Source organism: Bombina bombina, chromosome 1 (assembly GCF_027579735.1).
Source record: "Bombina bombina isolate aBomBom1 chromosome 1, aBomBom1.pri, whole genome shotgun sequence".
Taxonomy (NCBI): domain Eukaryota; kingdom Metazoa; phylum Chordata; class Amphibia; order Anura; family Bombinatoridae; genus Bombina; species Bombina bombina.
This window is the reverse complement of record NC_069499.1, coordinates 1,381,234,271-1,381,378,449: the sequence shown is the minus strand read 5'-3', so window position 1 is coordinate 1,381,378,449 and position 144,179 is coordinate 1,381,234,271.

Sequence of the window (144,179 nt, the reverse complement as noted above, 5' to 3'; positions counted from 1 at the left end):
TCTTCATTATCCGATTCATCCAGATCATTTTCAGTTTCTGAGATTCTCTTTTCTAGACAAGCATTATCAGTTTGTGGCCCTTCCGTTTGGCCTAGCAACAGCTCCAAGGATCTTTTCAAAGGTTCTCTGTGCCCTTCTCTCTGTAATCAGAGAACAGGGTATTGCGGTATTTCCTTATTTGGACGATATCTTGGTACTTGCTCAGTCTTCACATTCTGCAGAATCTCATACGAATCAACTTGTGTCGTTTCTTCAAAGACATGGTTGGAGAATCAATTTATCAAAGAGTTCGTTGATTCCTCAGACACAGGTAACCTTTTTGGGTTTTCAAATAGATTCAGTGTCCATGACCTTGTCTCTAACAGAAAAGAGACGTCTGAAATTGGTTTCAGCCTGTCGAAACCTTCAGTCTCAATCATTCCCTTCGGTAGCTTTATGCATGGAAATTCTAGGTCTCATGACTGCTGCATCGGACGCGATCCCCTTTGCTCATTTTCACATGCGACCTCTTCAGCTTTGTATGCTGAACCAGTGGTGCAGGGATTATACAAAGATATCACAATTAATATCCTTAAATCCCAATGTACGACACTCTCTGACGTGGTGGATAGATCACCATCGTTTAGTCCAAGGGGCTTCTTTTGTTCGTCCAACCTGGACTGTGATCTCAACAGATGTGAGTCTGTCAGGTTGTGGAGCTGTATGGGGATCTCTGACAGCGCAGGGGGTTTGGGAATCTCAGGAGGCGAGATTACCAATCAACATTTTGGAACTCCGTGCGATTTTCAGAGCTCTTCAGTTCTGGCCTCTTCTGAAGAGAGAATCGTTTATTTGTTTTCAGACAGACAATGTCACAACCGTGGCATATGTCAATCATCAGGGTAGGACTCACAGTCCTCAGGCTATGAAAGAAGTATCTCGGATACTTGTATGGGCGGAATCCAGCTCCTGTCTAATCTCTGTGGGTCACATCCCAGGTGTAGACAATTGGGAAGCGGATTATCTCAGTCGCCAGACGTTACATCCGGGCGCATGGTCCCTTCACCCAGAGGTATTTCTTCAGATTGTTCAAATCTGGGGACTTCCAGAAATAGATCTGATGGCCTCTCATCTAAACAAGAAACTTCCCAGGTATCTGTCCAGATCCAGGGATCCTCAGGCGGAGGCAGTGGACGCGTTGTTGCTTCCTTGGAATTATCATCCTGCCTATATCTTTCCGCCTCTAGTTCTTCTTCCAAAAGTGATTTCCAAAATTCTAATGGAACGTTCGTTTGTACTGCTGGTGGCTCCAGCATGGTCTCACAGGTTTTGGTATGCGGATCTCATTCGGATGGCCAGTTGCCAACCTTGGACTCTTCCGTTAAGACCAGACCTTCTATCTCAAGGCCCTTTTTTCCATCAGGATCTCAAATCATTAAATTTAAAGGTATGGAAATTGAACGCTTGATTCTTAGTCATAGAGGTTTCTCTGACTCAGTAATTAATACTATGTTACAGGCTCGTAAATCTGTGTCTAGGAAGATTTATTTCGAGTCTGGAAGAATTACATTTCTTGGTGTTCTCATAAATTCTCCTGGTATTCTTTTAGAGTTCCTAGAATTTTACAGTTTCTTCATGATGGTTTGGATAAAGGTTTGTCTGCAAGTTCCTTGAAAGGACAAATCTCTGCTCTCTCTGTTCTTTTTCACAGAAAGATTGCTAATCTTCCTGATATTCATTGTTTTGTACAGGCTTTGGTTCGTATCAAACCTGTCAATAAGTCAATCTCTCCTCCTTGGAGTCTTAATTTGGTTCTGAGGGCTTTACAAGCTCCTCCGTTTGAACCTATGCATTCTCTGGACATTAAATTACTTTCTTGGAAAGTTCTGTTCCTTTTGGCCATCTCTTCTGCTAGAAGAGTTTCTGAGTTATCTGCTCTTTCTTGTGAATCTCCTTTTCTGATTTTTCATCAGGATAAGGCAGTGTTGCGGACTTCATTTAAATTTTTACCTAAGGTTGTGAATTCTAACAACATTAGTAGAGAAATTGTTGTTCCTTCATTGTGTCCTAATCCTAAGAATTCAAAGGAGAGATCTTTACATTCTTTGGATGTAGTAAGAGCTTTGAAATATTATGTTGAAGCTACTAAAGAGTTTAGAAAGACTTCTAGTCTATTTGTTATCTTTTCTGGGTCCAGAAAAGTTCAGAAGGCCTCCGCCATTTCTTTGGCGTCTTGGTTAAAGTCTTTGATTCATCATGCTTATGCAGAGTCGGGTAAATCCCCGCCTCAAAGAATTACGGCTCATTCTACTAGGTCAGTTTCTACTTCCTGGGCGTTTAGGAATGAAGCTTCTGTTGATCAGATTTGCAAAGCAGCAACTTGGTCTTCTTTGCATACTTTTACTAAATTCTACCATTTTGATGTTTTTTCTTCTTCTGAAGCAGTTTTTGGTAGAAAAGTACTTCAGGCAGCTGTTTCAGTTTGATTCTTCTGCTTATAATTTCAGTTTTTTTCATTATTGAGATTAAAACTTTTGTTTTGGGTTGTGGCTTATTATTTTTCAGCGGAATTGGCTGTCTTTATTTTATCCCTCCCTCTCTAGTGACTCTTGCGTGGAAGTTCCACATCTTGGGTATTTATTATCCCATACGTCACTAGCTCATGGACTCTTGCTAATTACATGAAATAAAACATAATTTATGTAAGAACTTACCTGATAAATTCATTTCTTTCATATTAACAAGAGTCCATGAGGCCCACCCTTTTTTGTGGTGGTTATGATTTTTTTGTATAAAGCACAATTATTCCAATTCCTTATTTTGATGCTTTCGCTCCTTTCTTATCACCCCACTTCTTGGCTATTCGTTAAACTGAATTGTGGGTGTGGTGAGGGGTGTATTTATAGGCATTTTGAGGTTTGGGAAACTTTGCCCCTCCTGGTAGGAATGTATATCCCATACGTCACTAGCTCATGGACTCTTGCTAATATGAAAGAAATGAATTTATCAGGTAAGTTCTTACATAAATTATGTTTTTAAGAACAGAGGATGAGCAATCGGAAGCTTTGGATGATTTATCCGTTGTACCCTCACAACACTCTGAAGTGGCAGTGAGGGATGTGCTTTCCGAGGGAGAAATTTCTGACACAGGAAAGGTTTCTCAGCGGGCAGAATCAGATTCCTTAGCGTTTAAATTTAAGCTGGGACACCGCCGCGTACTGCTTAAGGAGTTTTTAGCTACGCTGGATGATTGCGACCCCATGGTGGTCCCAGAAAAATTGTGTAAAATGGACAAGTTTCTAGAAGTCCCTGTATACACTGATGCGTTTCCGATCCCGAAGAGGGTGGCGGATATTGTAACTAGGGAGTGGGAGAGACCAGGTGTACCTTTTGTCCCCCCCCCCTATCTTTAAGAAAATGTTCCCCATAACTGACCCCAGTCAGGACGCCAAGCGCACAACCATACCAATAGAAGACAGTTGTGCTTTCAAAGATCCTATGGATAAAAAATTAGAAGGTTTACTAAAGAAAATATTTGTTCAACAAGGTTTCCTTCTTCAACCGATTGCCTGCATTATTCCTGTAACTACTGCAGCGGCTTTCTGGTTTGAGGCGCTGGAGTTGTCGCTCCAGAGGGAGACTTCATATGACGAAGTCATGGATAGAATTCATGCTCTAAAGCTGGCTAATTCTTTTATCACAGATGCCGCCTTACAATTAGCTAAGTTAGCGGCGAAAAATTCTGGTTTTGCCATTATGGCGCGAAGAGCGCTTTGGCTCAAATCATGGTCGGCTGACGTGTCGTCCAAAACAAAATTACTTAATATTCCTTTCAAGGGAAAAACTCTTTTTGGTCCTGAGTTGAAAGAAATTATTTCGGATATCACTGGGGGAAAGGGCCATGCCCTCCCGCAAGATAGACCGTTTAAGGCCAAAAACAAGGATAATTGTGGCTCCTTTCGCAACTTCACGAGCGGCCCTGCTTCAACCTCTGCAACCGCAAAGCAAGAGGGTAACGCTTCACAGCCCAAAGCAACCTGGAAACCTTTGCAGGGCTGGAACAAGGGTAAACAGGCCAAGAAGCCTGCAGCTGCTACTAAGACAGCATGAAGGGGTAGCCCCCGATCCGGGACCGGATCTAGTAGGGGGCAGACTCTCTCTCTTTGCTCAGGCTTGGGCAAGAGATGTTCCAGATCCCTGGGCATTAGAAATCGTTGCTCAGGGATATCTTCTAGAATTCAAGGACTCTCCTCTAAGGGGAAGGTTCCACATTTCTCATTTGTCTTCAGACCAGACAAAGAAACAGGCGTTCTTACGCTGTGTAGAAGATCTATTAAAGATGGGAGTGATATATCCAGTTCCGATTGCAGAACAAGGACTGGGGTTTTACTCAAACCTGTTTGTAGTTCCCAAAAAGGAAGAAACTTTCAGGCCAATCCTGGATCTAAAAATTCTAAACAAATTCCTCAGAGTTCCATCATTCAAAATGGAAACCATTCGGACAATCTTACCGATGATCCAGGAAGGTCAATATATGACTACCGTGGATCTAAAGGATGCGTACCTACATATTCCTATCCACAAAGATCACCATCAGTTCCTAAGGTTCGCTTTTCTGGACAAGCATTACCAGTTCGTGGCTCTTCCTTTCGTTTAGGCCACTGCTCCCAGAATTTTCACAAAGGTGCTAGGGTCCCTTCTGGCGGTACTAAGACCACAGGGCATTGCAGTAGCACCTTATCTGGACGACATCTTAATACAGGCGTCGTCTTTTCCCAGAGCCAAGGCTCATACGGACATTGTTCTGGCCTTTCTAAGGTCTCACGGGTGGAAGGTGAACATCGAAAAAAGGTTCTCTGTCCCCGCTCACAAGGGTTCCCTTCCTGGGAACACTAAATAGACTCGGTAGAAATGAAAATTTTTCTGACGGAGGTCAGGAAGTTAAAGCTTTTAACTACTTGCCGAGTTCTTCATTCCATTCCTCGGCCTTCTGTAGCTCAGTGCATGGAGGTAATCGGATTAATGGTTGCGGCAATGGACATTGTCCCTTTTGCCCGAATTCATCTCAGACCACTGCAACTGTGCATGCTCAAACAGTGCAATGGGGATTATGCAGATTTGTCTCCTCAAATACAACTGGACCAGAAAACCAGAGATTCTCTTCTCTGGTGGTTGTCTCAGGATCACCTGTCTCAGGGTATGTGCTTCCGCAGACCGGAGTGGATCATTGTCACGACCGATGCCAGTCTGTTAGGCTGGGGTGCGGTCTGGGACTCCCTGAAAGCTCAGGGCCTATGGTCTCGGGAAGAATCTCTTCTCCCTATAGACATTTTGGAACTGAGAACGATATTCAACACGCTCCAGGCATGGCCTCAACTAGCGGAGGCCAAATTCATCAGATTTCAGTCGGACAACATCACGACTGTAGCGTACATCAATCATCAGGGAGGAACAAAGAGTTCCCTAGCGATGGAGGAAGTATCCAAGATCATCAAATGGGCGGAGGATTACTTTTGCCATCTATCTGCAATTCACATCCCAGGAGTAGACAACTGGGAGGCGGATTTTCTAAGTTGTCAGACTTTTCACCCGGGGGAGTGGGAACTCCACCCGGAGGTTTTTGCTCAGCTGACCCAGCTATGGGGCATTTCAGAGTTGGATCTGATGGCGTCCCGTCAGAACACCAAACTTCCTCTTTACGGATCCAGGTCCAGGGACCCCAAGGCGGCATTGATAGATGCTCTGGTAGCCCTTGGTCCTTCAATCTGGCTTATGTCTTTCCACCGTTTCCCCTTCTCCCTCGGCTGGTAGCCAGAATCAAACAGGAGAAGGCTTCGGTAATTTTGATAGCGCCTGCGTGGCCACGCAGGACTTGGTATGCAGACCTAGTGGACATGTCATCTGTTCCACCATGGACACTGCTATCGAGGCAGGATCTTCTAATACAGGGTCCATTCAAGTATCCAAATCTAGTTTCTCTGCAACTGACTGCTTGGAGATTGAACGCTTGATTTTATCTAAGCGTGGGTTCTCTGAATCAGTTATAAATACTCTGATCCAGGCTAGAAAGCCTGTCACCAGGAAAATTTACCATAAGATATTGCAGAAATATCTTTGTTGGTGTGAATCCAAGGGTTACTCGTGGAGTAAAATTAGGATTCCCAGGATATTGTATTTTCTCCAAGAAGGATTGGAGAAAGGATTGTCAGCTAGTTCCTTAAAGGGACAGATATCTGCTCTCTCTATCCTGTTACACAAGCATCTGGCAGAAGTACCAGACGTTCAAGTGTTTGCACAGGCTTTAGTCAGAATCAAGCCTGTCTATAAACCTGTGGCTCCTCCATGGAGTCTAAATTTAGTTCTTTCAGTTCTTCAAGGGGTTCCGTTTGAACCTTTACAAAGTTCTCAAAATTATCTGCTTTGCAGTGTAATTCACCCTATCTGGTGTTCCATGCAGATAAGGTGGTTTTGCGTACCAAACCTGGTTTTCTTCCTAAAGTGGTTTCTAATAAGAATATTAACCAGGAAATCATTGTTCCTTCTCTATGTCCTAATCCATCTTCAAAGAAGGAACGGCTATTACACAATCTTGATGTGGTTCGTGCTTTAAAATTCTATTTGCAAGCAACTAAAAATTTCAGACAAACATCATCCTTGTTTGTTGTCTATTCTGGTAAGAGGAGAGGTCAGAAAGCGACTGCTACCTCTCTTTCCTTCTGGCTGAAAAGCATCATCCGATTGGCTTATGAGACTGCTGGACAGCAGCCTCCTGAACGAATTACAGCTCATTCCACCAGAGCTGTGGCTTCCACATGGGCTTTCAAGAATGAGGCTTCTGTTGAACAGATTTGTAAGGCAGCGACTTGGTCTTCACTGCATACTTTTGCCAAATTTTACAAATTCGATACTTTTGCTTCTTCGGAGGCTATTTTTGGGAGAAAGGTTTTGCAAGCAGTGGTGCCTTCCGTTTAGGTTACCTGACTTGTTCCCTCCCTTCATCCGTGTCCTAAAGCTTTGGTATTGGTATCCCACAAGTAAGGATGAATCCGTGGACTGGATACATCTTGTAAGAGAAAACAGAATTTATGTTTACCTGATAAATTACTTTCTCTTACGGTGTATCCAGTCCACGCCACTTAAGTCAGGTTCAAATTTATTTTTGTTAAACTACAGTCACCACTGCACCCTATGGTTTCTCCTTTTTCTCCTAATCGTCGGTTGAATGACTGGGGGGGCGGAGCCTGAGGGGGAGCTATATGGACAGCTCTGCTGTGTGCTCTCTTTACCACTTCCTGTAGGGAATGAGAATATCCCACAAGTAAGGATGAATCCGTGGACTGGATACACCGTAAGAGAAAGTAATTTATCAGGTAAGCATAAATTCTGTTTTTTAATAAGTCCCAATAAATGTTATATTTTAACTACCTAGTTTATCCGCCACTCAATACTCTGTCAATACTTCCAATAAAGGGAATTTGAGTGCTACATATATGTATTAGTTGGCTCGCTGTTTTTGATTCCTGGCTTGTTATTTGACTTGTGGACTTTTTATTATTTTTTGCTATTAATAAAGGGGTGATTATTTTTGCACTTCTCGTCTCAGTCTGATTCCTGGCACCCTGACACCAGGGCTCTGAATCGGGGGGTAGGGAGGCCCTGTCTGAGGGGGAACTGTCTGACTCAGGAAGTGCATTACCCCAGACAGATTCGGACGTCATGTCCTTCAGATTTAAACTTGAACACCTCCGCCTTTTGCTACGGGAGGTTTTGTTGACTCTGGACGACTGTGACTCTATTGTGGTCCCGCCAGAGAAGTTGAGTAAGATGGACAAATACTTAGAGGTCCCTTATTCCGATATTTTTCTGGTTCCTAAGAGAATTTCGGAAATTATTACAAGGGAATGGGAAAGACCGGGTATCCAGTTCTCCCCTTCCCCTATTTTTAGGAAAATGTTCCCTATAGCTGACACCTTTCGGCTCTTGGCAGACGGTCCCTAAGGTGGAGGGAGCTATATCTACCCTGGCTAAGCGTACGACTATCCCTATTGAGGACAGTTGTGCTTTCAAGGACCCTATGGATGGTCTTTTATAAAAAGCTATATATTCATCAAGGGTTTCTTTTTCAACCAATGGCCTGCGTTGTAACAGTCACAACGGCGGCTGCCTTTTGGTTTGACGCTCTAGAAGAGTCCCTTAAGACTGAGACTCCTTTAGAATAAATAATGGATAGAATTAAGGCCCTTAATTCCTTTATTACGGATGCCGCCTTTCAGATTGCCAAATTGGCGGTTAAGAATTCAGGATTTTCCATTTTAGCGCGCAGAGCCTTATGGTTAAAATCTTGGTCTGCGGATGTGTCCTCTAAATCGAAGCTCCTGGCGATTCCTTTCAAAGGTAAGACCCTGTTCGGGCCTGACTTGAAGGAGATCATTTATTACATTACGGGAGCTAAGGGTCATCTCCTCCCTCAGGACAAAACAGATAAGCAAAGGGGACGACAGAGTAATTTTATTTCCTTTCAAAACTTCAAGGGAATTCCCTCTTCCTCTTTCGTTAAGCAGGAAGGGAATTATTCTCAAGCCAAAGCCACCTGGAAACCTAACCAGGGTTGGAATAAGGGTAAACAACCCAAGAAGCCTGCCGCTGCTACCAAAACAGCATGAAGGGGTGGCCCCCGATCCGGGACCGGATCTTGTAGGAGGCAGACTTTCTCTCTTTGTTCAAGCTTGGATGAGAGATGTTCAGGATCCCTGGACACTAGAAATCATGTCTCAAGGGTATCAGTTGGAGTTCAAAAATTCCTTCCCAAAGGGAAGGTTTCTTCTTTCATTATTGTCTGTAGACCAGATAAAAAGAGAGACGTTCTTACGTTGTGTAAAAGACCTCTCCACTATGGGAGTAATTTGTCCCGTTCAAAAACAGGAACAGGGGCAGGGGTTTTACTCGAACCTTTTCGTGGTTCCCAAAAAAGAGGGAACATTCTGATCTATTTTAGATATCAAGTCTAAACAAGTTTCTCAGAGTTCCATCCTTCAAGATGGAGACTATTCGGACAATTTTTCCATTGATCCAGGAAGGTCAATATATGACTACCGTGGACTTAAAGGATGCATATCTTCATATTCCTATCCACAAAGATCATCACCAGTTCCTAAGGTTTGCCTTCCTGGACAAATATTTTCAGTTTGTGGCTCTTCCTTTCGGGCTGGCCACGGCACCCAGGATCTTCACGAAGGTTCTAGGGTCTCTCCTGGCGGTTCTCATACCATGGGGCATTGCAGTGGCACCTTATCTGGACGATATTCTGATCCAGGCGTCGTCTTATCAACTGACAAAGTCTCATACCGACATGGTTCTGTCGGTGGAAGATGAATCTAGAAAAGAGTTCACTAATTCCACAGACAAGGGTTCCTTTCCTGGGAACTCTAATAGACTCTATATCCATTAAAATCTTCTTGACAGTAGTCAGAAAGTTAAAGATTCTGAATACATGCCGAGCCCTTCAGTCCAATCCTCGGCCATCAGTGGCTCAGTGCATGGAGGTAATTGGATTGATGGTGGCAGCAATGGACATCATTCTGTTTGCTCGTTTTCATCTCAGACCTCTACAACTGAGCATGCTCAGACAGTGGAATGGAGATTATGCAAATTTGTCTCCTCATATAGATCTGGATCAGGAGACAAGAGACTCTCTTCTTTGGTGGTTGTCGCTGGATCATCTATCCCAAGGGACATGCTTCCGAAGACCTTCATGGGTGATAGTGACAACGGACGCCAGTCTACTAGGATGGAGTGCAGTCTGGAATTCCCTGAAGGCTCAGAGTGTGTGGACTCGGTCGGAGTCTCTACTTCCCATCAATATTCTGGAATTGAGAGCAATATTCAATGCGCTTCAGGCTTGGCCTCAGATGAATTTGGCCAAAGCCAGCTGATTTCAGTCGGACAACAACACGACTGTGGCTTACATCAATCATCAGGGAGGAACAAGGAGTTCCTTAGCGATGACAGAAGTATCCAAGATAATTCGGTGGGCGGAGGCTCACTCTTGTTATCTGTCGGCAATCTACATCCCAGGAGTGGACAACTGGGAGGCAGATTTCTTGAGCAGACAGAGGTTTCATCCGGGGGAATGGGAACTCCATCTGGAGGTCTTTGCCACCCTGATTCTCAGGTGGGGCAGACCGGAATTGGATCTGATGGCGTCTCGTCAGAATGCCAAGCTTCCAAGATACGGATCCAGGTCCAGGGATCCTGAGGCCGAACTGATAGATGTCTTGGCAGTGCCTTTGTCATTCAACCTAGCTTATGTGTTTCCGCCGTTTGCTCTCCTTCCCCGGGTGATTGCACGGATCAAACAGGAGAGGGCTTCGGTGATTCTAATCGCTCCTGCGTGGCCTCGCGGGACTTGGTATGCCAATCTGGTGGATATGTCCTATCTGCCACCGTGGAAGCTTCCATTGAGGCAGGACCTTCTCATTCAGGGACCCTTCCATCATCCGAATCTAGTTTCTCTGCAGCTGACTGCTTGGAGATTGAACGCTTGATTTTATCTAAGCGGGGGTTCTCTGATGCGGTCATTGATACCTTGATTCAGGCACGCAAGCCTGTTACTAGAAAAAATTACCATAAGATATGGCGTAAATATCTTTATTGGTGCGAATCCAAGGGTTACTCATGGAGTAGGGTTAGGATTCCCAGGATTTTATCTTTTCTCCAAGAAGGATTGGATAAAGGGTTGTCAGCAAATTCCTTAAAGGGACAGATTTCTGCTTTTTCTATTTTGCTACATAAGCGTCTGGCAGAATCCGTCCTGTGTTTAGACCAATTGCTCCTCCTTGGAGTTTGAATTTAGTTCTTAAAGTTCTTTAAGGGGTTCCGTTTGAACCTATGCATTCCATAGATATTAAGTTATTATTTTGGAAAGTTTTATTTTTGGTTGCTATTTCTTCTGCTTGCAGAGTTTCTGAGCTTTCAGCATTACAATGTGATTTGCCTTATCTTATCTTCCATTCTGATAAGGTGGTGTTACGTACCAAACCTGGTTTTCTTCCTAAGGTTGTTTCTAACAAAAATATTAATCAGGAAATTGTTGTTCCTTCCTTGTGTCCTAACCCTTCTTCTAAGAAGGAGCGCCTGTTACACAATTTGGACGTAGTCCGTGCCTTGAAGTTCTACTTGCAGGCGACTAAGGGTTTTCGTCAAACATCTTCATTATTTGTTGTTTTTGCTGGGAAACGTAGGGGTCAGAAAGCTACGGCTACCTCTCTTTCTTTTTGGCTGAAGAGTATCATCTGTGTTTCTTATGAGACTGCTGGACAGCAGCCTCCAGAACGAATTACGGCTCATTCTACTAGGGCTGTGGCTTCCTCATGGGCATTTAAAAATGATGCTTCTGTTGAACAGATTTGCAAGGCTGCAACTTGGTCGTTTCTTCACACTTTTTCCAAATTTTCCAAATTTGATACTTTTGCTTCGTCAGAGGCTGTTTTTGGGAGAAGGGTTCTTCATCCCTGTCCTATAGCTTTGGTATTGTATCCCATAATTAAGGATGAAATCCGTGGACTTGTCGTATCTTGTAAAAGAAAAGGAAATTTATGCTTACCTGATTTATTTCTTTTACGATATGACGAGTCCACGGCCCTCCCTGTGATTTTCAAGACAGGTATTTATTTTTTATTAAACTTTATTAAACTTCGGTCGAATGACTGGGTTGGGGGGGAAGGGAGGAGCTATTTATGCAGCTCTGCTGTGGAGCTCTTTTGCCTCCTCCTGCTGACCAGGAGGCGATATCCCATAAGTAAGGATGAATTCCGTGTACTCGTCATATTGTAAAAGAAATACATTTATCAGGTAAGCATACATTTCCTTTTTTTCTCGATCTTCTACGGCTGCAGAAGTTTTTCCTAGCTTGTGAGACCTCCTCAGTCTTTTTTTGGCCTGGGGGTGGGTCTTGGTTGCTGTAAGGGATTTTCCCTTTGCGATCCTGATCGGTGGTTGTCGCTTGTTCACGCTGTGTAGTGGTTTATGCGTCCGCTGGTCCTTAGGTTTATTTGGTTTCTCTTTGGTAATATTTCCGTTTTCCGTTTTCTGCTGCTGTCTTTCTCTGTCCTGACATTTGTCCAGGTGAGCCTAGTGAGCAGATCTTGGTTGTCTTCTTGAAGACCTGAGTTGGTCTTTCTGTCCTATTAGTCAGATCCCCTTGTTGTTTTTTCAGGGGCTGGGACTGGGTTGTTGCCCCTGAGAGTGGGGTCTTCAAGGCCTGTGTCTTGGTTGCATCTACTTGTGGTAACTGTTCAGGTTCTTTGAACTGTCGGTGACTTTGCGTTCCCGGGGTCGTTTTTTTCTTTCAATAATGTTGCTCGTTGTTTTCGAACAAAACGGGATTTTGTTTTCTGGGAATATGTTTTTCGGTAGGTGCCTTCATTGGTCTGCCTCTTACCCTCCCGTCTTTGCATTCAGTGTCCTCTTTGGTTTGGGTATACATTTCCCATAAGTAATGAATACGGCTGTGGACTCTTTCCCATTAGGAAGAAAAACATAAATTATGCTTACCTGATTATTTTCTTTTCTTCCGTGGGAAAGAGTCCACAGCCCCCCGCCCGTTTTGGAGGCGTTGTTGTCGTTTCATCTTCTGGCACCTTTTCACCTTGATGCTTCTTCCACTGTTCCTTGTTCCTCGGCTGAATGACTGGGGGATAGAGGAAGTGGGAGGAGTATTTAAGCCTTTGATTGCCTCCTACTGGTGGCCAGGTTCTTATTTTCCATAAGTAATGAATGCGGCTGTGGACTCTTTCCCACGGAAGAAAAGAAAATTATCAGGTAAGCAATATTTTATGTTTTTACCGATACCTGTCTAGGTACCCTGTACCCTCCAGGAGTACAATTTGAATACGAATCCTTCTCCACAGCTGAGAATGATTATTCAGAAACCCAGGAGCCCCCTTCTAACGAAGTAGCAGAAGATTTGTCCTTTAAGTGCAAATTGAAGCACATACATTCTCTATTGCTGGAAGGTTTACTTACCTTGGAGATTGAGGTCTCTCCACCTGCAGACAATCGATCTGTGAAAAAGCGCTTTTAGGCAACCCAAAAAAACCCATGTACCTTCCCAGATTCTGATGTGGATTCTTAGCTAATTAGCAAAAAAGAAAACAAACCAGACATTCCTTTTGTTTCCTCCACCAAATTAAATTACATGTTTCCTTTACCCTCTAAAAAAAATCGGGAGGTATGAGAGACTATATCAAAGGTTGACAGTGCTATTTCCACTTTGGCTAGGCAGACTACCATTCCTTTAGAGGACAGTACCTCTTTTAAGGATCCAATAGTTGAAGGCTTTCTCAGGAAATAAGCAGGCAGACTATATGTTTTGTCCAGCTGAACCTACATTTCTGTAGCTACTGCTGGTGTTGGCCTCTGTTACAACAGCAATTGGTTTTAGTCAGACAGTGTCTCAGCAGTGGCTTACATCAGTCACCAAGGTGGTACTCGATTTAGAAATGACAGACTTGGGGCAGAATACCATTATTGCATTTCATCCAGACATAAACCTCATGGCCTCTTGCATGATTTATAAGAAAGATAAAAGAGGGCGCTCCAATGGTGAAGTATATCTAGATATCCACAAAACAATAGTTAAGAGTATAACACAATACTCACAAACACGATGCACTCAACAGTGCAATTGAGGCAGGCTGAACTATCAGAGTTGTCCAGCTAACTCACATTCCGGCTTAACACCTCCACTGCTCTCTCCACCTTTGCACAGCACCGCCTAGATTCCCATGGTTCACAGAGTCAAGCAGGTAAAGTGATCAAATCACCCCAGAGGATAACCAGACGCTCACAGTTTAGATTAAAATCAATACAATTTATTCACAACACGTTTCTCAGTACACAGTTGTTTCATCAGGTGATCTCTTTACAGCTTTCCGCCTTTTGTGTTACTATCCTGGATAATAGCCAGGATAAAACAGAAAAGGGCTTCAGTAATTCTTATATCTCTGGAATGGCCTCTTAGGACTTGGTACTCAGTTCTGATAGAAATGTCCTCCAGCCAGGCTTGGCATCTTCCTCTCAGAAAGAATATTCTTTATCAAGGTTCCTTCTTCCATCAAGACCTCAAATCTCTCAGTTTGATTTTGTGTCATAGAGCATTTTCAGATGAAGTGGTTTACATTTTGACTCAGGTGAGATCAGGTCTGTTAAAAGATGCATTTTTTACAAAGTCTAGACAGTTTTCCTTTCCTGTAAGTCTTAAAATTGTTGGAACTCTTTCAGAATTCTTCGAATTGATTCAATTTTGGCATAATGGTCACCTTTTAAAGGATAAATTTCTGCACATTCAGTTTTGTATCACAAGGAGAGTTTGAGACTTCCTGACATTCAAGCTTTGCTGAGCATAAGGATCAGTTATCAGGTGTGCTTCCCCTCCATTGAATTTTAACTTGGTTTTGAGGGTTCTTCAAGCTCAGACGTTTGAACCTATGCATGGTCTGGAGATTTAACTTTTCTCTTGGAAGTTTTTTTTTATCTTCGCTATTTACTCTGCCTGAAGAGAATCTGACCGTTCTGCCCTCTCTTGTGATTTTCCTTACCTGCCTTTTCATTAGGATAAAGCAGTTTGAAGAACAAACTCATCTATCCTTCTTAAGGTTATTTCTTTTGAAAACATCATTCAGGAAATTGTTGTCCCATCTCTCTGTCTAGCACCAAAAAGTGCTAAAGAGAAATTTCTTCATAACTTGGTTCTAAGGGCCTTTACATTTTTTCTTCATGGCACTAAAGAATTCAGAAATTCTTCTTCCCTGTTTATCCGTTGTCTTCGCAAGGGACAGAAAGCTACTGTTTTATCTTAGTTTATATAAGGAGATTAAGCACAGGTCTTCATAACTGTAAACTTTATTAAGAATGCTATACACACACACACACTATGCAAGAGGCACTTCCTGACTACCATTGTGCACATAACAACAGGTTGATATGGTTCATACCAACTGATAATCTCAATATCACACATTTCCCTTTTTCTTTTCTTTTTAAACAACAGAAAACTTAAAGTACATTTTTTTTTAACTGTAGTCTATGTGAAAAAACTTCAGTCCCTTCTAACATTGTTCAATTAGACGATTAGGTTTTTTGATATATCGACCTGACCTTGTTTGCATTGCATCACTGGCAGGCAAGTCAGTCGAGCTTTGCAAAGTTTCTCTGGCATCTTCATTCTCCAGCTGCAATGGAGTGTTCAATGTATCCTCACAGGTTTCCTTCAATGCCGAATTGTTGTGAACTGATGGAATAGCCATCAAATGTCTACGATTCCTACGTAAACATTGCCCATCATTGGTTTGAACTACATACGATCTTGGAGAATATTGCTGGATAACTGTCCCTTCAGTATTCCAGCTGTTTGAACCTTGTACTCGCACAGGAGTTTGTACCTGAAGATTCTCCAAAGGCTTTGCAGCTCAGTCATAGTATTCATTCCTTTTTTCCCTGAGTTTCAATTTGGTTTCTATTACATGTTTTTGTGGGAACCTTTTCCAAGGTTTCACAACTGGTACTCGTGTGACCAGCTGTCGGCCAAACAATAATTCTGCCGGTGACTTCCCACATTTTAAAGGAGTCACTCCATAGCTAAGAAGAGCCAGACATGGATCCTCGTCTGCACCTGTTGCTTTACGAAGTATGTTTTTCACTATTTTTACTCCAGCTTCTGCTAATCCATTTGCTTGTGGATATCCCGGGCCGGATGTTTGATGTTCAAATTCATAGGTACTGGCAAAACCCCTAAACTCTCTACAATTGAATTGAGGACCATTGTCTGATATTATTACTCTTGGAATGCCATGTCTCGCCAAAATTGCTTTTACTTTTTTGATCACTGTACATGCTGACTCATTTTCCAATAATGCTATCTCTGGGTAATTAGAGAAGTAATTCATTACTAAGATATAATGCTGATTTTTGAAAACAAACAAGTCCATTCCTAACTTTTCCCAGGGTGCCAACAGGAAGTCCGTATCCAGTATAGGCTCTTTAGGTAACTGAGGTCTGAATTTTTGGCAAGTCCGGCATTGAGTGATCATTGTCTCAATGTTTTCATTCATATTTGGCCAGTACAAAATGTCTCTAGCTCGTCTTTTTCTCTTTTCTATACCTGAATGACCTTCATGTAGTCTTTTCAGTATTTGACTTTGCAAACTCGCTGGTACAATTATATTTTGTCCTTTCAAAAGTACCCCTTTTATCAAAGAAATTTCAGAAATGTATGGTCTATACAGTGATGGCATTAGTGTCTTAGATTTGCCACTAGAAACTGCTTTCTTCACTTGACTTAAAAGAGCATCTGTTTCTGTAGCCTGTTCTATTACTGCCCACATTGCATGACTGAACGGGGCTGTCTTCAAGATCAGATTGACGTGAACAGTCACCTCTTTCTGCAACTGTAAGTCCTCATTGCTAAAAGGTAAGTAAGCTTGTGACAGAGCTTCCGCTACCACCAACTCCTTGCCAGGTATAAAATTCAAGGTGAAGTCATACCTTTGAAGTCTCAGCAACAAACATTCTTGGAGGTGCATCTATCAAGCCCTTTTGGTAGATGTGAATCAAAGGTTTGTGATCAGTTTCTGCTGAAAATACTCTTCCATACAAATAAACATGACATTTTTCACATGCGTAAACTAGTCCCAGTGTTTCCTTTTCAATTTGAGCATATGATTTTTCAGTATCTGTCAATGCCCTAGATGCATAAGCCACAGGCATCCATCCCGAGCCTTGATTTTGAAATAGAACTGCTACCAATCCATTTTGTGAAGCATCAGTTGACAACTTTGTTTTTGCTGTTGGATCAAAGAATTGCAGAGTTGGTGCAGTAGTAAGCATGTCCTTCAAAAACTTCCATTCTTTCTGGTGATTCTCTGACCATTCCCAGGCATAGTTTTTTCTGAGTAGTTGTCGCATTAGTACAGTTTTGTCTGGTAAATTAGGTATGAACTTGCCAAGGTAATTCACCATTCCTAGTAAGCGTTGTATATCTTGCTTATTTTCTGGCTGTGGCATTTCTGTAATTGCCTTAATCTTTTTCATGTCTGGTAAAAGACCACCTCCCGTGAGTTGTTCTCCCAAATATTTAATTGAAGTTTTTCTGAATTGAAACTTTGTCTTATTGAACTTCAAATTATTCTCCTTAGCAACATCTAAGACCATCTTTAGCCTTTCATCATGTTCTTGCTTGGTTTTATCCCAGATCAGAATATCATCAATGAATATGGTTGTGCCTGGTATTCGTTCAAGAAGTTGCTGCATGGTACTATAAAACACTTCTGGTGCTGAACACAAGTCGAAGGGCAATCGTTTGTAACAGTACCTCCCATAAGGAGTATTAAAAGTGCAGAGTTTCATGCTTTCCTCCTCCAGTGGAATTTGCCAAAATCCTGAGGATGCATCCAGTTTACTGAATACAGTTGCTCCACTTAGCTCCCCAAGCAATTCTGGTTTTGTTGGTAAATGGAAGTGTTCTCTTAAGATGCGCTTTTATTCAGTTCCTTGGGATCAATACAAATTCTGAGACCCCCATCCGGTTTTTCCACCAACACCATAGAATGAACCCATTCAGTAGGTGTCTTGATTTTCTTTATAATACCTTTATCCTCCATCCTGGCAAGTTCCCGTTTAAGACGATCCCTTAGAGCAATGGGAACATTTCGCATGCACTACTGGACGAGAACCTTCTTTTAGTTGTATTTTATGTTGCATTGGAAGACATACTATTCCTTCAAATACTGCAGCATAGTCTGTTAATAAATGTTCTATGTCCTCTTCTTTATTAGTTCCATCAATGGCATTTACCCTTTTAATCAGTCCTAAAATCCCCATTATATGTCTTTAGTTTAACTGAGCTTTTCAGAAGTTCTGGTTTGTTCTTCAATTGGTGATACTTGCTCTCAGGCATCAAATTAGCTTGTGCACCTGTATCTACTTTGTAAGCAATATTAGTGCCATTTGTAATAGCTTCAATGACCCACTCCTTATCTGTAGCTTTGGTTAAGTCAAGTATTCCAGTAAAGAATTCTTCTGATTCCTCACTTTCTGACTGGTCAACAATGTAAACCGTTTTTTTAGCTTTACACATCTTTTGAAAGTGATTCCTTTTTCCACATTTTCTGCAGATTTGCCCATAAGCCTGACATTGTCTTATGCCATGCTGCTTTCCACATCTGGTACATAGCCAGTCTGATTCAGGCTGAGAATTTGCTGTTTGTGTGATAAAACTTTTTCCTTTCATTTTATTTTCATAATGTGGATGCACTTTGTTTCTCTTGCAAGGTGTATCCAGTCCACGGATTCATCCTTTACTTGTGGGATATTCTCATTCCCTACAGGAAGTGGCAAAGAGAGCACACAACAAAGTTGTCCATATAGCTCCCCCTCTAGCTCCACCCCCCAGTCATTCTCTTTGCCGGCTCTAAGCACTAGGGTCTCTCTACGGGAGGGTAAAGTGAATGTGGTGTTAGAATCCCCCAAATCTGATCCATAAGGGCAGGTAGGGCCACAGCAAGGCTGTGGCAAGGTGCTGTACTTTTGTTAACCGGGTTGTTGGCTTTAGGCTGCTCCGGTTTGGGCATTAAGGGGTTAATCTTTCTGAAACTTGTGGTGCAATCTTATTAAGGCTTTGGGTACATACTGTGAAAATTTCAAGAGAATTGCTGCATTTTTCACTGTTTTGTAAAATTGTGTGCTCTTTTTATTTCTTAAAGGCACAGTAACGTTTTTTTCAAATTGTGTTTTTATTTGATTAAAGTGGTTTCCAAGCCTGCTTATATATATATATTACTAGTCTATTAAACATGTCTGTCACTAAGGAAAATCCTTGTTCAATGTGTTTAGAAGCCATGTTGGAACCCCCTCTCAGAATGTGTCCCACTTGTACTGATATGTCTATACACTTTAAAGATCATATTGTTGCACTTACAAATGTGGCCCAAGATGATTCTCAGACTGAAGGTAACGAGGGTAGCCCGTCTGCCTCTCCCCAAGTGTCACAACCAGTTACGCCCGCGCAAGCGACGCCTAGTACCTCTAGTGCGTCTAACTCTTTTACTTTACAAGATTTAGCGGCAGTCATGGATAATTATCTTACAGCTTTCTTATCTAAACTGCCCCTCTTACCTGCAAAGCGTGATAGCTCTGTTTTAAGAACAGATTATGAGCATTCTGACGCTTTGGTAGCCGTATCCGATATACCCTCACAACACCCTGAAGTGGGAGCGAGGGATTTGATGTCTGAGAGAGAAGTCTCTGATTCAGCAAGGGTCCCTCCTCAGACAGACTCAGATACATTGGCTTTTAAATTTAAACTAGAACACCTCTGCATTTTGCTTAGGGAGGTATTAGCTACTCTGGATGACTGCGACCCTTTGGTGATCCCAGAGAAATTGTGTAAAATGGACAAGTACTTAGAGGTCCCGGTTTACACGGATACGTTTCCGGTCCCTAAGAGGATTGCGGATATCGTTACTAGGTAGTGGGATAGACCAGGTGTTCCCTTTGTTCCCCCTCCTGTTTTTAAGAAAATGTTCCCCATATCTGACCCTGTGCGGGACTTGTGGCAGACGGTCCCTAAGGTGGAGGGGGCTTTTAAAGACCCTATGGATAAGAAGTTAGAGGGTTTACTTAAGAAAATTTTTGTTCAACAAGGTTTTCTTCTCCAACCTATTGCCTGCATTATTCCTGTAACTACTGCAGCTGCTTTCTGGTTTGAGGCGCTGGAAGACTCGCTCCAGACGGAGACCTCATACGAGGAAATTATGGATAGAATTAAGGCTCTAAAGCTAGCTAATTCTTTTATCACTGATGCCGCTTTTCAAATAGCTAAGTTAGCGGCGAAAAATTCAGGTTTCGCCATTTTGGCGCGTAGGGCGCTATGGCTAAAGTCCTGGTCGGCCGATGTGTCGTCTAAATCCAAGCTTTTGAACATTCCTTTCAAAGGAAAGACCCTTTTCGGGCCTGAATTGAAAGAGATAATTTCAGATATCACCGGGGGAAAAGGCCATGCTCTCCCTCAGGACAAGCCCTTTAAGACAAAGAACAAGGCTAATTTTCGTTCCTTTCGCAATTTCAGGAACGGCCCTGCTTCATCCTCTCCGGCTGCAAAGCAAGAGGGTAACGCTTCACAGCCCAAGGCAACCTGTAAACCTTACCAGGGCTGGAATAAGGGTAAACAGGCCAAAAAGCCTGCAGCTGCCACCAAGACAGCATGAAGGGGTAGCCCCCGATCCGGGACCGGATCTAGTAGGGGGCAGACTCTCTCTCTTCGCTCAGGCCTGGGCAAGAGATGTACACGATCCTTGGGCATTAGAGATTGTAGCCCAGGGATACCTTCTAGAATTCAAGGACTCTCTACTTACAATGGGAGTGATCCACCCAGTTCCAATTGCAGAACAAGGACTGGGGTTTTACTCAAACCTGTTTGTGGTTCCCAAAAAAGAAGGAACTTTCAGACCAATCCTGGATCTCAAAATTCTAAACAAATTCCTCAGAGTCCCATCATTCAAGATTGAGACCATTCGGACAATCTTACCAATGATCCAGGAAGGTCAATATATGACTACTGTGGATCTAAAGGATGCATATTTACACATTCCTATCCACAAAGATCATCACCAGTTTCTCAGGTTCGCTTTTCAGGACAAGCATTATCAGTTTGTGGCTCTCCCTTTCGGGTTGGCCACTGCTCCCAGAATTTTCACAAAGGTGCTAGGGTCCCTCCTGGCGGTGCTAAGGCCGCGGGGCATAGCAGTGGCGCCTTATCTAGATGACATCCTAATTCAGGCGTCGACTTTCCAAAGAACCAAGTCTCACACGGAGATCATATTGGCCTTTCTGAGGTCTCACAGGTGGAAGGTGAACGTAAAAAAGAGTTCTCTCTCCCCCCTCACAAGAGTTCCATTCCTAGGAACCCTCATAGACTCGGTAGAAATGAAAACATTTCTGACGGAGGTCAGAAAGCTAAAACTGTTAACTACTTGCCGAGCTCTTCATTCCATTCCTCGGCCATCTGTAGCTCAGTGCATGGAGACAATCGGACTAATGGTAGCGGCAATGGACATAGTCCCCTTTGCTCGGATACACCTCAGACCACTGCAACTATGCATGCTCAAACAGTGGAATGGGGATTATACAGATGTGTCTCCTCAAATTCAGTTGGACCAGGAGACCAGAGATTCTCTTCTCTGGTGGTTGTCTCAGGATCACCTGTCTCAGGGAATATGTTTCCGCAGACCAGAGTGGATCATTGTAACGACCGACGCCAGTCTGTTAGGCTGGGGTGCGGTCTGGGACTCCCTGAAAGCTCAGGGCTTATGGTCTCGGGAAGAAGCTCTTCTCCCGATAAACATTCTGGAACTGAGGGCGATATTCAATGCTCTTCAGGCATGGCCTCATCTAGCTGCGGCCAAATTCATCAGATTTCAGTCGGACAATATCACGACTGTAGCTTACGTCAATCATCAGGGGGGAACAAAGAGTTCCCTAGCAATGACGGAAGTAACCAAAATAATCAGGTGGGCGGAGGATCACTCCTGCCATCTCTCAGCAATTCACATCCCAGGAGTAGACAACTGGGAGGCGGATTTTCTAAATCGTCAGACTTTTCACCCGGGGGAGTGGGAACTCCACCCGGAGGTATTTGCCCAGCTGACTCAACTTTGGGACACTCCAGAGTTGGATCTGATGGCGTCCCGTCAGAACACCAAACTTCCTCTCTACGGGTCCAGGTCCCGGGATCCCAAGGCGGTATTGATAGATGCTCTAGCAGCGCCTTGGTCCTTCAATCTGGCTTATGTTTTTCCACCGTTTCCTCTCCTACCGCGTCTGGTTGCCAGAATCAAGCAGGAGAAGGCTTCTGTGATTCTGATAGCGCCTGCGTGGATACGCAGGACTTGGTATGCAGACCTAGTGGACATGTCATCTGTCCCACCATGGACATTGCCAATGAGGCAGGATCTCCTGATACAGGGTCCGTTCAAGCATCCAAATTTAGTTTCTCTATGTCTGACTGCTTGGAGATTGAACGCTTAATTCTATCAAAGCGGGGGTTCTCTGAGTCAGTTATAGATACTCTGATTCAGGCTAGAAAGCCTGTCACCAGGAAAATCTACCATAAGATATGGCGGAAATATCTTTGTTGGTGTGAATCCAAGGGCTACTCATGGAGTAAGATTAGGATTCCCAGGATTCCCAGGATATTGTCTTTTCTCCAAGAAGGATTGGAGAAAGGATTGTCAGCTAGTAAAAGGACAAATATCTGCTTTGTCTATCCTGTTACACAAGCGTCTGGCAGAGGTACCAGACGTTCAAGCGTTTGCTCAGGCTTTAGTCAGAATCAAGCCTGTCTATAAACCTGTGGCTCCGCCATGGAGTTTGAATCTAGTTCTTTCAGTTCTTCAAGGGGTTCCGTTTGAACCTTTACATTCCATAGACATTAAGTTGTTATCTTGGAAAGTTTTGTTTTTGATAGCTATCTCTTCTGCCAGAAGAGTTTCAGAATTATCTGCCTTACAGTGTGATTCACCTTACCTGGTGTTCCACGCAGATAAGGTAGTTTTGCGTACCAAGCCTGGTTTTCTTCCTAAAGTTGTTTCTAACAAGAATATTAACCAGGAAATAGTTGTTCCTTCTCTGTGTCCTAATCCATCTTCGAAGAAGGAATGTCTATTACACAATCTTGATGTAGTTCGTGCTTTAAAGTTCTATTTACAAGCAACTAAGGATTTCAGACAAACATCTTCTTTGATTGTTATCTATTCTGGTAAGAGGGGAGGTCAGAAAGCGACTGCTACCTCTCTTTCCTTTTGGCTGAAAAGCATCATCCGTTTGGCCTATGAGACTGCTGGCCAGCAGCCTCCTGAAAGAATTACTGCTCATTCTACCAAAGCAGTGGCATCCACATGGGCTTTCAAGAATGAGGCTTCTGTTGAACAGATTTGTAAGGCAGCGACTTGGTCTTCACTGCATACTCTTGCCAAATTTTATAAATTCAATACTTTTGCTTCTTCTGAGGCTATTTTTGGGAGAAAGGTTTTGCAAGCAGTGGTGCCTTCCGTTTAAGGTATCTGTCTTGATCCCTCCCTTCATCCGTGTCCTAAAGCTTTGGGATTGGTATCCCACAAGTAAAGGATGAAACTGTGGACTGGATACACCTTGCAAGAGAAAACAGAATTTATGCTTACCTGATAAATAACTTTCTCTTGCGGTGTATCTAGTCCACGGCCCGCCCTGTCATTTAAGTCAGGTAAAGATTTTTTTGTTTAAACTACAGTCACCACTGCACCCTATGGTTTCTCCTTTTTCTTCCTAACCTTTGGTCGAATGACTGGGGGGTGGAGCTAGAGGGGGAGCTATATGGACAGCTTTGCTGTGTGCTCTCTTTGCCACTTCCTGTAGGGAATGAGAATATCCCACAAGTAAAGGATGAATCCGTGGACTGGATGCACCGCAAGAGAAAGTAATTTATCAGGTAAGCATAAATTCTGTTTTTTCCCCACTGTAACTGACATTACTGGTGTTGCTGCTGTACTGTGGCAGAGTGTGCGCACTTGTTCCTGTGCTGCCTCTGAACTTTGACACATTTCTACTGCCTTTTCCAGTGTTAGAGAGAAAGATTTGAGCAAGCGTTCTTTAACCCTTATATTTCTGCTGCCCTTGACTAACTGGTCTCTGATTAATGAGTTACACATTGCTCCATAATTACATGATCTACTCTTCAGTTATAAGTCTGTTACATACTCCTCAATAGTCTCTGTTTCATTCTGCATTCTACATCTGAAAAAATACCTTTCATAGGTTTCATTGCGTCTAGGTACACAGTATTGTTCAAATTTGTCTAGAACAACCTGATAAACATCCCTTTCTTCATCTGTAAATGTGAAGGCGTTGTATACATCTATTGCTCCTGATCCTGCTACAGTCAGAAAAAGTGCAATCTTTTGTTCATCATCTTGCTCCTGAGCTCCTATAGCTCTAACATATAGCTGGAATCTTTGCTTAAACCTCTGCCATGCATCTTCCATATTACAAGTCATTTTCAATTCTGGTGGAGGATTTAACTTTTCCATCTTAATGTTCTGAATTATGCAGTATTAATATAAAAGTATGTAATGCTGTTAGAATTAGTCAATTGTACAAGTTATGATGCACTTACTCAGTTCATGAGAAGAAGCTGTAGTAACTCTGCCAGAGCCTTGACTCTCACACTTTCCATTTGCTGCAAAGATTTCTAATGTATTCCTCAGAGTCCTTGCTGGTCAGTTCAGATGGAAGCAGGGAACTCCTTATTCTGACACCATGTTTTATCTTAGTTTATATAAGGAGATCAAGCACAGGTCTTAATAACTGTAAACTTTATTAAGAATGCTATACACACACACACTATGCAAGAGGCACTTCCTGACTCTACCATTGTGCACATAACAGGTTGATATGGTTCATACCAACTGATAATCTCAATATCACACAGCTACTGCTGTCACTTCGGCAGCTTGACTTAAAGCTTTAATTTCCAAAGTCTTCCCCTGAAGGAATTACTGCTCATTGTACCAGAGCAGTCGCCACCTTTTGGGCTTTTAGAAATTATGCTTCCATTGAACAGATTTGCAAGGCAGCTACTTAGTTATATTTGCATACAATTCTACCTTTTCAAAGTTCGCCTCTTCTGAGGCAGGTAGAAAAATTCTACAGGTCGCAGTGTCTGTTCAGCCCTGCCCTAACTTTATGGTTGTTTTGTGGACTTCACTGCTTGGGTATAGAATCTTAAATGTGATGGCTTGTGGACTCTAACCATCTTAGGAAAGAAGAGCAAATTAATGCTTACCTGATAAATTTATTTCACTATGATGAGAGTACATGAGACCCACCCATGTTTACCAAGAACAGTTGGTAGCAGTACCAGTTAGCTTTTTTACCCTGCTTTTTGTTTCCTACTTTCTTATTTTGTCTTTTCTCTTGGCCATATGTATATCTAAGGAATCATGGGAAAGTTTAGGACTGAACTTTTTTTTTTTTAAATGAATTTTGTATTAAGGTATCAAAACAGACAGAGATAACATATAATGTGAGACATATTTAGTATCTATTCCACATTACATAGTATATCAGAATCCAGTATGGAAAGAATGTCCCACAAGTTTCTCTCTCCTCACACAGCAGATGATACCTGTATTTTTCTTCTATAATTGGTCCTTTTTGAAAACAAGTGATCTCCTTTTGTAGAAAAGTTCTATGTATGTTAAGTCCTTTAGGAGTCACTTCAGTCATAACATAAAACAAGTGCAAATATAACTTAACAGGTATAAAGTAAAACTTAGTAAGACTGTGCAACCAAATATCGTCAGAAAGCCAATTTATTTGGCTTCCTTAGTCATAGATGTTGAATACAGTAGAACAATTATTAAGATACATGCAAACCTATCTTGTTTCCAGGGAAGGGGGGGGGGAAAGGAGATCGAAAGAAAAGAGAGATAGAAGAGGGTAGGGGAAGGGTGAGTGTATTGTCACATGGAGGAAGGCGTGTAATGTTATCCCATGGAGCCCAAATCTCTGAGTTAAGGTTTAGCGTTCCCTTGTAACGGAATACAGCTTGCTCCATTGTTTTTATATATGAGAGTAGCTCAGTCACATTTTGGAAGGAAAGAGTAGATTGCTGTTTCCAGTTTCTTGCTATTACCAATTTGGTCGCCATTAGAATATAAATATATAAATATTTTTGGGGTTTAGGGAGCTTAGGGATATTAATGTGTAACAGATATGTTTCTAGGCCCATGCATATTGGGAGTTCCAAATGCCTGCACAGGCTTATGACCTTATCCCAGAGTTTATTAATGCTTGGACACCCCCACTAAATGTGTATGTCGTCTCCTGTGTGGCCACAGTCCCTCCAAAATTTCACAGTGTTAGTTGGTGATATTGTATGTAGTCTTTTCTGGACCCAATGCCATCTTGTCAATATCTTATAATACAACTCAAATAGTGTTATGCAATGTATTACTTGTTTAGTGTATGTTGTGGCTTTTGACCATATTTTAGGATCAACTCCTATATGTAAATCTCTTTCCTAAGCAAGTATATTGTGGGTTTTAGGTAGGGTTGGGGTATCTAGTAAACATTGGTAGTGCATGGAAAGTGGTTTGTATCTTTGTTGTTTGTTTGTTGTTTACCTGTAGGTAGGACTGAACTTTTAATCCCATGTGATGGCAAGTGGAATCTCAGCATCATGGAAAAAAAATGAATTCATCAGGTAAGCATACATTTAGTTTTTGTTAAGTAGTTTATCAGAGTCCACTTTCTAGATATGAAAATAATCATCCAAATAACATCTTCTAATGTATATAGTTTACACTGTACATAATATATAAAAGTAAGCTTGCTAAACATATACTAGTTAATACTGCCAATGCTTGTAAATATATTTTTAATGTATTTACAAACCTAAATGTATTTCTTGTTTAGCAGTCTAAATGTTCTCCAATATTTTTAGATTTTGAAAATAATAGGGGTAGCAAACAAAATGGGTAAGTGCAAAACACTTGTTTTAGACTTTTCTGATAGTGTCTTAAATTTGTTAGAATGAATAAGAACCTGATAGTACCACATCAATAAATCTCCTGATGGGGATATATCTCCTTATCTATGAGATAATACTCTTAAAAACAGGAGCACTTTAATTAATTTAATGTTTAAATTACTGCTTATTTTTTAAAATACTTATGGTAAACAACGCTGATCCTCCACCCGCATCTGCTGCTTTTTTTAGCAGATCGATGATGAATCCGGCTTCCTCCACTCATTGTGTGCCCCCTTTGGCATCCAACTTGTAGGGTAACGCAAAGATTGGAGGAAGATGGTTTCCTCATCAATATGCTAATGAAGCAACAGATGCGGTCAGAGGATCGGCGTTATGTTTACCTTAACGCAAAGGTAAGTGGAGCAGTTGCAGAGTTATTCTGTGGCCCTCTCTGCATCAGACAGCGGTGGTGCTGATCGCTGGTGGGTGGGTCTTTTAAGGAGGGAGGCGGGTGGGCGGCCCATCGCTGGAGAGGGACGGGACCTCTACGGAAAAAAAAATGTGGAGAGGCAGTGACTAGGGAGGGGGAAGCAGGGAGAGGGGGTTCATATAGTGGAAAGTGGGGTAGAGGGTTGGAAAGCGATCTGGGAGGGGAGTATGGTAATGAGGGGGGCAGCTACTCTACAGAAAAAAAAAAAGTTTTTTTTACAAATAAAATTTATAGCAAACTGGGTACTGGCAGACAGCTGCCAGTACCTAAAATGGCGGCTTATAGCTAGAGGGGGAGGTTTAGAGAGCTGGTTGGGGGTTAAAAGGGGATCCTACCCTGTAGAGAATATATTAAAAAAAAAAAAGCCTTTTTTCTCCAACATTGGTGTGTCCGGTCCACGGCTTCATCCTTACTTGTGGGATATTCTCTTCCCCTACAGGAAATGGCAAAGAGAGCACCCAGCAAGAGCTGTCCATATAGCCCCCCCTCTGGCTCCGCCCCCCAGTCATTCTCTTTGCCGCTATGAACAAGTAGCATCTCCACGGGGATGGTAAAGAGTATGTGGTGTTAGTTGTAGTTTTTTATTCTTCTATCAAGAGTTTGTTATTTTAAAATAGTGCCGGTTTGTACTATTTACTCTACAACAGAAAATGAAGAAGATTTCTGTTAAAGAGGAATATGATTTTAGCAGTAGTAACTAAAATCTATTGCTGTTCCCACGCAGGGCTGTTGAAACCAGAGAACTTCAGTTGGGGGGAACAGTTTGCAGGTTTATCTGCTTCAGGTATGATCAGTCATATTTCTAACAAGACATGTTAATGCTAGAAGACTGTCAGTTTTCCCTTAAGGGGTAAGTAAGCCATTTTCTTAGACTCATAACAGATTAAGGCTTATTAATGGGCTCTATACTGGTTGACACTATTGTGGGCTAAATCGATTGATTTATTTCATATTTAGATGGCTTTTAGAGTGTTTTGTGTGATTAAAAGCACTTTTGGGAACGTTTTTATTCGCCTGGCATTTAGTTAGACTACTATTTCAGTCAGAAAGGCCCCTTCACTCTGGTATGCAGAGGAAGGAGGCCCTGTTTTCGCGCCTCAATTGCGCAGTTTACTTCCATGGCAGTGCATGCAGCTTCATGTGAGGGGTCCTGTGGCTACAAAAACGGACTCAGGAAGGTTTATTTCAGTGCTGAATAACTCTCAGGGAAGGTAAAAATTTTGTAAAAATCGGACATTGCCTTCATTGTTTTTCAAAATATCAGAAATAAAGTGTGCCTGTTTATTATTTAAAGGGACAGTAACGCTTTTCTTTAAAAATGCTTTTATTGCCTTATTAGCCTGCCAAATTCTGTCTAACATGTCTATACCTTCAGATGGCTTATGTTCTGTGTGTATGAAAGCCAAGGTGGTTCCCCCTGTTAATGTATGCGCAAATTGTGTCATAGCGTCCAAACAAAGTATGGACAGTACTGTCACATTGAATAAGATTGCCCAAGATGATTCTTCTAATGAAGGTAGTGGGGATAGTTCATCATCCTCTCCTTCTGTGTCAACACCAGTTTCTTCTGTTATGTGTGATCAGTCCACGGGTCATCATTACTTCTGGGATATAACTCCTCCCCAACAGGAAATGCAAGAGGATTCACCCAGCAGAGCTGCATATAGCTCCTCCCCTCTACGTCACTCCCAGTCATTCTCTTGCACCCAACGACTAGATAGGATGTGTGAGAGGACTATGGTGATTATACTTAGTTTTATAACTTCAATCAAAAGTTTGTTATTTTACAATAGCACCGGAGCGTGTTATTGCCTCTCTGGCAGAGTTTGAAGAAGAATCTACCAGAGTTTTTACTATGATTTTAACCGGAGTAGTTAAGATCATATTGCTGTTTCTCGGCCATCTGAGGGAGGTAAAAGCTTCAGATCAGGGGACAGCGGGCAGATGAATCTGCATTGAGGTATGTAGCAGTTTTTATTTTCTGAATGGAATTGATGAGAAAATCCTGCCATACCGTTATAATGACATGTATGTATACTCTACACTTCAGTATTCTGGGGATGGTATTTCACTGGAATTACTCTGTTAAAAGTACATTAAACCTTTTAATAGGTATTTATTATGTTAAACGTTTTTGCTGGAATGTAGAATCGTTTGCATTTTCTGAGGTACTGAGTGAATAATTGTTTGGGCATTATTTTTCCACTTGGCAGTTGCTTGTTTTAATTGTGACAGTTTCGTTTCTCTCTCACTGCTGTTGTGTGAGGGGGAGGGGCCGTTTTTGGCGCTCTTTGCTACGCATCAAAAATTTCCAGTCAGTTACTCTTGTATTTCCTGCATGATCCGGTTCATCTCTAACAGAACTCAGGGGGCTTCAAACTTCTTTGAAGGGAGGTAGATTCTCTCAGCAGAGCTGTGAGACTTATATATTGACTGTGATTAAAGACGTTGCTCTGTAATTTTTATGTTTCAAATTTAATTATTGTTACTTTACTAATGGGAACAAACCTTTGCTAAAAGTTGTGTTATTTTCAAGGATTGATGCTATAACTGTTTTTCAGTTCATTATTTCAACTGTCATTTAATCGTTTAGTGCTTCTTTGAGGCACAGTACGTTTTTGTTAAATAAGATTGTAACCAAGTTGCAAGTTTATTTGCTAGTGTGTTAAACATGTCTGATTCAGAGGAAGATACCTGTGTCATTTGTTCCAATGCCAAGGTGGAGCCCAATAGAAATTTATGTACTAACTGTATTGATGCTACTTTAAATAAAAGCCAATCTGTACAAATTGAACAAATTTCACCAAACAGCGAGGGGAGAGTTATGCCGACTAACTCGCCTCACGTGTCAGTACCTGCATCTCCCGCCCGGGAGGTGCGTGATATTGTGGCGCCTAGTACATCTGGGCGGCCATTACAGATAACATTACAAGATATGGCTACTGTTATGACTGAAGTTTTGGCTAAATTACCAGAACTAAGAGGCAAGCGTGATCACTCTGGGGTGAGAACAGAGTGCGCTGATAATACTAGAGCCATGTCTGATACTGCGTCACAGCTTGCAGAGCATGAGGACGGAGAGCTTCATTCTGTCGGTGACGGTTCTGATCCAAACAGATTGGATTCAGATATTTCAAATTTTAAATTTAAATTGGAGAACCTCCGTGTATTACTAGGGGAGGTTTTAGCGGCTCTTAATGATTGTAACACTGTTGCAATACCAGAGAAATTGTGTAGGTTGGATAAATACTTTGCGGTACCGGCGAGTACTGACGTTTTTCCTATACCTAAGAGACTAACTGAAATTGTTACTAAGGAGTGGGATAGACCCGGTGTGCCGTTCTCACCCCCTCCAATATTTAGAAAGATGTTTCCAATAGACGCCACCACACGGGACTTATGGCAAACGGTCCCTAAGGTGGAGGGAGCAGTTTCTACTTTAGCTAAGCGTACCACTATCCCGGTGGAGGATAGCTGTGCTTTTTCAGATCCAATGGATAAAAAATTAGAGGGTTACCTTAAGAAAATGTTTGTTCAACAAGGTTTTATATTGCAACCCCTTGCATGCATCGCGCCGATTACGGCTGCGGCAGCATTTTGGATTGAGTCTCTGGAAGAGAACCTTAGTTCAGCTACGCTGGACGACATTACGGACAGGCTTAGAGTCCTTAAACTAGCTAATTCATTCATTTCGGAGGCCGTAGTACATTTAACCAAACTTACGGCTAAGAACTCAGGATTCGCCATTCAGGCATGTAGGGCGCTGTGGCTAAAATCCTGGTCAGCTGATGTAACTTCTAAGTCCAAATTACTTAATATACCTTTCAAGGGGCAAACTTTATTTGGGCCCGGTTTGAAAGAAATTATCGCTGACATTACAGGAGGTAAGGGCCACGCCCTGCCTCAAGACAAAGCCAAAGCTAAGGCTAGACAGTCTAATTTTCGTCCCTTTCGGAATTTCAAAGCAGGAGCAGCACCAACTTCCACTGCACCAAAACAGGAAGGAGCTGTTGCTCGTTACAGACAAGGCTGGAAACCTAACCAGTCCTGGAACAAGGGCAAGCAGGCCAGGAAACCTGCTGCTGCCCCTAAGACAGCATGAATCGAGGGCCCCCGATCCGGGACCGGATCTAGTGGGGGGCAGACTCTCTCTCTTCGCCCAGGCTTGGGCAAGAGATGTTCAGGATCCCTGGGCGCTAGAGATCATATCTCAGGGATACCTTCTAGACTTCAAATTCTCTCCCCCAAGAGGGAGATTTCATCTGTCAAGGTTGTCAACAAACCAGATAAAGAAAGAAGCGTTTCTACGCTGTGTACAAGATCTGTCATTAATGGGAGTGATCCATCCGGTTCCGCGGTCGGAACAAGGACAAGGGTTTTACTCAAACCTGTTTGTGGTTCCCAAAAAAGAGGGAATTTTCAGGCCAATCTTGGATTTAAAGATCCTAAACAAATTCCTAAGAGTTCCATCGTTCAAAATGGAAACTATTCGGACAATCTTACCCATGATCCAAAAGGGTCAGTACATGACCACAGTGGATTTAAAGGATGCTTACCTTCACATACCGATTCACAAAGATCATTACCGGTATCTAAGGTTTGCCTTCTTAGACAGGCATTACCAGTTTGTAGCTCTTCCATTCGGATTGGCTACGGCTCCAAGAATCTTCACAAAGGTTCTGGGTGCCCTTCTGGCGGTACTAAGACCGCAAGGAATTTCGGTAGCTCCGTACCTAGACGACATTCTGATACAAGCTTCAAGCTTTCAAACTGCCAAGTCTCATACAGAGTTAGTTCTGGCATTTCTAAGGTCGCATGGATGGAAAGTGAACGAAAAGAAGAGTTCTCTCTTTCCTCTCACAAGCGTTCCATTCTTGGGGACTCTTATAGATTCTGTAGAAATGAAGATTTATCTGACAGAAGACAGATTAACAAAGCTTCTAAATGCATGCCGTGTCCTTCATTCCATTCAACTCCCGTCAGTAGCTCAATGCATGGAGGTGATCGGCTTAATGGTAGCAGCAATGGACATAGTACCCTTTGCACGTCTACATCTCAGACCGCTGCAATTGTGCATGCTGAGTCAGTGGAATGGGGATTACTCAGACTTGTCCCCTACTCTGAATCTGGATCAAGAGACCAGAAACTCTCTTCTATGGTGGCTTTCTCGGCCACATCTGTCCAGGGGGATGCCATTCAGCAGGCCGGACTGGACAATTGTAACAACAGACGCCAGCCTACTAGGTTGGGGCGCTGTCTGGAATTCTCTGAAGGCTCAGGGACAATGGAATCAGGAGGAAAGTCTCCTACCAATAAACATTCTGGAATTGAGAGCAGTTCTCAATGCCCTTCTGGCTTGGCCCCAGTTAAAAACTCGGGGGTTCATCAGGTTTCAGTCGGACAACATCACGACTGTAGCTTACATCAACCATCAAGGAGGGACAAGAAGCTCCCTAGCAATGATGGAAGTATCAAAGATAATTCGCTGGGCAGAGTCTCACTCTTGCCACCTGTCAGCAATCCACATCCCGGGAGTGGAGAACTGGGAGGCGGATTTCTTGAGTCGCCAGACTTTTCATCCGGGGGAGTGGGAACTTCATCCGGAGGTCTTTGCCCAAATACTTCGACGTTGGGGCAAACCAGAGATAGATCTCATGGCGTCTCGCCAGAACGCCAAACTTCCTCGCTACGGGTCCAGATCCAGGGATCCGGGAGCGGTTCTGATAGATGCTTTGACAGCACCTTGGAACTTCGGGATGGCTTATGTGTTTCCACCCTTCCCGCTGCTTCCTCGATTGATTGCCAAAATCAAACAGGAGAGAGCATCAGTGATTCTAATAGCGCCTGCATGGCCACGCAGGACTTGGTATGCAGATCTAGTGGACATGTCATCCTGTCCGCCTTGGTCTCTACCTCTAAGACAGGACCTTCTGATACAGGGTCCATTCAAACATCAAAATCTAACTTCTCTGAAGCTGACTGCTTGGAAATTGAACGCTTGATTTTATCAAAACGTGGTTTTTCTGAGTCGGTTATTGATACCCTGATACAGGCTAGGAAGCCTGTTACCAGAAGGATTTACCATAAGATATGGCGTAAATACCTATACTGGTGCGAATCCAAAGGTTACTCCTGGAGTAAGGTTAGGATTCCTAGGATATTGTCCTTTCTACAAGAAGGTTTAGAAAAGGGTTTATCGGCTAGTTCATTAAAGGGACAGATCTCAGCTCTGTCCATCTTGTTGCACAGGCGTCTGTCAGAAAATCCAGACGTCCAGGCCTTTTGTCAGGCTTTAGCTAGAATCAAGCCTGTGTTTAAAACTGTTGCTCCGCCATGGAGTCTAAACCTTGTTCTTAACGTTCTACAAGGAGTTCCGTTTGAACCCCTTCATTCCATTGATATAAAGTTGTTATCTTGGAAAGTGTTATTTTTAATGGCTATTTCTTCGGCTCGGAGAGTCTCTGAGTTATCAGCTTTACATTGTGATTCTCCTTATTTGATTTTTCATTCAGATAAGGTAGTTCTGCGTACTAAACCTGGGTTCTTACCTAAGGTAGTCACTAACAGGAACATCAATCAAGAGATCGTGGTTCCTTCCCTGTGCCCGAATCCTTCTTCAAAGAAGGAACGTCTTCTACACAATCTGGATGTAGTTCGTGCCCTCAAGTTCTACTTGCAGGCAACTAAGGATTTTCGACAAACGTCTTCCCTGTTTGTCGTGTACTCTGGTCAGAGGAGAGGTCATAAGGCTTCGGCTACCTCTCTCTCCTTCTGGCTTCGTAGCATAATTCGTTTAGCCTATGAGACTGCTGGACAGCAGCCTCCTGAAAGAATTACAGCTCACTCTACTAGAGCTGTGGCTTCCACTTGGGCCTTTAAGAATGAGGCCTCTGTTGAACAGATTTGCAAGGCTGCAACTTGGTCTTCGCTTCATACTTTTTCCAAATTTTACAAATTTGACACTTTTGCTTCTTCGGAGGCTATTTTTGGGAGAAAGGTTCTTCAGGCAGTGGTTCCTTCTGTATAATGAGCCTGCCTATCCCTCCCGTCATCCGTGTACTTTTGCTTTGGTATTGGTATCCCAGAAGTAATGATGACCCGTGGACTGATCACACATAACAGAAGAAAACATAATTTATGCTTACCTGATAAATTCCTTTCTTCTGTTGTGTGATCAGTCCACGGCCCGCCCTGTTTTTTAAGGCAGGTAAATATTTTTTAAATTATACTCCAGTCACCACTTCACCCTTGGTTTCTCCTTTCTCGTTGATTCTTGGTCGAATGACTGGGAGTGACGTAGAGGGGAGGAGCTATATGCAGCTCTGCTGGGTGAATCCTCTTGCATTTCCTGTTGGGGAGGAGTTATATCCCAGAAGTAATGATGACCCGTGGACTGATCACACAACAGAAGAAAGGAATTTATCAGGTAAGCATAAATTATGTTTTTGCCCGCGCAGGCGATACCTAGTACATCTAGCGCGCCAATGCTTGTTACTATGCAGCAATTAACAGCAGTAATGGATAATTCTATAGCAAATCTATTATCCAAACTGCCATCCTACCCTAGAAAGCGTGATAGCTCAGTTTTAAATACAGAAGATGAGCAGGTTGGCGCTGAGGACAATTTATCAGTTATACCCTCACATCAATCTGAATTGGCAGTGAGGGAGGGTCTGTCTGAGGGGGAAATTTCTGATTCAGGAAAGGTTTCTCAGCAGGCAGACACTGATATCGTAACATTTAAATTTAAGTTAGAACATCTCCGCGCCCTGCTTAAGGAGGTCCTAACTACTTTTGATGACTGTGATTCTTTGGTAATTCCAGAGAAATTGTGCAAGATGGACAAATTCTTAGAGGTCCCAGTGCACGCTGATGCTTTTCCGATACCCAAGCGGGTGGCGGACATAGTGACTAAGTAGTGGGAAAAGCCAGGTATACCTTTTGTTCCACCTCCTATATTCAAGAAAATGTTCCCCATTGTTGACCCCAGAAGGGACGCATGGCAAACGGTTCCTAAGGTTGAGGGGGCAGTGTTAACGTTAGCTAAGCGCACAACTATTCCTATTGAGGACCGTTGCGCTTTTAAAGATCCGATGGATAAAAAATTGGAAGGATTGCTAAAAAAGATATTTGTTCAGCAAGGTTTCCTTCTTCAACCAATCTCGTGCATTATTCCTGTCACCACGGCAGCGTATTTTTGGTTCGAGGAACTAGAAAATTTGCTCCAAAAAGAGACTCCATATGATGAAGTCATGGACAGAATTCACGCACTAAAGTTGGCTAATTCCTTTATTTTGGATGCCGCTTTCCAATTGGCTAAGTTAGCGGCGAAATATTCAGGTTTTGCAATAGTGGCGCACAAAGAGCTTTGGCTAAAATCCTGGTCGGCGGATGTGTCGTCCAAGAATAAATTGCTTAATATTCCTTTCAAGGGTAAGACCCTTTTCGGGCCGGAATTGAAAGAGATTATTTCAGACATTACTGGTGGGAAGGGACATGCCCTCCCACAGGATAGGCCTTTCAAGGCTAAGAACAAATCTAATTTTCGTTCCTTTCGCAATTTCAGGAACGGACTGAATCCTAACTCTGCGGCCTCCAGACAAGAAGGCAATGCTTCCTAGCCTAAACCAGCATGGAAACCATTGCAAGGCTGGAACAAGGGTAAACAGGCCAAGAAGCCTGCTGCTGCTACCAAGACAGCATGAAGGGGTAGCCCCCGATCCGGGACCAGATCTAGTAGGGGGCAGACTTTCTCTCTTCGCTCAGGCTTGGGCAAGAGATGTTTTCTGGATCCCTGGGCACTAGAAATAGTCTCTCAGGGGTATCTTCTAGAGTTCAAGGAACTTCCTCCAAGGGGAAGGTTCCACATGTCTCGCTTATCTTCAGACCAGATAAAGAGACAGGCATTCTTACATTGCGTAGGAGACCTATTAAAAATGGGAGTGATAAACCCAGTTCCAACAGTGGAACAAGGTCTGGGTTTTTACTCAAACCTGTTTGTAGTCCCCAAAAAAGAGGGAACTTTCAGGCCAATTCTGGATCTAAAAATTCTAAACAAATTCCTCAGAGTTCCATCATTCAAAATGGAAACCATTCGGACAATTTTACCAACAATCCAGGAGGGTCAATATATGACTGACTACCGTGGACTTAAAGGATGCGTACCTGCATATTCCTATCCACAAAGATCATCATCAGTTCCTGAGGTTTGCCTTTATGGACAAACATTACCAGTTTGTAGCTCTTCCGTTCGGTTTAGCCACTGCTCCCAGAATTTTCACAAAGGTGCTAGGGTCCCTTCTAGCGGTTCTAAGACCGAGGGGCATTGCTGTAGCATCTTATCTAGACGACATTCTAATCCAATCGTCGTCTCTTTCCAAAGCAAAGGCTCATACAGACATTGTTCTAGCCTTTCTCAGATCTCACGGGTGGAAGGTGAACGTAGAAAAGAGTTCCCTGTCCCCGTCAGCAAGAGTTCCCTTTTTGGGAACAATAATAGATTCTGTAGAAATGAAGATCTTCCTGACAGAGGTCAGAAAGTTAAAGCTTCTAATCGCTTGTCAAGTTCTTCACTCTATTCTTCAGTCTTCCATAGCTCAGTGCATGGAAGTAGTAGGATTAATGGTTGCAGCAATGGACATAGTTCCTTTTGCTCGAATTCATCTAAGACCATTACAACTGTGCATGCTCAATCAGTGGAATGGGGACTATGCAGACTTGTCTCCCCAGATTCAAGTAGACCAGGTAACCAGGGATTCTCTCCGCTGGTGGTGGTCTCACGATCACCTGTCTCAGGGAATGAGCTTCCGCAGACCAGAGTGGGTCATTGTCACGACCGACGCCAGTCTCTTAGGCTGGGGTGCGGTCTGGGACTCTCTGAAAGCTCAAGGTCTATGGTCTCGAGAAGAGTCTCTTCTTCCGATAAACATTTTAGAACTGAGAGTGATATTCAATGCGCTCCTGGCGTGGCCTCACCTAGCAAAGGCCAAATTCATAAGGTTCCAGTCGGACAACATGACGACTGTAGCGTACATCAATCATCAGGGGGGGAACAAAGAGATCCTTAGCGATGAGAGAGGTATCCAAGATCATCAAATGGGCGGAGGATCACTCCTGCCACCTATCTGCAATTCACATCCCAGGAGTGGACAACTGGGAGGCGGATTATTTGAGTCGTCAGACTTTTCATCCGGGGGAGTGGGAAATCCACCCGGAGGTTTTTGCCCAGTTAACTCAACTATGGGGCATTCCAGATATGGATCTGATGGCGTCTCGCCAGAACTCCAAGGTTCCTCGATACGGGTCCAGATCCAGGGATCCCAAGGCGACACTGGTGGATGCATTAGTGGCGCCTTGGTCGTTCAACCTAGCTTATGTGTTTCCACCGTTCCCTCTCCTTCCCAGGCTTGTAGCCAGGATCAAACAGGAGCAGGCCTCGGTGATTCTAATAGCCCCTGCGTGGCCACGCAGGACTTGGTATGCAGACCTGGTGAATATGTCATCGGCTCCACCATGGAAGCTACCTTTGAGGCAGGATCTTCTAGTACAAGGTCCATTCGAACATCCAAATCTAGTCTCTCTCCAACTGACTGCTTGGAAATCGAACGCTTTATTCTATCTAAGCGTGGTTTTTCTGACTCGGTTATAGATACTCTGGTTCAGGCCAGAAAGCCTGTGACTAGGAAAATTTTCCATAAGATATGGCAAAAATATATCTGTTGGTGCAGATCCAAGGGATACTCTTGGAGTAAAATTAAGATTCCAAGGATACTTTCCTTTCTACAAGAGGGCTTGGATAAAGGTTTGTCAGCTAGTTCTCTAAAAGGACAGATATCTGCACTGTCGGTTTTATTGCACAAACGTCTGGCAGCCGTGCCAGATATACAGGCGTTTGTACAGGCGTTAGTCAGGATCAAGCCTGTCTATAGACCTATGACTCCCCCATGGAGTCTAAACTTGGTTCTTTCAGTTCTTCAGGGGGTTCCTTTTGAACCCATGCATTCCATAGATATTAAGTTACTATCTTGGAAAGTTCTGTTTTTGGTTGCTATTTCTTCTGCTAGAAGAGTTTATGAATTATCTGCTTTGCAGTGTTCTTCTCCCTATCTGGTTTTCCATACAGATAAGGTAGTTTTACGTACCAAGCCTGGTTTTCTTCCAAAGGTCGTTTCTAACAGGAATATTAACCAGGAAATTGTTGTTCCTTCTCTGTGTCCGAATCCAGTTTCAAAGAAGGAGCGTTTGTTACACAATCTAGATGTGGTCCGTGCTTTAAAGTTCTATTTAGAAGCAACAAAGGATTTCAGACAGACATCATCCTTGTTTGTTGTGTATTCTGGTAAGAGGAGAGGGCAGAAAGCTACTGCTACCTCTCTTTCTTTTTGGCTGAAAAGCATCATCCGATTGGCTTATGAGACTGCCGGACGGCAGCCTCCTGAACGAATTACAGCTCATTCTACTAGAGCTGTGGCTTCCACATGGGCCTTCAAGAACGAGGCTTCTGTTGATCAGATCTGTAAGGCAGCGACTTGGTCTTCTCTGCATACTTTTGCCAAATTTTACAAATTCGATACTTATGCTTCTTCGGAGGCTATTTTTGGGAGAAAGGTTTTGCAAGCCGTGGTGCCTTCCGTTTAGGTAACCTGGTTTGCTCCCTCCCTTCATCCGTGTCCTAAAGCTTTGGTATTGGTTCCCACAAGTAAGGATGAAGCCGTGGACCGGACACACCAATGTTGGAGAAAACAGAATTTATGTTTACCTGATAAATTTCTTTCTCCAACGGTGTGTCCGGTCCACGGCCCGCCCTGGTTTTTAATCAGGTTTGAAAAATGTCTTTCTTTATACACTACAGTCACCAGGGCACCCTATAGTTTCTCCTTTTTCTCCTAACCGTCGGTCGAATGACTGGGGGGCGGAGCCAGAGGGGGGGCTATATGGACAGCTCTTGCTGGGTGCTCTCTTTGCCATTTCCTGTAGGGGAAGAGAATATCCCACAAGTAAGGATGAAGCCGTGGACCGGACACACCGCTGGAGAAAGAAATTTATCAGGTAAACATAAATTCTGTTATTTTCATACTGGCAGACTTTCTGCCAGTACTTAAGATGGGGGTTACAATTTGGGGGAAGGAAGAGAGCTGTTTGAGAGGGGTTAGGTAGGGATCAGGGGGTGGGAAGTATCAGGAGGGAGGGTAATCTCTACACTAAAGCTTAAATTAACCTTGAAGCTACCTAATTAACCCTTCACTGCTGGGCATAATACAAGTGTTGTTCTTTTAATTACCTAAAATCAATAGCAAAGCCATATTTGTCTGCTATTTCTGAACAAAGGGGATACAAGAGAAACATTTACAACAATTTGTGCAATGATTGCACTAACTGTTTGTAAATAATTTCAGTGAGAAACCTAAAGTTTGTGAAAAAGTTTTGTTTACTTGATCGCATTTGGCGGTGAAACGATGGCATGAAATATACCAAAATGGGCCTAGATCAATACTTTGGGTGGGTTGTCTACTAAAAAAAATATATAAATAGTTTTGATAGGTAAATATAAAAAAAGGCTTTATTTCTGTTTAAAGCTAGTGATGGCAAAAAATGCTAAACCTGCTCTGGTCTTTTGGGGAAGTTTTAGTCTGAAATGCCCGGTCCTTAAGGGGTAAACAATTGCATGCTCTATCTGAATCATGAAAGTTCATTTCATTCATGTAATTGGCAAGAGTCCATGAGCTAGTGACATATGGGATATACAATCCTACCAGGAGGGGCAAAGTTTCCCAATCCTCAAAATGCCTATAAATACACCCCTCACCACACCCACAATTCATTTTTACAAACTTTGCCTCCTATGGAGGTGGTGAAGTAAGTTTGTCCTAAGATTTCTACGTTGATATGCGCTTCTCAGCATTGCTGAAGCCGATTCCTCTCAGAGTATAGCGAATGTCAGAGGGACGTGAAGGGAGTATCACCTATTGGATACGATGATTTCCCTAACGGGGGTCTTTTTCATTTGTTCTCTGTTATCGGTCGTAGAGATTCATCTCCTACCTCCCTTTTCAGATCGACGATATACTCTCAAATTTACCATTACCTCTACTAAAGAACTGTTTTAGTACTGGTTTGGCTATCTACTATATGTGGATGGGTGTCTTTTGGTAAGTATGTTTTCATTTACTTAAGACACTCTCAGCTATGGTTTGACAGTTTATGCAAATTATATAAAGTTCTAAATATATGTATTGTACTTATATTTGCCATGAGTCAGGTTCATGTATTTCCTTTTGCAGACTGTCAGTTTCATATTTGGGAATATAAACACTTTAAGAAATTTTGTTTCTTACCTGGGGTTTAGTCTTTTTCAATTTGACTACTTTTGCATTTGCGGGTATTAGGCCCACGGGTGCGTCAAATGTTAGACTTTATTGCGTCATTTTCGGCGCAAACTTTTTTGGCGCAGGAAATTACGTTTTTGACGCAACTTCGTTATTTCTGGCATCATACGTGACGTCGAGATCTTTCACACGGCGGCGTCATTAGTGACGCAAGTGTGTCATTTCCGGTCATTTTTGGCGCCAAAAAAGTTTTCGTTACGTTGTGCGTCATACTTGGCACCAATTTTTCTTCATTATTTCAATACCCCATTGTTGTTTGCCTCCTGCTTTCTTTTCTATCAAGAGGCCTATGCTTTTGCATTTTTTCCCATTCCTGAAACTGTCATTTAAGGAAATAGATAATTTTGCTTTATATGTTGTTTTTTCTCTTACATTGAGCAAGATGTCCCAATCTGATCCTGTCTCTGAAGTTTCTGCTGGAACTTTGCTGCCTGACATCGGTTCTACCAAAGTTAAGTGCATTTGTTGTAAAATTGTAGAAATTATTCCACCGAATGTCATTTGTAATAGTTGTCATGATAAACTTTTACATGCAGATAGTGTTTCTATCAGTAATAGTACATTGCCAGTTGCAGTTCCTTCAACTTCTAATGTGCATGATATACCTGTAAATTTTAAAGAATTTGTTTCTGAATCTATTATGAAGGCTTTGTCTGCATTTCCACCTTCTAATAAACGTAAAAGGTCTTTTAAAACTTCTCATTTAGCTGATGAAATTTCAAATGACCAACAACATAATAATTCATCCTCTTTAAAATAGAGTATATGCGTTCTTTATTAAAAGAAGTGTTAATTACTTTGGATATTGAGGTAACCAGTCCTATTGACGTTCAGTCTAATAAACGTTTAAATGCTGTTTTTAAACCTCCTGTGGTTTCTCCAGGTGTTTTTCCTATTCCTGAGGCTATTTCTGATATGATTTCTAGGGAATGGAATAAGCCAGGTACTTCCTTTATTCCTTCTTCAAGGTTTAAGAGATTGTATCCTTTACCAGCAAATTCTATAGAGTTTTGGGAAAAAATCCCCAAAGTTGATGGGGCTATTTCTACTCTTGCTAAACGTACCACTATTCCTATGGAAGATAGCACTTCCTTTACGGATCCTTTAGATAGGAAGCTTGAATCTTATCTAAGGAAGGCCTATTTATATTCAGGTCATCTTCTCAGACCTGCTATTTCTTTGGGTGATGTTGCGGCTGCATCAACTTTCTGGTTGGAAAATTTAGCACAACATGAATTGGATTCTGACATATCTAGCATTGTTCGCATACTACAACATGCTAATCATTTTATTTGTGATGCCATTTTTGATATTATCAAAATTGATGTTAGATAGCACTTCCTTTAAGGATCCTTTAGATAGGAAGCTTGAATCTTATCTAAGGAAGGCCTATTTATATTCAGGTCATCTTCTCAGACCTGCTATTTCTTTGGGTGATGTTGCGGCTGCATCAACTTTCTGGTTGGAAAATTTAGCACAACATGAATTGGATTCTGACATATCTAGCATTGTTCGCATACTACAACATGCTAATCATTTTATTTGTGATGCCATTTTTGATATTATCAAAATTGATGTTAGATCCATGTCTTTAGCTGTATTAGCTAGAAGAGCTTTGTGGCTTAAATCTTGGAATGCTGATATGACATCTAAATCTAGATTACTATCTCTTTCTTTCCAAGGTAATAATTTATTTGGTTCTCAGTTGGATTCTATTATTTCAACTATCACTGGAGGAAAAGGAGTTTTTCTGCCTCAAGATAAAAAACCTAAGGGTAAATCTAAGGCTTCTAACCGTTTTCGTTCCTTTCGTCAGAATAAGTAACAAAAACTCAATCCTCCTCCCAAGGAATCTGCTTCCAGTTGGAAGCCTTCCTCAAATTGGAATAAATCCAAGCCATTTAGGAAACCAAAGTCTGCCCCTAAGTCCGCATGAAGGTGCGGCCCTCATTCCAGCTCAGCTGGTAGGGGGCAGATTAAGGTTTTTCAAGGATTTTTGGATAAAATCTGTCCAAAATCATTGGATTCAGAGCATTGTAAACCAAGGGTATCGAATAGGATTCAAAGTAAGACCTACTGTGAGAAGATTTTTTTCTCTCACACATTCCTGTAAATCCAGTAAAAGCTCAGGCTTTTCTGAAGTGTGTTTCAGACCTGGAGTCTTCAGGGGTAATCATGCCAGTTCCTCCTCAGGAACAAGGTTTGGGGTTTTATTCAAACCTATTCATTGTACCAAAGAAAGAAAATTTGTTCAGACCAGTTCTGGATCTGAAAATTTTTAATCGTTATGTAAGAGTACCAACTTTCAAGATGGTGACTATAAGGACTATTCTGCCTTTTGTTCAGCAAGGACATTATATGTCCACAATAGACTTGCAGGATGCATACCTTCATATTCCGATTCATCCAGAACACTATCAGTTTCTGAGATTCTCTTTTCTCTTGTTAAGTGTAGTCAGTCCACGGGTCATCCATTACTTATGGAATATATCTCTTCCTAACAGGAAGCTGCAAGAGGATCACCCAAGCAGAGCTGCTATATAGCTCCTCCCCTCACATGTCATATTCAGTCATTCTCTTGCAGCCTAACTAAAGATAGGTCGCTGTGAGAGGTCTGTGGTGTTTTTTAACTTAGTTTATTTCTACAATCAAAAGTTTGTTATTTTAAATGGCACCGGAGTGTGCTGTTTATTCTCAGGCAGCATTAGAAGAAGAATCTGCCTGCGTTTTCTATGATCTTAGCAGACGTAACTAAGATCCACTGGCTGTTCTCGTCTGAGGAGTGAGGTAACTTCAGAGAAGGGGAATAGCATGCAGGGCCCCCCTGCAAATGAGGTATGTGCAGTAATTATTTTTCTGAGGAATGGAATTGACTGAGAAAATACTGCTGATACCAATGTAAAGTAAGTTCAGCCTTAAATGCAGTGATAGCGACTGGTATTAGGCTGATGAGTGTGTGTACACTGAATGTATTTTTCTAAGGAATGGAATTGACTCTGAAAATACTGTTAATACTGAAGTAATGTATGAGCCTTAACTGCAGTAAAAGCGACTGGTAGCAGGCTTATTAATAACACTTCATAACTTTTCAAATGTATGTTTAAAACGTTTACTGGCATGTTAATCGTTTTTTGTGAGGTACTTGGTGATAAAACTTATTGGGGCATGATTTTTACCACATGGCCATCTTTGTTTTCTGCATAGAAACATTTTTCTGAGCTTCCCCACTGTTGTAATATGAGTGGGAGGGGCCTATTTTAGCGCTTTTTTTGCGCAGTAAAAATTCAGTCACAATCTGTCTACTTCATCCTCCATGATCCAGATCGTCTCTAGAGAGCTCAGGGGTCTTCAAAATTCATTTTGAGGGAGGTAATCAGTCACAGCAGACCTGTGACAGTGTGTTTTGACTGTGAGAAAAACGTTAATTATTAAATTGTTATCCGTTTTTGGGTATTAAGGGGTTAATCATCCATTTGCTGGTGGGTGCAATCCTTTGCTAACTTAATAGATTTACTGTGAAAAATTGGTTGCTATAACTATTTTGGTTCATTGTTATTTCAACTGTGACAGCTTTTTGTGCTTCTTAAAGGCACAGTAGCGTTTTTTATATTGCTTGTAAATTTATTTGAAAAGTATTTCCAAGCTTGCTAGTCTCATTGCTAGTCTGTTTAAACATGTCTGACACAGATGAATCTCTTTGTTCACTATGTTTAAAGGCCAATGTGGAGCCCAATAGAAATTTGTGTACTAATTGCATTGATGCTACTTTAAATAAAAGTCAATCTTTACATGTAAAGAAATTATCACCAGACAACGAGGGGGAAGTTATGCCGACTAACTCTCCTCACGTGTCAGTACCTTCGCCTCCCGCTCAGGAGGTGCGTGATTTTGTGGCGCCAAGTACATCAGGGAGGCCCTTACAAATCACTTTGCAAGACATGGCTACTGTTATGACAGAAGTATTATCTAAATTGCCAGAATTAAGAGGCAAGTGCGATAGCTCTGGGTTAAGGACAGAGCGCGCGGATGAGGTGAGAGCCATGTCAGATACTGCGTCACAGTTTGCAGAACGTGAAGACGGAGAGCTTCATTCTGTGGGTGACGGATCTGATCCAGGGAGACTGGATTCAGAGATTTCTAATTTTAAATTTAAGCTTGAGAACCTCCGCATATTGCTAGGGGAGGTATTAGCGGCTCTGAATGATTGTAACACGGTTGCAATTCCAGAAAAATTATGTAGGTTGGATAGATACTATGCAGTACCGGTGTGTACTGACGTGTTTCCTATACCTAAAAGGCTTACAGAGATTATTAGCAAGGAGTGGGATAGACCTGGTGTGCCTTTTTCCCCTCCTCCCATATTTAGGAAAATGTTTCCTATAGACGCCACCACACGAGACTTATGGCAGACGGTCCCTAAGGTGGAGGGAGCAGTTTCTACTTTAGCTAAGCGTACCACTATCCCGGTGGAGGATAGTTGTGCCTTTTCAGATCCAATGGATAAGAAATTAGAGGGTTACCTTAAGAAAATGTTTGTTCAACAAGGTTTTATCTTACAGCCCCTTGCATGCATTGCGCCTGTCACTGCTGCGGCGGCATTCTGGTTTGAGTCTCTGGAAGAGGCCATTCGCACAGCTCCATTGGATGAAATTATGAACAAGCTTAAAGCACTTAAGCTAGCTAACGCATTTGTTTCTGATGCCGTCGTACATTTAACCAAACTTACGGCTAAGAACTCCGGATTCGCCATCCAAGCGCGCAGAGCGCTATGGCTTAAATCCTGGTCAGCTGACGTGACTTCTAAATCTAAATTGCTTAATATTCCTTTCAAAGGGCAGACCTTATTCGGGCCCGGCTTGAAAGAAATTATAGCTGACATTACGGGAGGTAAGGGCCATGCTCTACCTCAGGACAGGGCCAAATCAAAGGCCAAACAGTCTAATTTTCGTGCCTTTCGTAACTTCAAGGCAGGAGCAGCATCAACTTCCTCCGCTCCAAAACAGGAAGGAGCTGTTGCTCGTTACAGGCAGGGCTGGAAAGTTAACCAGTCCTGGAACAAGGGCAAGCAGGCCAAGAAACCTGCTGCTGCCCCCAAGACAGCATGAAGAGAGGGCCCCCTATCCAGAAACGGATCTAGTGGGGGGCAGACTTTCTCTCTTCGCCCAGGCTTGGGCAAGAGATGTCCAGGATCCCTGGGCGTTGGAGATCATATCTCAGGGATATCTCCTGGACTTCAAAACTTCTCCTCCACGAGGGAGATTTCATCTTTCAAGGTTATCAGCAAACCAAATAAAGAAAGAGGCTTTTCTACGCTGTGTACAAGACCTCTTACTAATGGGGGTGATCCACCCAGTTCCGCGGACGGAACACGGGCAGGGATTCTATTCAAATCTATTTGTGGTTCCCAAGAAAGAGGGAACCTTCAGACCAATCTTGGACTTAAAAATCCTAAACAAATTTCTAAGAGTTCCATCATTCAAAATGGAAACTATTCGAACCATCCTTCCCATGATCCAAGAGGGTCAGTACATGACCACAGTGGACTTAAAGGATGCCTACCTTCACATACCGATTCACAAGGATCATTATCGGTACCTAAGATTTGCTTTCCTAGACAGGCATTACCAGTTTGTAGCTCTTCCCTTCGGATTAGCTACGACTCCAAGAATCTTTACAAAAGTTCTGGGCTCACTTCTGGCGGTACTAAGACCGCGAGGCATAGCGGTGACTCCGTACCTAGACGACATTCTGATACAAGCGTCAAGTTTTCAAACTGCCAAGTCTCATACAGAGATAGTTCTGGCATTTCTGAGGTCGCATGGGTGGAAGGTGAACGTGGAAAAGAGTTCTCTATTACCACTTACAAGAGTTCCCTTTCTAAGGACTCTTATAGATTCTGTAGAGATGAAAATTTACCTGACAGAGGCCAGGTTATTAAAACTTCTAAATGCTTGCCGTGTCCTTCATTCCATTCCACACCCGTCAGTAGCTCAGTGCATGGAAGTAATCGGCTTAATGGTAGCGGCAATGGACATAGTACCATTTGCGCGCCTGCATCTCAGACCACTGCAATTGTGCATGCTAAGTCAGTGGAACGGGGATTACTCAGATTTGTCCCCCCTACTAAATCTGGATCAAGAGACCAGAAATTCTCTTCTATGGTGGTTTTCTCGGCCACATCTGTCCAAGGGGATGACCTTTCGCAGGCCAGATTGGACGATTGTAACAACAGACGCCAGCCTTCTAGGCTGGGGCGCAGTCTGGAACTCCCTGAAAGCTCAGGGATTATGGACTCAGGAGGAGAAACTCCTCCCAATAAATTTTCTGGAATTAAGAGCAATATTCAATGCTCTCCTAGCTTGGCCTCAGTTAGCAACTCTGAGGTTCATCAGATTTCAGTCGGACAACATCACGACTGTGGCTTACATCAACCATCAAGGGGGAACCAGAAGTTCCCTAGCGATGTTGGAAGTCTCAAAGATAATTCGCTGGGCAGAGTCTCACTCTTGCCACCTGTCAGCGATTTACATCCCAGGCGTGGAGAACTGGGAGGCGGATTTTCTAAGTCGCCAGACTTTTCATCCGGGGGAGTGGGAACTTCATCCGGAGGTCTTTGCTCAACTGATTCATCGTTGGGGCAAACCAGATCTGGATCTCATGGCGTCTCGTCAGAACGCCAAGCTTCCTTGTTACGGATCCAGGTCCAGGGACCCGGGAGCGGTGCTGATAGATGCTCTGACAGCCCCTTGGGTCTTCAACATGGCTTATGTGTTTCCACCATTCCCGATGCTTCCTCGTTTGATTGCCAAGATCAAACAGGAGAGAGCTTTGGTGATTCTGATAGCGCCTGCGTGGCCACGCAGGACCTGGTATGCAGACCTAGTGGACATGTCGTCCTGTCCACCGTGGTCTCTGCCTCTGAGACAGGACCTTCTAATTCAGGGTCCTTTCAACCATCCAAATCTAATTTCTCTGAGGCTGACTGCATGGAGATTGAACGCTTGATTCTATCAAAGCGTGGCTTTTCGGAGTCAGTTATTGATACCTTAATACAGGCTAGGAAGCCTGTTACCAGAAAAATTTACCATAAGATATGGCGTAAATATTTATATTGGTGCGAATCCAAGAGTTACTCATGGAGTAAGGTTAGGATTCCTAGGATATTGTCCTTTCTACAAGAGGGTTTAGAAAAGGGCTTATTTGCTAGTTCGTTAAAGGGACAGATTTCTGCTCTGTCTATTCTTCTACACAAACGTCTGGCTGAAGTTCCAGACGTTCAGGCTTTTTGTCAGGCTTTAACTAGGATTAAGCCTGTGTTTAAGACTGTTGCTCCGCCGTGGAGCTTAAACTTAGTTCTTAATGTTCTTCAAGGCGTTCCATTTGAACCCCTTCATTCCATTGATATCAAGCTGTTATCCTGGAAGGTTTTGTTTTTGATGGCTATTTCCTCGGCTCGAAGAGTCTCTGAGTTATCTGCCTTACATTGTGATTCTCCTTATCTGATTTTTCATTCAGACAAGGTAGTTCTGCGTACTAAACCCGGGTTCTTACCTAAGGTAGTTACTAACAGGAATATCAATCAAGAGATTGTTGTTCCATCACTGTGTCCTAACCCTTCTTCAAAGAAGGAACGACTTTTGCATAATCTGGACGTAGTCCGTGCCCTGAAGTTCTATTTGCAGGCAACTAAAGATTTTCGTCAAACTTCTTCCCTGTTTGTCGTTTACTCTGGACAGAGAAGAGGTCAAAAGGCTTCGGCTACCTCTCTCTCTTTTTGGCTTCGTGGCATAATACGTTTAGCCTATGAGACTGCTGGACAGCAGCCTCCTGAATTATTACAGCTCATTCTACTAGAGCTGTGGCTTCCACCTGGGCCTTTAAAAATGAGGCCTCTGTTGAACAGATTTGCAAGGCTGCGACTTGGTCTTTGCTTCACACCTTTTCAAAATTTTACAAATTTGACACTTTTGCTTCTTCGGAGGCTATTTTTGGGAGAAAGGTACTTCAGGCAGTGGTTCCTTCTGTTTAATGTTCCTGCCTTGTTCCTCCCTTCATCCATGTACTTTAGCTTTGGTATTGGTATTCCATAAGTAATGGATGACCCGTGGACTGACTACACTTAACAAGAGAAAACATAATTTATGCTTACCTGATAAATTTATTTCTCTTGTAGTGTAGTCAGTCCACGGCCCGCCCTGTCTTTAAGGCAGATCTAAATTTTAATTAAACTCCAGTCACCACTGCACCCTATGGTTTCTCCTTTCTCGTCTGCTTTGGTCGAATGACTGAATATGACATGTGAGGGGAGGAGCTATATAGCAGCTCTGCTTGGGTGATCCTCTTGCAGCTTCCTGTTAGGAAGAGATATATTCCATAAGTAATGGATGACCCGTGGACTGTCTACACTACAAGAGAAATAAATTTATCAGGTAAGCATAAATTATGTTTTCTAGACAAGCATTACCAATTTGTTGCTCTTCCATTTGGCCTAGCAACAGCTCCAAGAATCTTTTCAAAGGTTCTGGGTGCCCTATTATCTGTAATCAGAGAACAGGGTATTGCGGTGTTCCCTTATTTGGACGATATCTTGGTACTAGCTCAGTCTTTACATACTGCAGAATCTCACACGAATCAACTAGTGTTGTTTCTTCGGAAACATGGTTGGAGGATCAATTTACCAAAAAGTTTCTTGATTCCTCAGACAAGGGTCACCTTTTTAGGCTTCCAGATAGATTCAGTGTCCATGACTCTGTCTCTAACAGACAAGAGACGTTTAAGATTGGTTGCAGCATGTCGGCTCCTTCAGTCTCAGTCATTCCCTTCAGTGGCTATGTGCATGGAAGTTTTAGGCCTCATGACTGAAGCATCGGACGCAATCCCCTTTGCTCGTTTTCACATGAGACCTCTACAGCTTTGTATGCTGAATCAATGGTGCAGGGATTATGCAAAGATATCACAATTAATATCCTTGAATCCCAATGTACGGCACTCTCTGACATGGTGGATAGATCACCACCGTTTGGTTCAAGGGGCTTCTTTTGTTCGTCCAACCTGGACTGTGATCACAACAGATGCGAGTCTTTCAGGTTGGGGAGCTGTTTGGGGGTCTCTGACAGCACAAGGGGTTTGGAAATCTCAAGAGGCGAGATTACCAATAAATATTTTAGAACCGTTCATTTGTTTTCAGACAGACAATATCACAACTGTGGCTTATGTCAATCATCAGGGTGGGACTCACAGTCCCCAAGCTATGAAAGAAGTATCTCGGATACTTGCTTGGGCGGAATACAGCTCCTGTCTAATGTCTGCGGTGCATATCCCAGGTGTAGACAATTGGGAGGCGGATTATCTCAGCCGCCAGACTTTACATCCAGGGGAGTGGTCTCTCCATCCAGATGTGTTTTTTCAGATTGTTCAGATGTGGGGGCTTCCAGAGATAGATCTCATGGCCTCTCATCTAAACAAGAAACTTCCCAGATACCTGTCCAGGTCCAGGGATGTTCAGGCGGAAGCAGTGGATGCGCTGACACTTCCTTTTTGTTATCAACCTGCTTACATCTTCCCGCCTCTAGTTCTCCTTCCAAGAGTGATTTCCAAAATTATCATGGAACAGTCTTTTGTGTTGCTGGTGGCTCCAGCATGGCCACACAGGTTTTGGTATGCGGATCTGGTTCGGATGTCCAGTTGCCCGCCTTGGCCACTTCCGTTACGGCCGGACCTACTATCTCAAGGTCCGTTTTTCCATCAGGATCTCAAATCATTAAATTTGAAGGTATGGAAATTGAAAGCTTAGTTCTAAGTCATAGAGGTTTCTCTGATTCAGTGATTAATACTATGTTACAAGCTCGTAAATCTGTCTCTAGAAAGATTTATTATAGAGTTTGGAAGACTTACATTTCTTCTGTTAAGTGTGATCAGTCCACGGGTCATCATTACTTCTGGGATATTACTCCTCCCCAACAGGAAGTGCAAGAGGATTCACCCAGCAGAGCTGCATATAGCTCCTCCCCTCTACGTCACTCCCAGTCATTCTCTTGCACCCAACGACTAGATAGGATGTGTGAGAGGACTATGGTGATTATACTTAGTTTTATATCTTCAATCAAAAGTTTGTTATTTTAAAATAGCACCGGAGTGTGTTATTACCTCTCTGGCAGAGTTTGAAGAAGAATCTACCAGAGTTTTGCTATGATTTTAGCCGGAGTAGTTAAGATCATATTGCTGTTCTCGGCCATCTGAGGAGTGAGGTAAACTTCAGATCAGGGGACAGCGGGCAGATGAATCTGCATAGAGGTATGTAGCAGTTTTTATTTTCTGACAATGGAATTGATGAGAAAATCCTGCCATACCGATATAATGTCATGTATGTATACTTTACACTTCAGTATTCTGGGGAATGGTACTTCACTAGAATTACACTGTAAGAAATACATAAAGCTGTTTAATAACTAGAGATTATGTTTAACGTTTTTGCTGGAATGTAAAATCGTTTTCATTTGCTGAGGTACTGTGTGAATAAATGTTTGGGCACTATTTTGCCACTTGGCAGTTGCTTAATCTGTTTTTCTGACAGTTTCTGTTCTCCCTCACTGCTGTGTGTGAGGGGGAGGGGCCGTTTTTTGGCGCTTTTTCTATGCATCAAATATTTCAGTCAGCAACTCATTGTATTCCCTGCATGATCCGGTTCATCTCTACAGAGCTCAGGGGTCTTCAAAACTTATTTTGAGGGAGGTAATTTCTCTCAGCAGAGCTGTGAGAATTATAGTTTGACTGAGATAAAAAACGTTTATTCTGTAATTTGTTTCCTGCTTTCAGAATTTGTTATCTTTGCTAATGGGATTAAACCTTTGCTAAAGTTGTGTTGTTTACAAGGATTGAGGCTATAACTGTTTCAATTTATTAATTTTCAACTGTCATAGATCTTCTGTGCTTCTTAAAGGCACAGTACATTTTAATATTATTCTAATTGAATTGTATTTCCAAGTTGCAAGTTTATTTGCTAGTGTGTTAAACATGTCTGATTCAGAGGATGATACCTGTGTCATTTGTTGCAATGCCAAAGTGGAGCCCAATAGAAATTTATGTACTAACTGTATTGATGCTACTTTAAATAAAAATCAATCTGTACAAATTGAACAAATTTCACCAAACAACGAGGGGAGAGTTATGCCGACTAACTCGCCTCACGTGTCAGTACCTACATCTCCCGCTCAGAGGGAGGTGCGTGATATTGTAGCGCCGAGTACATCTGGGCGGCCATTACAAATCACATTACAGGATATGGCTACTGTTATGACTGAGGTTTTGGCTAAATTACCAGAACTAAGAGGTAAGCGTGATCACTCTGGGGTGAGAACAGAGTGCGCTGATAATATTAGGGCCATGTCAGACACTGCGTCACAGGTGGCAGAACATGAGGACGGAGAACTTCATTCTGTGGGTGACGGTTCTGATCCAAACAGACTGGATTCAGATATTTCAAATTTTAAATTTAAACTGGAAAACCTCCGTGTATTACTAGGGGAGGTGTTAGCGGCTCTGAATGATTGTAACACAGTTGCAATACCAGAGAAAATGTGTAGGTTGGATAATTATTTTGCGGTACCGACGAGTACTGAGGTTTTTCATATACCTAAGAGACTTACTGAAATTGTTACTAAGGAGTGGGATAGACCCGGTGTGCCGTTCTCACCCCCTCCGATATTTAGAAAAATGTTTCCAATAGACGCCACCACAAGGGACTTATGGCAAACGGTCCCTAAGGTGGAGGGAGCAGTTTCTACCTTAGCTAAGCGTACCACTATCCCGGTGGAGGATAGCTGTGCTTTTTCAGATCCAATGGATAAAAAGTTAGAGGGTTACCTTAAGAAAATGTTTGTTCAACAAGGTTTTATATTGCAACCCCTTGCATGCATTGCGCCGATCACGGCTGCAGCGGCATTCTGGATTGAGTCTCTGGAAGAGAACATTGGTTCAGCTACTCTGGACGACATTACGGACAGGCTTAGAGTCCTTAAACTAGCTAATTCATTCATTTCGGAGGCCGTAGTACATCTTACTAAACTTACGGCGAAGAATTCAGGATTCGCCATTCAGGCACGCAGGGCGCTGTGGCTAAAATCCTGGTCAGCTGATGTTACTTCTAAGTCTAAATTGCTTAATATACCTTTCAAAGGGCAGACCTTATTCGGGCCCGGGTTGAAAGAGATTATCGCTGACATTACAGGAGGTAAAGGCCATGCCCTGCCTCAGGACAAAACCAAAGCCAAGACTAGACAGTCTAATTTTCGTTCCTTTCGTAATTTCAAAGCAGGAGCAGCATCAACTTCATCTGCACCAAAACAGGAAGGAGCTGTTGCTCGCTACAGACAAGGCTGGAAACCTAACCAGTCCTGGAACAAGGGCAAGCAGACTAGGAAACCTGCTGCTGCCCCTAAAACAGCATGAATTGAGGGCCCCCGATCCGGGATCGGATCTAGTGGGGGGCAGACTTTCTCTCTTCGCCCAGGCTTGGGCAAGAGATGTTCAGGATCCCTGGGCGCTAGAGATAATATCTCAGGGATACCTTCTGGACTTCAAATACTCTCCTCCAAGAGAGAGATTTCATCTGTCAAGATTGTCAACAATCCAGACAAAGAAAGAGGCGTTTCTACGCTGCGTACAAGAGCTCTTGTTAATGGGAGTAATCCATCCAGTTCCACGATCGGAACAGGGACAGGGGTTTTACTCAAATCTGTTTGTGGTTCCCAAAAAAGAGGGAACTTTCAGACCAATCCTGGACTTAAAGATCCTAAACAAATTCCTAAGAGTTCCATCGTTCAAGATGGAGACTATTCGGACAATTTTACCTATGATCCAAGAGGGTCAATACATGACCACTGTAGATTTAAAAGATGCTTACCTTCACATACCGATTCACAAAGATCATTATCGGTACCTAAGGTTTGCCTTCCTAGACAGGCATTACCAGTTTGTGGCTCTTCCATTCGGATTGGCTACAGCTCCAAGAATCTTCACAAAGGTTCTGGGTGCTCTTCTGGCGGTACTAAGACCGCGGGGAATCTCGGTAGCTCCATACCTAGACGACATTCTGATACAAGCTTCAAGCTTTCAAACTGCCAAGTCTCATACAGAGTTAGTGCTGGCATTTCTAAGGTCACATGGATGGAAGGTGAACAAAAAGAAAAGTTCACTCGTTCCACTCACAAGAGTTCCCTTCCTGGGGACTCTTATAGATTCTGTAGAAATGAAGATTTACCTGACAGAGGACAGGCTAACAAGACTTCAAAGTGCTTGCCGCACCCTTCATTCCATTCAACACCCGTCAGTGGCTCAATGCATGGAGGTAATCGGCTTAATGGTAGCGGCAATGGACATAGTACCCTTTGCACGCTTACACCTCAGACCACTGCAACTGTGCATGCTAAGTCAGTGGAATGGGGATTACTCAGACTTATCCCCTTCTCTGAATCTGGATCAAGAGACCAGAAATTCTCTTCTATGGTGGCTTTCTCGGCCACATCTGTCCAGGGGGATGCCATTCAGCAGACCAGACAGGACAATTGTAACAACAGACGCCAGCCTTCTAGGTTGGGGTGCCGTCTGGAATTCTCTGAAGGCTCAGGGACAATGGAGTCAGGAGGAGAGTCTCCTGCCAATAAACATTCTGGAATTGAGAGCAGTTCTCAATGCCCTCCTGGCTTGGCCCCAGTTGACAACTCGGGGGTTCATCAGGTTTCAGTCGGACAACATCACGACTGTAGCTTACATCAACCATCAGGGAGGGACAAGAAGCTCCCTAGCTATGATGGAAGTATCAAAGATAATTTGCTGGGCAGAGTCTCACTCTTGCCACCTGTCAGCAATCCACATCCCGGGAGTGGAGAACTGGGAGGCGGATTTCTTAAGTCGTCAGACTTTTCATCCGGGGGAGTGGGAACTTCATCCGGAGGTCTTTGCCCAAATACTTCGACGTTGGGGCAAGCCAGAGATAGATCTCATGGCGTCTCGACAGAACGCCAAGCTTCCTCGTTACGGGTCCAGATCCAGGGATCCAGGAGCAGTCCTGATAGATGCTCTGACAGCACCTTGGGACTTCAGGATGGCTTACGTGTTTCCACCCTTCCCGTTGCTTCCTCGATTGATTGCCAGAATCAAACAAGAGAGAGCATCAGTGATTCTAATAGCACCTGCGTGGCCACGCAGGACTTGGTATGCAGACCTGGTGGACATGCATCCTGTCCACCTTGGTCTCTACCTCTGAAACAGGACCTTCTGATACAGGGTCCCTTCAAACATCAAAATCTAACTTCTCTGAAGCTGACTGCTTGGAAATTGAACGCTTGATTTTATCAAGACGTGGATTTTCTGAGTCAGTTATTGATACCTTAATACAGGCTTGGAAACCTGTTACCAGAAAGATTTACCATAAGATATGGCGTAAATACCTATATTGGTGTGAATCCAAAGGTTACTCTTGGAGTAAGGTTAGGATTCCTAGGATATTGTCTTTTCTACAAGAAGGTTTAGAAAAGGGTTTATCTGCTAGTTCATTAAAGGGACAGATCTCAGCTCTATCCATTCTGTTACACAAACGTCTGTCAGAAGTTCCTGACGTCCAGGCTTTTTGTCAGGATTTGGCCAGAATTAAGCCTGTGTTTAAAACTGTTGCTCCACCATGGAGTTTAAACCTTGTTCTTAATGTTTTACAGGGCGTTCCGTTTGAACCCCTTCATTCCATTGATATAAAGTTGTTATCTTGGAAAGTTCTATTTTTAATGGCTATTTCCTCGGCTCGAAGAGTTTCTGAATTATCAGCCTTACATTGTGATTCTCCTTATTTGATTTTTCATTCGGATAAGGTAGTCCTGCGTACTAAACCTGGGTTCTTACCTAAGGTAGTTACTAACAGGAATATCAATCAAGAGATTGTAGTTCCTTCTTTATGCCCAAATCCTTCTTCAAAGAAGGAACGTCTACTGCACAACCTGGATGTAGTCCGTGCTCTAAAATTTTACTTACAGGCAACTAAGGAATTTCGACAAACGTCTTCTCTGTTTGTCATTTACTCTGGGCAGAGGAGAGGTCAAAAAGCTTCCGCTACCTCTCTTTCTTTTTGGCTTCGTAGCATAATTCGTTTAGCTTATGAGACTGCTGGACAGCAGCCTCCTGAAAGAATTACAGCTCATTCTACTAGAGCTGTGGCTTCCACTTGGGCCTTCAAGAATGAGGCCTCTGTTGAACAGATTTGCAAGGCTGCAACTTGGTCTTCGCTTCATACTTTTTCCAAATTTTACAAATTTGACACTTTTGCTTCATCGGAGGCTATTTTTGGGAGAAAGGTTCTTCAGGCAGTGGTTCCTTCTGTATAAAGAGCCTGCCTATCCCTCCCGTCATCCGTGTACTTTTGCTTTGGTATTGGTATCCCAGAAGTAATGATGACCCGTGGACTGATCACACTTAACAGAAGAAAACATAATTTATGCTTACCTGATAAATTCCTTTCTTCTGTAGTGTGATCAGTCCACGGCCCGCCCTGTTTTTAAGGCAGGTAAATATTTTTTAATTTATACTCCAGTCACCACTTCACCCTTGGCTTTTCCTTTCTCGTTGGTCCTTGGTCGAATGACTGGGAGTGACGTAGAGGGGAGGAGCTATATGCAGCTCTGCTGGGTGAATCCTCTTGCACTTCCTGTTGGGGAGGAGTAATATCCCAGAAGTAATGATGACCCGTGGACTGATCACACTACAGAAGAAAGGAATTTATCAGGTAAGCATAAATTATGTTTTCATGGTGTTCTTCTCATAATTTCTCCTGGCATTCTTTTAGAATTCCTAGAATTTTGCAGTTTCTTCAGGATGGTTTGGATAAGGGTTTGTCTGCAATTTCCTTGAAAGGACAAATCTCCGCTCTTTCTGTTTTATTTCACAGAAAAAATGCTATACTTCCTGATATACACTGTTTTGTACAGGCTTTAGTTCGTATTAAGCCTGTCATTAAGTCAATTTCTCCTCCTTGGAGTCTTAATTTGGTTCTGAGGGCTTTACAGGCTCCTCCATTTGTACCTATGCATTCTTTGGACATTAAACTACTTTCTTGGAAAGTGTTGTTCCTTTTGGCTATCTCTTCTGCTAGAAGAGTTTCTGAGCTATCTGCTCTTTCTTGTGAGTCTCCTTTTCTGATTTTTTATCAGGATAAGGCAGTTTTGCGGACTTCTTTTCAATTTTTACCTAAGGTTGTGAATTCTAACAACATTAGTAGAGAAATTGTTGTCCCTTCTTTATGTCCTAATCCTAAGAATTCTTTGGAGAAATCCTTACATTCTTTGGATGTGGTAAGAGCTTTGAAATATTATGTGGAAGCTACTAAACATTTCAGGAAGTCTTCTAGTCTATTTGTTTTATTTTCTGGTCCTAGGAAAGGTCAGAAAGCTTCTGCTATTTCCTTGGCTTCTTGCTTGAAACTTTTAATTCATCAAGCTTATTTGGAGTCGGGTCAAACCCCGCCTCAGAGAATTACAGCTCATTCTACTAGATCAGTCTCTACTTCATGGGCTTTTAAGAATGAAGCTTCAGTTGATCAGATTTGCAAAGCAGCCACTTGGTCCTCTTTGCATACATTTACTAAATTCTACCATTTTGATGTATTTGCTTCTTCGGAAGCAGTTTTTGGTAGAAAAGTTCTTCAGGCAGCTGTTTCAGTTTGATTCTTCTGCTTTTTGATTTAAGTTTTTTTCTTTCAAAAGTCAAAATAAATTATTTTTGGTTTGTTGATTATTTTCTCAGCGGAATATGGCTGTTTTTTGTTTTATTCCCTCCCTCTCTAGTGACTCTTGAGTGGAAGACTCCACATCTTGGGTATTGATATCCCATATGTCACTAGCTCATGGACTCTTGCCAATTACATGAAAGAAAACATAATTTATGTAAGAACTTACCTGATAAATTCATTTCTTTCATATTGGCAAGAGTCCATGAGGCCCACCCTTTTTATGGTGGTTATAATTTTTTGTATAAAGCACAATTATTTCCAAATTTCCTTTGTTGATGCTTTCTACTCCTTTCTTTATCACCCCACTGCTTGGCTATTCGTTAAACTGAATTGTGGATGTGGTGAGGGGTGTATTTATAGGCATTTTGAGGTTTGGGAACTTTTGCCGCTCCTGGTAGGATTGTATATCCCATATGTCACTAGCTCATGGACTCTTGCCAATATGAAAGAAATTAATTTATCAGGTAAGTTCTTACATAAATTATGTTTTTTGACTTTACTGTCCCTTTAATATTAAGTAGTTGTTTTTATTTAGTTAAAGTGAAAGTAAATGTTCACACAAACAAATAATGTAATGGATTCCTCATTTAACACTAGCCAATAGAATGCAAGCTCAATCCTATTGGCTGATTATATCAGCCAATAGGATTAAAGCTCAATCCTATTGGCTGATTGCATCAGCCAATAGGATTTTTTACCCTTTAATTCCGATTGGCTGATATAATTCTATCAGCCAATCGGAATACAAGGGACGCCATCTTGGATGACGTCATTTAAAGGAAACTTCATTCTTCAATAGCCTGCGAAAGAATAGGATGCGCCGCGCCTGATGTCTTGAAGATGGAGCCTCTCCGCGTTGAAAGGATTAAGATAGAAGATGACATCTGGATGAAGACTTCTGCCCGCCTGGAGGACGACTTCTTGCCGCTTGGATGAAGACTTCTCCCGGCTTCGTTGAGGACTTCTTGCCGCTTGGATGAAGACTTCTCCTGGCTGGATAAGGATGGATGTCCGGTCTTCAAAAACTGTAAGTGAATCTTCGGGGGTTAGTAATAGATTTTATTAAGGGTTTATTGGGTCGGTTTTATTTTTAGATTAGGGACTTTGGGCAATGTAAAAGAGCTAAATACCCTTTTAAGGGTTGCCCATCCAAATGCCCTTTTCAGGGCAATGGGGAGCTTAGGTTTTTCAGGTAGGTTTTTATTTGGGGGGGTTGGTTGTGTGGGTGGTGGGTTTTACTGTTTGGGGGTTGTTTGTATTTTTTTTTTTTTTTTTACAGGTAAAACTGCTGATTTTCTTGGGGCAATGCCCCGCAAAAGGCCCTTTTAAGGGCCATTGGCAGTTTAGTGTAGGCTAGGTTTTTTTTATTTTAAGGGGCTTTTTTATTTTGATAGGGCTATTAGAGTAGGTGCAATTAGTTTAAATATTTGATAATTTCTTTTTTATTTTGTGTAATTTAGTGTTTATTATTTTTTGTAATTTAGATAAATGTTTTTTTGTAATTTAATTTAATTTATTTAATTTAGTGTAAGGGTAGGTTTTAGTCTAACACAGGTTAGGTTTTATTTTACAGGTAACTTTGTATTTATTTTAGCTAGGTAGCTAGTAAATAGTTAATAACTATTTATTAACTAATCTACCTAGTTAAAATAAATACAAACTTACCTGTGAAATAAAAATAAAACATAAGCAAGATACAATATAACTATTAGTTATATTGTAGCTATCTTAGTTTTTATTTTACAGGTAAGTATTTATTTAGTTTTAAATAGGAATTATTTAGGTATTAATTGTAATTTTTATTTGGAATTATTTTAATTATGTTAAAGTTAGTGGGTGTTAGGGTTAGGGTTACGTTAGGGTTAGACTTAGGTTTAGGGGTTAATAACTTTAGTATAGTGGCGGCGACATTGGGGGCAGCAGATTAGGGGTTAATAAGTGTAGTTAGATGGCAGCAATTTTGGGGGCTGCAGATTAGGGGTTAATAATAGTAATGTAGGTTGTGGAGATGTTAGGGACAGCAGATTAGGGGTTAATAAGGGTATGTAGGTGGCGACGCCATTGGGGCAACAGATTAGGGGTTAATTAGTGTAGGTGACTTCTGCTTTGCATAGTAAAGCCTTAACCTGCATTTGTCAATGCAGTGGTGAATGGTGTTGTAAATTGATTGATGGAATTAAAGGGACAGTATACACCACTTTTCATTTGACTGCATGTAATAGAAACTACTATAAAGAATGATATACACAGATACTGATATAAAAATACAGTATAAAACCTTTTAAAAACTTACTTAGAAGCTCCAAATTTAGCACTGTTGACGAGGTTAGTCTGGCACACCCAGTGAAAGGGCCTGAAAGTAGACCCTTCCCCCCCTCCTCTGCATATGAAAAGACCCATTATACAAACAGAAGCAATCTGAAGTCTGTAGACATCAATATACATCTAAAACTTTGGTTCTTGGTTAGGATTCTGAAAATAAGAACATTATTTTAAAAACAAAACAAAATTATACATTTTTACAAAAACACCCCCAGATGGACTATATAAATGGATAATCTACAAAACATTTATACAAAGAAAAATCTAGCCATAGAACAAGCTATTATGCTATTCTTCGTTCCCAGGTTGAGCGCTTCTCTCTTTTTATTTATGCAAATTATGACACTTAGGGAAGTCTGGTATTTCGGGGCTGGACTGTACTGTGAAGTCAGGATCAGACTGATATGCTACAGGAAAGTTATTCTCTGTGAAAGGCACATATTGAGCAAAAAGAGGCTGCTTCTAGGGTGGTAACTAGCCATAGAACAAGCTATTATGCTATTGTTCGTTCCCAGGTTGAGCGCTTCTCTCTTTTTATTTAAAGAAAAATCTAGTGTACAATGTCCCTTTCAAAAATAAACATTTCAGCCATAAAAATACAACCTCATGCTACATCTAAACTAATACTTATTTCAGGATTAATAGATTATAATGTAACTTAAATATAAAACTATCTTTCTCTTGTTAAGTGTAGTCAGTCCACGGGTCATCCATTACTTATGGGATTATATCTCTTCCCCAACAGGAAGTTGCAAGAGGATCACCCAAGCAGAGCTGCTATATAGCTCCTCCCCTCACATGTCATATCCAGTCATTCTCTTGCAACCTAACTAAAGATAGGTCGTTGTGAGAGGTCTGTGATGTTTTTAAACTTAGTTTATTTCTTCAATCAAAAGTTTGTTATTTTAAATGGCACCGGAGTGTGCTGTTTGTTTCTCAGGCAGCATTAGAAGAAGAATCTGCCTGCGTTTTCTATGATCTTAGCAGACGTAACTAAGATCCACTGGCTGTTCTCGCACATTCTGAGGAGTGAGGTAACTTCAGAAAAAGGGAATAGCATGCAGGGCCCCCCTGCAAACGAGGTATGTGCAGTAAATTATTTTTCTAAGCAATGGAATTGACTGAGAAAATACTGCTGATACCAATGTAATGTAAGTTCAGCCTTAAATGCAGTGGTAGCGACTGGTATTAGGCTGATGAGTGTGTTTACACTGAAGTATTTTTCTAGGGAATGGAATTTGACTCAGAAAATACTGTTAATACTGAAGTAATGTATGAGCCTTAACTGCAGTAAAAGCGACTGGTAGCAGGCTTATTAATGACACTTCATAACTTTTAAAATGTATGTTCAAAACGTTTACTGGCATGTTAATCGTTTTTTGTGAGGTACTTGGTGATAAAACTTATTGGGGCATGATTTTTACCACATGGCTAACTTTTGTTTCTGCATAGAAACAGTTAACTGAGCTTCCCCACTGTTGTAATATGAGTGGGAGGGGCCTATTTTAGCGCTTTTTTGCGCAGTAAAAATTCAGCCACAATCTTCCTACTTCATCCTCCATGATCCAGGACGTCTCTAGAGAGCTCAGGGGTCTTCAAAATTCATTTTGAGGGAGGTAATCAGTCACAGCAGACCTGTGACAGTGTGTTTGACTGTGATAAAAACGTTAATTATTAAATTGTTATCCGTTTTTGGGTATTAAGGGGTTAATCATCCATTTGCTGGTGGGTGCAATCCTTTGCTAACTTAATACATTTACTGTGAAAATTTGGTTGCTATAACTAATTTGGTTCATTGTTATTTCAACTGTGACAGCTTTTTGTGCTTCTTAAAGGCACAGTAGCGTTTTTTATATTGCTTGTAAATTTATTTGAAAAGTATTTTCCAAGCTTGCTAGTCTCATTGCTAGTCTGTTTAAACATGTCTGACATAGATGAATCTGTTTGTTCACTATGTATGAAGGCCAATGTGGAGCCCCATAGAAAGATGTGTACTACATGCATTGATGTAACTTTAAATAAAAGTCAGTCTTTACATGTAAAGAAATTATCACCAGACAACGAGGGGGAAGTTATGCCGACTAACTCTCCTCACGTGTCAGTACCTTCGCCTCCCGCTCAGGAGGTGCGTGATTTTGTGGCGCCAAGTACATCAGGGAGGCCCTTACAAATCACTTTGCAAGACATGGCTACTGTTATGACAGAAGTATTATCTAAATTGCCAGAATTAAGAGGCAAGCGTGATAGCTCTGGGTTAAGGACAGAGCGCGCTGATGATGTGAGAGCCATGTCCGATACTGCGTCACAATTTGCAGAACATGAAGACGGAGAGCTTCATTCTGTGGGTGACGGATCTGATCCAGGGAGACTGGATTCAGAGATTTCTAATTTTAAATTTAAGCTTGAGAACCTCCGCATATTGCTAGGGGAGGTATTAGCGGCTCTGAATGATTGTAACACGGTTGCAATTCCAGAAAAATTATGTAGGTTGGATAGATACTATGCGGTACCGGTGTGTACTGACGTGTTTCCTATACCTAAAAGGCTTACAGAGATTATTAGCAAGGAGTGGGATAGACCCGGTGTGCCTTTTTCCCCTCCTCCCATATTTAGGAAAATGTTTCCTATAGACGCCACCACACGAGACTTATGGCAGACGGTCCCTAAGGTGGAGGGAGCAGTTTCTACTTTAGCTAAGCGTACCACTATCCCGGTGGAGGATAATTGTGCTTTTTCAGATCCAATGGATAAAAAATTAGAAGGTTACCTTAAGAAGATGTTTGTTCAACAAGGTTATATCTTACAGCCCCTTGCATGCATTGCGCCTGTCACTGCTGCGGCGGCATTCTGGTTTGAGTCTCTGGAAGAGGCCATTCGCACAGCTCCATTGGATGAAATTATGAACAAGCTTAAAGCACTTAAGCTAGCTAACGCATTTGTTTCTGATGCCGTCGTACATTTAACCAAACTTACGGCTAAGAACTCCGGATTCGCCATCCAAGCGCGCAGAGCGTTATGGCTTAAATCCTGGTCAGCTGATGTGACTTCTAAATCTAAATTGCTTAATATTCCTTTCAAAGGGCAGACCTTATTCGGGCCCGGCTTGAAAGAAATTATCGCTGACATTACGGGAGGTAAGGGCCATGCTCTGCCTCAGGACAGGGCCAAATCAAAGGCCAAACAGTCTAATTTTCGTGCCTTTCGTAACCTCAAGGCAGGAGCAGCATCAACTTCCTCCGCTCCAAAACAGGAAGGAGCTGTTGCTCGTTACAGACAGGGCTGGAAAACTAACCAGTCCTGGAACAAGGGCAAGCAGGCCAGAAAACCTGCTGCTGCCCCTAAGACAGCATGAAGAGAGGGCCCCCTATCCGAAAACGGATCTAGTGGGGGGCAGACTTTCTCTCTTCGCCCAGGCTTGGGCAAGAGATGTCCAGGATCCCTGGGCGTTGGAGATCATATCTCAGGGATATCTTCTGGACTTCAAAGCTTCTCCTCCACAAGGGAGATTTCATCTTTCAAGGTTATCAGCAAGCCAAATAAAGAAAGAGGCGTTTCTACGCTGTGTACAAGACCTCTTACTAATGGGGGTGATCCACCCAGTTCCGCGGACGGAACACGGGCAAGGATTCTATTCAAATCTGTTTGTGGTTCCCAAGAAAGAGGGAACCTTCAGACCAATCTTGGACTTAAAAATCCTAAACAAATTCCTAAGAGTTCCATCTTTCAAAATGGAAACTATTCGAACCATCCTACCCATGATCCAAGAGGGTCAGTACATGACCACAGTGGACTTAAAGGATGCCTACCTTCACATACCGATTCACAAGGATCATTATCGGTACCTAAGATTTGCCTTCCTAGACAGGCATTACCAGTTTGTAGCTCTTCCCTTCGGGTTAGCTACGGCTCCAAGAATCTTTACAAAAGTTCTGGGCTCACTTCTGGTGGTACTAAGACCGCGAGGCATAGCGGTGGCTCCGTACCTAGACGACATTCTGATACAAGCGTCAAGTTTTCAAACTGCCAAGTCTCATACAGAGATAGTTCTGGCATTTCTGAGGTCGCATGGGTGGAAGGTGAACGTGGAAAAGAGTTCTCTATTACCACTCACAAGGGTTCCCTTCCTAGGGACTCTTATAGATTCTGTAGAGATGAAAATTTACCTGACGGAGGCCAGGTTATCAAAACTTCTAAATGCTTGCCGTGCCCTTCATTCCATTCCACACCCGTCAGTAGCTCAGTGCATGGAAGTAATCGGCTTAATGGTAGTGGCAATGGACATAGTACCATTTGCGCGCCTGCATCTCAGACCGCTGCAATTGTGCATGCTAAGTCAGTGGAATGGGGATTACTCAGATTTGTCCTCTCTACTAAATCTGGATCAAGAGACCAGAGATTCTCTTCTATGGTGGCTTTCTCGGCCCCACCTGTCCAAGGGGATGACCTTTCGCAGGCCAGATTGGACGATTGTAACAACAGACGCCAGCCTTCTAGGTTGGGGCGCAGTCTGGAATTCCCTGAAGGCTCAGGGATCATGGACTCAGGAGGAGAAACTCCTCCCAATAAATATTCTGGAGTTAAGAGCAATATTCAATGCTCTTCTAGCTTGGCCTCAGTTAGCAACTCTGAGGTTCATCAGATTTCAGTCGGACAACATCACGACTGTGGCTTACATCAATCATCAAGGGGGAACCAGGAGTTCCCTAGCGATGTTGGAAGTCTCAAAGATAATTCGCTGGGCAGAGTCTCACTCTTGCCACCTGTCAGCGATCTACATCCCAGGCGTGGAGAACTGGGAGGCGGATTTTCTAAGTCACCAGACTTTTCATCCGGGGGAGTGGGAACTTCATCCGGAGGTCTTCGCTCAACTGATTCATCGTTGGTGCAAACCAGATCTGGATCTCATGGCGTCTCGCCAGAACGCCAAGCTTCCTTGTTACGGATCCAGGTCCAGGGACCCGGGAGCGGTGCTGATAGATGCTCTGACAGCCCCTTGGGTCTTCAACATGGCTTATGTGTTTCCACCATTTCCGATGCTTCCTCGACTGATTGCCAAGATCAAACAGGAGAGAGCATCGGTGATTCTGATAGCGCCTGCGTGGCCACACAGGACCTGGTATGCAGACCTAGTGGACATGTCGTCCTGTCCACCATGGTCTCTGCCTCTGAGGCAGGACCTTCTAATTCACGGTCCTGAGGCTGACTGCATGGAGATTGAACGCTTGATTCTATCAAAGCGTGGCTTCTCGGAGTCGGTTATTGATACCTTAATACAGGCTAGGAAACCTGTTACCAGAAGAATTTACCATAAGATATGGCGTAAATATTTATATTGGTGCGAATCCAAGAGTTACTCATGGAGTAAGGTTAGGATTCCTAGGATATTGTCTTTTCTACAAGAGGGTTTAGAAAAGGGCTTATCCGCTAGTTCGTTAAAGGGACAGATTTCTGCTCTGTCTATTCTTCTACACAAGCGTCTGGCAGAAGTTCCAGACGTTCAGGCTTTTTGTCAGGCTTTGGCTAGGATTAAGCCTGTGTTTAAGACTGTTGCTCCGCCGTGGAGCTGAAACTTAGTTCTTAACGTTCTGCAAGGCGTTCCATTTGAACCCCTTCATTCCATTGATATCAAGCTGTTATCTTGGAAAGTTCTGTTTTTGATGGCTATTTCCTCGGCTCGAAGAGTCTCTGAGTTATCTGCCTTACATTGTGATTCTCCTTATCTGATTTTTCATTCAGACAAGGTAGTTCTGCGTACTAAACCTAAGGTAGTTTCTAACAGGAATATCAATCAAGAGATTGTTGTTCCATCATTGTGTCCTAACCCTTCTTCAAAGAAGGAACGACTTTTGCATAATCTGGACGTAGTCCGTGCCCTGAAGTTCTATTTGCAGGCAACTAAAGATTTTCGTCAAACTTCTTCCCTGTTTGTCGTTTACTCTGGACAGAGGAGAGGTCAAAAGGCTTCGGCTACCTCTCTCTCCTTTTGGCTTCGTAGCATAATACGTTTAGCCTATGAGACTGCTGGACAGCAGCCTCCTGAAAGAATTACAGCTCATTCTACTAGAGCTGTGGCTTCCACCTGGGCCTTTAAAGATGAGGCCTCTGTTGAACAGATTTGCAAGGCTGCAACTTGGTCTTCACACTTTTTCAAAATTTTACAAATTTGACACTTTTGCTTCTTCGGAGGCTATTTTTGGGAGAAAGGTACTTCAGGCAGTGGTTCCCTCCGTTTAAAGTTCCTGCCTTGTCCCTCCCTTCATCCGTGTACTTTAGCTTTGGTATTGGTATCCCATAAGTAATGGATGACCCGTGGACTGACTACACTTAACAAGAGAAAACATAATTTATGCTTACCTGATAAATTTATTTCTCTTGTAGTGTAGTCAGTCCACGGCCCGCCCTGTCTTTTAAGGCAGATCTAAATTTTAATTAAACTCCAGTCACCACTGCACCCTATGGTTTCTCCTTTTTCGTCTTGTTTCGGTCGAATGACTGGATATGACATGTGAGGGGAGGAGCTATATAGCAGCTCTGCTTGGGTGATCCTCTTGCAACTTCCTGTTGGGGAAGAGATATAATCCCATAAGTTATGGATGACCCATGGACTGACTACACTACAAGAGAAATAAATTTATCAGGTAAGCATAAATTATGTTTTTTTTTCCCCTAAAAAACATTTTATTTAAAAAAAATCCTATTTTAATTTCTTGAATTTTTTTTAAATAATTGATTTGTAGCTATCCTATATGTAGTCTATGGGGCATATTTATAAAGCTCCGTATGGAGCTTGAAGCCCCGTGTTTCTGGCAACCCTTCAGGTATATGTATATATGTGTATGTATGTATATATATATATATATATATATATAACATAATTTATGTAAGAATTTACCTGATAAATTAATTTCTTTCATATTGGCAAGAGTCCATGAGCTAGTGACGTATGGGATATACATTCCTACCAGGAGGGGCAAAGTTTCCCAAACCTCAAAATGCCTATAAATACACCCCCCACCACACCCACAATTCAGTTTAACGAATAGCCAAGAAGTGGGGTGATAAGAAAGGAGCGAAAGCATCAGCAAGGAATTGGAATAATTATGCTTTATACAAAAAAATCATAACCACCATAAAAAGGGTGGGTCTCATGGACTCTTGCCAATATGAAAGAAATGAATTTATCAGGTAAATTCTTACATAAATTATGTTTTCTTTCATGTAATTGGCAAGAGTCCATGAGCTAGTGACGTATGGGATAGCAAATACCCAAGATGTGGCACTCCACGCAAGAGTCACTAGAGAGGGAGAGATAAAAATAAAGACAGCCAATTCCGCTGAAAAATTAATCCACAACCCAAATCAAAAGTTTTAATCTTATAATGAAAAAAAAATTAAATTATAAGCAGAAGAATCAAACTGAAACAGCTGCCTGAAGTACTTTTCTACCAAAAACTGCTTCTGAAGAAGAAAAAAAATCAAAATGGTAGAATTTAGTAAAAGTATGCAAAGAAGACCAAGTTGCTTCTTTGCAAATCTGATCAACAGAAGCTTCATTCCTAAAAGCCCAGGAAGTAGAAACTGACCTAGTAGAATGAGCCGTAATTCTCTGAGGCGGGGATTTACCCGACTCCAAATAAGCATGATCAAGCAAAAACTTTAACCAAGATGACAAAGAAATGGCAGAAGCCTTCTGACCTTTCCTAGAACCAGAAAAGATAGCAAATAGACTAGAAGTCTTTCTGAAATCTTTAGTAGCTTCAACATAATATATCAAAGCTCTTACCACATCCAAATAATGTAAAGATCTCTCCAGAGAATTCTTAGGATTAGGACACAATGAAGGGACAACAATTTCTCTACTAATGTCGTTGGAATTCACAACCTTAGGTAAAAATTTAAATGAAGTCCGCAAGACCGCCTTATCCTGATGAAAAATCAGAAAAGGAGATTCAGAAACTCTTCTAGCAGAAGAGATGGCCAAAAGGAACAATACTTTCCAAGAAAGTAATTTAATGTCCAGAGAATGCATAGGCTCAAATGGAGGAGCCTGTAAAGCTTTCAAAACCAAATTAAGACTCCAAGGAGGAGAGATTGATTTAATGACAGGCTTAATACGAACCAAAGCCTGTACAAAACAATGACTATCAGGAAGATTAGCAATTTTTCTGTGAAACAGAACAGAAAGAGCAGAGATTTGTCCTTTCAAGGAACTTGCAGACAAACCCTTATCTAAACCATCCTGAAGAAACTATAAAATTCTAGGAATTCTAAAATGCCAAGAGAATTTATGAGAAGAACACCATGAAATGTAAGTCTTCCAAACTCGATAATAAATCTTTCTAGACACAGATTTATGAGCCTGCAACATAGTATTAATCACTGAGTCAGAGAAACCTCTATGACTAAGTACTAAGCGTTCAATCTCCATACCTTCAAATTTAATGATTTGAGATCCTGATGGAAAAAAGGGCCTTGACACAGAAGGTCTGGCCTTAACGGAAGTGGCCAAGATTGGTAACTGGACATTCGAACAAGATCCGCATACCAAAACCTGTATGGCCATGCTGGAGCCACCAGCAGTACAAACGAACACTCCATTTTGATTTTGGAAATCACTCTTGAAGAAGAACTAGAGGCAGAAAGATATAAGCAGGTTGATAACTCCAAGGAAGTGTCAACGCATCCACTGCTTCCGCCTGAGGATCCCTGGACCTGGACTGATACCTGGGAAGTTTCCTGTTTAGATGAGAAGCCATCAGATCTATTTCTGGAAGCCCCCACATCTGAACAATCTGAAAAAACACATCTGGGTGAAGAGACCACTCTCCCGGATGTAAAGTCTGGGGACTGAGATAATCCGCTCCCCAATTGTCTATACCTGGGATATGGACTGCAGAAATTAGACAGGAGCTGGATTCTGCCCATGCAAGTATCCGAGATACTTCTTTCATAGCTTGAGGACTGTGAGTCCCACCTTGATGATTGACATATGCCACAGTTGTGACATTGTCTGTCTGAAAACAAATAAACAGTTCTCTCTTCAGAAGAGGCCAAAACTGAAGAGCTCTAAGAATTGCACGGAGTTCCAAAATATTGATTTGTAATCTCACCTCTTGAGATTTCCAAACCCCCTGCGCTGTCAGAGATCCCCAGACAGCTCCCCAACCTGAAAGACTCGCATCTGTTGTGATCACAGTACAGGTTGGACGAACAAAAGAGGCCCCCTGAACTAAACGATGGTGATCTAACCACCAAGTCAGAGATAGTCGAACATGGGGATTTAAGGATATTAATTGGGATATCCTTGTATAATCCCTGCACCACTGATTCAGCATACAAAGCTGAAAAGGTCTCATGTGAAAACGATCAAAAGGGATCGCGTCCGATGCTGCAGTCATGAGACCTAAAACCTCCATGCACATAGCTACTGAAGGGAATGATTGAAACTGAAGGTTCCGACAAGCTGTAACCAATTTCAGACGTCTCTTGTCTGTTAGACACAAAGTCATGGATACTGAATCTATTTGGAAACCTAAAAAGGTTACCCTTGTCTGAGGAGTCAAAGAACTTTTTGGTAAATTGATCCTCCAACCATGTTTTTGAAGAAACAACACTAGTTGATTCGTGTGAGATTCTGCAGAACATAAAGACTGAGCAAGTACCAAGATATCGTCCAAATAAGGAAACACCGCAATACCCCGCTCTCTTATTACAGAGAGTAGGGCACCGTAAACCTTGGAAAAGATCCTTTTTAGCTGTTGCTAGGCCAAAAGGAAGAGCAACAAATTGGTAATGCTTGTCTAGAAAAGAGAATCTCAGGAACTGATGGTGATCTGGATGAATCAGAATATGAAGATATGCATCCTGTAAGTCTATTGTGGACATATAATGCCCTTGCTGAACAAAAGGCAGAATAGTCCTTAGTCACCATTTTGAATGTTGGAATTCTCACGTAACGGTTCAAAATGTTTAGATCCAGAACTGGTGTGAAAGAATTCTCCTTTTTTGGGACAATGAACAGATTTGAATAAAACCCCAGACCCCGTTCCTGAAAAGGAACTGGCACAATTACCCCAGATACCTCCAGGTCTGAAACACACTTCAGGAAAGCATGAGCCTTTTCTGGGTACACTGGAATGTGTAAGAGAAAAAAACTTCTCACAGGCGGTCTTACTTTGAAACCTATTCTGTACCCTTGAGAAACAATGTTCTGAATCCAATGATTTTGGATTCAATTGATCCAAATATCCTTGAAGAATTTTAGTCTGCCCCCTACCAGCTGAGCTGGAATGAGGGCCCCACCTTCATGCAGACTTGGCTGTTTTAGACCTTTTAAATGGCTTGGATTTATTCCAGACTGAAGAAGGCTTCTAATTGGAAACCGTTCCCTTAGGGGAAGGATCAGGTTTCTGTTCCTTATTTTGTCGAAAGGAACGAAAACGGTTAGCAGCCTTAAATTTACCCTTAGATTTTTTATCCTGAGGCAAAAAAGCTCCCTTCCCCCCAGTGACAGTTGAAATAATTGAATCCAACTGAGAACCAAATAATTTATTACCTTGGAAAGAGAGAGATAGCAACGTTGATTTAGAAGTCATATCAGCATTCCAAGATTTAAGCCATAAAGCTCTTCTGTCTAATATAGCTAAAGACATATATCTGACATCAATTCTGATGATATAAAAAATGGCATCACAAATTAAATTATTAGCATGTTGAATTAACTTATGCTATACACATTATGATCTGATACTTGTTGCGCTAGGGTTTCCAACCAAAAAGTTGAAGCAGCTGCAACATCAGCCAAAGAAATAGCAGGCCTAAGAAGATGACCTGAACATAAATAAGCTTTCCTTAGATAAGATTCAAGTTTCCTATCTAAAGGATCTTTAAAAGAAGTACTATCTGCCGTAGGAATAGTAGTACGTTTAACAAGAGTAGAGATGGCCCCATCAACTTTGGGGATCTTTTCCCAAAACTCCAATCTATCAGACGGCAAAGGGTACAGTTTCTTACATTTCTAAGAAGGAGTAAAAGAGGTACCCAGTCTATTCCATTCCCTAGAAATTACATCTGAAATAGCATCAGGAACTGGAAAAACCTCTGGAATAACTACATGAGGTTTAAAATCTGAATTTAAACGTTTACTGGTTTTAATATCAAGAGGACTAGTCTCCTCCATATCTAAAGCAATCAACACCTCTTTCAATAAGGAACAAATATACTCAATTTTAAATAAGTATGAAGATTTGTCAGTGTCAATATCTGAGGCAGAATCTTCTGAACCAGATAGATCCTCATCAGAGATAGATAAATCAGAATGTTGTCGGTCATTTAAAAATTCATCAATTTTATGAGAAGTTTTAAAAGACCTTTTACGTTTATTAGAAGGTGGTATGACAGACAAAGCCTTCTGAATAGAATTAGAAACAAATTCTCTCACATTAACAGGAATATCCTGAGCATTAGATGTTGAAGGAATAACAACAGGTAATGGATTACTACTAATGGAAATATTTTCTGCATGTAAAAGTTTGTCATGACAACTATCACAAACTACAACCGGAGGAACAGATACCACAAGTTTACAACAAATGCACTTAGCTTTGGTAGAACCGACATCAGGCAGCAGGATTCCAATAGTGGATTCTGAAACAAGATCAGATTGAGACATCTTGCAATATGTAAGAGAAAAAATAACATATAAAGCAAAACTATCAATTTCCTTATATGACAGTTTCAGGAATGGGAAAAAATGCAAACAAAATAAGCCTCTGGAAACTAGAAGCAAAAATACATGAAGACTTAAATAATGTCAAAAGTCTGGCGCCAAGTATGACACCCACAACTGACAAAATATTTTTGGTGCCAAAAACGTCTGCAACAAACACGAGCTTCATAGATGACGCAACTACGTGAAAATTCTCGGCACCAAGACGCCGGAAATGACGAAAATATATCAACAAACGTAATTCTCGCGCCAAAAAATCTTGCGCCAAGAATGACGCAATAAATTATAGCATTTTGCGCACCTGCAAGCCTAACAGCCCGCAATTTAGAAAAAAGTCAATTTGAAAAATTTCAGGTAAGAATTTTTTTTTTTTTTTTTATATATGTGCATTTCCCAAAATGAAACTGACAGTCTACAAAAAAGAAATATACTGATAAACCTGAATCATGGCAAATATAAGTACAAACATTTAATTAAGAACTTTACATTTAAAGTGCCAAACCATAGCTGAGAGTGTCTTAATAAAGAAAAACATACTTACCAAAAGACACTCATCTACATAAAGTAGATAGCCAAACCAGTACTGAAACGAGAGTCAGCAGAGGTAATGGTATATAAGAGTATATCGTCGATCTGAAAAGGGAGGTAGGAGATGAATCTCTACGACCGATAACAGAGAACCTATGAAATTGATCCCCGTTAGGATGACCATTGCATTCAATAGGTAATACTCCCTTCACATCCCTCTGTCATTCACTGCACTCTGAGAGGAACCGGGCTTCAGCATGCTGAGAAGCGCATATCAACGTAGAAATCTAGCACAAACTTACTTCACCACCTCCATAGGAGGCAAAGTTTGTAAAACTGAATTGTGGGTGTGGTGGGGGTGTATTTATAGGCATTTTGAGGTTTGGGAAACTTTGCCCCTCCTCGTAGGAATGTATATCCCATACGTCACTAGCTCATGGACTTTTGCCAATTACATGAAAGAAATATATATATATATATATAGATTTTTTATATGTTGTGAGTGTGTGCACTCTCACCATCCGTCAACAGCTGCCAGGGTGCTATAGAGCGTTGCAATAATTTTAGAAAGGTTAAGCACTCACTGGACTGCGGTCATCTGTGTGATAGCAATTTTATTAGTGACGTTTTGGGACAAAAACAGTCCCTTCCTCTGACAAAGAACAATACAAAATATCAAACATTTAAAGGTGAACAAAACCCTCCCCCCTGTGGACTACCCAATCACTGTGATCTGCGTGTGTAGTCAGGAGAAACCAGTCTCCTGATAGGTTAAGGACCAAAGGTCAATTCATTTGATAGGATAAAAAAACTGTCAATCAATAATGTGTATTGGTGTGTGTTAATGTGTATTAGTCTAAGTGCATTAAAGGTGTTCAAAAGTGAATTAAAATGCAAAGTTCAGGGTCAGCAACAAATATAACTGAAAATCCAGACAACAGCTGGTGTGACAAGGTAGAATAAGGCTGTGTGGGCACGAATGTGACTTAATTACCCCCACCAATGGCAATGATCAACACAAAAGGTGCTGGCTCAAGCAACCAATCACATAAATATATGGTGCATCTGCCTCCTCCCCTCGAGGCAACAGTAACTAACACACCACACATAGCGGAACCAGTCTATCAATATGGCACATAGCCTTGCTGCGCATCAATAAAGATAGTCTTGTGTAATCTCCTCAGTCAATCGACATTTGTGCCTAACACATAATAAATGTCGTCAGTCCGATCTTGCATTATTCTCGCATAATAAGAAAAGCATCTATGCCTGACCAATGGCGTATCAGCATGAAGCCACACACCGCTCTAGCACCAATCACGCGCTTTGTTGACAAACTGTTGTAATCGCGCGTCACCAGCTAATGAAGGTGGAGTGTAGGGCCACACACCCCCCTGAACGGCCAATCACGTATGTAAGATCCCGTATATCAAATGTGTGAGTGCACGCCCCAATGTCCGTGTTTAATGCATATTAACCTGGGCCGCAGAAACATGTGAACCAACAAATCATAATGCCTCCAACTCCATAATTATCAAAGTACCTCCATCAAGGATCATGTTAATCGATCCGATATTGACAGATGTAATGTTAACAGGTATACTATTGTATTGGCGTGGTAGCATCCAATGATGTTATAGTGTGGGGGCCACATACCCCTGGTGCGCCAATCACGTGAGACCTAAAGAAAGTACACGCCCTGATGTCAATAAATTGTGCAAATTCCCATGGATAGTGCTATCCGTCTATAGCGATCGCAACAATTTATCAGAGACACCACTATAGCCTTATTGTTAAGAAAAAATTATTCATAAATAGAAATAAATAATTATTATCATGAAGAAAATTTGTACATGAGAAAAAGTGCAAACATCACCGATCTTCCTCACTTCACCATTTGGACATATCTGATATTAATTTTAAATATACAGACAAAGCCCGAAAAAATGTGTCTATATTACATTAAGTACCATAGTATTTAAAAAAAGAGCCAGAAAACATATCCCCATTGCTTAATGGCCTATTGATTAACCCAGAACTCTTAAAGACCATCACCATATGTCAAACCATAAAACACACGGGTCGCCGCCCATCTTCACCCCACATCAAGCAAAAACAAAAACCAAACAGGTATCCAACAAGATAACTAATAAATTTTAATGATAATAAGAAATAAGGTGTTCTAAAGACACCAAAAATTGAACCCACAGGATCAGTAATTATTAAATTACTCATGGGGGTAACCCCATTGCTGTAGATAAAAACCGTTCCACAACGCCTACCTGTATTATCTAAATAAGAGCCGAAAAAACGAAAATAATAAAAATAAAAACAAAAATTACCCAGGTACGCTGAAGGCCAGATGTTCTTATAGCCATAGTTGATTAACAATACTTCAAAATGGATAGGAGATATGTGATTCAATACCCACATAGTCACGACCTCTAAAAACCTTAACATGAACGATTTGCTGACCAAGAAACTCTACAAAATTAAAAACTAAACAAACAACAAATAAAGCAACCAATAAAAACAACAGTAACCTATTGTAATCATATCTAGTGTGGAAATATACCCATTATTGATGAATTAACAACTGAGGATATACTAGCAGTATGTGTTGACAGGTGTAGTAACATACTGGAAATGTGATGTGAGCAGAATCTGAATCAGAAGGGATCATGGACTCTCGCCAATGTAAATGAATCGAGGACTCTCATTGCAGAAGATCGCTAGATGGACTCTCATCAATGGACTCCCATCACAGGAAGCACTGCCACCCTGTGTGAACATTGAGGCCTCTTGGTTGTAATGTCCACAATTCGTACATCCATCTGGCTTCTTTCTTTAGGAGAATTGTCGCCCTGTCGCCTCCTCTATTCAACTTTGGTACATGGTCGATGATCCGAAATCTCATGTCTGTGACTGTATGTCCAGCTTCAAGAAAGTGGCGAGCAACCGGTTGGTCGGATTTCCCGTTGTTGATAGCAGATCTAATGCTTGACCGATGGTTTGCCATTCGAGTCCTAGCATCATCTGTCGTCTTGCCGGTATAGTATTTGCCACATGGACAGTTCAGAAGATATACGATGTGTGTGGTGGTACAAGTGACCACATGTTTGATTTTGTATCTCTTTCTGCGCTCTGGGTGTTGAAAAATTGTCCCAGCTATCATCGCATTACATGTGACACAGCCTAGACATTTATAGCATCCAGCTTTCTTGCTGAGCCAGGTAGTATGTATGGCTTCAGTGATATCTGTCTTCACTAACAGATCTCTAAGGCTTCGTCCCCTTCTGTAGCCTATCCGTGGCTTTTGCCATTTAGTAAAAGGTAACTTCGGGTCTGCTTCCAATAACTTCCATTCCTCCTTTAAAGATTGAGTGATGCGATACTTGTCTGGTGTATAAGTAGTTACAAAAGTCATTTGAGGTGACTTCAGATTGTCGATGGTCTTGTTCGTTGTGGGCATCATGGCCAACGTGCGCATTTCAGAAAGCACCTTTTGGCTATATCCTCTTTCTTTAAACCTTTGTGTCATTTCTTCAAGCTGCATTGTACATCTCTCATTCTCAGTGTTGTTTCTGATCACTCGTTGGTATTGTGCTTTTGGGATGTTCTTGATTAAACTTGGTTGGTGGCAGCTGCGAGCATGTAGGATTGAATTACGATCGGTTGTCTTCCTAAACAAAGTAGTACCCAGCTTGGTGTCGTTCTTAAAAACTCGAACATCTAGATAATCCACGGCTTCATTGCTGGTGGTGTGGCTAAATCTGATGGTACTATCAATCCCATTGATGGTCTGAATCCATGTGTCAAGTGTGTTCGCATCATCTTCCCATATCAGGAACAAGTCATCAATATAGCGACAATAATATTTTATTTCAGATTTCTCAAATATCTTCAATTTATTGATCTCATAATCAGCCATGAAGAGATTGGCTAGTGATGGGGCCACATTGGACCCCATCGCCGTGCCGGAGATAGTAGGTTTTATCGAACCGAAAGTAATTTTCAGAGAGGCATAAATCCAAGAGTTTTATTAGTACCTCCTCAGAGGGACCAATGTAAGGTACTTGTCTGAGACATTTGGCCACTGCTGCTATACCCAAGGTGTGTGGTATAACAGTGTATAAGCTTGAAACGTCCAATGTGACCAAAATGTCTGTTGGTTTCATATCTGTGATCCGTAGTATGTGAGACATAAAGTCAGAAGAGTCCCGAATGTATGATCTTTGTTGCTTAACCCAAGGTTGTAAGAAGGAGTCGACATACTCAGCCAGTGGTTGGAGCAAAGATCCCCTGGCTGACACAATCAGCCTACCAGGGGGATTCTTGCTATCCTTGTGAACCTTGGGAAGTGTATATAGCAAGGGTACCACAGGAAAGTCCCGTTTCAGGAAGCTGTAATGATTCTGTGTGATCTGACCCTCAATGAGCAATTGTTGTATGATGTTATCAATTTTCTTTTTGAGTCTCATCGTAGGATCACTCGGGAGAGGTTGATATGTTTCTGTATCAGACAGTTGTTTTAGGATTTCTGTCTTGTAGTCTATAGTTTTCATAACTACTATGCCCCCGCCTTTATCGGCGGGGCGTATGACAATGGAAGGGTCTTTCTGTAGTGAACCTATAGCCATTCTTTCTTCTTTAGTCAGATTATCACCCCCCCGAGGTGTCAATTGTTTAGGGATCTGTTCCGTTAAGAATTGTGTGACTGTCTGGATGGTGGCGTTGTTAGACTGAGGATCAAACCGTCCTCTTGGTTTGAATCTATCTATGGCATCCATATCATTTACTTCAGTGCCAAAGAATTCCTTTAATCTAAGATTCCGCCCATATTTCTGAATGTCTATATGTAACTCAAAGTTGTCTTTATTAGTGACAGGTACAAATGACAGTCCTTTGTTGAGCAGACTCACTTCAGACTCATTAAGTATACGGTCACTGATGTTAAACACTATATTCGTTTTTGCAACTGTGTTGGAGGGCGGCGGGCGGTGCCCCCCCCTCCTCGTGTGCGGCCTCGGCCTAAAAAACGATTCCCAGAGCTAGGTGGTAATGTTGTGATATTGTTATTGGAATTGTCCCACTGTTGATAACCTCGGCCCCCTCTGGAGCGTGTGGTGACCCCTCCTGAGTATCCTTCAATGGCTGTCTGATCGTTATCTGGGTCAGAGCTATCTCCCGAACTGGATTCCACAGTGGTCATATTCTTTTTGGTAAATCTCCTTTCACGACGAGGGCGAAAAGCCCGTCTATCTTCCGGTGCCATCATCCATCTATATATGCTTTTATATGTGTAATCTTGATTTACCGTCTGTAGTTTCCTGTTCTTGAATGCTATCAGTTCTTGTTTGTAAGCTTTTACTTGGATCTCCAATTTATTTATCCATTCTGTGTTTGTATCTGCCCTTAGGGTTGGTAACTTCTCTGTTTCACATAAGTTGATTTCTGTCTTGACTTCTCTGAGGAGTCGACCTACTTCCCTTATGACTAAAAGCATCAGGTCGAATGAGCACTTATTGAGAATCTTGCACCAATTGATGCAAAATTCGGTATTGGAACGACCAATGGTCGGCACATTCCTAATCCTGAATCCTCTAGGGATCATGCGTCGTTTGTGATAATCGGATAGGTAAGTCCCATGTAAATTCAGATCCACCTCTCTCTGTTTCAATTTAATTAAGGTATTGTAAATAGATTGGTGCGATTCCTCCACCTGCTGTTCCTCTATGGAACCAAAACGGATGCTTTCAGCATCTTCATCCGTGAAGGTAAAGATGTCTTCATTTTTATCCTCTGATGTAATAATGGGTATATCACTAGTGGCAGATTCTGTGGAAGTCATATTGTCTGTCTTGACAAGGGGAAGGAATTCCAAAATAACCCCTGTGTGGGTGCACTCCACGAAAAGTATTCAGATTTTTTATATGTTGTGAGTGTGTGCACTCTCACCATCCGTCAACAGCTGCCAGGGTGCTATAGAGCGTTGCAATAATTTTAGAAAGGTTAAGCACTCACTGGACTGCGGTCATCTGTGTGATAGCAATTTTATTAGTGACGTTTCGGGACAAAAACAGTCCCTTCCTCTGACAAAGAACAATACAAAATATCAAACATTTAAAGGTATTGAATCACATATCTCCTATCCATTTTGGAGTATTGTTAATCAACTATGGCTATAAGAACATCTGGCCTTCAGCGTACCTGGGTAATTTTTGTTTTTATTTTTATTATTTTCGTTTTTTCGGCTCTTATTTAGATAATACAGGTAGGCGTTGTGGAACGGTTTTTATCTACAGCAATGGGGTTACCCCCATGAGTAATTTAATAATTACTGATCCTGTGGGTTCAATTTTTGGTGTCTTTAGAACACCTTATTTCTTATTATCATTAAAATTTATTAGTTATCTTGTTGGATACCTGTTTGGTTTTTGTTTTTGCTTGATGTGGGGTGAAGATGGGCGGCGACCCGTGTGTTTTATGGTTTGACATATGGTGATGGTCTTTAAGAGTTCTGGGTTAATCAATAGGCCATTAAGCAATGGGGATATGTTTTCTGGCTCTTTTTTTAAATACTATGGTACTTAATGTAATATAGACACATTTTTTCGGGCTTTGTCTGTATATTTAAAATTAATATCAGATATGTCCAAATGGTGAAGTGAGGAAGATCGGTGATGTTTGCACTTTTTCTCATGTACAAATTTTCTTCATGATAATAATTATTTATTTCTATTTATGAATAATTTTTTCTTAACAATAAGGCTATAGTGGTGTCTCTGATAAATTGTTGCGATCGCTATAGACGGATAGCACTATCCATGGGAATTTGCACAATTTATTGACATCAGGGCGTGTACTTTCTTTAGGTCTCACGTGATTGGCGCACCAGGGGTATGTGGCCCCCACACTATAACATCATTGGATGCTACCACGCCAATACAATAGTATACCTGTTAACATTACATCTGTCAATATCGGATCGATTAACATGATCCTTGATGGAGGTACTTTGATAATTATGGAGTTGGAGGCATTATGATTTGTTGGTTCACATGTTTCTGCGGCCCAGGTTAATATGCATTAAACACGGACATTGGGGCGTGCACTCACACATTTGATATACGGGATCTTACATACGTGATTGGTCGTTCAGGGGGGTGTGTGGCCCTACACTCCACCTTCATTAGCTGGTGACGCGCGATTACAACAGTTTGTCAACAAAGCGCGTGATTGGTGCTAGAGCGGTGTGTGGCTTCATGCTGATACGCCATTGGTCAGGCATAGATGCTTTTCTTATTATGCGAGAATAATGCAAGATCGGACTGACGACATTTATTATGTGTTAGGCACAAATGTCGATTGACTGAGGAGATTACACGAGACTATCTTTATTGATGCGCAGCAAGGCTATGTGCCATATTGATAGACTGGTTCCGCTATGTGTGGTGTGTTAGTTACTGTTGCCTCGAGGGGAGGAGGCAGATGCACCATATATTTATGTGATTGGTTGCTTGAGCCAGCACCTTTTGTGTTGATCATTGCCATTGGTGGGGGTAATTAAGTCACATTCGTGCCCACACAGCCTTATTCTACCTTGTCACACCAGCTGTTGTCTGGATTTTCAGTTATATTTGTTGCTGACCCTGAACTTTGCATTTTAATTCACTTTTGAACACCTTTAATGCACTTAGACTAATACACATTAACACACACCAATACACATTATTGATTGACAGTTTTTTTATCCTATCAAATGAATTGACCTTTGGTCCTTAACCTATCAGGAGACTGGTTTCTCCTGACTACACACGCAGATCACAGTGATTGGGTAGTCCACAGGGGGGAGGGTTTTGTTCACCTTTAAATGTTTGATATTTTGTATTGTTCTTTGTCAGAGGAAGGGACTGTTTTTGTCCCGAAACGTCACTAATAAAATTGCTATCACACAGATGACCGCAGTCCAGTGAGTGCTTAACCTTTCTAAAATTATATATATATATATATATATATATATAACATAAAACATGAAGCACTCCAAAGGTCTTTCATTCAGGTCACCTTTAATAGTACAAACTGCCCGTCCTCAAACTTACAAGGTTACAGAAAACTTACCACCCTGCTGTGTTTAAATCCACCACCAGAGAAATGTGTACCACGCTCTCCACGGTAGATGCGCCGCCCAGAGCGAGTGACGTCATCATCCGTGGCAACGTGCATGGGACTGCAATAACAAACAAGTAGACACATCATAATTAACAAATAAAGTAAAAATAAAACAAACAATACGCATCCTAACATAGCGCTGAAAAAGAAAAGATTAGTGGCATGTGGAATTTACTGTTATGTCCATAAACGCATACCGTATGTCAAAGGCGGTTACCAAGGCAACAGAATAAACAATGCCAAAACTGTAAAGAAAAAACGGCATACGAAGAGGGCGTGAAGGAACAAGCACAAACAAGTAAATGCAACAAAAGTAAAAACTAGCATGCACATTATAGAAATATGTCTAATACGATCATAACAGATCAGAAAATAATGACAAACACCACTGGACAGAAAGATGGCACAACCAATTGGGTAAAAACACGGGGGCCAAAACTGTGAAGTGGTGTCCGCCACAGTGACATGCAGTTATATGCTGAGCAGAATAGTATAGAGAATTATAAACTAAACACTACCAAAAATATATAGAACAATATTAGTACTAGTAATGCCACAGACAAAACTTAAGCAAAAGCAGGACAAATACAAACACTGAAACAGATCATGGATCTCATAATATTATGGGCTGTAAAGCAATTAATGTATATTGAATGATTTGGGACTCCAACAGAGACATAAGATAGTGGGAGGAGGTCATAAGAACACCTGCCAATCCAACTGTGTGTTCAGTCCATAAGGAACAAGGGTGTTCAACTCAAATGTCCATTTTGCTTCTTTTTGTAGAAGCAAACGGTTTCTATCTACTCCTCTTGACAACGGCGGTACATGGTCAATGATTGTATACTTGAGGTCCGTAACACTATGCTTTAGTTCCAAAAAGTGTCTGGCTACCGGTTGCTCCGATGTACCCTTATTCAGTGCCGCCTTGATAGCAGATCGATGATTTGCCATACGTGTACGCAGGTCATCGGTGGTCTTACTTACATAGTACAACCCACAAATACAATGTAGGAGGTATATTATATGTGTGGTAGTACACGTAAGGCGAAATTTATGTTTATAGATTTTACGCTTGTGTGGATGAGTGAAACATGAGCCAGTTATCAGTCCTCCACACGTAGTGCAGCTGAGGCATCGCAAGACCCCTGGTTTTTTGATGTCTAACCATGTAAACGTTTTGTAACTTTGTACAGGGTCAGTTTTAATTAGTAAGTCCCGCAATGACTTCGACCTCCTGTAACCCACCCTAGGTGGTTCAGCTTTGTGTAGAGGTAAAGATCTGTCTGTGTTAATGATCTTCCAAGCGTTTATGGACATAACAGTAAATTCCACATGCCACTAATCTTTTCTTTTTCAGCGCTATGTTAGGATGCGTATTGTTTGTTTTATTTTTACTTTATTTGTTAATTATGATGTGTCTACTTGTTTGTTATTGCAGTCCCTTGCACGTTGCCACGGATGATGACGTCACTCGCTCTGGGCGGCGCATCTACCGTGGAGAGCGTGGTACACATTTCTCTGGTGGTGGATTTAAACACAGCAGGGTGGTAAGTTTTCTGTAACTTGTAAGTTTGAGGACGGACAGTTTGTACTATTAAAGGTGACCTGAATGAAAGACCTTTGGAGTGCTTCATGTTTTATGTTATTACAATTGTTTGATATAGCACCCAAGGCTGTTACAGAAGATATCTGGAGTGCACTTTGATTTACATTTATATATATATATATATATATATATATCACCCTGAATGAAAGCACTCTCAGGACTTCTCAGTAGTGGGTTAACCAAAAAGGCTAAAAGTTTATTAACGTTTCGGGGTTCACACAGACCCCTTCATCAGAATGAAAAACAGTGACAAAACAATTCTAGATATAGTGTATCACACAATTAAGCAAATACTCACAACAAACACCTGTGTCCCATAGTATAGTTCCTATGCGTGTCAACAAACCGGAAGTTAACTCACTTCCGGGTACATCGTATATACATCGTGTACCTACATGCAATAACCATTCAAATTTCAAATGAGTGCCTGTGTCCTAAGCTTAATATGTATAACATGAAAAAATGTTCAACTGGCAGTGAATAAAAAACAAACCTAATACATAGTGAATAAAACTTATAAACGAGTGTGGAACGCATATGCGTTCCAAGATACCGGAAGTCACGTTGTTTCCGCTTTAGCGAAAAGATTATAATGTTGCATGTGCATACATCAATAGACTATGTCTGAGTTACATATTGGCCATAGTTGTGAAACCAGGTTGAATCAGAATTACCTCAATGTGAATTAAAGCAGGAGGTTATGCCCCATTGTGTGTCGCTGGATTATCATAGTCAGCGTAATGTGATGTCACCTATCCTGTGTGACACCTTCATTAGCCAATCATGCAGGCACATGGTAAATTGTGTATATTGAACATGTGTACAGTGTGTACATTCAGATCAGTAATGTGACGTGTTTTGTAGAGATATATTATAATAGTGTATTCACGTTGAATCTCATATATGGGACCAGTTATTTATATATATCACTATATATATATCACTATAACTAATGTCATGTTTGGCTAGTGCAAAAATGGGCTGTGTGGTAATGGTGACATGAATAGGCACCACAGGAGTGGACCTGGTTCGTGGCCCTACCACCCCTGTTCCAATGTTGGTCACCCATTTCCTCAGTGCCCCCTAGTAGCCCAAGAAGGACTTGTGGTGCCTTGAGATATAACACATTTTCCTTTGGAGAAAGGTTATTTTTATACACATCTGATTTCAGTGTTGGGAATAGAGATGTTGTATAGATTATGCAAGTTTTACAATATGGAGAATTGTTTTTACTTTTTATTTTATTATTTTTTAGTTCCTATTTTCAGTTGTCTTTGTGTATTTTTACATTTTTTTATTTTTTGGCATTTTTTGTATACACCTAAGGGTACATGAGAAGGAGGGTAAAACTCCAAAATGATACCTTAATATTTGTGGATTTAATTTTTATCCTTAGTGAGATTTGATTGGTCATGCAGGCTAGAATTTTCATGTATATTGTTTTAGGATAAATAGGGTATAATGTGAGGCTGGTTTATCAAGCAACGGTGATATTCCAATTTGGGTATTTTTTTTGCACTAGTCAAACATGACATTATTTATTGTGATATATATAAATAAGTGGTCCCATATATGTGATTCAAAGGAATACACTATTATAATATATCTCTACAAAACACGTCACATTGCTGATCTGAATGTACACACTGTACACATGTTCAATATACACAATTTAATTTGTGCCTGCGTGATTGGCTAATGAAGGTGTCACTCAGGATAGGTGACGTCACTTCCGGCATTACGCTGACTATGATAATCCAGCGACACACAATGGGGCATAACCTCCTGCTTTAATTCACATTGAGGTAATTCTGATTCAACCTGGTTTCACAACTATGGCCAATATGTAACTCAGACATAGTCTATTGATGTATGCACATGCAACATTATAATCTTTTTGCTAAACCGGAAACAACGTGACTTCCGGTATCTTGGAACGCATATGCGTTCCACTCTCGTTTATAAGTTTTTTTTTTTTTTTTTTAATTATTTTTTTATTGAGGTTATGCAACGATACAAAAGAAGGAACATCAAACATTGATATGGTTGCAGTAGTAAATACGTTTCAGTCAGTTGTGAATAAACATTTTTGAACATAAAAAAGAAAGACAGTAAGAATCATATACAACAGAAATTGCAACAATGTTTGACATCAAATAAGTTTCTCAAACCTCAAGTTTTTTTTTTTTTGTATATATTCGTAAAACTGGCTGACTAATGAGAAGGTCTCTCATGGACCCATTGGCTTTGTTAAAGTGAAATAATCTATAAGACAGTCAGATCTGCGGCCACTATTGGGCCTAGAGATAGCTCATGTAACAATATTATGGGTGAGGGAGGAATTTCAGCGGGTAAGCACCGCTCATCAAATAGGGGGGAGTATGGGAGTATGGAGGGGCGGAGCCTTATATAAAAGTTACTAAGGTATCTAGGGGGCTGGTATAGGGCATAAAATTGATAATAATGCTATGGTAATAAAGAACTTAAGGTCTGCTGGGGCTGGTTATCATCTTGAATATCCTGGGTAAAAGTGTATTAACTGAGCGAAATAAAGAGAACATTAATAGAACGGGACCTACACAAAAGGATGCAGATGTGCACTAATCCATAATAGTAGTAGTCGCAAGACATATAGGTAATAGGGGTCAATCAGATCGCTGTTAGGCCAGAACATATATGAATTGGGGCTATATAAGCGCTGTGGGTGACTCAGCTATCTCTAGAAGCTGATATAGCAGGTATAGACGTGACCCTTAAGATGGGAGGTAAAACAAAGCAACGGCTTATAAGATACTATTTGGGATAAGTTGACGTAACTAAATATTAATTACACCATCTAATGTGCTGGCTAAATAAATAAGGAAAGACATATCCTGTTCTGACTGCATATCTAGGGGGTGGGGGTGAATTCCAATGTAGCAGTGAGTACCGTCTAAGAAGTATATGGGTGATGTGAAGCACAATTGGGTCAGCATAACCATTTGCTAAAATCTTTGCATAAAGATATGACTACCATAATATATTGTAGAGGATAGGCATAAAATCAAAATAATATATCAGTAAATGGTAGCTTAGCCGTTTAAAGACCAGAAAGCTAAAAAAACAGCTCTTATACCAGTAAATAAGTACTACCCTGCATCAGAGCCTAATGAGGATTAATATAAATTTACCTAGATTATAACTCGAAAAGAATAAATTCGCTAGGCATTAATTTAAGTTAACAAGACCAGTAATTCTACACTTAGAAGTTTTTTTCTTTTTTTTTTTTTTCCCCTTGTTTATTTAGAAACCTTCTCTTTAGGTTATTATCAGTCATAATAAAATATGGCGCTTGAGATATGCTGGGTAACGCTTAATAAAGCTAGTAAGGGGGATTACCATTATACAGCTTTAGGATCAGTATATCCAATCAAAATATATAATGGAAGAGGGTCCAAAAAAGAAACCTATAAACAACATTAGTAAAAAAGCTTGCTCGAGATATACAGCAATGTATGATGGTTGTCTACATTGAGATTGCCATTACCTAATATTTTTAAGCAGCTACCTGCACATTCCCAATACACAAATTGTGTCTGCGACCGGATTTTTAATATGTGTACCTCAAGCGTGAGACAAGACATTGTAATTTACATAGTAACATAGATATCGTTTAATAGAATGAGCAATGAAAAATGAAAAATGAAAATGCAGGTGAGTTTAGTAAATAATATAGAATAGCCCTAATGGGTATATTTCCTCTAATACAATTAGGGACTGAGGTGTAACTAAATAGCTATGCCTGTGTATAAAACAAGACCTAGGTTGATATATAAATGCTATACAAAAAGAAAAACAAAAAACAAAAAAAAAATGAGTTAGTGCAAGACTAAAATTAAGCTGTAAGTTTCAAAGTATAACAGCAACGTATATATCATTTGCTTATATAAATCAAACAAATCATCATAGTGAGAAGCTATAGCATAGGGGCTATATAGTCCACTAGTAAATGTTCAACCTGCAGGGGAGAGAGAAGACAGTCTAAAAAGTGTAATACACATTGCAAAAAAGGATACATGTAGCAGATGGCTGATTTTCCAGATAGTAAGGATATAGGTGTGTTTCAGTGTTGCACAGGATACCGTGGTGTATAATTACAAACTTGGTTGTTTAAGGGTCCTGTTGGCTGGTGTTGCGCCTCTTAGATGCAGGAGACAAGCGTCTCGGCTTTGGAGCCCATTCGGAGGCGGACGCTCTTAAAGAAGCAGAGTTTGAAGGCAAAGATGCTTGAGTGGTGATCTCTCTCAGGAGAGGTACTGTATCCCGCTGAACAGAAGGTTCAGTAGAAGAGTTCTGAAGCAATTTCAGTTTACACAGTAGCTCCATTCCCTGTTGCAAATTAGATAAGGTGTAGGATAAGTCCTCATATTGGAAGAAAAGTTTCACTGGAAACCCCCACCTGTATTTAATTGAATGCTTGCGTAGACACTGGGTTATAGGTTGAAAGGACCTTCTCTTAGCTAATGTATGGGTTGACAGGTCTGGGAAGAATAGAATCTCTTTATAGGGATCAGGCAAGTCTTTATTGGCAAAGGCGGCCTTAAGTAGTTTCTCCTTATAGGTAAAATAGTGGAGTCTGACGATAACATCCCTTGGCTGAGCTTGGTTGGCATTCCTGGGCCTGATTGCTCTGTGCGCTCTGTCTATTTTAGCTTCAGGATCTTGTGGATTGCTTAATAAGATCCCAAATAAATCTGAGAGGTATGTAGGGAGGTCTGCAGGAGCTATACTTTCAGGTATTCCCCTGAGTCTCACGTTGTTGCGGCGAGACCTATCTTCAAGGTCGGCTAGTTTCGTCTCGAGGTCTGAAATCAACTCTGCAAGTGTTTGGGAGTAGGAGAGGAGGTTGGAATGATCTGTTAGTAGGTCTTCATGCTTTTGCTCCAAGTTATCGGTTCTCTCACCTAGTGTGGAAATTTCTTTTTTAAGATCCGCAACTGAGGTCCTAATCTCCTGTTTCAGGGAAGAATGATGTGAGTCCATTTTAGTAGAGAGGGAGTTAATGAGGGCCCTGAGAGAGGTATCTTCAGAACTACAGGCCACATTCCTACCCAAAGGGCGTGTTCCCTCTTCTCTTTGCTCAGATGGAGAGTCTCTGGAATCTTCGTCTGACAGATCTCTGTCTGTCAAAAATTTTCTATTAAAGTGGTCAGCAACAGTCCTTTTAGGGCCTTCATTATGTTTGCTATTATTTTTTTTCCTATTTGAGTGAGACATCTTCCCCTACTATTACCTCTCAAGCCGTCTCCTGCGTGACTCAAAAAATCTAAGAAAGGATAGGACACACTTGCTTTATTAGACAACTTTGAGTTTGCCTATGCACCACTTCTCAGGGAGGTTGCCCTCACAGGGCGATCGCGGGAAAATGTAATTTGGGTATGACCCACTGCCACAAAGGACAGCAGGAAAAGGGAGAGAAGGGTGCACTACACCAAGACTAGGACTGTGGTAAAGTTCTTGTGCAATTGGTACACTTAATAAGCACCTTTAGTTATTGGAAGTTAACCAAGCTGTTATGTAACCTCTGGATCTAGAAGTCTGTCCCCAACCTCCAAGTGATGTTATTCTGTCTAAATACCTCGTCTGGGATCACTTTATGTTCTTAAGTTCAGGAAATTGGAGTAGACTGTTCAGGGTGAAGCAAAAAGGTTATCTACAGTATATAGCTTGCTAGTTGATAGGCAGGGTTTTTTTTCAAAGATGGTGTTGCACCTCTGTAATACTCAATGTGCAGTAATCAAAGGTTCACTTGGTGATGCGCAGGACAATGCTACTGCATCATGTAGCAATATTCATAGGATTATTCTGTAGATAAATTAGTTGCAGTACACAACCACTGTAATATCCTTAATTCTGTGATACCAGTAACAAACCGTTTTATGGATCAGTCTGCTTCAGTAACTTGCAGGAAAAATTACAGGCAGATATCTTAATTTTTACATGAGTAGGTGCAAGGCTAGACTTTGAGGAATTAGCTTACTGAAAGAGTCTCATAAAGGCAAATAAAGTTTTACTGACTGCCCAGAATAGTAATGTTTTGTTCCAGGTCGAGATTTCAAATAATACAGTTTATCTATCCGGTATGTAGCTAGATGCTGTTGCTTAACTCTCTCAGTAGAATGTTGGTTGATGAGGCCAAACGTGTATCAGACTGATTTGGGCTATTTTTGTGGGGAAAGATAACGCTGCTCTAGCATATGCTTATAAAATTAATATGTAGACTCAGTGAGGGCACTTTATGGGTACTTTATTGGATGAAGCAATATAGTTAAATCTTACCCTCCTCACTGTGCTATTTGCGAGGTAGGTCTGACACACTCCGTCTGGGGTCCGGCGGCCCTATCTGAGACCAGGCCTCAAGATGGCGAGAGTTCGCGTCAAAAGAAAAAAAAAAATATAAGTAGCGCAGCAATGGCCTTCCAATGAACCAGCTGGAGTTATGCTATAAGCAAGCCGGTTTCCGATAGCGACGGCTACTCAGGAGAGAAGACAGGATCTCGGAACAGGTAAATAGTTTAAAATTGCAGCTCCGCAATGTTGTGCGGCTACTGTTATTACCGCGGAGTATCTCCGCTCCACCGGAGCTGATCCTCAATCTTCCGGGTGTCAGTAGATCACCGGTAAGTTGGTAGCTTGGGAGTAAGTCAGGGTTTGACTAAGTTTTGCAGCTTTCCGGCTTCAGCTGTCACCTAAGTCTGTGTGGTGCCTCTGCGGTAGCAAGCCAGTGTCCTTCTCATCCGACCACACTCCTCACTCTGTAGGAAAAGCACGAGTATACTTGTTCACCAACCTCTACATGTATAGTAGACAAGCTAGCATGAGTTAATTTAGGGTTTGCTTATATAAAACAGCCCCTTATCTACACTTAATAGCTTAAGATAAGAGAGAGCTCCCTAAAAGTGCGTCTCTCCGGTTAGATGGCTAGCTCCGCCCCCCCTCGTTTATAAGTTTTATTCACTATGTATTAGGTTTGGTTTTTATTCACTGCCAGTTGAACATTTTTTCATGTTATACATATTAAGCTTGGGACACAGGCACTCATTTGAAATTTGAATGGTTATTGTATGTAGGCACACAATGAATATACGATTTACCCGGAAGGGAGTTAACTTCCGGTTTGTTGACGCGCATGGCGTGCGTTTCACTGACACACATAGGAACTATACTATGGGACATAGGTGTTTGTTGTGAGTATTTGCTTAATTGTGTGATACACTATATCTAGAATTGTTTTGTCACTATTTTTCATTCTGATGAAGGGGTCTGTGTGAACCCCGAAACGTTAATAAACTTTTAGCCTTTTTGGTTAACCCACTACTGAGAAGTCCTGAGAGTGCTTTCTTTCAAGGTGATATATTTGTTTCATGCTAGCACCCAGGCAGGTGACATAGGAGGCCGTATTTACTACAAGGAGGACTATATATATATATATATATATATATATATATATATATATATATATATATATATACACAGGGAGTGCAGAATTATTAGGCAAATGAGTATTTTGACCACATCATCCTCTTTATGCATGTTGTCTTACTCCAAGCTGTATAGACTCGAAAGCCTACTACCAATTAAGCATATTAGGTGATGTGCATCTCTGTAATGAGAAGGGGTGTGGTCTAATGACATCAACACCCTATATCAGGTGTGCATAATTATTAGGCAACTTCCTTTCCTTTGGCAAAATGGGTCAAAAGAAGGACTTGACAGGCTTAGAAAAGTCAAAAATAGTGAGATATCTTGCAGGGGGATGCAGCACTCTTAAAATTGCAAAGCTTCTGAAGCGTGATCATCGAACAATCAAGCGTTTCATTCAAAATAGTCAACAGGGTCGCAAGAAGCGTGTGGAAAAACCAAGGTGCAAAATAACTGCCCATGAACTGAGAAAAGTCAAGCGTGCAGCTGCCAAGATGCCACTTGCCACCAGTTTGGCCATATTTCAGAGCTGCAACATCACTGGAGTGCCCAAAAGCACAAGGTGTGCAATACTCAGAGACATGGCCAAGGTAAGAAAGGCTGAAAGACGACCACCACTGAACAAGACACACAAGCTGAAACGTCAAGACTGGGCCAAGAAATATCTCAAGACTGATTTTTCTAAGGTTTTATGGACTGATGAAATGAGAGTGAGTCTTGATGGGCCAGATGGATGGGCCCGTGGCTGGATTGGTAAAGGGCAGAGAGCTCCAGTCCGACTCAGACGCCAGCAAGGTGGAGGTGGAGTACTGGTTTGGGCTGGTATCATCAAAGATGAGCTTGTGGGGCTTTTTCGGGTTGAGGATGGAGTCAAGCTCAACTCCCAGTCCTACTGCCAGTTTCTGGAAGACACCTTCTTCAAGCAGTGGTACAGGAAGAAGTCTGCATCCTTCAAGAAAAACATGATTTTCATGCAGGACAATGCTCCATCACACGCGTCCAAGTACTCCACAGCGTGGCTGGCAAGAAAGGGTATAAAAGAAGAAAATCTAATGACATGGCCTCCTTGTTCACCTGATCTGAACCCCATTGAGAACCTGTGGTCCATCATCAAATGTGAGATTTACAAGGAGGGAAAACAGTACACCTCTCTGAACAGTGTCTGGGAGGCTGTGGTTGCTGCTGCACGCAATGTTGATGGTGAACAGATCAAAACACTGACAGAATCCATGGATGGCAGGCTTTTGAGTGTCCTTGCAAAGAAAGGTGGCTATATTGGTCACTGATTTGTTTTTGTTTTGTTTTTGAATGTCAGAAATGTATATTTGTGAATGTTGAGATGTTATATTGGTTTCACTGGTAAAAATAAATAATTGAAATGGGTATATATTTGTTTTTTGTTAAGTTGCCTAATAATTATGCACAATAATAGTCACCTGCACACACAGATATCCCCCTAAAATAGCTATAACTAAAAACAAACTAAAAACTACTTCCAAAACTATTCAGCTTTGATATTAATTAGTTTTTTGGGTTCATTGAGAACATGGTTGTTGTTCAATAATAAAATTAATCCTCAAAAATACAACTTCAGGAGAAAATGACAGCGCTACACTGAATCAGGTGGGGCACCAGTAGAACTTCCCCTTTAAAAAAATAATCAAAAAGAAAAAACGGGGTGTATCTAATATCTGTTTCTCAGAAGACACACAACCACTCCCCTATAGTATAAACATATGGGACATAAATACAATCACCGACGTACACAACAGATATGTGAAAATAAAACAGTCCCAAAACCGTAGCTGGTTTAAGTCACACAAAAAGCATATAGACTGATTGTAGCAGGATTGGTGTGTTAACTTAGCTGAACCAGATGGAGGCAAAGTTTGTTCAGTAAATGTGCATACACGGCAAATCCGACGTGGTAATGTCCAGTTGGTCTGATGGAATATATGCTGAAGGATCCTTACAGGAGCAGCTGATGAATCACGGAACTCCAGCTATGTGTATCCCGTTGCAGCAAGCTGTATAAGAAATGACAAGAAGAAAACAGCGCATCCACGAATCACAGCAGCGTTTATTCAGGTAAATGACACACACAGAAAATTGCACACTTACAAGATGACAGTAATGTATGAGCGGTAATGCCCTCTGGCTAGTTGTCTTTCGCCTATAGCAAATCTCAGCGGGAACACCTCAGACGCCGACCAGCAGCACCAAGAGACCCGCTTCCTGTCACATACGGCAGGTGCCAAAGAGAAACTCAAAAGAGCAGCAGTCCTAAACACTTTGATGGTAGGAGTTAGTTACCCTACGCGTTTCCTCTGCACACGGGCAGACTTCTTCAGGGGTATATGAAAATACAAGCTAACAAACTACCTGTAGGACTGCAATTTATACACACACCTCTGACATACTTCCTCTCAGGAAGGGATTTACCTTTTTACCACATATATCCTAATACACTCGTATCTGACAGATTACTTGGATTATATGGGCACTAGTGGTTAAAAAAGGCTCACACATATATAACTACACTAAAATAGCAACATATCTAAACAAGTATTAAATGCATTTAGCTGTATAAAAATAGATATATATAGCTATATTATAATTCATAAAATCATTTGATCCATATAAAAACACCAACATAAATGCAAACAATGTATAAAGCCACAAGAATTAATCAAGATATAAAACTAGCCCAATACTAAATCTATAAAAAAAAAAAAAAAAAACTCTATCTCTAGTAGACCTAATACTAAAATTTATAATAAGATAAGCCTAATATTTATTACCTATAAAATTGAGGATGTGGAGTATTAAATTTATTAAATACCTAAATAAATAAAATAGATGAATTTTTTTTTTTTTTTTTTTTTGATATTAGATTTTTTTTTTTTAATATTAGATAGAATAAAAATATAGATATTTTTAATCTATCGGATAAAGTACTAAATGACCATGAAATTAAACTTTTGGGCAAAGGGTTAAAATTTGCTCCTAAACATCCCCCCAATAAGTTTGAAATGTATATTGATCTCCAAAAATATGTACGGAAATTAACCCTAAAGAGGTACTATCTAAAGGATCAAATTACCAGAAGTACATCTATGCTAGACTCAAAGGACATTAAGTCCCTGTCTATCCTTAAGTCCCTTGAAAAAGAACAATATGATTATCAACAAGATAATATTGATATTAATTTAAGTATTACTGATCTGAGTATTCATGAGGAAGAGATAGTTATACAACACAGTGATTTAAAACGTAAGTCCATGTTTAATCCCATTCATGCTCAAGGGGAATATATAAAAATATTTAATGATTTAGTCACTAAAGATTTTAACGAGGCCTTTGATAAGAAGGCGGGACATTTTGTACATAAGTTTAATGATAATATCACTATACAAGAAAGAAAAGCCCTGAAGGAGTTAACTAAAGATACTAGTGTGGTAATTAGGCAAGCGGATAAGGGGGGTGGGATTGTTGTTCAGAATCGAGGGGACTACATCGCTGAGGCTGACAGATTACTCAGCGACAACACCACCTATTATAAACTAAAGAGTGATCCCACCGCTGAATATAATAAGATCTTGAGAAATATACTGATTAAGGCCAAACAAAGGGAAATTTTATCTAGTGATGAATTTGGATATGTGTATAATCCTTGCCCTAAAATACCCATTTTTTATCACATCCCGAAGATCCATAAGGACCCCTTGAGACCCCCCGGAAGGCCTATTATATCCGGCATAGATTCCATAGGAAGTAATTTGTCAGTGTACATTGACTGGTACCTTCAACCAATGGTCAAAACAATAAAATCATACATTAGAGATACAGCTGATATTATAAATAAAGTAGAAGGTATGGAATGGGACCCTAACTTCATTTGGATGACATGTGATGTTTCCGCCCTCTACACAAATATCCCCCATGATTTAGGTGTAGTTGCCTTTAGAGAGATGTGTCGAGGATGGAATATCCCAGAAATCCATGTAGATTTTCTGACAGAAGCTATTTACTTTATATTAGAATATAATTATTTTCAGTTTGAGGGAACTTTCTACAGGCAAATACAGGGTACGGCCATGGGTACCACAATGGCACCGTCATATGCCAACATCTATATGGCCTATTATGAGAATAAATGTATTTGGAAAAATAATCCATATAGAGATAATATACATAAGTTTTACAGGTATATAGATGATATAGTACTTATATGGAAAGGAACGGAAGAAGAAGCAAGTTAATTTTTAAAATACATGAATAACAATGCATATAATCTCACTTTCACGAGTTGTACTAACAGGGATTCTATCGATTTTTTAGATATTACCCTTTTCATAAAAGAAAATAAAGTGGCTGTTAGAAACTTTAGAAAGCCATCAGACAGAAATGGCTTTTTAAATGCCAGCAGTGGACACTTAAAAAGGTGGAAGGACAATATCCCTTATGGACAGTTTAGACGCATTAGGCGGAACTGTACATATGAGGATGACTATATGGACGAGGCCAAAGTTCTGGAAAATAAACTGTTAGTAAAAGGATATAACAGAGATTTAATTGAAGAGGCAAAGGAAACGTGTAGAACTTTCCCCAGAGATTATAAGAGTACCAAGAATAACAACAGATTCCAGGATAACCACAGTCAGGTTAAATTTATCACCACATATAATGAGGGTGCTCAAGTAGTTAAGAACATTTTGAAGAAACACTGGGAAGTACTAAGGGGTGACCCTATTTTAAAAGATCAAATAGGAATGAATCCCCAGGTTATCTTTAAGAAAAATAGGAACTTAAAAAGTATGGTGGCTCCCTCAAAATTAAAAAGTAACATTATTCCCTCCTCCCACTGGCTGCAAGCACAAGCTGGTACTTTTAAATGTTTTAGAAAAAATTGTATCATGTGCGATCATGTCTTGAAGGGTAATGAAATATACAACTTTGATAAAAGTAAAAAATACATAATAGAGGGTAGAACAAACTGTAAATCCACATATGTGGTTTACCAATTGTTATGTAAATGTGGGAAAATATATGTAGGTCGTACAAAAAGATGTATAAAAAGAAGGTGGTACGAACACGTAGAGAACATTAAATCAGGGTATGATAAACATAGTGTATCTAACCATTTCAATTATGTACATAATAGGGATTTTAGTGATTTGAAGATTAGAATTTTGGAACAAATTAAACCTGGACCATGTCCTAATAGGAGATTGTTGCTACTTAGAAAGTGCGAAACCAAATGGATCCATCGCTTAGAGTGTTTGGAACCAAAAGGTTTAAATATTGATATTGACCTCCAGGCATTCATGGGTTAATATAAAAAAAAAAAAAAAAATTCATCTATTTTATTTATTTAGGTATTTAATAAATTTAATACTCCACATCCTCAATTTTATAGGTAATAAATATTAGGCTTATCTTATTATAAATTTTAGTATTAGGTCTACTAGAGATAGAGTTTTTTTTTTTTTTTTTTTTTTTTATAGATTTAGTATTGGGCTAGTTTTATATCTTGATTAATTCTTGTGGCTTTATACATTGTTTGCATTTATGTTGGTGTTTTTATATGGATCAAATGATTTTATGAATTATAATATAGCTATATATATCTATTTTTATGAAGCTAAATGCATTTAATACTTGTTTAGATATGTTGCTATTTTAGTGTAGTTATATATGTGTGAGCCTTTTTTAACCACTAGTGCCCATATAATCCAAGTAATCTGTCAGATACGAGTGTATTAGGATATATGTGGTAAAAAGGTAAATCCCTTCCTGAGAGGAAGTATGTCAGAGGTGTGTGTATAAATTGCAGTCCTACAGGTAGTTTGTTAGCTTGTATTTTCATATACCCCTGAAGAAGTCTGCCCGTGTGCAGAGGAAACGCGTAGGGTAACTAACTCCTACCATCAAAGTGTTTAGGACTGCTGCTCTTTTGAGTTTCTCTTTGGCACCTGCCGTATGTGACAGGAAGCGGGTCTCTTGGTGCTGCTGGTCGGCGTCTGAGGTGTTCCCGCTGAGATTTGCTACAGGCGAAAGACAACTAGCCAGAGGGCATTACCGCTCATACATTACTGTCATCTTGTAAGTGTGCAATTTTCTGTGTGTGTCATTTACCTGAATAAACGCTGCTGTGATTCGTGGATGCGCTGTTTTCTTCTTGTCATTTCAAAAATACAACTTGCCTAATAATTCTGCACTCCCTGTATATATATATATATATATATATATATATATATACACAGTATCTCACAAAAGTGAGTACACCCAAATATTTTTGTAAATATTTTATTATATCTTTTCATGTGACACTGAAGAAATGACACTTTGCTACAATGTAAAGTAGTGAGTGTACAGCCTGTATAACAGTGTAAATTTGCTGTCCCCTCAAAATAACTCAACACCCAGCCAATAATGTCTAAACCATTGGCACAAAAATGAGTACACCCCTAAGTGGAAATGTCTAAATTGAACACAAAGTGTCAATATTTTGTGTGGCCACCATTATTTTCCAGCACTGCCTTAACCTTCTTGGGCATGTAGTTCACCAGAGCTTCACAGGTTGCCACTAGAGTACTCTTCCATTCCTCCATGACGACATCACAGAGCTGGTGGATGTTAGAGACCTTGCACTCCCCCATCTTCCATTTGAGGATGCCCCACAGATGCTCAATAGGGTTTAGGTATGGAGACATGCTTGGCCAGTGAGTACACCCCTAAGTGGAAATGTCCAAATTGGGCCCAATTAGCCATTTTCCCTCCCTGGTGTCATGTGACTCGTTAGTGTTACAAGGTCTCAGGTGTGTATAAGCAGGTGTGTTAAATTTGGTGTTATCGCTCTCATACTGGACACTGGAAGTTCAACATGGCATCTTATGGCAAAGAACTCTCTGAGGATCTGAAAAAAAGAACTGTTGCTCTATATATAGATGGCCTAGGCTATAAGAAGATTGCCAAGACCCTGAAACTGAGCTGCAGCACGGTGGGCCACTCAGAACAGGCCTCGCCATGGTCAACGAAAGAAGTTGAGTGCATCATATCCAGAGGTTTGTTTTTGGGAAATAGACTTATGAGTGCTGCCAGCATTGCTGCAGAGGTTGAACTGTCAGTGCTCAGATCATACGCCGCACACTGCATCAAATTGGTCTGCATGGTTGTCGTCCAAGAAGGAAGACTCTTCTAAAGATGATGCACAAGAAAGCCCGCAAACAGCTTGCTAAAGACAAGCAGACTAAGGACATGGATTACTGGAACCATGTCCTGTGGTCCAATGAGACCAAGATAAACTTATTTGGTTCAGATGGTGTCAAGCGTGTGTGGCGGCAACCAGGTGAGGAGTACAAAGACAAGTGTGTCTTGTCTACAGTCAAGCATGGTGGTGGGAGTGTCATGGTCTGGGCCTGCATGAGTGCCGCCGGCACTGGGGAGATACAGTTGATTGAGGGAACCATGAATGCCAACATGTACTGTGACATACTGAAGCAGAGCATGATCCCCTCCCTTTGGAGACTGGGCCGCAGGGCAGTATTCCAACATAACGACCCCAAACGCACCTCCAAGACGACCACTGCCTTGCTAAAGCTAAAGGTAAAGGTGATGGACTGGCAAGCATGTCTCCATACCTAAACCCTATTGAGCATCTGTGGGGCATCCTCAAACAGAAGATGGGGGAGTGCAAGTTCTCTAAAATCCTCCTGCTCAGTGATGTCGTCATGGAGGAGTGGAAGAGGACTCCAGTGAAGCTCTGGTGAACTCCATGCCCTAAGGGGTGTACTCATTTTTGTTGCCAACAGTTTAGACATTATTGGCTGTGTGTTGAGTTATTTTGAGGGGACAGCAAATTTACACTGTTATACAGGCTGTACACTCACTACTTTACTTTGTAGCAAAGTGTAATTTCTTCAGTGTAGTCACATGAAAAGATATAATAAAATATTTACAAAAATGTGAGGGGTGTGCTCACTTTTGTGAGATACTGTGTGTGTATATATATATATATATATATATATATATATATATATACACAGTATATGTATGTGTGTATGTATATATATATATATATATATATATATATATATATATATATGTATATATATATATATAGACAAAAATACCCCTCTCATTAGGTATTTTGTCCCAATAACAGCTTTGACACACAGTCTTTACAGCAGAGAAACACTCCAAACATACTAGATTAGATGTAAAAGCCTTGGGGCCCGATATAACAAGGGCCGAATGGCCCTGAATGTAACTGTTTCCGCGCGAGCCTTTAGGCTCGCTGGAAACAGGAGTTAAGAAGCAGCGGTCTTAAGACTGCTGCTCCTTAACTCGTAAGCCTCCTCTGAGGCGGCAGGCATCAATCTGACAGCGTATGCTGTCTGCATTTATCGATGTGTGGCAGACATGATCCGCTGCAGCAGACCATGTTCACTCGCACTTTGTTAAATCGTCCCCTTGGCCTGTTTATTCACAGACAATTTGCAGAAATACAGTTTTAACATGAACAAAATAAATCCTTGCACGATGGCATTTACTAAACAGAATAAAGTATCTCTGACTAAAGTTGTGTGCTTTTCCACACAACTGCAAAATTACAAACAGATTTCAATCCTCACAGGCCTAGAACCTCTATACAGCAGCACAACTCCATATCTTCTGTCTTTCTCATACAGGTTCTAACTAGCAGCTTCAGCACACACTATTTAACAAGAGTTAATTTAACTTAATTAGCTGTTGGTGAGAAAACTTCAGTTTGTAGGGAAAACCTGAACTATATCCTTCACCGGCCATTCTCTGCCACATCCAAACTGTGGAGTGGATTACCGTCCCGAAATATACAATTTCATAATACCACCAACAGCATTGCATAATTTGTGGGGAAACATATACTCCATTGTTCACAACCCCTTATATATATATATATATATATATATATATATATAAAATTATGCCTGTATGTGTGTTTGTATACATGTCTAAATGTCTGAAAACTTTAGCGAAAGAGAAGCACAATGCTGTCTCAAATTAAAAGTGTAACAGTTTATTTAGGGGTACCTTTACAAAGAGATCTACTCAAAGGAACACATCAAATGGTATGAGTTACCAGAAAACCACTGTTGACACCTTCTTACAGCGTCTTCCAAACTGGATTCTTGTTAACTTTGGATATGCCACTCAGCTATTCCGTGGAGCTTTGTTGTCCATTCCCATATAGGGTATTGCAGGGGTAAGGGTATCAAATGGTTTGTTTCAGATAAATATCTGGTGGAAGGTGTCAACAGCGGTTTCACATTGAATGGAAGCATTGCGCTCACGAGAGTGCGCTTCCATAGGCTCCAATGGAAGCATTGTTCTCATGCAGATAGTCACAACAGAGAATCTAGCGCAGCGATGGACAGCAAAATACATATATATTTCTTTCATGTAATTAGCAAGAGTCCATGAGCTAGTGACGTATGGGATATACATTCCTACCAGGAGGGGCAAAGTTTCCCAAACCTCAAAATGCCTATAAATACACCCCTCACCACACCCACAATTCAGTTTTACAAACTTTGCCTCCCATGGAGGTGGTGAAGTAAGTTTGTGCTAGATTCTTTGTTGATATGCGCTTTGCAGCAGGCTGGAGCCCGGTTTTCCTCTCAGAGTGCAGTGAATGTCAGAGGGATGTGAAGAAAGTATTGCCTATTTGAATACCATGGTCTCCTTCTACGGGATCTATTTCATAGGTTCTCTGTTATCGGTCATAGAGATTCATCTCTTACCTCCCTTTTCAGATCGACGATATACTCTTATATACCATTACCTCTACTGATTCTCGTTTCAGTACTGGTTTGGCTATCTACTATATGTAGATGAGTGTCATGGGGTAAGTAAAATCTTATTTTTTGTGACACTCTAAGCTATGGTTGGGCACTTTATATGTAAATTTCTAAATATATGTCTTTAAACTTATATTTGCCATGATTCAGGATAATCAGTATTCCTTTATATTTCAGACTGTCAGTTTCATTATTTGGGATAATGCATTTTAATTCAATTTATTTTTCATTACCTTGAAAATTTTCAATTGACCATTTTCCCTGCGTGCTGTTAGGCTTCCGGGGGCAGAAAATGTTTCTTTTTAGTGCGTAATTCTTGGCGCTGACTTTTTTGGCGCAAAAAAATTTGTCATTTCCGGCGCCGTAGTTGACGCCGGAAGTTGTTTTCTGTAACGTCATTTTTTGACGCATGTGTATTCAGACATTTTTTTCCCGTCAAAAAATGTGGGCGTCGGTTTCGGCGTCAGAGGATGTGGCGTCATACTTGGCGGCAAAAATATGGGGGTTGTATTTAGCGCCAATAATGTGGGCGTCATATTTGGCTCCAAAAAATGTGGGCGTATTTGTTCCATTTTTTCCTCACATTATTTAAACCTCACTTTTTTATTGCTTCTGGTTTTTAGAAGCTTATTATTTTGCATTTTTTTCCCATTCCTGAAACTGTCATTTAAGGAATTTAATAATTTTGCTTTAAATATTGTTTTTTCTATTACATATTGCAAGATTTCACTGTTCCTGTTTCAAAAACGTTCTAAGGGATTCCTGTTGACTGAGTTCAGTCCTACTAAAGCTAAGTTCATTTATTTTAAAATGTTATGAATGTTTTTCTTTAGCTATGGTTTGTAATAAGTTATCATGATAACTTTTACATGCAGAATCCGTTAGTATTTATGCTTTATATATTTGCTATTCTTTTTACATCTTATGTACAAGAATTACTTACAAGATTTATAAGAATATTTTTCTGATTCTATTTTAAAGGCTTTGTCTGACATCGTGCCTTCTAATAAAATTTTTAGGTCTTTTTCAAACTTCTTTTTTATTGAAGTTTCAAATGACCAACAACATAATGATTTATCCTTCTCTGATGATGTTTTTTCTCATTCAGAATTTTTTTCATCAGATATTGACACTAACATCCACTTTTTTATTTTTTTATTAAAGTACATTTGTTCTTTGTTGAAAAGGTGTTGATTATTTTGGATATTAAGGTAATTAGTTCTTTCAAGACTAACTAACATTTTATTTCTGCTTATTTATTCTTCTGTATTTTCAGAGGTTTTTTTCCAGTTCCTCATACTAGGGAATGGAATAGGCTGAGAATTTTCTTTTATTCCTTCTTTAAAGGTTTTAAACTATATTCTTTTCCGGCAGTTCATTTCAATTTTGAAGGTTCTCCAATTTAATGGGGCTATCTCTACTTCTGCTAATTATGCTATTGTTTCTATAGCAAAATAGTATTTATTTTTCCTTTAGATGGTTGTATCTTATTTAAGGAAAATTATTTATTTTCAGGTACTTTTCTTGGACCTGTGATTTATTTGAATGATGTTGCAATTGCTTCATTTTTTCTGTTTACTTTAAAATCAAGTATCAGATTATGATTTATTTTAGCATTGTTAAGGACAAAATCTACTAGACTAAGTGCTGTTGCATTTGTCTTGTTGTTTTGCTTTTGATGATTATGTAAGTCCAGTGTGTTGACTGGTCCTTTAACTGGGTTATCATGCTAATATTTTTCATTTGTGTCTTCATTTTATTGAATATTTTTGCAAATGAGGTTTATTCTATGTCTTTAGCTGTTTTAGCTAGAAGAATTTTGTGATTTCTAAAAAATCCATATTTCTTTTTTTTTTCTAAGATAATCAATTATTTGGTTTATAATTGGATTCAATTCTTAACTGTTACTCTGGGCTTCAAGATTGAGTTCCAAGACTAAACTTTAAGCTTATATTAGTTTGGTTGTTCTTATTAAGGAACAAATTCCCAAGTAACATGTTTTTAATTGGAATTTTTTTTTATTAATTTTTTTGAAATTTGTTGTTTTGCAAATTTCTTTGATTTTGGATACAGAATAAAGTTCAGAGTAAAACCATCTGTGAGAAGTCTTTTTTCTCTTTGATATTCCAGCTATTCCAGTAAGGCTAACACTTTTAGTGTGTTTCGGTCCTATATATTTTGGGATAATGTTGAAGCGCGGCTGATCACCCGTTGGGGCTCAAGTGCTGCTCAGACCTGGAATCTTCTGGGGTATTTCTTCCAGTTCCATTTTTAGGAACTGGGTTTTGGGGTTTTATTCAAACCTATTCATTGTTCCAAAGATAGAAAATCTTTTTGTTATATAAATGTATCATGTATAAATGGTCTATTCTGCCTTTTGTTGGTCAGTGATGGCATTATTTGTTTTCATTAGATACAATAAATGCATATCTTCATTTTCTGTTTTCATTCAGATTATTTTCTGAGGCTGTGGAATCTCATATGATTCAACTTTGTTCTTTCAGGACATAGTTAGAGGATCTTTTTTTCAAAAGCTCTTGATTCCTCACACAAGGGTCACCTTTTTTTAGGTTTCCAGATAGTTTGTGTCACTGTCTTTGTCTCTATCAGACAAGGGACAATTTTATTGGGTTCCGTCTGTCGGTACCTTTAGTCTCTATTATTTCCTTCAATTGCTATATATGCATAGAAGTTTTAGGTCTTATGGCCACAGCATTGGATTCAATTCCCTTTGCTCATTTTCAATAGAGATAACCTCTTCCAGTTTTTTTTTTTTTTTTTTTTTTTAATTCGTTTTTATTAAAGGAATCAAGTGTTTACAACATCTTCATATTCATCATACCATGCATAGACAGTAATCTCTTCATATGAACAATTATACAATCGTTTGGTTTTCAGTGCACATGGGTGAATAGTCAAAAGTCAATGCAGAGGTGGCATGTTTCAGAGGTAGTGTCCATAACTCAGGCTTCTGCATACGAATGTACACTCCATTCCTTAAGGAATTTTCAATTTTAAACATTTTAATTAACTATATACATACATATTGACCAAGTAGCCATAAACAGTTTAACCGTAAACATTTCTGTATCCAAATTAAGGATAGAAGGAGTTGGTAGGAGGGGGGGTTGAGGGGGAGGGGGGCAGAGAAGGAGAAAGGAGAAAAAAAAAAAAAGCCTTTTGTGTGGGAGTCCGATTTGAGTATCTTAATTAATTTAGTTTTACCTTTCCCCCCCTCCCCTTTAGAATAACATCACCTCAAAGGGTTCCTGATTTTGTACGCTATGCTCCGTACGTCCTGTCCCTCCTCCCAAATCTATTTGCAGCATTGCTTCCAGATGGGCAAAAGGTTTCAACACCTGACTTTGAATGGCTGGGTCCAGCGTGTCCAAGAAGAGTCCCCATTTCCTTAGGAAGGGGCGCAGCCTGTGTTTTGTGTCAAGTCTAACATCATATTGCTCCACAAAAAGTTGTTTAAGCAACATGTGTTTCAGTTGTGCTATTGTTGGCGCCTGCCTAGTCAGCCATCTCTTCTCTTCCAGTTTTTTATGCTGAATTATGGTGCAGGGATTCTAGGATTTTACATTTTAAATCTTCAAATCCTAATATTTATCTATCTTGATTTGGTGGTTAAGATCACCATCATTTAGTTCTACAGGTCTCTTCGTTCAACCTGGGCCATGATCTTTACAGATGTGAGTCTTTTTGGTTGGGAGGCTGTCTGAGGATCTCTGTCAGCACAAGGGGTTTGGAAATCTCAGGAGACGAGATTACCATTTGATATTTTAGAACTCCGTGCATTCTCAGAGTTTTTCAGTTAGTTTCTTTTTGAAGAAGAGACGTTTTTTTGTTTTCAGACAATATCACTACTATGGTGTATGTCAATCATCAGGGTGGGACTATCAGTCCTTAGGCTGTGACAGAAGTGTCTCAGATATTAGCTTGGGCTAAATCCAGCTCCTATCTAAATTCTGTGGGGTTTTTTCCCAGGTATAGATATTTGGGAAGCGGATTATCTCTGTTAATCAAGCTTTATATCCGGGAGAATGGTCTCTCATACCCAGATATGTTTTTCAGATGTGAGCATTTCTAGAAATAGATCTGTTGGCATCTCATCTGAATAAAGAACTTCCCAGGGGCCTATTCAGGTCCGGGGATCCTCAGGCGGAAGTAGTATATGCATTGAAATTTCTTTGGAATTATCTTTTTGCCTATTTCTTTCCGCCTCTAGTTCTTCTTCCAAAGTGATTTCCAAAATTCTTATGGAGTATTTGTTTGTTCTGCTGGTAGCTTGAGCATGGCCTCTCAGGTTTTGGTATGCGGATCTCATTCGGATGGCCAGTTGCCAACCTTGGACACTTCCGTTTAAACCAGACCTTCTTTCTCAAGGCCCATTTTTTCCATCAGGATCTCAAATCATTAAATTTGAAGGGATGGAGATTGAACGATTGATTTTTAGTCATAGAGGTTTCTCTGACTCATTGATTAATACTATGTTTCAGGCTCGTAAATCTGTCTCTAGAAAGATTTGTTATTGAGTCTGGAAGACCTACTTTTCTTGGCATTCTTTTAAAATTCATAGAATTTTATAATTTTTTCAGGTTGGTTTGGATAAGGTTTTGTCTTCAATTCTTTGATAGGACAAATCTCTACTCTTTCTGTTCTTTTTCCACAGAAAGATTGCTAATCATCCTGATATTCATTGTTTTGTACAGGCTTTGGTCCGTATCAAGCCTGTCATTAATTTAATCTCTCCTCTTTGGAGTTTCAATTTGGTGCTGAGGGCTTTACAGGCTCCTCCGTTTGAAACTATGCATTTTCTGTACATTAAATTACTTTCTTGGAAAAGTATTGTTCCTTTGGTTATTTCTTCTGCTAGAAGAGTTTTTGAGTTATCTGCTCTTTTTTGTGAATATCCTTTTCTGATTTTTTCATCAGGATAAGGCAGTATTACTTCCTGATATTCATCATTTTTCATTTTGGTTCGTATCAAACCTGTCATTAAGCTAATTTCTCCTCCTTGGAGTCTTAATTTGGTTCTGAAGGCTTTTCAGGCTCTTCTATTTGAGCATATGTTTGCTCTGGACATTAATTACTTTCATGGAAAGTATTGTTCTTTTTTGGACATCTCTTCAGCTAGAACAGTTTTTGAATTATCTGTTCTTTTTTGTGAATCTCTTTTTTCTGATTTTTTTCATCAGGATAAGGTGGTTTTTGCTGTCCTCATTTCAATTCTTACCTAAAGTTGTAAATTCTAACAACATTAGGGAGGACTTATTGTTTTCCTAAGACTTCTTTGGTGAGATTCTTACTTTCTTTGAATATGGTAAGAGTTTTTGAAATTCTATGTTGAAGCTATTCAGATTTCAGATAGACTTCTAGTCTATTTGTTATCTTTTCTGGTTTTAGGAAGGTCAAAAGGATTCTGCCATTTATTTTGGCATCTTGCTTAAACTTTTGATTCATCATACTTATTTGGAGTCGGGTGGATTCCCGCCTCGGAGGATTAAGGCTCATTCTACTAGGTAAGTTTCTACTTCCTGGGCTTTTTAAGAATGAAGCTTCTGTTGATCAGATTTGCAAAGCAATGACTTGGTCTTCTTCGCATACTTTTACTATGTTCTACCATTTTGATGTTTTCTCTTCTTTAGAAGCAGTTTTGGTAGAATGGTACTTCAGGCAGCTGTTTCAGTTTGATTCTTCTGCTTATAATTTCAGTTTTTTTCATTATAAAAATTTAAACTTTTTTGATTGGGGTAGTGGATTAATTTTTCAGCGGAATTGGCTGTCTTTATTTTATCCCTCCCTCTCTAGTGACTCTTGCGTGGAAGTTCCACATCTTGGGTATTTATTATCCCATACGTCACTAGCTCATGGGCTCTTGCTAATTACATGAAAGAAAACATAATTTATGTAAGAACTTACCTGATAAATTCATTTCTTTCATATTAGCAAGAGTCCATGAGGCCCACCCTTTTTATGGTGGTTATGATTTTTTTGTATAAAGCACAATTATTCCAATTCCTTATTTGATGCTTTCGCTCCTTTCTTATCACCCCACTTCTTGGCTATTCGTTAAACTGAATTGTGGGTGTGGTGAGGGGTGTATTTATAGGCATTTTGAGGTTTGGGAAACTTTGCCCCTCCTGGTAGGAATGTATATCCCATACGTCACTAGCTCATGGACTCTTGCTAATATGAAAGAAATGAATTTATCAGGTAAGTTCTTACATAAATTATGTTTTATGTGTTTATATGTGTATTTACATATATATTTATAGTTATAACACAGTCTCCATAGACTACAATGTAAAGGCACTTCCGCACACTTTAACCCTTTAAAACTGCTTTGTGCAGTTATATTTAAAAAAACCCACATATATTTTATTATTAAAAAGGAACTATACTCTTTATTTTGGGGGCCATTGGGGGACATTTTTTTAATTAACTAGAAGTCTGAGCTCTAAGTAGCATTAGCAACTTGTAAATAGGGATGCACCGAAATGAAAATTCTGAACCGAAACCGAAAATTCAGGATGCCCTTGGCCAAAACGAAACCGAAAATTACTTTTTTTCTTTTTTAACTGTTGTGTGTAGTGGATGCAGTGTGTGTGTGTGTGTATGTAGTGGATGCAGTATGTGTGTAGTGGATGTTTGGGGGTAGTGGATGCAGAGTGTGTGGATGCAGTGTATGTAGTGGATGCAGTGTGTGTAGTAGATGCAGTGTGTTTGTATGTAGTGGATGCAGTATGTGTGTGTGCGTGTGTTTGTATGTAGTGGATGCAGTGTGTTTGTATCTAGTGGATGCAGTGTGTTTGTATGTAGTGGATGCAGTGTGTTTGTATGTAGTGGATGCATTGTGTGTGTGTGTAGTGGAGGCAGTGTGTATGTAATGGAGGCAGTGTGTGTGTGTATGTGTAGTTGATGCAGAGTGTGTATGTATGTAGTGGATGCAGTGTATGAAGTGGATGCAGTGTGTGTGTGTATGTAGTGGATGTAATGTGTGTAGTTGATGCAGTGTGTGTGTGTGTGAGAATTTTTGGGATAGGGGTTGTGGGGAGTGAGCAGTTTTTGTGGTGTTTTATTTTATTCCCAGGGGGTCCTGTGGCTCCCAGCGCGGTCCTGTCTAGGTGCAAGGGGCGCAGGACACACTAGCTATTCCCTGGTGGTCCCTGGAGGTACAGGAGTGTGCCCATCTCAGTAGGAAACATGCTGGCTATTCTGCGGCATTGGTCTGGCCCAGGAGACTCTGGATTCACTTGCAATAGATCCTCCCCCTCTCTCGCGAGGCCCTAGCTCTTTGCGCGTCTGAGGTTTGCCATGGTAACCCGCCCAACGCTCTGAATGCCGGGCCTCGCGAGAGAGGGGAGGACCTACCACAAGTGAATCCGGAGTCTACTGGGCCAAACCTTGTGTGAAATAGCCAGCATGTTTCACAGAATGGGCCCCCTTCACTGAGAGAAGAAAGCAGTGACGAGGGGGCCACAGATAAAGCGGTACAGGGACGGTACCAGGGCAGAAGGAGGTTTGAAGTTCGCTCATTTTTGGTGTTTTGGTGGCCGAAATTTTGCTGCATCCCTACTTGTAATGGCTAATTTAACAGTCGGACTTTAAATTAGCGCTCCACTTGTAATCAAGCCCTTAATCTATACATGTCTATATATGTGTATACATATGTATTTATGTGCAAATAGGTATTTACACACATACATGTAAACACACACACATACGTAAATATATATATATATATATATATATATATATATATATAAAAACATATATGGACACACATATATATATATATATCAATGTAAATATTTGCATAGGAAATTAGCACATCTAGGCAAGATTCCACGCTCGCTTTTCCCCAGAAATACCTCATATACAATGTTACCAATACACAAGAGAATTCTGGGTAAGATATGCTGTTTTAACATAGCTATCATTTTAACAGGATTATTGCAGCAAACTAGTGCTAATTTCCTATGCAAATATTTACATTGATTTAATTTTGAGACATGGAAGATTTTAATTTCAGTTTTTTATCTCCCCCCCATAATTTTAATGAATTTTATATATATTTTTTCAATGAATTTTATATATATATATATATATATATATATATATACACACATATATATACACTGTATATAGATATAGTTTTGAGGCCCTCCCAGTCAAATATATTGAAATATGCTTTTCTTCTACAAGATACGACGAGTCCACGGATTTCATCCTTGTGGGATATTAACCTCCTGCTGACAGGAAGTGGCAAAGAGCACCACAGCAGAGCTGTATATATAGCTCCTCCCTTCCCTCCACCTCCAGTCATTCTCTTTGCTTGTGTTAGTGAAAGGAAGAGGTAAAGTGAGGTGTTAGTTTAGATTCTTCAATCAAGTGTTTATTATTTTAAATGGTGCCTGTGTGTACTATTTTTATTCTGGGCAGCTTCTGAAGGACCAATTGTGAGGAACTGGTGGAGTTTTACTTTCACTATGCCTCCCCTTTTGGTGTTGCCTGGAGATGGACTTAGTGAATTTGCCTAAGACCTTTTTTTCTTATACACAGGACCTCTGGAGGAGATAGTGGACATCTGGACACTGTGAGTAATAGCATGCTATTACTCAGCATGGAGGTAGGTGCAGTTTATTTTCAGGGGCTTGCAGCAGAACTCTGATTTAACTGTATTACACTAGAGAGCCTTACAGGGTTTTCCTTTCCCAGACAGTCAGGCAGGTGTTAGCCTATAGCACTTTAGAATGTTTGCCTTTATTGAGAGCTGGGCAATATTTTTATGGATGGCTGACGTTGGGGATGTTAATTTTTTACTTAGGGCGGATTTTGTGTAAAAACTTTCATTTTGGCTCATTTTCGTGTTTGTGTGATGCCCACGATGGGTGGGGCTACGTTTGCGCGCTTTCTGTAGCGCCATTGCGTAGTTGCTTAAGCTCAAGAAAGCATCTCTCTCCGGTGCAGTTTTCTATCTAAGCAGTAAAGCTGTGGGTTACAGAGAGCGGAAAGATCAGGAGGTCAAGCAGTCCGGTTTCGTCCGGAGCCGGGTAGGAGCCGCAGTAAAGCTGTGGCAGGGGTAATCGGAGTATTAACTCCTTATCTTTCTTTACTTTCATAACGGGGCTAATGTGAACTTGAAAGCAGTGCATCGGTCAGGTTCCCATATGTTATAATTACTCTTTGGGATTAAAAATTGATATATTACTTTATCTAAGTACTGTTTAAAGAGACAGTACATATTTATTGTGATTTTATTTTTTGTCAAATTTAGACCAGCAAAATTGGGTAAAATATTAAAGACGCAGTACACGTTTTTTCTCAAGTAAAGATTTTTTATTTAAAGAGACAGTACACTATTGCTTAATAAAAAGATCTTACTAAGTTAATACTTGCATTTGCTGTTATGGAAGACATGGATCAGAGTACATGTCTCATGTGTTTAAATGCCATTGTGGAACCACCTGTCACACTTTGTAACAATTGTGTGGAGAGAGCAGTACAAGGTAAAGAGAAGTTATTTTTTAAGGATGATTCTCTAGCCAATGAGCTTCAGGATTTGCCACAATCTTCTCCCTATGCATCACAGCCTTTAACTCCAGCTCAAGCTGCGCCCTCTCTGTCTGTTTCCTTTACTTTGCAAGATATGGCTACAGTTATGTCATCTACCCTTACAGAGGTTTTGTCTAAGTTACCAGGGTTACAAGGCAAACGTAGCAGGACAGAATCACAGGGTCTCCCTGTAGCTTCTGATGCTTTGATGGCTATCTCTGATGTACCCTCCCAGACCTCTGAAGTGGAGGGTAAGGTGACTTTGTCTGACGGGGAGCTGTCTGACTCAGGTAGTGCTTTACCCCAATCAGATTCGGACGTCATGTCTTTTAGATTTAAATTGGCACACCTCCGCTTATTACTTCGGGAGGTTTTATTGACTCTGGATGATTGTGACTCTATTATGGTCCCTCCAGAAAAATTGTGTAAGATGGACAGATATCTGGAAGTCCCTACTTACTCAGATACCTTTCCAGTTCCTAAGAGAATTTCGGAAATAGTCATCAAAGAATGGAAAAGACCGGGTATCCCGTTCTCCCCTTCCTTTATGTTCAAGAAGTTGTACCCTATAACTGACACTGTGCGGGATTCTTGGCAGACAGTCCCTAAGGTGGAGGGTGCTATTTCTACTCTAGCTAAGCATACAACTATTCCAATTGAAGACAGTTGTGCTTTCAAAGACCCTATTGATAAAAAATTGGAGGGTCTGCTAAAGAAGATTTTTGTTCATCAGGGTTTCCTTTTACAACCAACGGCCTGCATTGTACCAGTTACAACTGCTGCTGCCTTTTGGTGTGATGCCCTGGAAGAATCTCTGACTGAGACTTCCTTAGATGAAATAATGGATAGGATTAAGGCCCTATAATTGGCTAATTCCTTTGTCACTGACCCCACTTTTCAAATTGCTAAGTTGGCGGCTAAGAATGCAGGTTTTGCCATTTTAGTGCACAGAGCCTTGTGGTTAAAGTCTTGGTCTGCGGATGTGTCATCTAAAACCAAGCTTTCTTCTATAAGGTACAACGAGTCCACGGATTCATCCTTTACTTGTGGGATATTATCCTCCTGCTAACAGGAAGTGGCACCACAGCAGAGCTGTCTATATAGCTCCTCCCTTAGCTCCACCCCCAAGTCATTCTCTTTGCCTACTCTAAGTAATAGGAAGGGTAAAGTGAAAGAGGTGATAAAATATTAGTTTTTAACTTCTTCAAGCAAGAGTTTTTTGTTTTAAATGGAACCGGTGTATACTATTTACTCTCAGGCAGCAGATGGATGAAGACTTCTGCCTGGAGGATGATGATCTTAGCATTTGTCACTAAGATCCAGTGCAATTCCCTCAGAGGCTGAGGGGTACAAGAAACTTCAGTGTGAGGAACGTTTTCATGCTATATAGCAGTGAGGTATGTTCAGTAATTTTTTCTGGAGAGACTGTTTATTTCAGAAAGGCTAACAATATCCCCATTAGGGTAAGGGTAAGCAGTAATCCTAAGAGCTATAGAGAGGCATTGCTAAACTTGCATAAGGGGCTAATTAAAAAATGGTTGACACTGAGTTTTGAATGTTTGTGGGCAAACGTTTTATGAACTGGGAAATCGAAGCTTTAACCCCATATTTACAATCCCTGAGGGCAGGTAGGCGCCACAGCAGGGCTGTGGCAAGGTGCTGGGGGTGTTTTTTCCAGATTTAAGCCTTAATTCAATCCGGTTTGCACAATAAAGGGTTAAATGTTAAATTTTCTTGAGGACAAACTTAACTACACATATTGAGTCTGCTGTCAAAAATTTGAAAAATTTGGTGCATTTTAAAGAAGTTTTGCAGAATGTGTATGCTTTTTTTCTCTTAAAGGTGCAGTAGCGTTTTTTAAGATTGTTGTTTTTTTCACTAAATAAAGTGTTTTCATGCTTGTTTGTAGTCATTACTAGCCTGTTCAACATGTCTGACATTGAGGAAAGTCATTGTTCAATATGTTTAGAAGCCATTGTGGAACCCCCACTTAGAATGTGTCCCTCATGCACTGAAAGGTCAATAAATTGCAAAGAACATATTTTAGCTACTAAAAGTATGTCGCAGGATGATTCTCAGTCAGAAGGGAATCAGGTTATGCCATCTAATTCTCCCCAAGCGTCACAACCATTAACGCCCGCACAAGCGATGCCAAGTACTTCTAGTGCGTCTAATTCTTTCACCCTGCAAGATATGGCCGCAGTTATGAATACTACCCTCACAGAGGTTTTATCTAAGCTACCTGGGTTGCAGGGGAAGCGCAGTAGGTCTGGTGTGATAACAAATGCTGATCCCTCTGACGCTTTATTAGCCATATCCGATGTACCCTCATAATGTTCTGAGTTGGGGGTGAGGGATTTGCTGTCTGAGGGAGAGATTTCTGATTCAGGAAAGATGTTCCCTAAGACAGACTCAGATATGACGGCTTTTAAATTTAAACTAGAAGACCTCCGTTTATTGCTCAGGGAGGTTTTAGCGACTCTGGATGATTGTGACCCTATTGTAGTTCCAGAGAAATTGTGTAAAATGGACAGATTTCTAGAAGTTCCTGCTTACACTGATGTTTTTCCGGTCCTTAAGAGGATTTCGGACATTGTTACTAAGGAGTGGGATAGACCAGGTATTCCGTTTGCTCCCCCTCCTACTTTTAATAAAATGTTTCCCATATCAGACACCATGCGGGACTCGTGGCAGACGGTCCCTAAGGTGGAGGGAGCTATTTCTACCCTGGCTAAGCGTACAACTATACCTATTGAGGACAGATGTGCTTTCAAAGATCCTATGGATAAAAAATTAGAGGGTCTCCTAAAGAAAATATTTGTTCATCAGGGTTTTCTTCTCCAACCTATAGCGTGCATTGTTCCCGTAAATTCTGCAGCTGCTTTTTGGTTCGAGGCTCTAGAGGAGGCTCTTCATGTTGAGACCCCATTAGATGATATTCTGGATAGAATTAGGGCTCTCAAGCTAGCTAATTCTTTCATTACAGATGCCGCGTTATGGCTTAAGTCCTGGTCTGCTGATGTGTCATCAAAATCTAAGCTTTTAGCCATCCCTTTCAAGGGTAAGACCCTATTCGGGCCTGAACTGAAAGAGATAATTTCAGACATCACTGGAGGGAAAGGCCATGCCCTTCCTCAGGATAAGACAAATAAGATGAGGACCAAACAAAATAATTTTCGTTCCTTTCGAAACTCTAAAGGTGGTCCCTCTACCTCTTCCCCTGCTGCAAAGCAAGAGGGGAATTTTGCTCAATCCAAGTCAGTCTGGAGACCTAACCAGACTTGGAACAAAGGTAAACAGGCCAAGAAGCCCGCTGCTGCCACCAAGACAGCATGAAGGGGTAGCCCCCGATCCGGGACCGGATCTAGTAGGGGGCAGACTTTCTCTCTTTGCTCAGGCTTGGGCAAGAGATGTTCAGGACTCCTGGGCTTTAGAAATCATAACCCAGGGCTATCTTCTAGATTTGAAAGATTCTCCTCCAAGGGGGAGATTCTATCTTTCTCAATTGTCTGTAAACCAGACAAAAAGAGAGGTGTTCTTACGCTGTGTAGAAGACCTATATACCATGGGAGTGATCTGCCCAGTTCCGAAAACAGAACAGGGGCAGGGTTCTACTCCAAACTGTTTGTGGTTCCCAAAAAAGAGGGAACCTTCAGACCAATTTTAGATCTCAAGATCCTAAACAAATTCCTTCAAGATGGAGACCATTCGGACTATTTTACTAATGATCCAGGAGGGTCAATATATGACCACTGTGGACTTAAAGGATGCGTATCTACACATCCCTATCCACAAAGATCATCACCAGTTCCTCAGGTTCGCCTTTCTGGACAAGCATTACCAGTTTGTGGCTCTTCCCTTCGGGTTGGCCACAGCTCCCAGAATTTTCACAAACTTGCTATTGTCCCTTCTGGTCTTTCTAAGGCCGCGGGGCATAGCAGTGGTGCCTTATCTGGACGATATCTTAATTCAGGCGTCGACTTACCAACTAGCCAAATCTCACATGGACATCGTGTTGGCTTTTCTAAGATCTCACGGGTGGAAGGTGAACGTAAAAAAGAGTTCACTTATCCCTCTCACAAGAGTTCCATTCCTGGGAACTCTGATAGATTCGGTGGACATGAAGATTTTTCTGACGGAGGTCAGGAAATCAAAGATTTTAACCACCTGCCAAGCTCTTCATTCCATTCCTCGGCCGTCAGTGGCTCAGTGTATGGAGGTAATCGGACTAATGGTAGCGGCAATGGACAATGCTTCCGTTTGCTCGCTTGCATCTCAGACCACTGCAACTATGCATGCTCAAACAGTGGAATGGGGATTATGCAGATTTATCTCCTCAGATAAATCTGGATCAAGAGAACAGAGACTCTCTTCTTTGGTGGTTGTCACAGGATCATCTGTCCTAGGGAATGTGTTTCCGCAGGCCAGCATGGGTCATAGTGACGACGGACGCCAGCCTATTGGGCTGGGGTGCAGTCTGGAATTCCCTGAAAGCACAGGGTTTGTGGACTCAGGAGGAGGCTCTCCTCCCGATAAATATTCTAGAACTGAGAGCAATATTTAACGCGTTTCAGGCATGGCCTCAGCTGGCTTCGGCCAGATTCATAAGATTCCAGTCGGACAATATCACGACTGTAGCATATATCAATCATCACGGGGGAACAAAGAGTTCTCTAGCGATGATAGAGGTTACCAAAATAATTTGATGGGCAGAGAGTCACTCTTGCCATCTATCAGCAATCTATATCCTAGGAGTGGAGAACTGGGAAGCGGGTTTTCTAAGTCGTCAGACTTTTCATCCGGGGGAGTGGGAACTCCATCCGGAGGTGTCTGCACAATTGATTCAGCAATGGGACACACCAGAATTGGATCTGATGGCGTCTCGTCAGAATGCCAAACTTCCTTGTTACGGGTCCAGGTCAAGGGATTCTCAGGCAGTACTGATAGATGTTCTAGCAGTATTTTGGTCGTTCAACCTGGCTTATGTATTTCCACCATTTCCTCTCCTTCCTCGTTTGATTGCCAGAATCAAACAGGAGAGAGCTTCAGTGATTTTAATAGCACCTGCGTGGTCAAGCAGGACTTCGTATGCAGACTTGGTAGACATGTCATCTCTTCCACCATGGACTCTGCCACTGAGACAGGACCTTCTGCTTGATTTTATCAAAGCGGGGTTTCTCTGAGTCGGTCATAGATATCTTGATTCAGGCTCGAAAGCCTGTCACTAGGAAAATTTAAGATATGGCGTAAATATCTTTATTGGTGCGAATCCAAAGGCTACTCATGGAGTAAGATCAGGATTCCTAGGATTTTGTCCTTACTCCAAGAAGGATTGGAGAAGGGGCTATCAGCTAGTTCCTTAAATGGACAGATATCTGCTTTATCAATTCTACTGCACAAGCGTCTGGCAGATGTTCCAGACGTTCAGTCGTTCTGTCAGGCTTTAGTTAGAATCAAGCCTGTGTTTAAACCTGTTGCTCAAGCCATGGAGTCTGAATTTTGTTCTTAAAGTTCTTCAAGGGGTTCCGTTTGAACTTATGCATTCCATAGATATTAAGCTTCTATCTAGGAAAGTTCTGTTTTTAGTTACTATCTCTTCGGCTCGAAGAGTTTCTGAACTATCTGCGTTGCAATGCGACTCGCCTTATCTTGTTTTCCATGCTGATAAGGTGGTTTTGCATACCAAACCTGGATTCCTTCCTAAGGTTGTTACTAATAGGAATATCAATCAGGAAATTGTTGTTCCTTCTCTGTGTCCTAATCCTTCCTCTAGGAAGGAGCGTCTGTTGCACAACTTGGACGTGGTTCATGCTTTGAAGTTTTACTTGCAAGCAACCAAGGATTTCCGTCAAACATCTTCTTTGTTTGTTGTCTATTCTGGAAAACGTAGAGGTCAAAAAGCTACGGCTACCTCTCTTTCTTTTTGGCGGAAAAGCAGCATCTGTTTGGCATACGAGACTGCTGGACTGCAGCCTCCTGAAAGGATTACAGCTCACTCTACTAGAGCGGTGGCTTCCAAATGGGCTTTTAAAAATGATGCTTCTGTTGAACAGATTTGTAAGACTGCGACTTGGTCTTCGCTTCATACCTTTTCCAAATTTTACAAATTTGATACTTTTGCTCCTTCAGAGACTATTTTTGGGAGAAAAGTTCTTCAAGCAGTGGTGCCTTCTGTTTAACCATCTGTCTTGTCCCTCCCGTTCATCCGTGTCCTGTAGCTTTGGTATTGTATCCCACAAGTAAAGGATGAATCCGTGGACTCGTTGTACCTTATAGAAGAAAAGTAAATTTATGCTTACCTGATTAATTTCTTCGATGGTGCGACGAGTCCACAGCCCGCCCTGTCATTTTAAGACAGATTATATTTTTTGATTTTAAACTTCAGTCACCTCTGCACCTTTTAGTTTCTCCTTTTTTCTTCCTGTACCTTCGGTCGAATGACTGGGCGGTGGAGCTAAGGGAGGAGCTATATAGACTGCTCTGCTGTGGTGCTCTTTGCCACTTCCTGTTAGCAGGAGGATAATTTCCCACAAGTAAAGGATGAATCCGTGGACTCGTCGTACCATAGAAGAAATTTAATTTATCAGGTAAGCATACATTTACTTTTGTCTATTCCTTTCAAGGGAAAGACTCTGTTTGGCTCCGGCTCTAAAGAGATTATTTCAGACATTAAGGGAGGTAAGGGCCATCTCTTACCTCAGGATAAGTCATCTAAACAGAAAGGTAGACAGAGCAATTTTTTTTCCTTTCGATACTTTAGGGGCACTCCATCCTCATCTTCCACAAAACAGGAAGGGAATTTTGCTGAGGCCAAGTCCGTCTGGAGACCCAACCAGGCTTGGAACAAGGGTAAACAGCCCAAGAAGCCTGCTGCTACTACCAAGACAGCATGAAGGGGCGGCCCCCGATCCGGGACCGGATCTTGTAGGGGGCAGACTTTCTATCTTTGCCCAGGCTTGGGTAAGAGATGTTCAGGACCCCTGGGCACTGGAAATCGTGACCCACGGGTATCAACTGGAATTCAAACATTCCTTCCCAAGGGGAAGGTTCCTTCTTTCACGATTGTCTGCAGACCAGATAGAAAGAGAGGCGTTCTTACGTTATGTAAAAGACCTCTCCACTATGGGAGTAATTTTTTCCCGTTCCAATACAGGAGCTGGGGCAGGGGTTTTACTCAAAGCTTTTCGTGGTTCCCAAAAAAGAGGGAACGTTCAAACCCATTTTAGATCTCAAGAGTCTAAACAAGTTTCTCAGAGTCCCTTCTTTCAAAATGGAGACTATTCGAACAATTTTACCAATGATCCAGGAGGGTCAATATATGACAACTGTGGACTTAAAGGATGCATACCTTCATATTCCTATCCACAAGGATCATCATCAGTACCTAAGGTTTGCCTTCCTGGACAAACACTTTCAGTTCGTGGCTCTGCCATTCTGGTTGGCCACAGCACCCAGGATCTTCACGAAGGTTCTAGGGTCCCTTCTGGCGGTTCTCAGGCTGTGGGGCATTGCTGTAGTGCCTTATCTGGACGATATTCTGATCCAGGCGTCGTTTTATCATCTGACAAAGTCTCATACAGATACAGTGTTGTCCTTTCTGTGAACTCACGGATGGAAGGTGAATCTAGAAAAAAGATCACTAATTCCTCAAACAAAGGTTCCCTTCTTGGGAACTCTAATGGATTCTATATCCATGAAGATTTTTCTGACAGAAGCCAGAAAGTCAAAGATTCTAATTACATGCCGAGCTCTTCAGTCCAATCCTCGGCCATCAGTGGCTCAGTGCATGGAGGTAATTGGATTGATGGTGGCGGCAATGGACATCATTCCGTTTGCTCGATTTCATTTCAGACCACTGCAACTGTGCATGCTCGGACAGTGGAATGGGGATTATGCAAATTTATCTCCTCAGGTAAATCTGGACCAGGAGACCAGAGACTCTCTTCTTTGGTGGTTGTTGCCAGCTCATCTGTCCCAAGGGACGTGTTTCTGAAGACCCTCGTGGGTGATAGTGACAACGGACGCCAGTCTGCTAGGCTGGGGTGCAGTCTGGAATTCCCTGAAGGCTCAGGGTGTATGAACTCCGGTGGAGTCTCGACTTCCAATCAATATTCTGGAGTTGAGAGCAATATTCAATGCGCTTCAGGCGTGGCCTCAGTTGGCTTCGGCCAAGTTCATCAGATTAAAGTTCTTCAAGGGGTTCTGTTTGAACCCATGCATTCCATAGATATTAAGTTGTTATCTTGGAAAGTTTTGTTTTTGGTTGCTATTTCTTCTGCTCGTAGAGTTTCGGAGCTTTCAGCGTTACAATGTGATTCGCCTTATCTTATCTTCCATTCTGATAAGGTGGTTTTGCGTACCAAACCTGGTTTCCTTCCTAAGGTTGTTTCTAATAAGAATATTAATCAGGAAATTGTTGTTCCTTCATTATGTCCTAACCCTTCTTCTAAGAAGGAGCGTATGTTGCATAACTTGGATGTGGTCCGTGCCCTGAAGTTTTTCTTGCAGGCGACTAAGGATGTCCGTCAATCATCATTATTCATTGTTTTTTCTGGAAAGCGTAGAGGTCAGAAAGCTACGGCTACCTCTCTTTCTTTTTGGCTGAAGAGTATCATCCGTCTAGCGTATGAGACTGCTGGACAGCAGCCTCCTGAAAGAATTATGGCTCATTCCACCAGGGCTGTGGCTTCCTCATGGGCATTTAAGAACGATGCTTCTGTTGAACAGATTTGTAAGGCTGCGTCTTGGTCGTCTCTTCACACTTTTTCCAAATTTTCCAAATTTGATACTTTTGCTTCTTCTGAGGCTGGTTTTGGGAGAAAGGTTCTTCAAGCAGTGGTGCCTTCCGTTTAGGTCCCTGTTTTGTCCCTCCCTTTCATCCGTGTCCTTTTTAAGCAACTTTGATATATTTTTTTTTACTGTTTTTTAATAGAAATTCTTGAAATTCTTTTGTTCTTCAATTAGGAATTTTATTTATACTGTGTGTGTGTGTGTGTATATATGTGTGTGTGTATGTGTATATATATATATATATATATATATATATATATATATATATGATGTATCCAAGGGTGCAAGGGGAGGGGCATATATGGTCAAGTTGAATCAATCAATAAAGTTAATTAGAAGAAGTACAGAAAGAAAACAGACAGAGATGAAAAGAACAGTATGCCCTATGCTAGCACTATCCATACAGTCAAATTAATGTAAAAGACAGCCTTCAGAACTGCGCCTGGGCCCAAATGAAAACACACACACACACATGAGTTCAAAAGGTGCACAGTAAAAAAAAATACATTCATTAAACATAGCAAAAGGGTATATCTAATTAACAACTAATAAATTATAAGTAGTGCCACTTTAAAAATCACCTATATGTCAATGGCCATTGGGAAAAAACGATTGATGGTTAAGATTCTGCAAATAGCGGTATCGAAATACCAAAGTTTACAAATACAAAGGTGATGTGGCTTATACAAGCTTAAGTGACCGAGACTGCTTTGACCGGAACTACGGATGTAAGACTACCACTGGTGAGATCAGTCCTGTGTGCAGTCCATCAGTGAGGTTCCTTAGGCGAGGGTCAGTCCTCAGTAGGTTGTACACCGGTTTTTGTTTGATGTACTGCATTGAATATATCACTTTAAGGCTAGTCTGTGCTGCTTCCCCGCTACTAATACAGCTTTAATCATTTATGCTGACTAACTCTCACTACATATATGCTATTTTGCCTGGTGGATGTTGTAGTCATATATACCAATAGGGTCTCCTTCCCTGCTCGTTACCAGGAGCTGTGTCTGGTCCTGATGCGTGCGGAGCTGACGTCATCGCCGCACGCTCCTCTTTCTCAGTTGTCAGTCTGGCTTCCTGTGGTGCGAATCCTTTGCCTATGTAAGTCTCTCAGTAACAATCTATCACTGCCCAAGTATAGGTGTTACTTTGTGTGCTCCTGGGTGTGATAGATCGTTACTACAGTATTGCCTTAATGTGTTTGAACCCTGCCTGTCTGACTACTCTGCCTATTATACCCCTGAATTGCTGAATTGATATACTGCTGCTGAACTCTGCCTGTCTGACTGCTCTGCCAGTTTAACCCCTAAATTGCTGGACTGATATACTGCTGCTGAACCCTGTCCGTCTGACTACTCTGCCTGTTTAACCCCTAATTTGCTGGATTGATATACTGCTGCTGAACCCTGCTTCTTTGTTGCCGAACCCTGCCTGCCTGACCATTCTAGTAGTGTGCCCTTGGACTGCTTTACCATTGCCAAACCATGCCTGCCTGACCATTCTAGTGGTTTGTCCTTGGACTGCTTTACTGTTGCCAAATCCTTCCTGTCTGACTATTCTAGTGATTTGCCTTGGACTGCTCTGCCATTGCTGCTGGGGGCTGTCCTGCCTGTGGTGAGTGCCGTCCTCCTCATCTTACTAACTTTCTCTGCTCTGGGATATTCCCTATCATTCCGGCTCGACGCCGTGATAACAAGACTATTGGTCGAGTTCGGTCTGATAGAGGAGTATCCCACGAGCATTACAAATAGAGACTCTATGCAGGAAACTGCACATCCGACTGTAGAATGAGATACATAGCTTATATTTCTACTTTGGCTTTTTGATACATGTACCGCTATTTGCACAATCTTAACCATCAATCATTTTTTAGCTCTTTTGAAACAAGTTTTTTTTTCCTAATAGACATTGGCATGAAGGTGATTTTTAAAGTGGCACTACTTATGATTTATTATTTGTTAATTAGATATATCCTTTTGCTATGTTTAAAAAATGTATATTTTTTTTACTGTGCACCTTATGAACTCGTGTGTGTGTTTTTTCTTTTGGGCCACTTCTTCCCAGACGCAGATCTCAAGGCTGTCTTTAAAATTAATTTGACTGTATGGATAGTGCTGGCATAGGGCATTCTGTTCTTTTCATCTCTGTCTGTTTCCTTTCTGTACTTCTTCTAATTAACTTTATTGATAAAAAATAAATATATATATGTGTATGTTTTCATATAGATGGTTGCACATATATAAATATACAGATATATTGTTTATATATATATATATATATATATATATACATACATACATATTTAAAAATAAAAAGAACGTTTTCTTCAAAGTAGAGAACATAGGAATTTGAAGTATTCCTAACATACCTTGGGCTTTAGTGCAGTGTTGGGTTAGCGTGCAAGCGATAAAAGGAAAATGCTTTCTTTAGTGCGCCCCAAAAAGTTAAACGCTCATAAGCGATAAAAAATTAGCATGCCACTTTTAATCTGGCCCATAGTGTAGTAACACCAATACAACTTTTAGTATTAAATGTAATATGCTCACAGAGGAAGTGTATAAAATACATCCTTATTTCAACGATAATTCCACTGGGACCTTAACAAATTATCAGGATGTAGTGGTGATAAAAGACTTTAATTAAAACATACATTAAAGCTTAGCTCTAAGCATTTCTGTAAAAACAATGCCTTTCTCAAGAGCATAAATTCAGATTAAAATTCAGATTTCATCTTGCGCATTATTGCCTTGAAATTAGAGCAAACAGGTGGTGTGATTTCAGGACATCAATCAAGTTATCCAGGAGATTTACAACACACAGGTTCACATATTTTTTTTTTTTCTAAAGTAGATGGACTAATACAATTCTCCCTTCTCCTTCTTTAGTCTTTGTTGCAGAGAGTGCTGAGAAATGGGAACTTTAACCCATGCATGGTGGACATAGCCCCTGACTGTGCCATTTTGGAGTTAAGTCCTCATAGAAGTAGGGAATGCTCTTTCTTGTAAAATCCCCACTTATATACTTCATCTTATTTCACAAATTGCTGCCCATTGAATATAAATTGAAGATCCATTTACTCCATATTTTAATAAACAGCACTACACCACTCATTCCTTGGAAGTAGAAAAAGAAACCTATATCCCCTCTATAAAACAATGGTTAGCACAAGTATTAACATCAATCTTTCTCCAACATTGGTGTGTCCGGTCCACGGCGTCATCCATTACTTGTGGGATATACTCCTCCCCTACAGGGAAAGGCAAGGAGAGCACACAGCAAGAGCTGTCCATATAGCTCCCCCTCTGGCTCCGCCCCCCAGTCATTCTCCTTGCCGCTCTGAACAAGTAGCATCTCCACGGGGATGGTGAGGAGTTTGTGGTGTTAGTTGTAGTTTTTTATTTCTTCTATCAAGAGTTTGTTATTTTAAAATAGTGCTGGTATGTACTATTTACTCTGAAACAGAAAGAGATGAAGAGTTCTGTTTAAAAGAGGAGTATGATTTTTGCAGCAGTAACTAAAATCGATTGCTGTTCCCACACAGGACTGTTGAGATGAGAGAACTTCAGTTGGGGGGAACAGTTTGCAGACTTTTCTGCTCAACGTATGACTAGCCATTTTCTAACAAGACTGTGTAATGCTGGAAGGCTGTCATTTTTCCCTCATGGGGATCGGTAAGCCATTTTCTTAGACTTAGAAAGAATAAAGGGCTTATTATGGGCTATTAACTGGTGGACACTCTTAAGGGCTAAATTGATTGTTTATTTAAGTTTTTATTTAAAGTTTGAAGTGGATTTCACACTTTTATTATTTGGGGAACGTTTTTTATCACCAGGCACTAGTTAAGACACCTTCCCAGTCAGGAAGGGCCTTTCACTGTATTAGGCAGAGTTTCATTTTCGCGCCATTATTGCACAGTTTCTTTTAAGTACAGTGCATGCAGATGCATGTGAGAGGGTCTGTTGTCCACTGAAAAAGTTCCTAGAAGGCTTGAAATACCCCCCTGGGATAGTTGAAGTCACAACAAAGGCTGTGGCTGGGACTGTAGTGGGGTTAAAATTGCAAACGGCTCCGTTTTTTTTTAAGGAGCCGTTTGCAATTTTAAGGGTTAACAGCTTGAAAATTGGGGTGCAATACTTTGAATGCATTAAGACACTGTGGTGAAAATTTGGTAAAGATTGGATAATTCCTTCATAGTTTTTCACATATTCAGTAATAAAGTGTGCCCTGTTTAACATTTAAAGAGACAGTAACGGTTTTGTTTTAAAACGGTTTTTGTACTTTATTAACCAGTTTAAGCCTGTTTAACATGTCTGTACCTTCTGATAGATCATGTTCTGTATGTATGGAAGCCAATGTGGTTCCCCCTTCAAATATATGTGATAATTGTGCCATAGCGTCCAAACACAGTAAGGACAGTATTGTCACAAATAGTAAGGTTGCCCAGGATGATTCCTCAGATGAAGGAAGTAGAGATAGTTCTACATCTTCTCCTTCTGTGTCTATACCAGTTATGCCCGCGCAGGCGACCCCTAGTACTTCTAGCGCGCCAATGCTTGTTACTATGCAACAATTGACGGCAGTAATGGATAACTCCATACCTAATATTTTATCCAAAATGCCAGCATTTCAGAGAAAGCGCGATTGCTCTGTTTTAAACACTGTAGAGCAGGAGGGCGCTGATGATAATTTTTCTGTTATACCCTCACACCAGTCTGAAGTGGCAGTGAGGGAGGGTTTCTCAGATGGAGAAATTTCTGATACAGGAAGAATTTCTCAGCAGGCAGAACCTGATGTTGTGACATTTAAATTTAAATTAGAGCATCTCCGCGCATTACTTAAGGAGGTGCTATCTACTCTGGATGATTGTGACAATCTGGTCATACCAGAAAAATTGTGCAAGATGGACAAGTTCCTAGAGGTCCCGGTGCACCCTGATGCATTTCCGATACCTAAACGGGTGGCGGACATAGAGAATAAGGAGTGGGAGAAGCCAGGCATACCTTTTGTCCCTCCTCCTATATTTAAGAAATTGTTCCCTATGGTCGACCCCAGGAAGGACTTATGGCAAACAGTCCCTAAGGTATTGGGGGCGGTTTCTACACTAGCCAAACGCACGACCATTCCCATTGAGGACAATTGTGCTTTCAAAGATCCTATGGATAAAAAATTGGAGGGTTTGCTTAAAAAATTTTTGTACAGCAAGGTATTTCGTGCATTATTCCTGTCACTACAGCGGCGTGGTTCTGGTTCGAGGAACTGGAAAAGTCGCTCAGTAGGGAGACTCCGTATGAGGAAGTCATGGACAGAATTCACGCACTTAAGTTAGCTAATTCCTTTATTTTAGTCGCCGCTTTGCAGTTAGCGAGATTAGCGGCGAAAAATTCAGGGTTTGCAATTGTGGCGCGCAGAGCGCTCTGGCTAAGTCTTGGTCGGCGGATGTATCTTCCAAGACAAAATTGCTTAATATCCCTTTCAAAGGTAAGACCCTTTTTGGGCCAGAATTGAAAGAAATTATTTCAGACATCACTGGGGGAAAGGGCCATGCCCTCCCACAGGATAGGCCTTTCAAGGCTAAGAATAAGTCCAATTTTCGTTCCTTTCGCAATTTCAGGAACGGACCGGCTTCTAACTCGGCAGCCTCTAGACAAGAGGGTAACGCTTCCCAGACTAAACCAGCTTGGAAACCAATGCAAGGCTGGAATAAGGGTAAACAGGCCAAGAAGACTGCTGCTGCTACCAAGACAGCATGAAGGGGTAGCCCCCGATCCGGGACCAGATCTAGTAGGGGGCAGACTCTCTCTCTTTGCTCAGGCTTGGGCAAGAGATGTTCAGGATCCCTGGACACTAGAAATAGTCTCTCAGGGTTATCTTCTAGAATTCAAGGAACTACCCCCAAGGGGAAGGTTCCACATTTCTCACTTATCTTCAAACCAAATAAGTAGACAGGCATTCTTACATTGTGTAGAAGACCTGTTAAAGATGGGAGTGATACACCCAGTTCCAACTGTGGAACAAGTTCAGGGGTTTTTACTCAAATCTGTTTGTAGTTCCCAAAAAGAGGGAATTTTCAGACCAATTCTGGATTTAAAAATTCTAAACAAAATTCTCAGAGTTCCATCGTTTAAAATGGAAACCATTCGAACAATTTTACCTACAATCCAGGAGGGTCAATATATGACTACCGTGGATTTAAAGGATGCGTATCTACATATTCCTATCCACAAAGATCATCATCAGTTCCTAAGGTTCGCCTTTCTGGACAAACATTATCAGTTCGTGGCTCTCCCATTCGGACTAGCCACTGCTCCCAGAATTTTCACAAAGGTGCTCGGGTCCCTTCTAGCGGTTCTAAGACCAAGGGGCATTGCAGTGGCACCTTATCTGGACGACATTCTAATGCAAGCGTCGTCTCTTTCCAAGGCAAAGGCTCATACAGAGAGTTCCCTGTCTCCGTCGACAAGAGTTCCCTTTTTGGGAACAATAATAGATTCTTTTGAAATGAAGATCTTCCTGACAGAAGTCAGAAAGTCAAAGCTTCTAAACGCTTGTCAAGTTCTTCTCTCTATTCTGCAGTCTTCCATAGCTCAGTGCATGGAAGTAGTAGGGTTGATGGTTGCAGCAATGGACATAGTTCCTTTTGCTCGAATTCATTTAAGACCATTACAACTGTGCATGCTCCAGTAGACAGGATCACCTGTCTCAGGGAATGAGTTTCTACAGACCAAAGTGGGTCATTGTCACGACCGACGCCAGTCTATCAGGCTGGGGCGCGGTCTGGGATTCCCTGAAAACTCAGGGTTTATGGTCTCGGGAAGAGTCTCTTCTCCCGATCAACATCCTGGAACTGAGATTGATATTCAATGCTCTCCGGGCTTGGCCTCATCTAGCGAAGGCCGGATACATAAGATTCCAGTCAGATAACATAACGACTGTAGCTTACATCAACCATCAGGGAGGAACAAGGAGTTCCTTGGCGATGAGAGAGGTATCCGAGATCATCAAATGGGCGGAGGATCACTCCTGCCACCTATCTGCAATCCACATCCCAGGAGTAGACAACTGGGAGGCGGATTATCTGAGCCGTCAGATTTTCTATCCGGGGGAGTGGGAACTCCACCCGGAGGTGTTTGCCCAGTTGACTCAATTATGGGGCATTCCAGACATGGATCTGATGGCGTCTCGTCAGAGCTTCAAGGTTTCTTGCTACAGGTCCAGATCCAGGGATCCCAAGGCCACTCTAGTGGATGCATTAGTGGCGCCTTGGTCGTTCAACCTATTCTACCGTTCCCTCTCCTTCCCAGGCTTGTAGCCAGGATCAAACAGGAGAAGGCCTCTGTGATTCTGATAGCTCCTGCGTGGCCGCGCAGGACTTGGTATGCAGACCTGGTGAATATGTCATCGGCTCCACCATGGAAGCTACCTTTGAGACAGGATCTTCTAGTACAAGGTCCATTCGAACATCCAAATCTAATTTCTCTGCAGCTGACTGCTTGGAAATTGAACGTTTGATTTTATCCAAGCGTGGGTTTTCAGATTCAGTGATAGATACTCTGGTCCAAGCCAGAAAACCTGTGTCTAGAAAGATTTACCATAAAATATGGAAAAGATATATCTGTTGGTGTGAATCCAAGGGATTCTCCTGGAGTAAGATTAAAATTCCTAAGATCCTCTCCTTTCTCCAAGAAGGTTTGGATAAGGGATTGTCAGCGAGTTCTCTAAAAGGACAGATTTCTGCTCTATCTGTCTTGTTATACAAACGACTGGCAGCTGTGCCAGAGGTACAAGCTTTTGTACAGGCTTTGGTCAGAATCAAACCTGTTTACAGACCCTTGACTCCTCCTTGGAGTCTAAATTTAGTTCTTTCAGTTCTTCAGGGGGTTCCGTTTGAACCCTTACATTCCATAGATATCAAGTTGCTATCTTGGAAAGTTCAGTTTTTGGTTGCTATTTCTTCTGCTAGAAGAGTTTCTGAATTATCTGCTTTGCAGTGTGATCCACCCTATCTGGTGTTCCATTCAGATAAGGTTATTTTGCGTACCAAGTCTGGTTTTCTTCCAAAAGTTGTTTCTAACAAGAATATTAACCAGGAAATAGTTGTTCCTTCTCTGTGCCCGAATCCAGTTTCAAAGAAGGAACGTTTGTTACACAATTTAGATGTAGTCCGTGCTTTAAAGTTCTATTTAGAAGCAACAAAGAATTTTAGACAAACCTCATCCTTGTTTGTCGTTTACTCTGGTAAGAGGAGAGGACAAAAAGCTATTGCTATCTCTCTTTCTTTCTGGCTGAAAAGCATTATCCGATTGGCTTATGAGACTGCCGGACGGCAGCCTCCTGAACGAATCACAGCTCACTCCACTAGGGCTGTGGCTTCCACATGGGCCTTCAAGAACGAGGCTTCTGTTAATCAGATATGTAAGGCAGCGACTTGGTCTTCTCTGCACACTTTTGCCAAATTTTACAAATTTGATATTTTTGATTCTTTGGAGGCTGTTTTTGGGAGAAAGGTTTTGCAAGCCGTGGTGCCTTCTGTTTAGGTAACCTGATTTGCTCCATCCCTTCATCCGTGTCCTAAAGCTTTGGTATTGGTTACCACAAGTAATGGATGACGCCGTGGACCAGACACACCAATGTTGGAGAAAACAGAATTTATGCTTACCTGATAAATTACTTTCTCCAACGGTGTGTCCGGTCCACGGCCCGCCCTGGTTTTTTAATCAGGTTTGAAATATTTTTCTTTTTCTTTATACACTACAGTCACCACGGCACCCTATAATTTCTCCTTTTTCTCCTAACCGTCGGTCGAATGACTGGGGGGCGGAGCCAGAGGGGGAGCTATATGGACAGCTCTTGCTGTGTGCTCTCCTTGCCTTTCCCTGTAGGGGAGGAGAATATCCCACAAGTAATGGATGACGCCGTGGACCGGACACACCGTTGGAGAAAGTAATTTATCAGGTAAGCATAAATTCTGTTTTCTTGAAGGGTATCACTTTATGATCAATTTCCGACTGGATACATATGGCTTCCTGAAATTTCCATGGGATGATTAATATACGGCTAGATTACGAGTTTTGCGTTAGGAGCTGTGCGGTGCTAACAAGCAGTTTTATCTCATCGCTCACTTACCTACAGCGCTGGTATTACGGGTTTTTACAAACCCGGCGTTATTAGGCAAGAAGTGAGCGTAGAGCAAAATTTTGCTCCATACCGCACTCCAATACCAGCGGTGCTTAAGTCAGCGGTGAGCTGGTCGTACGTGCTCGTGCACAATTTCCCCATAGACATCAATGGGGAGAGCCGGCTGAGAAAAAGTCTAACACCTGCCAAAAAGCAGCGTAAAACTCAGTAACGCAGCCCCATTGATGGGGAAACACATTTTATGTTTACACCTTACACCCTAACATAAGCCCCGATTCTAAACACCCCTAATCTTACACTTATTAACCCCTAATCTGCCACTCCGGACACTGCTGCCACCTTATACTTATTAACTAAAACTAAATACTTACCTATAAAATAAACCCTAAGCTAGCTACAATATAACTAATAGTTACATTGTAGCTAGCTTAGGTTTTATTTTTATTTTACAGGCAAGTTTGTATTTATTTTAACTAGGTAGACTAATTACTAAATAGTTATTATCTATTTAATAACTACCTAGCTAAAATAAATACAAATTGACCTGTAAAATAAAACCTAACCTAAGTTACAATAACACCTAACACTACACTACAATTAAATAAATTTACTAAATTAAATACAATTAAATAAATTAAATTAGCTAAATCACAAAAAAACAAACACTAAATTACAGAAAATAAAAAACAAATTACAGATCTTTAAACTAATTACACCTAATCTAATAGCCCTATCAAAATAAAAAAAAGCCCCCCCAAAATAAAAAAAAACCCTAGCCTAAACTAAACTATCAATAGCCCTTAAAAGAGCCTTTTGCGGGGCATTGCCCCAAAGTAATCAGCTCTTTTACCTGTAAAAAAAAATAATACAAACAACGCCCCAACAATAAAACCCACCACCCCAAATAAAATAGTAACAAAAAAAACCTAAGCTCCCCATTGCCCTGAAAAGGGCATTTGGATGGGCATTACCCTTAAAAGGGCATTTAGCTCTTTTGCAGGATTCACTTACCGGGAGAAGTCTTCATCCAATCCCCCAACAGTAAAACCCACCACCCACACAACCAACCCCACAAATAAAATACTAACTAAAAAAAACCTAAGCTCCCCATTGCCCTTAAAAGGGCATTTAGCCCTTTTGCAGGCCCAAAGCCCTAACCTAAAAAATAAACCCACCCAATACACCCTTAAAAAAATCCTAACACTAGCCCCTGCAGATTCACTTACCGGGAGAAGTCTTCATCCAAGCGCAAGATGTCCTCAACGAAGCCGGCAGAAGTTGTCCTCCAGACGGGCAGAAGTCTTGATCCATACGGCATCTTCTATCTTCAATGCCTTTCTCAAGAGCATAAATTCTATCAGCCAATCGGAATTAAGGTAGAAAAAAACCTATTGGCTGATGCAATCAGCCATTAGGATTGACATACAAACTTGTCCACAGCTTTGTCTTTCTTTAATTACTTTATTTTCTGTTAGGGTACGGACATAAAATAGTGACGTTTCGAGTGTAACCACTCTTAATCAGCCAATAGGATTGAGCTGGCTTCTATTGGCTGTTCCAATCAATAGAATGCAAGCTCAATCCTATTGGCTGATTGGATCAGCCAATAGGATTGAAGTTCAATCCTATTGGCTGATCCAATCAGCCAATAGTATTTTTTCTACCTTAATTCTTGGATGGCGTCACTTAAAGAGATAATCATTACGAAAAAGCCGTCGTTTGAAGAGGATGCTCCGCGTCGGATGTCTTGAAGATGGACCCGCTCCGCGCCGGGAAGATGAAGATAGAAGATGCCGTCTGGATGAAGACTTCTGCCCGTCTGGAGGACCACTTCTGCCGGCTTCGTTGAGGACATCTTGCCGCTTGGATGAAGACTTCTCCCGGTAAGTGAATCTTCGGGGGTTAGTGTTAGGATTTTTTTAAGGGTGTATTGGGTGGGTTTATTTTTTAGGTTAGGGCTTTGGGCCTGCAAAAGAGCTAAATGCCCTTTTAAGGACAATGCCCTTTTCAGGGCAATGGGGAGCTTAGGTTTTGTTTAGTTAGTATTTTATTTGGGGGGTTGGTTGTGCGGGTGGTAAGTTTTACTGTTGGGGAGTTGTTTGTATTTTTTTTTTACAGGTAAAAGAGCTGATTACTTTGGGGCAATGCCCCGCAAAAGGCCATTTCAAGGGCTATTGATAGCTTAGTTTAGGCTAGGGTTTTTTTTTAATTTTGGGGGCTTTTTTTATTTTGATAGGGCTATTAGATTAGGTTTAATTAGTTTAAAGATCTGTAATTTGTTTTTTTATTTTCTGTAATTTACTGTTTTTTTGTGTGATTTAGCTAATTTAATTTATTTAATTGTATTTAATTTAGTTAATTTATTTAATTGTAGTGTAGTGTTAAGTGTCATTGTAGGTATTGTAGGTTAGGTTTTATTTTACAGGTCAATTTGTATTTATTTTAGCTAGGTAGTTATTAAATAGTTAATAACTATTTAGTAACTATTCTACCTAGTTAAAATAAATACAAACTTGCCTGTAAAATAAAAATAAACCTTAAGCTAGCTACAATGTAACTATTAGTTATATTGTAGCTAGCTTAGGGTTTATTTTATAGGTAAGTATTTAGTTTTAAATATGAATAATTTAGTTAATGATAGTAATTTTCTTTAGATTTATTTAAATTATATTTAAATTAGGGGGTGTTAGGGTTAGATTTGGATTTAGGGGTTAATACATTTAATATAGTGGCGGCGACGTTGGGGACGGCAGATTAGGGGTTAACAAGTATAATGTAGGTGGCGGCGATGTTAGGGGCGGCAGATTGGGGGTTAATAATATTTAACTAGTGTTTGCGAGGCGTTAGTGCGGAGGTTTAGGGGTTAATATGTTTATTCTAGTGGCGGCGATGTCCGGAGCGGCAGATTAGGGGTTACATTTATTATTATAGTGTTTGTGATGCGGGAGGGCCTCGGCTTAAGGGTCAATAGGTAGTTTATGGGTGTTAGTGTAGTTTTTAGCACTTTAGTTAGGAGTTTTATGCTACAGCATTGTACCATAAAACTCTTAACTACTGACTTTAGAATGCGTTACGGATCTTGTCGGTAGAGGCTGTACTGCTCACTTTTTGGGCTCCCAGGACAGACTCGTAATACCGGCGCTATGGAAGTCCCATAGAAAAAAGGGTTTACGAAGTTTACGTAAGTCGTTTTGCGATAAGGTCAAAAAAGTGTGCGGTTCCCCTAAACCTGCAAGACTCGTAATAGCAGCGGTAGTGAAAAAGCAGCATTAGAACCTGTTAACGCTGGTTTTTCAGCTTAACGCAAAACTCGTAATCTAGCCGATAGTTTGCATAATTATACAAATAAATGTGTTTATGTGCACTAAAGGATATAGTACAGAAAATACTCTGTCTGTTCATCTTCTTTTGTAGAAAAAAAAACTCCAAAGAAGTAAGAGAACTTGAGATAGTAAAGCAAGTTATCACATTCACATATAGATTGAGCCATACTCACATTCTACTGAGCGTATAACTTAGCTCTCAAGTATGATTGCTCAAACGTAGCCTCTCTCCACAGGCTCAAAGGCATATACAGGAACCACCATTAAAGAACCTTTTCTCACACAGGCACAGGAACCAAAAATATTATATGCAATATTTATTGGTAAAAAGGACAGATCGTCACTCGGGTGTTTGGAATACAATATACATACAACTGCTTCACATGTAGTACAAAACGCTGTCTTACAGCGAGAGTTAAACCTTTACATGCAGTTTAAACAGTTGGCTCCACCATCCTGGTGATATAAGTCCGTAACATCCAAAGTATGTTTCACTGTATAGGCTTTGTCAAGGATGACTCTGTGCTGTGTGTCCTTATATGTTCCTTAGTAGATTCTCATTGGTTGGCCAGTTTAAAACTTGTATTAATTCGTTCTGCAGGTGTGTATATCTAACAGATAATCTTATAGAAAGTCAAATATTTATCACTAGTTAAGTTACAATGCTAATGAATGTATATATCCAAGTGATTCCTTATTACTTGCCCCAATTCCTGAACATTTTATATTTTAAGTTTGATAACTTTGTATTTAGCTTAGTTATTTTAATTTTTTTTTTTGCTTTTTTTTTTCTATGGCAAGGCTATCGGCCAGATTACGAGTTTTGCATTAGAGGCTATGCGGTGCTAACGAGCAGTTACCTGCAGCGCTAGTATTACAGTTTTCTCTTGTAAGGTGTATCCAGTCCACGGATTCATCCATTACTTGTGGGATATTCTCCTTCCCAACAGGAAGCTGCAAGAGGATCACCCACAGCAGAGCTGTCTATATAGCTCCTCCCCTAACTGCCACTCCCAGTCATTCTTTTGCAGCTCTCGACAAGGGAAGTAGCTAGAGAGATGTGGTGCATTAATGTAGTTTATCTTCAATCAAAAGTTTATTATTTTCAAATGGTACCGGAGTTGTACTATTTTAGCCTCAGGCAGAAAGTTGAAGAAGAGTCTGCCTGAGGTTTTTGATGATCTTAGCGGTTTGTAACTAAGATCCACTGCTGTTCTCACACATTACTGAAGAGATGGGTAACTTCAGCTGGGGGAATAGTGTGCAGGGTTACCTGCTATGAGGTATGTGCAGTTTTAATTTTTTCTAGAGAGATGATAAGCTAGAAAATACTGACAGTGCCTGATTTATTTAAGGTAAGCCTGATTACAGTGATTTAATAACGACTGGTATGATGCTTTCTGTAAAGGGTAATATTTTTGTTATTTACTCTCATTTCTGAATAGATATAACGTTTGCTTGATGTATATAAACCTTTATGACAAATGGTGATAAAAACTTTATTCTGGGGCCCAGTTTTTCCACATGGCTGACTAGATTTTGCCTAGGGATAGTTTTTGTGATAGTTTTTGTGAGTACAGGTTGGGAGGGGCCTATTTTCGCGCCTAAATCCAGCTTCCCTGAAGGAGTCCTCTGAACATATAGGACCTCTCTAAAGGGTTTTTGTGCCTTCCAAAGTCGTTGTATGGGCAGGTAGGAGCCACAGTAGAGCTGTGGCAGTTGGTTGTGACTGTTTAAAAACGTTTATCGTTTTTTTGATCCGGTTTTGAAACTAAGGGGTTAATCATCCATTTGCAAGTGGGTGCAATGCTATTTCAGTCTATTATACACACTTTAAATATTTCGTAAAATCTACTGCTTTTTTCACTGTTTTGCAGTTTCTGTGATTTTTTTTTCTCTTAAAGGCACAGTACCGTTTTTATTTTTTGCTTGTTTAGTTATTAAAGTGTTTTCCCACGTGTCAGAACCTATAACTCCCGCTCAGGGGACGCCAAGTACATCTAGCGCGCCCATTGCGTATACCTTGCAAGACATGGCGGCAGTTATGAATCATACCCCTACAGAGGTATTATCTAAACTGCCAGGATTGCAAGGAAAGCGAGACAGCTCTGGGACTAGAATAAATACAGAGCTCTCTGACGCTTTAGTGGCTATGTCTGATAAACCCTCACAATGTACTGAAGCTGAAGCAGGGGAGCTTCAATCTGTGGGGGATTTTTCTGATTCAGGGAAGATACTTCAACCTGATTCTGATATGTCTACATTTAAATTTAAGCTTGAGCACCTCCGCATATTGCTCAGGGAGGTCTTAGCAACTCTGGACGACTGTGACACTATTGTAGTCCCAGAGAAATTAGGTAGATTGGATAAATACTATGCAGTACCTACTTACACTGATGTTTTTCCAATCCCTAAGAGGTTTTCTGAAATTATTACTAAGGAATGGGATAGACCACTGTTCTCTCCCCCTCCTGTTTTTAAAAAGAGGTTTCCTATAGACGCCGCTAGACGGGACTTGTGGCAGACGGTCCCTAAGGTGGAGGGAGCAGTTTCTACTCTAGCTAAGCGTACCACTATCCCTGTCGAGGACAGTTGTGCTTTTCTAGATCCAATGGATAAAAAATTAGAGGTTTACCTTAAGAAAATTTTTATTCAACAAGGTTTTATTCTCCAGCCTCTTGCATGCATTGCCCCAGTCACTGCTGCTGCGGCTTTCTGGTTTGAGTCTCTAGAGGAGGCTCTACAGGTTGAAACCCCGTTGGAAGATATTATTGACAAGCTTAGGGCCCTTAAGCTAGCCAATTCATTTGTTTCTGACGCCGTTGTTCATTTAACCAAACTAACGGCTAAAAATTCAGGTTTTGCTATTCAGGCGCGTAGGGCGCTATGGCTTAAATCCTGGTCAGCTGACGTGACTTCAAAGTCTAAACTTCTCAACATTCCCTTCAAAGGACAGACCCTATTCGGGCCTGGACTGAAGGAGATCATTTCTGACATCACTGGAGGTAAAGGTCACGCCCTTCCTCAAGACAGGTCCAACAAATGAAGGACCAAACAGTCTAGTTTTTGGCCCTTTCGAAACTTCAAGAGTGGCGCAGCTTCAACTTCCTCTAACACAAAGCAAGAGGGAACTTTTGCCCAGTCTAAGCCGGTCTGGAGACCTAACCATGCATGGAACAAGGGGAAACAGGCCAAAAAGCCTGCTGCTGTCTCTAAGACAGCATGAAGGAGCAGCCCCCGATCAGGAAACGGATCTAGTAGGGGGCAGACTCTCTCTCTTCGCCCAGGCTTGGGCAAGAGATGTCCAGGATCCCTGGGCATTGGAAATTGTGTCCAAGGGTTATCCTCTGGAATTCAAAACCTCTCTCCCAAAAGGGAGATTTCATCTCTCACATTTATCTGTAAACCAGATAAAGAGAGAGACCTTCTTACATTGTGTTCGAGACCTCCTAGTTATGGGAGTGATACACCCAGTTCCAAAGGAGGAACAGGGGCAGGGCTTTTATTCAAATCTGTTTGTGGTTCCCAAGAAAGAGGGAACATTCAGACCAATCTTAGATCTCAAGATCTTAAACAAATTTCTCAGAGTCCCATCCTTCAAGATGGAGACTATTCGAACCATCCTTCCTATCATCCAGGAGGGTCAATATATGACTACCATAGACTTAAAGGATGCTTATCTTCACATCCCTATACACAAAGATCATCATTGTTTTCTCAGGTTTGCCTTTCTAGACAGGCGCTACCAGTTTGTGGCTCTTCCCTTCGGGTTGGCCACGGCACCAAGAATCTTTCCGAAGGTTCTAGGGTCCCTCCTAGCGGTCCTAAGGCCGCGGGGTATAGCAGTAGCCCCTTACTTAGACGACATTCTAATACAGGCGGCGACTTTTCAAATCGCAAGGTCCCATATGGACATTGTTCTGGCATTTCTAAGGTCCCATGGGTGGAAGGTGAACAAAGAAAAGAGTTCTCTATCACCTCTAATAAGAGTTTCATTCCTAGGGACTCTGATAGATTCGGTAGAAATGAAGATTTACCTATCGAAGGCCAGATTGTCAAAACTTCTAGACTCTTGCCGTGTTCTTTATTACACTTCTCGTCCTTCAGTGGCTCAGTGTATGGAAGTAATCGGGTTAATGGTAGCAGCAATGGACATAGTACCATTTGCCCGCCTACATCTCAGGCCGCTGCAACTTTGCATGCTCAGTCAGTGGAATGGGGATTACACAGATTTGTCCCCTCTACTAAATCTGGATCAAGAAACCAGGGATTCTCTTCTCTGGTGGCTATGTCAGGTCCATCTGTCCAAGGGGATGAGCTTCCGCAGGCCAGATTGGACTATAGTAATGACATGCCAGCCTTCTGGGCTGGGGTGCAGTCTGGAACTCCCTGAAGGCTCAGGGCTCGTGGACTCAGGAGGAGGCACTCCTTCCGATAAACATTCTGGAACTAAGAGCGATTTTCAATGCTCTTCAGGCGTGGCCTCAGCTAGCTGGGGTCAGGTTCATCAGATTTCAGTCGGACAATATCACAACTGTAGCCTACATCAACCATCAGGGGGGAACAAGGAGTTCCCTAGCAATGTTGGAGGTTTTAAAGATAATTCTATGGGCAGAGGTTCACTCCTGCCATCTATCAGCTATCCATATCCCAGGTGTCGAGAACTGGGAGGCGGTTTTCTAAGTCAGCAGACTTTTCATCCGGGAGAATGAGAACTCCATCCGGAGGTATTTGCTCAGTTGATTCAACTTTGGGGCAAACCAGAACTGGATCTCATGGCGTCTCGCCAGAACGCCAAGCTTCCTTGTTACGGGACCAGGTCCAGGGACCCCAAGGCAACGCTGATAGATGCTCTAGCAGCGCCTTGGTCCTTCAACCTGGCTTATGTGTTTCCACCGTTTCCTCTGCTCCCTCGTCTGATTGCCAAGATCAGGCAGGAGAGAGCTTCGGTGATTTTGATAGCACCTGCGTGGCCACGCAGGACTTGGTATGCAGACCTGGTGGACATGTCATCCTGTCCACCATGGACCCTGCCGCTGAGGCAGGACCTTCTACTTCAGGATCCTTTCAACCATCCAAACCTAATTTCTCTGCGTCTTACTGCTTGGAGATTGAACGCTTGATTTTATCAAAGCGTGGTTTCTCTGAATCGGTCATTGATACCTTAATTCAGGCTCGAAAGCCGGTTACCAGGAAAATCTATCATAAGATATGGTGTAAATATCTTCATTGGTGTGAATCCAAGGGTTACTCATGGAGTAAGGTCAGGATTCCTAGAATATTATCTTTTCTCCAAGAAGGATTGGAGAAGGGATTGTCGGCTAGTTCCTTAAAGGGACAGATTTCTGCTCTGTCTGTTCTTTTGCACAAGCGTCTGGCTAATACTCCAGACGTTCAGGCGTTCTGTCAGGCTTTAGTTCGAATCAAGCCTGTGTTTAAACCTGTTGCTCCATCATGGAGTTTAAACTTAGTTCTTAAAGTTCTTCAAGGGGTTCCGTTTGAACCTTTGCATTCCATAGATATCAAGCTGTTGTCTTGGAAAGTTCTGTTTTTGGTAGCTATCTCCTCAGCTCGACGAGTTTCGGAGTTATCGGCTTTACAATGTGATTCTCCTTATCTCATTTTCCATGCTGATAAGGTAGTGTTGCGTACCAAACCTGGGTTTCTTCCTAAGGTGGTATCTAATAAGAATATCAATCAGGAGATTGTTGTTCCTTCACTATGTCCTAATCCTTCTTCAAAGAAGGAAAGTCTATTACACAATCTTGATGTGGTCCGTGGTTTAAAATTCTATTTACAAGCCACTAAAGATTTTTGTCAAACATCTGCTTTGTTTGTGGTTTACTCTGGACAGAGGAGAGGCCAAAAGGCTTCGGCAACTTCTCTTTCTTTTTGGTTAAGAAGCTTAATCCGCTTTGCTTACGAGACTGCTGGCCAGCAGCCTCCTGAGAGAATTCCACTAGAGCAGTAGCTTCCACATGGGCTTTTAAAAATGAGGCTTCTGTTGAACAGATTTGTAAGGCGGCGACTTGGTCTTCGCTTCATACCTTTTCTAAATTCTACAAATTTGATACTTTTGCTTCTTTGGAGGCTGTTTTTGGGAGAAAGGTCTTACAGGCAGTGGTGCCTTGTCCCTCCCTTCATCCGTGTCCTTTAGCTTTGGTATTGGTATCCCACAAGTAATGGATGAATCCGTGGACTGGATACACCTTACAAGAGAAAACAAAATTTATGCTTACCTAATAAATTTATTTCTCTTGTGGTGTATCCAGTCCACGGCCCGCCCTGTCATTTTAAGGCAGGTGTTATTTATTTTTTAAACTACAGGCACCACTGCACCCTATAGTTTTTCCTTTTTCTTGCTTGTCTTCGGTCGAATGACTGGGAGTGGCAGTTAGAGGAGGAGCTATATAGACAGCTCTGCTGTGGGTGATCCTCTTGCAGCTTCCTGTTGGGAAGGAGAATATCCCACAAGTAATGGATGAATCCGTGGACTGGATACACCACAAGAGAAATAAATTTATCAGGTAAGCATAAATTTTGTTTTATACAAACCCGGCGTTAAAAAGCAAGAAGCGAGCGTTGAGCAAAATTGTGCACCTTACCGCACTCCAATACCAGCGCTGCTTAAGTCAGCAGTGAGCTGGTCGTACGTGCTCGTGCACGATTTCCCCATAGGAATCAACAGGGAGAGTGGCTGAGAAAAAGTCTAACACCTGCCAAAAAGCAGCGTAAAACTCAGTAACGCAGCCCTATTGATTCTTATGGGGAAACACATTTTATGTTTACACCTAACACCCTAACATGAACCCCGAGTCTAAACACCCCTAATCTTACATTTATTAACCCCTAATCTGCCACCCCCGACATCGTTGCCACCTACATTATATTTATTAACCTCTAATCTACCGCTCCGGACATCGGCGCCACCTACATTATATTTATTAACCCCTAATCTGCTGCCCCCAACATCGCCGACACCTACATTATATTTATTAACCCCTAATCTCCCTCCCCCAATGTCGCCGCAACCTACCTACATTTATTAACCCCTAATCTGCCGCCCCCAACGACTTCGCCACTATAATAAACATATTAACCCCTAAACCGCCGCACTCCCGCCTCGCAAACACTAGTTAAATATTATTAACCCCTAATCTGCCGTCCCTAACATCGCTGCCACCTACCTACATTTATTAACCCCAAATCTGCCGCCCCCAACATCGCCGCCACTATACTAAATGTATTAACCCCTAAACCTAAGTCTAACCCTAACACCCCCTAACTTAAATATAATTACAATAAATCTAATTAAAATTACTATCATTACCTAACTAATTCCTATTTAAAACAAATACTTACCTGTAAAATAAACCCTAAGCTAGCTACAATCTAACTAATAGTTAATAATTTTAACTAGGTAGAATAGTTACTAAAATAAATACAAAAGTACCTGTAAAATAAAACCTAACCTAAGTTACAAAAACACCTAACACTACACTACAATTAAATAAATTAAAAACAATTAAATTTAATTAAATTAGCTAAATTACAAAAAACCCCCACTAAATTACAGAAAATAAAAAACAAATTGCAGATATTTAAACTAATTACACCTAATCTAATAGCCCTATCAAAATAAAAAAGTCCCCCCAAAATAAAAAAACCCTAGCCTAGACTAAACTATCAATAGCCCTTAAAAAGGGCCTTTTGCGGGACATTGCCCCAAAGTAATCAGCTCTTTTACCTGTAAAAAAAATACAAACACCCACCACCCACACAAACAAACCCCTCAAATAAAAACCTAACTAAAAAACCTAAGCTCCCCATTGCCCTGAAAAGGGCATTTGGATGGGCATTGCCCTTAAAAGGGCAGTTAGCTATTTTGCGGCCCAAACCCCTAATCTAAAAATAAAACCCACCCAATACACCCTTAAAAAAACTTAACACTAACCCCCTGAAGATCGACTTACAGTTCTGAAGACTGGACATTCATCCTCAAGGAAGCGGCAGAAGTCTTCATCCAACCGGGCCGAAGTCTTCATCCAAGCCGGGCGAAGTGGTCCTCCAGACGGGCAGAAGTCTTCTTCCAGACAGCATCTTCTATCATCTATCCGACGCGGAGCGGGTCCATCTTCAAGACATCCGACGCGGAGCATCCTCTTCATCCGGAGAGGCTATGCGGTGCTAACGAGCAGTTTTCTCTCACCGCTCACTTACCTGCAGCTATTAGAATTCTATCTGCCAATAGGATTGAGCTCGCATCAGCCATCTATTGCATCAGCCAATAGGATTTTTTCTACCTTAATTCCGATTGGCGGAATCTAAGGGACACCATCTTGGATGACGTCATTTAAAGGAACCGTCATTCAGTAAGAAGACTCTGGATGAAGAGGATGCTCCGCGTCGGATGTCTTGAAGATGAACCCCCATCCGCGTTGGATGGATGAAGATAGAAGATGCCGTCTGGATGAAGACTTCTGCATGTCTGGATGACTACTTCGCCCGGCTTGGATGAAGACTTCTTCCGGCTTCGTTGAGGACTTCGGCCCGGTTGGATGAAGACTTCTGCCGCTTCCTTGAGGATGGATGTCCGGTCTTCAGAACTGTAAGTCGATCTTCAGGGGGTTAGTGTTAGGTTTTTTTTAAGGGTGTATTGGGTAGGTTTTATTTTTAGATTAGGGGTTTGGGCCGCAAAAGAGCTAACTGCCCTATTAAGGGCAATGCCCATCCAAATGCCCTTTTCAGGGCAATGGGGAACTTAGTTTTTTTTAGTTAGCTTTTGATTTGGGGGGTTTGTTGTGTGGGTGGTGGGTTTTACTGTTGGGGGTGTTTGTATTTTTTTTTTTTACAGGTAAAAGAGCTGATTACTTTGAGGCAATGCCCCGCAAAAGGCCCTTTTAAGGACTATTGATAGTTTAGTTTAGGCTAGGACTTTTTTATTTTGATAGGGCTATTAGATTAGGTGTAATTAGATCTGTAATTTGTTTTTTATTTTCTGTAATTTAGTGTTTGTTTTCTTTGTAATTTAGCTAATTTAATTTATTTAATTGTTTTTAATTTAGTTAATTTATTTAATTGTAGTGTAGTGTTAGGTGTTATTGTAACTTAGGTTAGGTTTTATTTTACAGGTACTTTTGTATTTATTTTAGCTAGGTAGTTATTAAATAGTTAATAACTATTTAGTAACTATTCTACCTAGTTAAAATAAATACAAACTTGCCTGTAAAATAAAAATAAACTCTAAGCTAGATACAATGTAACTATTAGTTATATCGTAGCTAGCTTAGGGTTTATTTTACAGGTAAGTATTTAGTTTTAAATAGGAATTATTTAGGTAATGATAGTAATTTTATTTAGATTTATTGTAATTATATTTGTTAGGGTTAGACTTGGGCATTCTTCAGATAGTCTGGTGACAAATATTTCTAAACTATACACCTTATACTAACAGTTTATAACAATTTTAGGCACTTTTCAAAATTTAGATTTTTTTTTAAGGTTACTGTTGCTTTAATTTTAGGGCTTAGCACGTTCCGAAGTTACTTCTGAGCTGTACATCGTGTATTTTGCTTCACCTGCTCTTCTTGTTCCCTTTGAGATCTTGGCTTTAGAGCTCAGTGGTAGCGCAGGTGCACTAAGGGTGAATAGTTATATCACTTTGAGTTATATGCTTCTTTTGTGGCTGTTTTTGGTAGTAAAGCTCTAACGTCCTGCCTTCACTGTTTGTCCCCCCTTATTTCATGGTGATTTACACACACGATGACTGGCGGACTCTCACCATCTGATGAAAGAAAACAAAATGTATTTAAAGCACTGCTGTATTGGGGTGTCTTTTGCAGGAAGGGAATTACTAGCGTGTTCTCACCATCATGAAATAAATACATTTATCAGATAAGCATACATTTTGTTTTTCAACAAAGGATACCAAGAGAATTAAGCAAATTAGATTTTTGGGGTTTTATGTCCCTTTACATTTTGAATTTCAGTTAAAGGGACAGTAAACAGTATTTTTAAAAATGTTTAAAACGTACTGTATATTTATGTTCATATATCACACTAGTTAAATTATTAAAATGGGTGATATCCTCACCTGCTACCCGGAAAAGCTAAGCAGATACCAAAGCTTATAAACAAGGTTTAGAGGGAAGGGAAGGAGTAGGCCGAAGTATTCTAATGAGCTGAACTGCTGCTTCTACGTCCTTCAAGTAAGTGTAGCATTGTGGGATCCTTAAAAAATTATATAAATTGTATTAAAAAAATGATATACATGTGTTTTAATAATGATACACATATACACAATATGTAATATCTATGGGCTAGATTACAAGTGGAGCGCTATTTAGTGCTTTCGCTATAGTGCTGATTGAGCTAGAAGTAAACGTTTTGCACGTTGGGTTGCGCTGGTTTTACGAGTTGAAAGTAAAAAGTTATTGCGCTTGCGCTAACCCGATTTGCACAAAAAGCCGAACTTACAATATCGCGTAGAAATAAATGGAGAAAAAAAGTGGGAAAAAACAACAACTCAACTCTCGTGCAAACCTGATCGCATATTCTAATGTACGCTAACCTGACATGAAAATATGAATATTTCACATTCCAATGTTCTGCACATTGCACAATATGTACTATTTATTCATAAATATTTATTTCTATATATATCTAATGATATTTTGGTACAATATACCAGGAAATACCCTCCTTCTTTTTATTTGAGTGAGAACTTAAACTCTGACATAATTTAAAGTGGGTTTAACTTTTATGTATGCTGACAGTAAATCCTGAACCTCTGTAGTTTTTTATTCATGATGTTAACATCATGAAATGTTTTTGTAGATGCGCAAAAACCCTTTATTTATTACAATGTGTATACATTTTATTACCCCCCTCTAGCTGCCCAGGTTCAAAACTTATTTTTTGGCTAGTAAGCCGATTGGATAAGAGGTAAAAATATTACCTCAAGAAGAAACCCCCCCCCCCATAATTTATGTAAAAACTTATCTGATAAATTAATTTCTTTCATATTGGCAAGAGTCCATGAGCTAGTCACGTATGGGATATACAATCCTACCAGGAGGGGCAAAGTTTCCCAAACCTCAAAATGCCTATAAATACACTCCTCACCACATTGAATAGCCAAGTAGTGGGGTGATAAAGAAAGGAGTAAAAAGCATCAACAAAGGAATTTGGAAATAATTGTGCTTTATACAAAAAACTCATGGCCTCATGGACTCTTGCCAATATGAAAGAAATGAGTTAATCAGGTAAGTTCTTACATAAATTATGTTTTCTTTCATGCAATTGGCAAGAGTCCATGAGCTAGTGATGTATGGGATAGCAATACCCAAGATGTGGAACTCCATGCAAGAGGGAGGGATAAAATTAAACAGCCATTTTTTCACTGAAAAAAATTAATCCACAACCCAAAATATAGGTTTATTCTCATAAATGAAAAGAAAAACTTAAAACATAAGCAGAAGAATCAAACTGAAACAGCTGCCTGAAGAACTTTTCTACCAAAAACTGCTTCCGAAGAAGCAAATACATCAAAACGGTAGAATTTAGTAAATGTATGCAAAGAAGACCAAGTTGCTGCTTTGCAAATCTGATCAACTGAAGCTTCATTCTTAAAAGCCCATGAAGTGGGGACTTATCTAGTAGAACGAGCTATAATTCTCTGAGGCGGGGCTTGACCCGACTCCAAATAAGCTTGAAGAATCAAAAGCTTTAACCACGAAGCCAAGGAAACAGCAGAAGCCTTCTGACCTTTCCTAGAACCAGAAAAGATAACAAATAGACTAGAAGTCTTCCTGAAATCTTTAGTAGCTTCAACATAATATTTAAAAGCTCTCACCACATCCAAAGAATGTAAGGATCTCTCCAAAGAATTCTTAGGATTAGGACACAAGGAAGGGACAACAATTTCATTATTAATGTTGTTAAAATTCACTACCTTAGGTAAGAATTTAAATGAAGTCCGCAAAACCGCCTTATCCTGATGAAAAATCAGAAAAGGAGATTCACAAGATAGAGCAGATAATTCATAAACTCGTCTATCAGAAGAGATGGCCAAAAGGAACAACACTTTCCAAGAAAGTAGTTTAATGTCCAAAGAATCCATAGGCTCAAAAGGAGGAGCCTGTAAAGCCTTCAAAACCAAATTAAGACTTCAAGGAGGAGAGATTGATTTAATGACAGGCTTGATACACGAACCAAAGCCTGTACAAAACAGTGAATATCAGGAAGTTAAGCAATCTTTCTGTGAAATAAAACAGAGATTTGTCCCTTCATGGAACTTGTAGACAAACCCTTATCCAAACCATCCTGAAGAAACTGTAAAATTCTAGGAATTCTAAAAGAATGCCAAGAGAATTTATGAGAAAAAATAAATCTTATATATAAATCTTCCAAACTCGATAATAAATCTTTCTAGAAACAGATTTACGAGCCTGTAACATAGTATTAATCACTGAGTCAGAGAAACCTCTATGACTAAGCACTAGGCGTTCAATTTCCATACCTTCAAATTTAATGATTTGAGATCCTGATGGAAAAACGGACCTTGAAACAGAAGGTCCAGCCTTAATGGAAGTGGCCAAGGTTGGCAACTGGACATATGAACAAGATCCCCATACCAAAACCTGTGAGGCCATGCTGGAGCTACCAGCAACACAAACGATTGCTCCATGAAGATTTTGGAGATCACTCTTGGAAGAAGAACTAGAGGCGGGAAAATATAAGCAGGTTGACAACACCAAGGAAGTGTCAACGCATCCACAGCTTCCGCCTGAGGATCCCTGGACCTGGACAAGTACCTGGGAAGTTTCTTGTTTAGATGAGAAGCCATCAAATCTATTTCTGGAAGACTCCACATCTGAACAACCTGAGAAAACACATCTGGATGGAGGGACCACTCCCCCGGATGTAAAGTCTGACGGCTGAGATAATCCGCCTCCCAATTGTCTATACCTGGGATATGAACCGCAGAAATTAGACAGGAGCTGGATTCCGCCCAAGCAAGTATCCAAGATACTTCTTTCATAGCTTGGGGACTGTGAGTCCCACCCTGATGATTGACATATGCCACAGTTGTGACATTGTCTGTCTGAAAACAAATGAACGGTTCTCTATTCAACAGAGGCCAAATCTGAAGAGCCCTGAAAATCGCACAGAGTTCCAAAATATTGATTGGTAATCTCGCCTCTTGAGATTTCCAAACCCATTGTGCTGTCAGAGATCCCCAAACAGCTCCCCAACCTGAAAGACTCGCATTTGTTGTGATCACAGTCCAGGTTGGACGAACAAAAGAGGCCCCTTGAACTATACAATGGTGATCTAACCACCAAGTCAGAGATAGTCTAACATTGGGATGTAAGGATATTAATTGTGATATCCTTGTATAATCCCTGCACCATTGGTTCAGCATACAAAGCTGAAGAGGTCTCATGTGAAAACGAGCAAAGGGGATCGCGTCTGATGCTGCAGTCATGAGACCTAAAACTCCCATGCACATAGCTACTGAAGGGAATGACTGAGACTGAAGGTTCCAATAGGCTGCAACCAATTTAAACATCTCTTGTCTGTTAGAGACAGAGCCATGGACACTGAATCTATCTGGAAACCTAAAAAGATGACCCTTGTCTAAGGAATCGAAGAACTTTTTGGTAAATTGATCCTCCAACCATGTTTTCGAAGAAACAACACTAGTTGATTCGTGTGAGATTCTGCAGAACGTAAAGACTGAGCTAGTACCAAGATATTGTCCAAATAAGGAAACACCGCAATACCCAGCTCTCTGGTTACAGAGAGTAGGGCACCGAGAACCTTTGAAAAGATTCTTGGAGCCGTCGCTGGGCCAAAAGGAAGAGCGACAAATTGGTAATACTTGTCTAGAAAAGAGAATCTCAGAAACTGATAATGATCTGGATGAATTGGAAAATGTGAAGATATGCATCCTGCAAGTCAATTGTGGACATATAATGTCCTTGCTGAACAAACGGTAGAATAGTCCTTATAGTCACCATTTTGAAAGTTTTTACTCTTACATAACGATTCAGAATTTTCAGATCCAATACTGGTCTGAATGAATTTTCTTTCTTTGGGGCAATGAATAGATTTGAATAAAACCCCAGACCCTGTTCCTGAAACGGAACTGGCATGATTACCCCTGAAGATTCCAGGTCTGAAACACACTTCAGGAAAGCCTGAGCCTTTACCGGATTTGCTGGGATGCGTGAGAGAAAATATCTTCTCACAGGAGGTCTTACTCTGAATCCTAATCGGTACCCCTGAGAGACAATACTCAGAATCCATTAATTTTGGATAGAATTTATCCAAACATCCTTGAAAAATCTTAATCTGCCCCCTACCAGCTGAGCTGGAATGAGGGCCGGACCTTCATGCGGTCTTGGGGGCTGGCTTTGGTTTCTTAAATGGCTTGGATTTATTCCAATTTGAAGAAGGTTTCCAATTGGACACCGATTCCTTGGGGGAAGGATTAGGCTTCTGTTCCTTAATTTGTCG